The sequence below is a fragment of the Eumetopias jubatus genome, unplaced genomic scaffold (assembly GCF_037043125.1).
Source record: "Eumetopias jubatus isolate StellerSeaLion01/CBP00866 unplaced genomic scaffold, mEumJub1_p1.0 scaffold_15, whole genome shotgun sequence".
Lineage (NCBI taxonomy): Eukaryota > Metazoa > Chordata > Mammalia > Carnivora > Otariidae > Eumetopias > Eumetopias jubatus.
Window position 1 is genome coordinate 15,111,376 of NW_028274821.1, and position 144,179 is coordinate 15,255,554.

Below are 144,179 nucleotides of genomic sequence, written 5' to 3' on the forward strand. Positions count from 1 at the left end.
AGATCGGATGGGACATTTATAAGCCCAGCAAAATCACTCTTTCTTTCAATCGCGCCATCTGCCTTATGGGAAAATCCTACCTAGTTTTTCTCCTCCAGAATGTGACTCAAAATGATTGGAGGGAAAAAAAAAATGCTAATGCAACAATGAAGAGAATATCCTGCAATCCATTAATATCTTCTGCAGAGTCATTTTGTGCCTATTCTTGCAGCTGGAGATCACAGGATTCTTGACAACCTAATAGCACTTCATGCCAATAAAGTGCAGGCTGCCTTTTTGTTTGATGTTGTTCGGAACATGCAATTATCCCAAGGGCAGGTTGGAGCTAAACATTTTCATCTACCCTCAGCCTTTTCTGCCTGAGGAGATGCTGTGACAGATTTCTCAGTTTCAGTTATGCCAAGGTCCGGGATTGGCAAGATTCAGGGCTTTCACCTTTTAGAATGCTTGCTGTTGTAAATCCTATTTGGGGGAGGGTTTTTTTTTTTTTTTTGGCTCTTTCATAATGGCCATTTTGCTTCTAATATTTATTTGGATGACAGATCCAGAAATTTCCGTATTGTTCTACGTCCATCCCCATTCAGACCTTCTTTTGAAGCTTCCGTCCCTCTTTTAGGAATGAAGGGATTTGTGATCAGCTTCTCAAGCCCCAAATAGAGAGGGATCTCTGTGGGATGGATGTACAGACAGCTTCTTCAGTCTGCTCCTTTTATTCTTACACTGTTCCCACCCACCCTGCTCTACGCTCTACTTATTTAGAAATGGTACGAAAACAAATACGAGTTCGGAGGTCAGAGTTGTGAAGGGAAACAGCATCCCTGAGGGAGCGATGTCATCATTCCAGTAACACTGAGCACTGTATCCCTTACTTTTTCCCTTCCCCATGCAGAGCTCACCCCACACAGCTCTCCTTTGTTGCTTACGGGCAATGTGAAGGGAAAATGTCACCCTGTCTCTGTGCAGAGTACCTCCTTCCTTCCTCCTTTCTACTCTTTCCCCAGTACTGAGCTACTGCCCTCTGCCAAAGCTGCTTCCCCAGCAGGCTCTGACTTTATTTATTTATTTATTTATTTATTTATTTATTTTAGATTTTATTTATTTATTTGACAGAGAGAGAGAGAGAGAGAGAGAGCGAGAGAGGGAACACAAGCAGGGGGAGTGGGAGAGGGAGAGGCAGGCTTCCTGCAGAGCAGAGAGCCCTACGTGGGGCTCGATCCCAGGACCCCGGGATCACCATCTGAGTTGAATGCAGACGCTTAACGACGGAGCCACCCAGGCACCCCAGGCTCTGACTTTAAACGTACGGCAAGAGAAAGAACAATTATTGCTATAAGGGTGCTGTCTAGGAACCTGGAGTAATAAAGTCAGATTTCAGCATAATCTTTGTGCCATTACGCTTTACCTGTGTGAACTTGAACAAGTCAGTGAATCTCTTAGAAGTTAGGATTTCGGATATATCCAGTGGGATAACAGTATCTTCCCAGCTCACCTCATGATATGTTACAAGAAGCAAATATAATAAAGTGTGTGAAAATGTCATATAAAATGCAGCAAAAATGTGAGTTGCCATGAATAATTTCGTAGTTAATGACTGCCCGGCCAACTTGTATGAATCAGGGACCGTGAGCTGAAAACCAGGCTGAGTTAGTTACTTATATAGATTCTCACAGCCTTCCAAAGTTTTCACCGTCATATCCCCATCTCACTGAGATGAAGAAAGTGAAACCTAGAATGGTTATTCTGCCCAAAGTAGCTCAATTATTCACCTCAGAGGCAGGAGCGGGCTCTTTGAAGCAGGTCTGTGTGATGCTGAAGTTACCTCTCTTGGGCAAAATCTTTGTAGTATGTCTTGGAAGGATCAGTGTGCCCGCATGTGTTAAGGGCAGGTTTCTGGCACAGCGGGGTGGCTCAGTTGGTTAAGCAGCTGCCTTCGGCTCAGGTCATGATCCCAGAGTGCCAGGAGGGAGCCCCACATCAGGCTCCCTGCTCAGCAGGGAGTCTGCTTCTCCCTCTCCCTCTGCCCCTCCTCCTGCTTGTGCTCTGTCTCTCTAATAAATAAATAAATAAAATCTTAAAAAAAAAAAAAAAAGAAGGGCATGTTTCTGATCTGCTTATTCTTCTCCAGCTGCAGCCGGGCAATGCTGAGCAACTCTGGTTCCCTCTTGGGCTCTATTCCCTCATCCCTGATTTCCACACAGTGGAAACCCAGACATAGAGGACTGGGAAGAGCAGATGGCCAAAACCAGAGTCGTGGCAAAGGCAACATATATGACTTACACAGAAGACGTGTCTTTCTGGAAGTGTAAACAGAGCTTGCAAAAGCCCAGGGTGTCAGAGTACAAATTCATTCTGTAAGTTTTATCTGAACTTCTAATAAGTGTTAAACACAGTCCTGGAACTAGGAATAGGAAATAAAAGCAAAGCCTCCAATTTCAGGTTGTGACTTTGCCCTCTGATATGTGAAGCAAGCAAGGAAAACAGAGGGTGATAGTTGGGAGCAATAATTTCTAGGTGAGAGATCAACTGAGCGTGCTAAGGGATACAGACGGGGGCAACTAACTAGAAGAGTGATAGATAAGTGGGCGGTAGGGAGGCTTCTGGGTGAAGGGAACCATTGACTTACGTCATGAAGAAGCATCACCAGAGTCAACATTCTAATAAAATACAGTTCTTCCTCCCCCTTCAACATCTGTGCCTACAATCTCCTTGTGCTTTCATTCCTTATTTACCAATCCTACCTTGATTGTTCCCTTAGCTATCACCTGATTCTAAAAAAATTTTTAATCTAAATATATCCTCTCCCACCCTTTTCTTTAAGACTTGATTTGACTAAAAACTGCTGGTAGTCCTTTGTTGTTGGAGGGGATGAGCTTTAATAAAATTCTTTGAAAATCAGCTGAGAGTAGCTTAAAAGTCTGGAAATGTTATGGAAGTACTATAATCAATCCCCTTGGCTGAAGAAGACCTTGGACGCTGGAGTTATGGACCCCATTGTTTGAACATCGCAGGGGAGCAGGGGAATATTTCACTGAATGACAGAGAAGACAGCTTCCTCATGTGCTCCTGTGTGAAAATGAGCATAAAAGAGACACGGAAGGGCCTCTCCAGCAGCTGTGTCTTAGGAGGTTACCTGCCACCAAGACCCCCAGCTTATGGATCTTTCTGCCAGCAGAGGTCAATAGGAATATAACAGAGAGGTCTGAGAGGTCTGGACTTCAATGTTAAAAAGAGGAAGAAAAAATATATATTCGAAACCTGAAAAATTAATGACTTAATGACTTTTCATGGAACATTAATGCAAAGGAAAAGATTAAATGTTGCTAATAATATTGCACAGTTTGTGATTGCTGGACTGGGCTTGATGCTCAGTACTAGTTTTATTGTTTGAGAATGAGGGGGATTATATGGTGAGACTGCCTGGCTTCCTATTTTGATGCTGTTACTTCCTAGCCATGTAAGTTAAATTTTCTGAGCCTTAGTTTCTTCCCTACAAGTTGAACAAAGTAGTTCCAGTCTAATGTCGTTGTTGAGAAGAGGCAATGAAATAGTTCATTGAGTGCACCTACAACAGGGCCTGGAGTGAACTAAGTGGTCAGTGGTGGGGGCGGGGGGTGCTGTTGGTCCACGAGGTGTTCTGGGTGGCTGGGTGAGGTTCCGTGGTATTTCACTGTATTCTGCGATGGTTGCACCTGCCACTCTGCAGGGTGGATCAGCAGTACTACTGAGTGCCACAGTGGTCTTAGCCTGATGCAGCATCTGCAGGAGTGGAGAAAAAGTGAGGGTCATGTGGAGACAACCTAACATCTGGTTGGGGGAGAAGCTGGAAGAAACCAGTCTGTTTGGCAGGGTGAGGACCTCGGGCTTTCTGGGAAATACTCATGAAAGGAGATGGATGAAAAAGACACATAGTGTTAAAAATCTGCCGACCTGTTTGCTTTTGTCTAAGAATACAAGACATACTTTCTCCCACGGTGTCCTGCCCTGTATCCTTCAAGCCTTTGTTGAATGTCCACCATGGATGCTGAAAGAATTGTTTCTTCTCTTTTCTTGAATCTGACTCAGAACTTCAGAGGAGATTCAGTTATGCTTCCAGAAGTATCTGCCAGCAGAGCCCCCTCCTCCTTACCCACCCTTTCATTGTTTCCTGTCCTCACACTTGGCTGGAGGATGATAAGACATGTTAACCCTATTCAAAATTATTAAAGAAAAACAATAGTGAACTCTCCGAAGATATTTATCTTGGGACCTGTCAAGACACTTCCCATTACAAGTGGTAAAATGCAGCCATATATTTTACATGTATTATAGTTCACTACACACAATAACTGGGATGAATCTCAATGGAATTATGCTGAGAAAAAAAAAAACCTCCCCAAAGGGTACATACTGTATGATTTATGAAATGACAAAATTAAGGAAATGGAGAACAGATTTTAGGGGTTAAGGCTGGAGTGAAGGTGGCAGAGACACAAGTATGACGATAAAAGCAGCACAAGGGATTTATGTGATGATGGGAAATTTCTGTATCTTGTCTGCAGTGACATCAGTGCTCTGGTTTGTGATATTGTACTACGGTTTTGCAAGATCTTACCATTGGGGGAAACTGGGTAAAGGGCACAACAGATCTCTTTTTATGATTTCTTACAACTGCATGTAAACCTATAATTATTAAATAATTAAGAGTTTAATTGAAAAAAATCCAACCTCAATGAATTCACTATTCATTTTAAGATTTTTCTTTTCTTTCTTTTTTTAAGATTTTATTTATTTATTCATTCGTTTACTTATTTATTTGACAGAGAGAGAGAGAGAGAGAACACAAGTAGTCAGAGCGACAGGCAGAGGGAGAGGGAGAAGCAGGCTCTCCACTGAGCAGGGAACCTGACGCGGGGCTCCATCCCAGGACCTTGGGATCATAACCTGAGCTGAAGGCAGATGCTTAACCGACTGAGCCACCCAGGCACCCCAAGATTTTTCTTTGTTAAATGTTTATGGCTTAACTTGGAATTCCATCCATCTTATCATACTTCGTACATTTGATCTTTTAGTTCCATGATTTTGTGTATATTTCTCATCTCCTCCCCTAGATTTAATCACTATAAGAGCAGGATCTTTTATTTTTATATGAAGCAAATACCCTCTCTAAGGCACCTAGAATTGTGTTTGCCAGAACAAGGACTTAATGCTCATCATTTCTTTTGCAATCCACTGTATTTTGTATACAGTAGACTTCTGATAACTGTTAAGTAAACACATATAATGGATTTTAATTTTTGTAACTATATCAAGACACTCTGCTCTACAAGGGATTGAAGCTGATTTGCATTACTTGAAGGCTTTTTAAAAAAACTACCACTGGAGGTTTTCCCTTTTTTAGACAAAAGGATTAAATTCCAATAAATAAAATACCTGCAAACAAAATGCAACAGTGGGTTTTACATAACTTCTTTTAGATAAAAGGAATAAATATATAACAAATAAAATATAGCACTTGATATTATATCTTTAATCAAGTATCAATTTAAACATCTACAATGCTGCATGGGACACAGACAGTAGGACAGAACTAGGAGTTAAAATACAGAGGGTCTTAGCCAAACCCTGCCACTGATAATTTAGTGATATTTCAAGCATCACCCTATTTCTCCATGTCTCCGTGAAATGAAGTTATTGGGCTAGAAGAACACTACGTTCTTTTCTAGCTCTGACATTTTGTGGTTGCATGAATGCAAGATGACTGAACATTGAACACAAATGCTAAGCCATGTGCTTTTAAGTCCCCTAATCCTCACTGAATTCATGTGGGCTGAACCTCTGAATCAATCACCGGGTGACCAATGTCATTGTGGGCTCCCATGCTGCATTTGAAACCAGCCTCTTAGTTTGTTGTTCTCTTAGTCACGCTGTCCCTGACTATTAGCTTAAGGATTAATCATGATGACTGGCAACTCAGGGGTGAAAGGCAGTTGAGTTCATTTAATTAGAACTAACCCCACTTTGGTATTAAATGTATTTAAATTTCCAGCCTCAATTCTAAGCCAAGTTTTTTGCTCACATTTTTCTCCACCTTGGTCTTTCTCTGATAATGAATTTTCACCTGTGTCTGAGGGAATGATTTAAAAAAAAAAATGGATGGGAGGGATGGGTATATCATAGTTACAGGGCCCCACCTGAGGGTAGCTTAACAGGACACAGGAAGACAGAGAAAGGACATGTAGAAGATACAAAGTCAATGTCAAGAGAAAGATATTTTCTTTAGTGTCTAAAGAAACTTTATCTTCATTGATATTGTTCTTAATTCCAGAACCTTCATCAGTAGATCAGTAACATGTATTAAGTACTTGTTATATACTAGGAACCTTACATTTTTGCATTTTACAAACATTATTTCCCTTAATAGAATAACCCAGTTAGATAAGTACCAGTATTAATTCCTTCTTGCAGATAAAAACAAATAAACAAACTGGAATTTAGAAAGGTTGGTTATTTTGTCCCAAATCCCCAGGCCAGTGAGTGCTGAACAGTGATTTGACACCAGATTGCTGAGCTCCAAGGGCCCATGTGATTATGTAGCACGTTATATTGCTCCTCAAATATCAACAGCCACCATGACCTGTTGAATGATTGCTAAATGAGGAAGATTTACTAATTGACCTAAGATAATATCACTAGTGAGTAGTAGAACCAGAATTTAACATCTCTTTGACTCCAAAGGTCAAGATCTTCCTACCAAAATTGTACTTTGAGAGTAAAATCATTTAAAATATTTCTAAGTGACTAATGGATTTGTAACCAATTACAATTAAGGTGCCTCCCTAGACAACATCAGAATGTTGGCAACCTGTTATTATGGGAAAATATTCAAATAAATAAACTAGGGAATGAAATGAAGAAGGGCAATAATGCATACAAGAAATGGGTACTAATGTCCTCAAGGGAACATATAGCTTTTCTTCAAAATTGTCCAAGGGAGAAGATTTATTTTTCAGCCTATGTGTATAAAATCCTTGTCAGTTTATGATGAAGGATGGTAATTAATAATCAATCTTGAAATGAAGTATTTATTCTTTGAAGCTATTTAATCCCCTTTTCTGACTCTCATTAATTTAGTGAGCTTTGTATGTCCCTTAAGTTTCTCTCCAGACCAAGACGTTATTAGCCAACCTGGCTGTATATTAGGTATGCTTATGAGTTATGCTGCTGTTATTAAGGAATAGTAACAAAAAAGCAAATCATGAAAACCAAATGTAATTCATGATCCTTGATTAAGTTTTGGATCACAGGGAAAAAATGCCATCAAAGCTAACAGTGGGACAATTTGAGAAAATAGTGCGTGGATTGTATATTGGATACGAGTATTTTGACAATGTTAATTTTCCTGAATTAGGTAATTACTCTGTGGTTTGGTGAATTACATTGAAGAAAAAAAGAAAAAAGAAGAAGATACGGAAGTATTTTGGGGCAAAGGGGCATGATATCCAAGAGTTATTCTCAAAAGTTTATCTCAAGAAAAAAGTGAATCTATAAAGAGAATAGGATGACAAAGTAGATGAGGGAAAATATTAGAAATTAGTGAATAAAAATATATGGGAGATCTTTGCATTGCTATAGCAACTCCTCCAAAAGCTTGAAGTTATTTTAAAATAAAAATAAATAAAATAAATAAAAACAACAACAACAGTTTTGTGCTTTCATATTTGGTACATTCTTTAGGCTTGATGAATCTTTAAATAAGTTACTTGTCAAAAGGTAAACAAACCGAAATCTTAAAATCTGGTGAAATCCACTGCAGGATATACCATGTCAGCCTCCTAGGAACAGTTCTATAAAATTCAGAGATGTCCATTTTTTTAAATAAAATGAAATGCTCGTGAAACTCGTGAACATGTGGCACTAAATCAAACATGTGACAAACATTGCTATACCTTTGCCATAGATATTTCATTTGGCAAGAAAATTGACTTTCTAGGGATTTTGGAATTATCCTAAGGGTTTATGGATGTCACTATTTTTCTCTGAGATAATCCCACCATTCAGAATCCAAGGGCCAGCTTCTTTAAGGATGTAGGGCATTCTTAAGCCCCCACCAAGAAATTTGTGGCCATCCCTACTCTTCCACAGAATGTCAGAGTGATCATTGAGCCATTTCACTCTCATTTGTGTCCCGACTCAGGACCATATCTTCCAGAATACCACAGTCCCAGCATGCTATATGAATAAGCTTCCATGCCCTTGTTGCAGTCACCAAATTTTGGTATCCAGGGAATTCAGCCATCATCTCCAATTCTCTTTCCAGTATATTCTTTTACCATCAAAATGGGAGGGCTCAAATGCTTGTACAGAGAATATGTAAACAAAAGTCCCAAGATAAATCAGCAAATGAAATTCTAATTGGGAATTTGTGCTTCATGTGAAAACATAACCTGGTTATTTGATGTGAAGAAGAAGAAGAAGAGGAGGAGGAGGAAGAGGAAGAGGAAGAAGGAAGAAGAAGAAGAAGAAGAAAGAAGAAGAAAGGAAGAAGAAGAAGAAGAAGGAGGAGGAGGAGGAGGAGGAAGAGGAAGAGGAAGAGGAAGAGGAAGAAGAAGAAGAAGGAGAAGAAGGAGAAGAAGGAGAAGAAGGAAGAAGGAGAAGGAGGAGAAGGAGGAGAAGGAGGAGAAGGAGGAGAAGGAGGAGAAGGAGGAGAAGAAGGAGAAGAAGGAGAAGAAGGAGAAGAAGAAGAAAGAAGAAGAAGAAGAAAGAAGAAGAAGAGGAAGAGGAAGAAGAAGAAGAGGAAGAAGAAGAAGAGGAAGAAGAAGAAGAGGAAGAAGAAGAAGAAGAAGAAGAAGAAGAAGAAGAAGAAGAAGAAGAAGAAGAAGAAGAAGAAGAAAGAAGAAGAAGAAAGAAGAAGAAAGGAAGAAGAAGAAAGGAAGAAGAAGAGGAAGAAGAAGGAGGAGGAGGAGGAGGAGGAGGAAGAGGAAGAGGAAGAGGAAGAAGGAGAAAAGAAGAAGGAGAAGAAGGAGAAGAAGGAGAAGAGAAGAAGGAGAAGAAGGAGAAGAAGGAGAAGAAGGAGAAGAAGGAGAAGAAGAAGGAGAAGAAGGAGAAGAAGGAGAAGAAGGAGAAGAAGGAGAAGAAGAAGGAGAAGAAGGAGAAGAAGGAGAAGAAGGAGAAGAAGGAAGAAGGAAGAAGGAGAAGGAGAAGGAGAAAGAAAGAAGAAAGAAAAGACAAAAAACAAACCCAGAAGATAAAAGCTTTCAGGAGATGGTATGGGAGGTGCACTTCTAAAGGTCCAAGTGAAATGAGACTCAAAAAAAATTATGCATTACCCAGGCAAAGGGGTCTTCTAGGTTCATCAGCCTCTCCAAGTATGTAAAGAAATGGCTAAAATCCCCTACTTTGAGTTAGCTCTATTTTCAATTGGCCACAAAAAATTTTAAGAAAAATATTTCCCCTCGATTTCTCCTTGGCTATTACAATATAATGCAGAAGCATGCATTCTAAAAAAAAATGGGGGGAGGGGAAGGAGGTGGGGAGACACTAGGACATTTGAAAATCTGTATCTGATCCCCAACATTCCCTCTGCCTGAACAGTTAGTTCTAACTTCTGTGATTCCTTTAGTATTCCTGGAGCAGAAAATACTTTCTACCATGTGGATATTGAGGACAATGATATCATATTAATGACTGCAGAACCAAATTCTTCATGATAAAATTCCTTATTATATTTTCTGTAGCACATGGGCTAATAAAATACCCTTTAGCTTTTCAAGGTTTGAAGAATTATTGCGAGCATAACTTTATAAATCGGAGGAAAAGAAAGACAAATAATGTCTAGAGGCTCAGGATGAGCCAATATAAAACAGATATTTTGTTTAATCCTGTAATGTCTTATTTATACCATGAAGATTTAATTTTCAAATATTTAAACTTGCTTCTGGCTTTTGTCTTTCACCCTCTTTGTTTTACATTTTAAAATGTTCTGGTGGGTTGTCATTACAATATTAACTTATCTACCTATTAATTTATTTATACATGGTTTTAAACACATCTCTTAAAAATGTAGACACTGTCTGGTTTTCGGAAAACACAACCCTCTTCTTTATATGGGTATTTTTGTCTTCTCAATGTCCAAAGATTTTTCAGTTCTCCCCATGCCTTGGATTCCTCCAGTTTTCAAAGTGATAATTTTGTCCCAAATCATACAAGTTAGTCCTGATTGCCAATCTTACAGGCCCACACAATTTTGAGAAACTTTTGCAATTGGAGTTGAAATTATTTCGGGTCTAAGAAGCCAAAGAATTCCATTTGTTCACACACAGTGGTGCTCCACTCTGGCAGCTATTATATGTCATAACAATGGTGTTACTGAGGGGTCTACTAAAGTAAAATGGCAAGCAATTATATTTATAAAATCTGAAACTGAAAAAAAAATGTTAGCTTAAACATTAGTATGCTTAAATTTTAGGTTGCAACTAAGAACATTTTGAAATATGTATACACACAAAATATTCACTTATTTTACTTTCTACATGGGATCCCAGACAGAAAGTTCTTTGTATGAGGGCATCAATATGTAACTTCTTTAGTTTACACAGAGGACATTGTACCAGTTGCTCCTCCTTGATCCCCAGCTTTCTCCTCAGAATGCTCAGTGCTAATATTTTGCGTATAACAGCATCCTCCAATGTGGATTCCTTAGTGTTAATAGGTATTAAATGAGGATGGGAGAAACAGAAAGTCTATGCTTAAATAAATTTGGGAGAAAATCTGTATTAAACAAAACTGAACAAGTTGTAGAACTTCTCAGAATCTAGAACACACCACTGTGCAATTTGAAACTCCTAGAGAGGAAAATATGATATAGAATTTTTCCCATTTTTTCCCCAAAGAAACATGTCCTGAGAGAGAGAGAGAGAGAATGTTTATTCACTGCAAATCTGCTCATTATTAAGGCTCAAATCCAAATTTCCTTCATGAGGCTCTTTCCAGTTCCCTCAGTTAAAGGTCATCCCTACCCCTTTGGTACATTATTACCACGCTCTTCAGTTTCTTTGAATTCTCATTCCCTTTCTATGACCCATCATTAAAAAAATTTTTTTTTTGTATGATGTCTTTGTTCTCCACTAAATCAAATCATCTTGAAGTAATGGAACATCCACTATTCATCTACTTGGTTTGTTTTGTTTTTGTTGTTGTTCAGTTAGCCAACATATAGTACACACCTAATGTAGCACCCAGAACTTTCTAGAAACTCAATAAATGTTTGCTGAAAGACTGAAGCCACCTACCCCAAATGTTTGCTATTGATTTCAAAAATTCCTCTGGAAAAGAAAATATGTTTCTTTACCTATTTGAGAATGAGTGGATTTGACTTTTATTCTTAAGTACATCTTTATGCCCAATTTAACACTGATTTTGAGTGACAGGGAGAGTAAATCACCATAACCAAAACTTCTACTTAAAAAATTCAAACCAGGGGTGCCTGGGTGGCTCAGTCAGTTGAGTGACTCTTGATTTCAGCTCAGGTCATGATCTCAGGGTCGTGGGATCGAGCCCCACATGGGGCTCCATGATCAGTGTGGAATCTGCTTCTCCCTCTCCCTCTGCTCCTCCCTTGCTCGTGTTCTCCTCTCTCTCTCTCTCTCTCTCAAATAAATAAATAAATTCTTTAAAAAAAATTCAAACTTAACAAAAATCATGCAAGGTTGTTTTTATTAAGCTTTATGCTTAGATTACAGCTAAGTATTTCAAGCATTACTTCTTTTGACAAGCAGACATGACATTCAAGGAAACATTTCAACAAATTCCAACGAATTCACAACTACTGCGAACAGAACACATCTCTGCAGCTCAAAGGTGTGTTAAGGACTTAAAGGGGTTGTTAGAGAAAGAAGCTACATGACAACTGGACCTCTTCTATAACATGATTATCCTGGACGAGTAACTACAAGGAGAAGCACATAACTATTACAGAGCTTGGAGAGATCTCACATCAGCTCCCATCCTTGTTTTATAGATAGGACTTGAGGGTCACATATCAGAAGATAAAGGATTCTTTCAGAATAAGCTACATGTCAAGTTTTCTATGTGTAGTTTTAATGCTAATATGATTAGCTTATGTTTAAAAAAATCAAGAAAAGAACAACTGTGTATTTAAACCCCACTACAATATATTAGTGACTATAGGAGATGCTTAGTCATTGAGGATTCTTCGCTCCATTCTTGTGGTTTCTTTATGAGTTCTTCTGAGAAATTTTCATTGTGACCGTCTTGACCTCTGTGTATTCGTGGAGACCATATTCTCCCCTAGAGAGAGGGGGAGAAACCCACAGAATTTAGCACAGCAGTGCAAATGTACCAGAGTCCATGATTTAGTACAAATTTGTTCTTGCCTATCTGGCTAGGGACAATGGAAAATATTTTCTGTGTACAGAAGCATTTCAAATAGTAGCCAGCCAACCATAAGATATCTGGTCTCACATAAATCCCCCTGTGGGGAACCTTTTCAAGCCCTTTTTTTTTTTTTTTTGGCATTTTAAATGACTATGTACATTCTGTTGATTTTCACATAAATTGTCTAGTTTTGACATCGGTCTATTTGACTATAAACAAGCTCACCACCACACACACACACACACACACACACACACACACACACAAGACAGTTCAGTCCAACAAGAATTTTACCATTTCTAGTTTAGGTTTGAATACATAAGAAAGATAATAGCACAAAAGGAGAAATCATAATATATAATCACTTGAGTAGTGGAGTAAAACTATAAATTCAAGTAGAGCTTAGCTTAACATTTTTATTGTGTGTGATTGGCCCAGAAATGATAAGAGGGAATTTTCATGCTAACGTGCCCTGATACGGTTTGAAACAAAATATTTTCTAGCTGTAGTTTTAACAGTATCTCTTGACTTTTGGGAAAACAAAACAAAACAAAAACCCTGACTTTTATTGTTAGAGTTGGTTGGTTGGTTTGTCTTTTTTGTTTGTTTTGAGAGAGAGAAGAGAGGGTTCATTGGCCCAAAATCAGACCTTTGGGCTATTTGGGGTTCCGGGGTTTTTCTATTCATGCAACCCCTGCCATTTGCTTATATAACTCTTAAATCCAACCCAAGTGATCAAGAATTAACCTGAGTCAATCAGTTAGGATCCTGGTATCCCGTTATTGGGTTTATCGAGAACTCCTACCAGTTTTGGAAACTGTGATTTACCATCTTTTGAAGAAATGACTAAAAGCATTGAGTTCGTTATTCTCTATATTGTTTTGACGAGAAGACTGAATTGCATGTACATAGCAGCACTCTTAAAATTATAACACTCGGGCACATGCAGGCTTACAGAGGAAAGTGATCTTGATCCTTTCCTATTCTACCCCTCCCTTCTGATGCTGTAGACAGGTATGTAGAAGACATCTTTTTCTCCTGGGTAACCTAATCCTCTTAACGCTGATTATTTTCTTGGGCAATTAAGCTTCTGAAAATGCCTTCTAAAAGCTTCAATGAACATGTTCTTCAAAGTAATTAAAGGACTTAGCCTCAGTTGTCTGAAACCCATTAAAGGATAATATTTTAGTAAGTATTTTATCTCACAAAGTTAGATAAATTCACCCATGATTTTTGCCAATGGGCTTTCCATTGTATTTTGGGTGACATGGACACTTGAGACTCTCAGGAGAGTACTAAGTGTGATTATTGTCATACTTAGGCTGAAATAAGCCCTGCTCCTAAGTATTCCGATGCATAGACATTCCTGTGTCTACGATATAACACAAACACATCCATTTGGCACTTCTCTTTTTCCTGCCGCTCCGTGAGTTACTGGTTTTGTACTTCTAAAATCCTCAAGGTACCAATCACCTGGGATTTTATTAGAATGCTGATTCCGTTTCACTAGGTCTGGGAAGAGGTCCAAGATTCTGTATTTCCAACAAACTTCCACTTGACACCCTTGCTTCTCACCTGGGTCCACACTGTAGTAATAAGGTCCTAGTAAGCAAGTTACATCTGTTTTTCACTCTGTACTTAGAACTGAGCCTGGTGCTACTTAAGTAGGCATGGGGATAATGTTTCCTGGACTGACTTGGCAAATATAACTGAACAAAAAAACATTCATGTGAGTTTTCTCTATAAATCCAGTAGATTATAACACTTTCATGCTCCCCTTATTCTGCAAGGGACAGGAGGAAAGAAGTATCTTGTGAAGGTGCCAAGAACCAATTAATGCAATGGTATGTATACTAGTAAAGTCTCCAGTGACTTATGTTAACTGAAGTGAAAACTAGTACAATTACACCAAGGAAGGAATTTCTATCATTTGACTCATTCAAGTGCCAGCACCATGATCGGAAACCCAATCCCAGGTCCGGGCACTTAGTATTACAACCACGCTGAGGTCTGCGCACCACTATTTTTGGCTCTTTGAGGACTCTGGTCCCAAATGATCAATTATACCTTTCTATCTCTAAGGATGAATTGTAATTGAACTCTTGGGAGTCATGTAAGTTTATTGCTTCGGTAATTCTCTTTAAACATCTTGTGGCAAATGACTTGTTTTAAGTTCACCAAATTTGGTTTCAGGTAGACATTAACAGCATCCTCAGCCAGAATTTTTGCAGTAAAAAATTACAGCATTACTCTTCTCTTTGTGTTTATATAGGTAAAGAAGGAAATTATCTATATTCACATAACAGAATTTTAAGAAATTATTGATGTCTGATTCTTTTTTTTTTAAGATTTTATTTATTTATTTGACAGAGAGAGAGAGAGGGACAGCAAGAGAGGGAACACAAGCAGGGGGAGTGGGAGAGGGAGAAGCAAGCTTCCCGTGGAACAAGGAGCCCGATGTGGGGCTCGATCCCAGGACCCCAGGGTCATGACCTGGGCCGAAGGCTGACGCTTAACAACTGAGCCACCCAGGCGCCCTTGATGTTTGATTCTTATTTTTCCATTTCTCTCTCTTACTTGATTTTCATACGCCTCAACCTTAAAGTTGGGCCAAACTGTATTCAACAAAATTGACATACTTGGTCTACTTTAGTCAGTTTGTCCCTTTTGATTGTTTTATCTTCAACATTCCTAGGAAAACGTGTTAGGTAGCTGGGCCAGCCACGAGTTAACTGTCCTTCAGAATAACCTAACCTTTGTTACAGCGTTTTGTACAGTAATTAGTTCTGCAAAGGGACTCTCTAATAATGGATATTATAAAGAAAAGGAACCGGGGAAGGAAGGAACCATTTGCCGAGTCCCCACCTGGTCTCAGAATGCTGGGGAATGGACGCACAGTTTGTCACTTCACTCTCAAACAGCCATCTTAGGAGGCTTGTTAGCATCTCCATTTTAAATAGGAGGGAACTGAGGCTCAAAAGTTGGACAACTTGAAACAGGCTGTGTGGCTAGCAAGAGATGGAGCTGGGATTCAAGTGCAGGTCGGCTAGTGTCCAATCATCCTTCCTCTGGGACACCATGTTCTTTTTATGGGTCAAGCTTTTGCCATTCTCTCTCCCCACCAACATTCTAAAGATATCCATGGCTCTTCACCACTTCCTTAACAAAATGTAAGCCAATTTTCCTGAATACAAGACTTCTTAATCTGTATCCTATTTAACTGAAATCATACTCTCCAACCCCATAAATCCCTACCAGGCATCCAAATTCACTAACCCCCCCAACACGCCACATGTAACCTACTGTTCAAGAATGCTTCCGTTCTCTGCTTCCTGACATCCCACGTTTGTTTCATGCCCTAGCTCAAGTCCTGTATTTTCTGTGGGGTCTTCTCTGACTCTGTCAGCTGTCAGTGAATTCTTACCCATTGAATTCCCACAAGGGTTAACACTGCAGAATCTTACGTATGGAAAGGAGCTTACAGAGTCTCCACTTTGTTCTCCCCCCTCCTGTCCCCACTCGCGATTGCTGATTGCACCTGACAGGTGAAAACCGTGAGAAGAGGAGCAATTCCATGAGTGCTATATTCTGGTGGCGCCCAGATTTTCTGTCCTTCAGTGCTGTGCTCTCCACTTTACCTGCTTTTCTACCTCCATGACTTAAGAACTCCCCGTCTATGACTGTTTACTTCATAGTGTGAGTAGGTTATTTTGCACAACTTATCTTTTTAGAAATTTCTCCTGCCACCACAGTTATATGGAGGATGGGATGTGGTATCATGTATCTCGGGCTCCAAGGCCCTAATATACACAACAAATACTTAATGAACATATATTGAGAAGGGGGATGGATCATTTTATCATTCTTCCTTTTTACTGGCTCCCCAAAGATGACTGCTTCATTGTAATTTTGCTGATTTATTTAAATGACAAAGTAGGTGGCTATTTAATGTATTCACGACCTTTAGAAACTGAGACTCATTTTTACGTGCTATTTATAGAATGAGCAGCTTTCCTATGTTTGATTCCATAAGGTTTGTATATGATGTGTCTTTATTCCTCATGACTTTTAAAATGTATTAATAACAAAATGACTTTTAAAATGTATTGGTAACAAAATTAACGAAATATATTGCCACCACTTTCTGCGTATACATATGTATATGCACATTTTGAAAAAGTCTATATACCCAGGTTTCAAAAGCAACTTGAAGGCTTGTAAATGAATTTATATATATTCTCAATCTAGTCATGACTATAAAACATGTTTTCCTTAGTCAAATTTCCTTTTCAGTTTATATTTTAGTGCAAAAATAACTAATTCGGATCATTTAAAACTTTAGATTCCACATCAAAATATTTCATCAAATGAAAATTACTCCTCCTACACTGAGAAGCTTTTTGAGATAAAGGCACTAATCTACTTAAGATGTATATTTGAATGACTAGAGTGTTCTTACATTTTCACACTTCTTACAGGAATCAATTTGTAGTTTTTGCTTCCTTTTTGGAAACATTTCCCAGAGAGATTACATTCTTATATACAGCAAGAAACTCTAAAAGTAGGCAATATTTCATTAACCAATGTAATGTATGGTCCCTTATGAATAGTAGGAGCTTAATATATTTCCCTTCTGCCATCACTTTTTTGCACTTATGGGCTAAATCCAGCATTTAAAAGCTATTTGACAGTACGAATCTCCAGGAAAGAACAGAGGCAGGTTTTAATTCAAGTAGCAGCTACGGAGTGATTCGCTGGGGTGACAATCGTTTCGATCAAGGGAAGCATTTATCTTAATAGAAAGTCATCCTTACAGTTCTCTTCCATTTCCAGACATCTTGAATCCACCGAAGGGGCACTGGGCAGATACCACGCTATAGCAATTCACCCTGAGAAAAAAAGAAGTATATTATAGATCATATTTAACCTAGGAAATAACTCCTGAATTTGGAATTTTAACAACCTTAACAACCCTGTTGATTTCAATATAACATACTCATTGTTATTTTTTTTTTAAAGCAGTACTATAAATTAGAATGTGGAAGTGTGTGTATATGTACTGCCTAGAAAGAAACAGAATGGTATAGCTCTGTCTGTGGATAGTCATTATGGTAGTACATTGTGTCCCTGAGAAGTTGTAGTCTGAAATATAAAAGATAGTATAACCAACATGCCATAGGAGAAAGGATATGGTTTGCCAGAGAACTGGAGTTTGTTGGGTGGGTGTTCTTTACTGCTTTTATAAGCCTTGTAATTCTCTTGAGGATTGTGTACGTAACAAGCTAGAATCAATCATCTTTTGCAATTGTAATATGTATCACATTACTCAGTTCATTTTTTCCATTAATTGGTTTAATAAATTACTTAAACAGGACTTAGCAGGAGTTGGATTTCACTATTAGTTTATCCCTTGCCATATTTGATAAAATGTTTAAAGATGTTCTATAAACAAATATAATTACAAAAACATGAGTAATTAGAATTAAAGGAAAAATTATGATAAAAGGTCAAGACAAGGAGGAAAATTTAGAATACAGTTTTGCAGGACATGAGAAATTTGTTTAGCTTTCAATCTCCTGGTGGCCAAGGTGAATAGCAAAATTTAATTACCTGTATGATTCTCATTATGTGTAAGGAGGAAAAATATCATTTGAAGGAGAAACATTGTTCTTTTAAAATATTTCCTCTCCCTTGATGTTGCTACAATAGGAGAACAACACTGTGACTGCTAGATACATTGTTTTATGCATGGAAGTTGGATTATGAATTTGATCCTGAGATAATATTCAGACATTTCCTCAGTGAAAGCATTTACTATCCAAATTCCCAGAGCTCCATGTTCTCATTGGACCACAGTTTCTTATCCAAGTCTCTCCTTCTGGAGCATAGTTCCTTAAATAAATGCATGCTTTCAAAAGACAACTTATCTAGGTTTGTTTAATTGTTGTTCTACTACAAAACCAGATCCCTACTCTGAAATGATGGGTAAAATCCCAACAACCCTGGGATTCAATAATTATCCTGAAAACACCAAGTGGAAACTATGTCTGGGACAATGCCAGAAATAGAATTATGTTCTAGAATAAATAGCAATAAGAATATGCCTCTGTTTAATAGCAGAGGAATTCCAGACTGGGGATTTCTACGTCACTGGGCAGAATGATGTCATATGCTAGGTCCAATCCAACAGGCATAGAACATTCCAAAGTAAAAAACCTGACACTTGTCTTTTTATGTTAAAATGTGCAGAAAATGAGTTTGCTCTTTTGACCCCATCCTGGAAATGAAAATATTTTCATTTAAGTGAATAGAGAACTAAGAAATATTCAGTTAGAGAAAACTATTAATTTCAAAATAATCAGCCTTGCCAATTGATTCTCCTTCCACAGCCTTTTCTTGTTATAAAGAAGGGAGGTTCCAAGCCCATGAGCCCTGGCTTTGCCCCCTTAGTACCAGGTGATACTGAGAAAGGTATCTGGCCTCTCTAAACATATATTTTCTCCTCTGTACAATGGAAGTGATAATATTTAACCAGGTTATTTCAAGGCATAAGTAAGGTGATGTATAGCAGGTACTTTTTTTTTTTTTAATAGAATGTCCTGATAGGGGCTTCTTACAGTGGCTTATAGTCAACTAAAATTGACAAAACTTCTTATATAGTGGAAGTTTTTAGTAACTGGAGATAATATACATACATGTAATAGTAATGCTGAATCTTATTAATAATTTTATCAGAGGAAAATTGCAATTTAAGAAGAATTTGCTTGATTTTAAGTCTTGAAAAGAAAACATCCCACTATAGAAAGAATCAGGCTTTCGAGCAGTTTCTCTGTCCTGGTTGCACAAAGAATCACATGGGAGCTTTGAAAAATACTCTTTAAATAAAAACCTTTAAATTAAAGTCCACATTCAATCGCAGAGATTGATATAATTGATGGATTTGATGGTCACCACCCTATGCCAAATCAGTTTATTATTATTTTTTAAAGCTCCCCAGATGACTGTAATGCACAGCCAGGGTTGAGAATCACTACTTTCGAGTCTGAAGTAGGTCTGCGTCTCAACAGCCATTTACTGTGTGAGCTTTGATCAGTGACTTGACTTCACTAAACTTTAGTTTTTTTCATCGATAACTTTGACATAACAATTACACTGTTGTTATAAGGTGGAATGAGATAATGAACATAAGGAACAGAGAACAGTGCCTAGCACAGAGTATACTGACTAAATGGTGCCTCTCTCTTTGATTAGGAAAAAAGATTCCAGAGCTACACAGTGGGGCAAGGACTGCTTGGCTGTCCCTTTTAAGGATAAATACTTTTCAGCCCCCTTGCACAGTAATGCAGGGTTGGGAAAGAAACAGCGGGCTGCTTTTCCTTAAAATTGTGAAGCCTCAGGGCACCTGGCTGGCTCAGTTGGCGGAGCATATGACTCTAGATCTCAGGGTTGTGAGCTCAAGCCCCATGTTGGGCATAGAGATCACTTAAAAATAAAAATAAATAAATAAAAGGATAAATACTTTTCATTGTCTAATGGATTTTTAACTGGAGTAGGTGTGACTGATTATCCGGAAGGAAAATCATCTTTAAATATTGACATGGACTGAGGGGAAAAAGTGAGTTTCGATGGGGTAAAAATTACCAACCAAGCAGTCCAGACACGAGGGCTGGGCAGAGGTGCAACAGTTTGAGAGGCAGGGCCTTAAAGTATAAAAATCAAGAGATATAAATGAAGGTACAATATAAATTAGATATAAAGCACATATAAATCTGGTTAAAAATGAACAGACATGTTTCTCAAAACTACTATGTTCTTCCTAATTAAGACCTTCAGACATCTCTAATAAACCCAGAATAAGAAACCGATATAAGAAATATACGTTTGCAGACATAAGAGCATCAAGTAAATATTGTCCTACTATATAATTGATTAAAGCAGAAGTTCATCTCCCTTGTGTATAGCGCAGTGCCAAGTACCTAAAGATTATTTAGTAACACTTATATTAGCCAAACATTAAAATATTTGGGGTAAGCAATTTAGGGGCTAAAGAGAAAATACCCTTCTAAAGTTCCAATACAGCAGGGTTTTTGTTTTGCTTTGTTTTGTTGTTGTTTTTTGTTTGTTTGTTTCGTTTTGGCTTCAGTTTTAAGGCAGTAACTGCTTGTCCAGCAGGCCATGTGATTCCAAATGAAAAAAATCAAAGTCTGAAAAAATTCAAAGTGTGGTGCGGTCCAAGACAGTAGCATAGGTTTATCCTGAACTAACCTTCCCCATGAATGCATATATAAACAATCTGACTTTACACCTAAAGAAACCAGAAAATGAAGGAAGAATGAAGCTTAAAGTTAATAGAAGGAAAGAAATAAGAAAGGTCACAGTGGAATAGAGAATGGAGAGACAGTAGAAAAGATCCATAAAACTAAGAGCATGTTCTTTAAAAATATAAACAAAATTGACAAACCTTTAGCTAGACTTACCAAGAACAAAAGAGGGTTTAAATAAATAAATCAGAAATGAAAGAGAAGTTATAACCAGTACCACAAAATCAGAAAAGATCGTAAGAGAATACCATGAATAATTATACATCAACAAATTGGACAACTTAGAAGAAATGATTAAATTCTAAAAAAAGTGAGAGTTTTCAGGACTGAATCACAAAGAAATAGAAAATCTAAATAGACCAATTACTAATAGGAAATTGTATTAGTAATCAAAAAATTCCCCAAAAAACAAATTTCAGGACCAAATGGATTTATTGGTGAATTCTACAAAACATTCAAAGATTTACTACCTATCCTTCTCAAACTCTTCCAAAAATTTAAAGACAAAACTCATTTTATGAGGCCAGCATCACCCTGATACCAAAAACAGACAAGGACATGAAAATAAAAGAAAATTATAGGCCAATATCTTTGATGAACATAGATGCAAAATCTCCAACAAAATATTAGCAAACCAAATTCAGTGATACATTAGAAGAGTCATACATCATGATCAAGTGGGATTTATTCCAGGGATGCAAGGATAATTCAACATCTGCAAATCAATCATCATGACCTACCACATTAACAAAATGAAAGTTAAAAATCATATGATAAGCTCAACAGATGCAGAAAAAAATTTGACAAAATTCAACATCCATTAATGATAAAAATTCTCAAAAAATGGGGATACGGGGAATATAGCTTAACGTAATAAAAGCCATGTATGACAAGCCCACAGCTAACAGCATAATCAATGGTGAAAAGCTGAAAGTTTTTCCTTTAAGATCAGGAACAAGACAAGCATGTCCACTCTCATCATTTTTATTCAACATAATATTGGAAGTCCTAGCCAGAGCAATTAGGCACGAAAAGGAAATAAAACTATCCAAATAGGAAAAGGAGAAATAAAACTGTCACTATATGGAACAGAATAGAGAACTCAAAAATAAACCCATACATATATGGTAATTGATTTATGACAAAAGAGGCAAGAATAGACAATGCGGAAAGGACAGTCTCTTCAATCAGTGGTGCTGGGAAAACTGGACAGCCACATGCAAAATACTGAAACTAGGTCACTTTTGTACACCATACACAAAAATAACTCAAAATAGACTTCAACTTAAGACTTGAAACCGTAAAACTCTTAGAAAAAAACATAGGCAATAAGCTACTTGACGTCCGTCTTGGCAATAAATTTTTGAATCTAACCTTAAATGCAAAGGCAACAAAGCAAAAATAAACAAGTGGGGACTACATCAAACTAAAAACTTCTGCACAGCAAAGGAAACCATTACCAAAATGAAAATACAATCTATACTGAATGGGAGAAAATATTTTCAAATCATATATCCAATAAGAGATTAACCTCCAAAATACATAAAGAACTCATACAACAGTCAATCAAAAAACAAACAGTCCAATAAAAAAATAGGCAGAAGAAGATCTACATTAGACATTTTTCCAAAGAAGATATGCAGATGGCCAACAGGCCCATGAAAAGATACTCAACATCACTCATTATCAGGGAAATGCAAATCAAAACCACTTGAGATATTACCTCACTCTTGTCAGAATGACTAGTTTCAAAAGGTTAAGAAATAACAGTGTTGGCAAGGACACAGAGAAAAGGGAACTCTCTTGTGCTGTTGGTGGATATGGAAATTGGGGCAGCCACTATGGAAAACAATATGGAGGTCCCCTCAAAGGATTAAAAATAGAACTATCATATGATCCAGCAATTCTACTTCTGGGTATTTATCCAAAGGAAATAAAAATACCAGTTTAAAAAGATATATGCACCCTATGTTCATTGCAACATTATTTGCAATAGCCAAGATATGGAAACAACCTAAGTGTCCAGGAAGAGATGAAAGGATAAAGAAGATGTGATAGATGTGTACAATGGAATATTACTTAGCCATGAAAAAGAAGGAAATCCTTGCCATTGGTGACAACGTGGATGGACCTTGAAGGTATTATGCTAAGTAAAAGAAGTCAGAGAAAAACAGATATTGTATGATTTCACTTATGTGTGGAATCCAAAAAACAAAACAAACAAAACGTATAGACACAAAGAACAGACTGGTGGTTTTCAAAGGGTTAGGATGTTGGGAGTGGGAGATACATGTGAAGGGGGTCAAGAGGTGTGAACTTCCAGGTATAAAATAAGTAAGTCATGGGGATATAATGTACAGCATAGCAACTACAGTACATAATTGTGTATTACATATTTGATAGTTGCCAAGACAGTAAATCTTAAAAGTTCTCATCACAAGAAAAAAAATTTAATTTTGGAGAGTGACTGATGATAACCAGACTTATTGTAGTGATCACTTTGCAGTGTATACAAACATCAAATTATTGTATCGTACACCTGAAAATAATACAATGTCAATACCTCAAAAATAAATAGGTAAAGAAAGAAAGAACAAAGTTCAAAGTAACATGTTAATGTGATCAACACTGAAAAGACGATATGTAGATTTGACTTACCATACTGTCCCAGCCTGCAGAGCGGAGGAGACTGTTATGGCTTTATCAATATCTTTGGTAAAGATTCCTGCTGATAAGCCATAAAGAGTATTATTTGCTCTCTTGATCACGTCATCTAAAGATTTAAATTTCATGATTTGCTGCACTGGTCCAAATATCTATACCATAAAAAATGAATGAAATAAATCAAAGTAACAGGTTAAAACTAAATATCTTAAAAGGTATTGTAGTTTTATTCCCCTACAAACTATCATAAACTAAGATTTTACTTTGCATCTCAAAGTGTAAGAATCAAAACGGTAGCTGCTGGAATGGGAGGTTAAGATAGGCAATGGTCGTGTGTTAAATTCCCTTTGGAACAAAATGGGGGTAGAAATAAATAAGGTAATATTAATTTTCTTGTTGTTGGAATTAGACTTCCGAGAACTTACTATTGTGTATAAAACCATTAACTTCAGAGTTTCTTTTACATTTAGGAATATTTTATATTCTCTCCCTAGTTTTCCACATCAAGTCGCTACATAAACAGCAAACTCAAGAAAGTAATGCTTGCTCTACTGGATAAATGAACAAGTAATAATTGTTAATAATTATTTTGTTTTAACTATCAGTGTATCATCAACTGAAATATCACCTATTCTACTGGACTTAGATCTTTTTATAATCAGCCAAATTAGGTGAAACAACATGAATTTTTGTTTGGATTCTGTTCTTCAGCCAAATCTTAAGCGACCTACATGTACCAAGCGAAATGATCCATTACTGTAAGAGCTTAAATCCTCAACCACTAACTAAAGCCTGGGTTCATTAATAATGACTATAATCATAGGATGGGAAACAAACTCCCAATTTGCTCATTCAAACCTTAATTGCTCTTTCACTTTTGCTAGATTCTCTAGTTAGCTCAGCCCAAAGTCAACTTATTCTGTATCTCATCCCCAGATGGGAGAAAAACAAGTGGGTTTTCTCTTAAAAATTAAGCTCCTGTATTATGTTTCTGTAAAACATATATTAAAATTAAACAAAGAGGGGTCCTTCTGAGTGTTAATAAAATTTTCTGAGAAATGTAAGCTAGTGGGAGGCAAAAACCAGAAAAGATAAGTGTGTTAATATCTTACCTAATTTTAATTGAACAAAGCACATGGTTCAAGGCTTCTTTGAAGCAGCAAACAAGCTACTCTACTATGTATATTACAGGAACATAGTAAATGTTTCCTTGATTGAATATATTTTTTTGCCTTTATCTTTTCCCATGGTATGCAAGAACAGCAGATCCAATAAGACAAATATTTGTCAATACATGCAAAATTTACATGCAAATAGATGCAAAAAAAATCAGTTGACAGCTGAATTGGTGTTGAGAAACTATGTCTGATTATCCATATGTATCTTTTGTTTTATTTTTCCTATTTATTTACTGCTTGCAAATTTGATTATGCACTTTCCCCCTTGCTTGATGGCATTTTGGGAGGTAAAGAAAATAACCCTTTTAGATTCTCTATCATATCATAAACATGAAATACAAATTCACTGGATGAAAGATTATGATTCAGTACATTTGAGTTGGCAGTGCCTTCTTGTTATAGTTTATTATGGGACACCTTCATAGCCCAAAGCCAGTGAATCTATCTCTGTATTTATTAAAAACCCTCTGTCCAGGGCACCTGGGTGGCTCAGTCAGTTAAGCATCTGACTCTTGATTTCAGTACAGGTCATGATCTCAGGGTCATGAGATTGAGCCGCGCGTCAAGCTCCACACTAATTGCGGAGTCTGTCTGAATTCTCTCCCTCTATCCTTCCCTCTGCTCGTGCTCTCTCTAAAATCAATCAATAAATAAAATCTTAAAAAAAAAAAACCCTCTGTCCATGAGGTAGATTATTTATAATTCCTAAATGCAAACTAGCCTTTCCTAGTTATATAGTTATATATCATGTCTCTGGATAACATCTTCTTAATGTTAGTTTGTGCTCACCAAATATTGAACTGCAATATATTTGTCTAGGAAAATTAGGAAGTGCAAGAGCTGAAAACAGGGCTAAGAGCATATGGAGGGTGAGGAGCCATGTAGGGGATGAATGTTATTTTCAAATATATGGATGGCTCTTATGCGGAAGAGGGCATAGTGCAGATATGGGGCCAACAAGCAGAACTTAAGAGGAGGGATTCATATGCAGCTAGAGGGAACTTTCTAGTGCTTAGCACTGTCCAGACACGGAAAAGCCTAAGAAATAATGAGTTACCTGTTGATGATGCTGTTTAAAGAGACATTGGCTGGCCACTGGCCAGGAGCAAACCAATGATCATAGTGGGATTGGAGAGGTGAGCTTAAGAGATCCTTCTAGTTTTATGAGGCTATAATTCTGTAACAGTAACAAGTCACTTAAGCTCTTTGGATCTCAATTACCACATCTATAAATTTGACTTTTGGCCTGAGTTACCCGTAATCTTCCTTCTAACATTAATACACTATCACTTTTTAACAGAATGGTTCCCACAAGCTCCATGGGATTCTACACTGTTAGGTTAGGTGGGATTGGGTGGATAATGAAGTCAATATGAGCAACAGTAGGTCACATAGAAAGAGTGGGGAACTGTGGTCATGAGAATTAGCCTATACCTCCAAGCTGCCTTTAGCTAGCCATGTGACGTAGCTCTTTCCTACTTTGGGCCTTAGGTTTTTTATCTACTACTTAGGATGATAACAAGAATCATAAATCATAGTTGATTATGCGGCTCAAAGGAGAACTCAAGATATAAAAGGCATAAAGATAAAAAAGGTTCAAAAAAGTTTGACATGTTATATTCACAGGGGTAATAAAATGTATATAACAGGTAGGAACTGAAAACAACTACCATATCATTATTCAGGAAAATTCTTGGATCAGAATACTATGTTTAATTTTATTTAGTTTCCAAACATTATAATGTAACATAGGAATCATACACCTTATAAATGTTCTGAGATTTTTTTTTTATTAGAAAAATAATACCGGAGCACCTGGGTGGCTCAGTTGGTTAAGCGACTGCCTTCGGCTCAGGTCATGATCCTGGAGTCCCGGGACCGAGTCCCACATGGGGCTCCCTGCTCAGCGGGGAGTCTGCTTCTCCCTCTGACCCTCCCCCCTCTCATGTTCTCTCTCTCTCTCATTCTCTCTCTCAAATAAATAAATAAATAAATAAAATCTTTAGAAAAATAATACCAGTCTAAATAGGTGAAAATAATAAAAGAGAGTATTTATCTCTGGGAAGAAAAGACTACAGGCTTTCTTCTTGTATTGGAGAGATTCTATGAGAAGAAAACAATATAATGATACTTCTCTCAAGAGGTTGTGAGAATTAAATAAGAATATTTCATGTTTATATTAAATATTTTATTTCTTTATATAAATATATTTATATACATATATAATATACACTAAACTTTATAAAAATGAATAGGACTGTCAGAAATATAAATTTTTACATAAATAAAACATTTATATTCATTATATTTCATAGGAATATATTTATGTTTTACACTGTTTATAAGGCACTCAGATCTATATCTGGCACATAGTGAGCAATCACTAAATGGTTCTTATTATTAATAAAGGGGTGCCTGGGTGGCTCAGATGGTTGAGCATCTGCCTTCAGCTCGGGTCATGATCCCAGGGTCCTGGGATCGAGTCCCGCATCAGGCTCCCTGCTCAGCAGAGAGCCTACTTCTCCCTCTGCTTCTCTCTCTCTCTCTCTCTCTCTCCCTCTCTCTGTCTCTCATGAATAAATAGATAAAATCTTAAAAAAAAATAAATGTCTGCAGCTCTTTAAGCAACATTAGAAATTAGAAAGAGGACCTAACTATAGCTATAGGAGATAATTTAATTACCACAAAAAAACACACAACCAAACAAAACTACAGACCAATATCCCTCAAACTACAGATCAATATCAAACTATAGACCAATATTAACTACAGCAAATATTCCTAAAAAGTATTAGCAAATAGTATTCAGCAATACCTACAAAGAGTTATACACCATCACCAAGTGAGAATCATTCCAGAGATATAAGGCTGGTTCAGTATTCAAAAATCAATTAATACAAGACACCGCACTGAGGGAATGAAGAAAAAATACCGTGTGATCGTTTAAGTTGATGCAGATAAAGCATTTGACAAAATCCATCCTCCTTTTCCTCCCAACAAGTTCGGAATAGAAAGCCACTTCCAGAACCTGATTAAGGGCATTTACGAAAATCTCACAGCTAATATCATACTCAGTGGCAAAGACTGAATGTTTTTCCCCTATGATAGAGAACAAAGCAAAGATGCTCACTCTTGCTACTCTTATTCAACATAGTGCAAAATTCTAGCAAATGAAAAAGGCAAAAAAAGGAAATAAAAAGCATACAGATGAGAAGAGAAGGAATACAGTTGTTCCTATTTGTAATGACACAACTGTCTACCTACAAATTCTCAAGGAATCTCCAAAAACCTCCTAGAATTACTGAGTTTGGCGACATCAAGAAAATATACAAAATCAGTTATAACTATTTATACTAGCAATAAGCATATGCATACAAAAATTAAAGATTCCACTTACAATAGCTCAAAAAATACTTAGTCATAAATTCAGTAAAACATGTTTAGGACTCATATACTGAAAACTATAAAATCCTGATGAAAGAAATCAAGGAAGGTATAAATAAAGAGACAAACCATGTTCAATGACTGGTAGATTCCATACAATAAAGATGTTAATTCTCATCAAATTGATAGACATGTTTAACACAATTCCTTTGAAAATTCCAGCAAGATTTTTAAAAATATATATGGACAAGGTTATTCTAAAATTTATATGGAAAAGCAAAGGAACGAGGTTAGCTAAAACAATTTTGAAGAAGAATGAAGTGAGAGGATTCAGTCTTCCCAATTTCAAGAGTACTGCTCTGCAATAAGAAGGAACAAACTATCCTGAGATACAACAACCTAGATGAATCTGTAGAAAATTAAGCTGAGTGAAAAAAAAAAAAATCCAATCCCGAAGGGTTGCATGCAGTATGAATCCACTTATGTAAAATTCTTGAAATGACAAAATTATAGAAATGGAAAACAGATTAGTGGTTAAGGGAAAGCCTGGGGTTAAGGATAGCAGTTTATGGGAGGGCCATGGATTTGGCTATTCAAGAAACATGAGGGATTCATATGCTGATGAAATGTTCTGTGTTTTGTCTGTTTCAATGTCAACATACTTGCTGTGATATTATACTATAGTTTTGTGAGATGTTGCCATTTGTAGGAAACTGGGTAAAAAGCAAGGGGATCAGTCTGCATTATTTCTCATAACAACAGTTGAATCTACAATTATCACAAAATAAGTTTAATTGAAAAAAAATCTTGCATATCATGTAATCATTTTCCAGTTATCTTTGAATATGTTATGTCCAGAGGAGAAAAAGCAACAACGAAATGAAGTTTTCTTTCTCATTACTTTAAAGCTGTGGAAGAAATCCCTAGAAATTGTTAAGCATCCTGATCTGTCTTTGGCTGGAAATTCTTGGCTGGCCTCATGACTTCCTTACTATTTTTAGTCTTGATTACAAATAGACATTTATCAGTAACAGAAATGAAAAGTAACATTCACCAAGAAAGATGTTAAAAGAACAGAGAATTTTATTTTATAAAGATTTATTGATTTATTTATTTTAGAGAGAGTGGGGGTGTGTGTGTGTGTGTGTGTGTGTGAGCTGAGAAGGGAGGCAGAGGGGGAGGGAGAGGGACAAGCAGATTCCACGCTGAGTGTGGAGCCCGTTGCGGGGTTCGATACCATGACCCTGAGATCATGACCTGAGCCAAAACCAAGAGTGGGATGCTCAACCAACTGAGCCACCCAGACTCCCCAAGAACTGAGAATTTTAAAGGGAGGCTTTGCACACACACATACAGAACATATGGCAACAAAGGGAACAGAGCAGAATGAAAGTATTTACCTCCTCTTTGGCGATGCGCATGTCATCTGTAACGTTAGAGAAGACTGTGGGCTGGATGAAGTAGCCTTTATTCCCCCACGGGCCTCCACCACACTCCAGTTTGGCTCCTTCTTTCTTCCCACTCTCAATGAGGTCAAGTATTTTTTCATATTGTTCCTTATCAATCTGTAGGAAAAATATCACATGGAAAGGAAAATAAATGAATAAAGTAAGTAAGTTTATAAGGGTAATATATTGCCCAGCCTGTTAAGGAGGGCTTCAAAATGCTAGAGTATTGTTAACTGAGTGAAATCTTCCATCAAAACAGCTGATGGAGGCTGAGATTCGTTCTGTGTTTATTCCCCTGACTTTTCTAGAAAGAACACTTACAGATAAATATTTGTAGTCAGCATTTGCTTTACTGTTACAGAAGCAAAGCGCATCAGCCCTGCAAACAAATCTAAACGTTTTCACACTACTGTCATCTATTTTCACCGGAAAAAAAATGCCTGTTAACACAGTCAGACATACTTGAAAACTATAGTCCTAACTGAAGTAAAGAGGAAAGGAGAAGAGAACTTTGATACTGGGTTTAATTAAATATGGCAGTTGGAAAGCAGACGCTTTAGGGCTTTGAAGACCCCTAGAGTTCTGTTTTCTCCTCATTCCTGACAACCTCCTCTGGCCGGACCCGCGCTGGCCACAGCCCGGGCACCCTCCTGTCCTGTCCCGGGGGGGGGGGGGGCAGTCTCAGTAGGCCGATCCCAGGTTCTAGCCCGTCCTGATTATTAGCATCCCGCTTCATCGCAGAGACTACCTCTAAAAACATGACAAGAATGACAGAGCCTGAATGGTTTGTTAAGCAATATTTTTTTATAAGGAAAACAAAAACAAAAACAAACCTAACTCCAGAGTTCGGGCCGGGGTACCGGAGCACACATTTTCCCTCCATGCCCTGGAACTGGGGTTATGTATTGTCTCAATTGTCTCAATTTTGGGAGGCTGAAAAACTTAGTGATTTTTGGACTCCAAATCACTGGTCAAGACTGCCCTGTCTCAGGTGTGGCCAGGGTTAAGTTTTAAAGGAAAAAGACTGAAGATCCAGGAGTTAAGGTGAAGGGCCTCTTGCCCGTTCAGCCTGTCTTTTCTCACTACTTAAAAGGTATTGCTCTTTATCTTCTTCTTTGACTCTGCAATCTCCCTCATCTTCCAAATCCCAGAAAAAGGTCACAAACTAACTGCACAAGCCTAGCTCCCATATGCAATGAGATTAAGTGCTATTTGAAACCAGAAACCGTTTTCTAAAATTTGGCACAATATTTGGTACAATGTTGCTCAGTCCTCCTTTGTGCATGATACTTAAACGAATATTTCAAAGGGAAATGTTCCTTCATTTCCAGCAGATCAAGGAAGTTGTAATGTTGGTTTAATAACTGTTGGTTTGATATTTAAATTGCTGCCCAGTATTTACTTACAGCCAGACTAAGGGGTGGTGTTAGTTCTGTCTGGTTAAAATATTCAGGTTTGCCAGCAACTAGCCAAGGATCCATGTAACTCCATGCAAAGCTTCTCGGGCCTCTTCCAAAATACTAATCTCACTATGGCCTCAAAAAATCATGATTTTGGAGGGTTTCATTTTAAGATGTATTCCCTAAGTCATAACTTCCCCGCCTGTGACCAGAGTGGATATTTGGGCACAGTCCTAGTCTTGCTTATGCACTGGGAGGTAAAGGCAGAAAGAATTTGTTTGACTTAGATGGTCAATAACCATCTAAGAATACAGGAATTCATAGAGTAGGGTCTGGCTACTGACAATGTGGTTCTCTAGCCAGCCACTCTAGCGTTCCTAGGTGGCAAAATGCATTCCTTAGGCCTCACCCGAGACCTACTGCATCAGAATTTGCATTTTTAATGAGATTCTCAGGTGATTCAAATGCACAGGAAAGACTGAGAACCTTGCACCAGAGTTCAGGCCTAGTGATGGAAGTTTTCAGTTATACCTAGGGGCATACTCAGTGTAGTCTGGCTAATTTTGCTTCACCATAAATACAAATCTTCCTCGGAAGGTTTCAGATTGGCCATATCTGAATTTGGCTTTCCTTTTGGCCCTCGGGAACTTCTCCATAAGGCTAGGATATAGCAGGGGCTCTTTACTGTGTGATGGGCCATTAGCTCATGGGCTAGTCTATGAGATGTAATAGGGCATGGCATTGTAAGAGTCTCAAAGTATACATTTGATGTGTTTGAATGTGCAAATTATTTAATTTCTTAGGGTTGATGGGTTGAGAAAGAAAGTTTGAGCAATGACACCGGGACATCCTTCAAATTATTTGGAAACCAAAGATCAACAAGAGCAATGAGAGCGGATATATGAAGTTATTGATCTGTGATAGTAATTGTCACCATAGGTATAAATGGAAGCATGCAATTTTCATTTACTCAACAGACATTTGAGCACGTACTGTGAACCAGACACTCAGATGCTTTGTATAGATTATTGCATTTCACTGTGCACTGACCCTGCATGATTGGTGTTACTACTTCCCTTTTACAGATGAGAAAACAGAGCCTCAGGGAAGTTAGATTTTAAATCCAGCCTCTATTTTGAAAGTCCATGTCTCTGCATTAGGACAAGATGCAACTTCTGATAATGTTATAACCTTTGATGTGGGTTATGAAATCAAATTGGAAAGTCACTTTACCAGTGAAAAAATATAAAATATAATGTGATTAAGATAAAACAACATATTACTTCATTTACCAGCTGACTTATTTGAGGACTTTTAGGTTTTAATATTTGGCATTGCCTAAATCCTAAGGTTTTCCTACTTGGCTATCTTGGCATGCGCAGAAAAACCCAAGATAGCCTTTTAACTCTTCCAGACTGTAAACTCCATGAGGTCAGGTAGCATATTCTCCTTGTTCCTTTGGGCATTGTCAGGTACTTATCCCAGGGTTTAGCTTTCTTTAAATTGGGAGTTAGATTCATTGCTTTTTTCTTTTTTTTTTTGAAACACCAAACTGATACAGTATTGTCACCTAGGAAGATCCGCGGTAAGGAAACAATCTTATTCAATAAAAAGCAAACCTAGAGAGGACAATTTATTCTTGTCCCTGTGAATGCTATTCCTTCTTTTGTATACTCACTTGAGGGCCTTGATTGACTCCTGGGGTCAGAGGATTTCCAAGGACATACTTTTTAGCCCGTTCAACACTCCGTCGGACAAACTCATCATAAATCGATTCTTCCACAAAAAGCCTGGATGCAGCTATACAACATTGGCCTTGGTGGTAGAATAACCCCTGGTGTGCAAATTCAACGGCATTGTCCACTGCAAAGAAGATACTCACGTTGAAGAAGAGATTTTTTTTTTAAAGATTACATATTTGTATACATCTCTCTCAGAGGCAATAGGATGCTATAGAAAAATTATGAGTTGCACAGTCAGATGTAGATTCAATACACCCCACCTCTTATCAGCCAGGTGACAAATTAACCTTTCTAATCCTTTATTTAATATGGAAATGATAGCCACAAATATAGAATCTGAAAAAATTAACATAGACACTACCAAGAATATAGAAAGTGTCGTAAGATCCTATCCCACTGCAAATGATTTTTTTTAGATATTTTTATTTTAGAGAGAGAGAGAGAGACAGAGAGAGAGCACGCATGCACGTGGGGGGAGGGGCAGAGGGAAAGAATCTCAAGCAGACTCCCTGCTGAGCATGGAGCCTGACCTGGGGCTTAATACCAGGACCCTGAGATCATGACCTGAGGTGAAACCAAGAGTGGATGCTTAACTGACTGAACCACCCACGTGCCCCTACACATGATTTTTATAAAACATCTGTTTGTAATTAGTTAGATGACTGAATATCTCAGGCCTCAGATTTTAACTAAATGACAAAGAAAACATGAACTATCCATTTTTTTTTCCACTTTTAAAAAGGTGAATTTTATGGTATCTAAACTGTTTTTCAATCAAGGTGTTACAAAACAAAACAAAAAAGGTTAGAACAGTTTATTTCCATCCCTAGGTTGTGTTCTCTCTGAGGACAGGAAAGAAATATTGTTAATCTGGGTTATTCCAAAGGCTGGTACAGTGCCAGGATAGTATTTCATATTCCCATTTCTTTCTTTCTCTTTTTCTCTTTCTTTCTTTTCTTTCTTTCTTTCTTCCTTTCTTTCTTTTTCTTCCTTTCTTTCTTTCTTTCTTTCTTTCTTTCTTTCTTTCTTTCTTTCTTTTTTTCTTTCTTTCTTTCTTTCTTTCTTTCTTTCTTTCTTTCTTTCTTTCATTTGATGTAGTGTTCCACGATTCATTAGAAAACATGAACTATCTATTGCATTAAATAATTTAAAAATATTTTTAGACACCTCGATCAATAGGAAAAATGATATTTCTGAAAAAAAATTAATATTCAAAATCACTCACCCACCTTGACAGCCCTGTTCCAGGAAAAACATTTTCCAACGTTATTTAAAATATGCCATATTATTTCATATATGCTTATAAACTCTTCTTATCTATGTATTTGAGATGGTAGAATGGGGCTTGAAAGGGAAAAATAGGTTGTCATCACTAAATCCTAAACAACCTGAGGTTTTCTCTGCATTTTAATTTTTCAAATGGTGAAGATTTAATTCAACATTATAGCAATTGAGTATTGTGATATTTACTTTGTGAACTAACCACATCTACTTAAGTTGTAGTGGAAACAGTTTCTAGAGAGGTTTGGTAAAAATCAGGACTCTTATCATATTTGTGGAATATATAAGGCAGCGTGTTCTGAAAAGCTTCAGCTAAGATCACACTCAGCCATTTCTGTTTATTACCTCATACTGCAGCTGTCAAAGAAAGAGCTAGATGAATGCTTGACAATCCATTTCTGCTGACTGACTCCCACTTAGAAGATAATTGTGGGATTCTACTCGATAATACAATCAGAATGAACCAGGGATATTGTATAGGGGAGTCACATCATAATTATAGATGGAATATATGTAAATTTGACCACACAAGCTAGGGAAAAAAAAAAGAGAAATTCCTTAAATGCTAAGTGTTATTCTCTTCTAACCCTTTCATTCAATATGTGTATGACCCAGAGTGAAGGGAAATGACAAATGTGAAATTTGCCATCTCTCTAGTTGGTCCCAGTCCAACATAACTGGAGGTATGTCACCATACCTAACCCAATGCTAATATTTACAGGCATGGAATTTAAAAAACAAAAAAATACACCATGGCTCCCGAGTGCCAGACAATTAGTCGCCTAGGGTTCAGCTGCGAAAATGGCAATCTATTCCACTCCAGGAAGAAAGAGTGTCTGCATTAGATTCGTCTAGGTGTGACACATTAGAACGTTTTGAGAGATTTTTCAAGAGTCATTCTAGGTTCTGGTTAATGCCTTACATTTTGATGTTAGAAGCAAACCCTTTTATAAACTTCAAGGTCACCGTCCAGCATTGCCAGACACCACGATGAAGGATGAAAAGTTAAGAGTGGCCCTCACTCACAGTCAGCGTCAGCAAACACAATGCAGGGGCTCTTTCCACCAAGCTCCAGGGTCACCCTCTTCAGATTGCTTTTCCCCGCAGCTTCTTTGATCATCTTGCCAACCTGGAATGGAGCATTACAGAGGAGGAGGCTGAATCTGCTCTCCTGAAGGTGGGTTTATTTAGCATTTTAAATGTATATAAGGTTTGTGCCATAGTTAAATTCTATCAGGGAGAAACATTAAATGGCTTTTGTCAAGATTTGGCACCTTCAGATATCAAAGGCTCCTCCACCCGAGCATAAACATGATGAATCAGAAAAACACTCCTGAGAACAGATACATAGAAGATGACAGCTGATCTTGACGGACAGAACTGGGCAGGAGGTATTTTTCATTTTAATCAGAACTTCATCTTTCTACGGATGGACTGAACATATCACAATCCAACCATCACTTATCTCCTTCACTTTTCATCCCTCTACTGAAATCCAGAGAACTCTATCCAAGCTGGCATATTTACTGCCCCCTAAACCTCATCTCTGTTTCTCATTATAGGTCCACCCTGACCCAGGCCGCCCCCAATCCCACCCTTCCTTGAGGTCGGGCTGATACCTGAACTCTTCTTTGAAGCTTGCTCTGTTGACTCTAGGCAGACATGACTTTGTCTTCCTCTTATTCCCCACCCCCCCGCCCCATAGAACCCTCATGAGGACTGTTTCAGAGTCTCCCTTGGATTGCATTATTTGTAAACACATCAATTTCCCGAACAGATATCACCCCCTTGGTGGCAGTGATAAAGTCCTATCATTGCATACTTCTCAGCACTCTCTGTCACAGTGGGGGTTTGTTGAATTACAGTTGGTTGCCAGATCTCTCTCTCTCTCCCCCCACCTCCCTCCCTCCGTTCCTCCCCTCCTCTCTCTCCCCACAACTTTGAACTGTGGAGCTAGAAAAAAGAAACTGGATCTGTGCTCTGTGCTGTTGCTTCTGTTAGCTGGAATCCTACTGTTCTGGTTTCTTCTTTAATGCTAGTTGCCGCTCTTCAGAGAAAGACATTGTTTTCATTTTTTCCTTTGTGGCTCCCATCCCATCAAGATTATTTTCTGTAGTTGTTTTATTTTTCCATCTCTAAGACCCGACCTGCTTTATAACTATTTCCTCTTTACTATTTTTATTGAAGTCCTAATGTCCTAAATGATCTTTGCTTTTCTTTTTGAAAGATGATTCATTTTATCTTGCTTCTGGGTTTTTTTTTCCCCCTATTTGACACATCAGATTTTAATAAAAAGTTTCTATCCCAGCTGAACAAAAGATACGTAGATGCTTGCTGAGCATATGTTTGAATTTTATGTGCTTATTGAACTGACTGCTACCATGCCTTACAGAGCAGAGCAATAATTAAGCTGCCAATGTTTTTATCTTATTTAAAGATGTCAGGTGCTAAATCAAATCCTTTAATACAGGTTAATAAAAAGAAACTGAGAGTAGACTCGTGGTGGGGAAATCCTATCTGAAATGTTTCTTATATACCATTTTCCTTCCACAATATACTTCTTTTTAAATTTTCATTTATGATGATTAAGAATTTTTTATTTTCTACATTCTTTCCTTTTTCTCCTTTGATTTCTCCAAATTCTTTCTTCATCTTTTTTTTTTTTTTTTAACTTTTTAACTTACTGGAGAAACTTTGTTAGATAATTTGTGTCTCAGGGAAGGGAATGAGACCAGAGATATTTTTCTAAAAGCTACAGATGTTGGAAGAACTAGAATGAAGAGTGGCAAGAAGTATGAGTAAGGGAGAAAGGTTACACTTTTGTTTAGTATAAGTTTCGATGGCAAATAAAAGATTTGTTTGAGTTTTCCCAAAGACTCAAAGCCAAAACAAGGAAACATCAATTTTGTTCCATGGTTTTGTTCCCTTATTTGGAAAAAAGTAAAGGTTCATTATTTTTCCTAAAGAGGTCTGCAATGAAGAAAGATAAGAACCTTTGAGGCTATGGTAAGCACGGTTCCACGATGTTGTGTCATTGTCGTGTGAGGCAGAAGTAGCCAGTGAAAATGGTCTAATTTACCACATCCTGCACAATGTGCATTGGATTCTGTTTTTTGTTTTGTTTTGTTTTACTCTGTTTTAAATGAATCTAATGGGACATTAAAATTCTTACCTTGCCAGAAGCATTTTTAGAAAGAGGATCATTGGTTTGCCTCTTTCAGGGCACTTGGCAAGTTTCCCACTCTCTGCCAAGCAACAAACCTGAAGCTAAAAGAGAGCCCAGAAAGACTGGTTTTTCTGTGTGGTCTCTAAAATCATCTTAGGTACATTTAATTATTTAATACTTACTCAGAAGGAGTTACTATACTGGTTTTTGCAGATAACAGTGACTAAGACAGTCTTTGAGGATGGTCAGCAAAGGAGAGGGATAAATGACAAAGCAATGGGCATGAGCTATCATAATTATAGATCAAGGACAATGGCGAACACACATGTGGGATGGTTTAAAACTCAGGATGCCCCTGGGACTGCGGAGAAAGCCAAAGAGGTAGCAGGTGGTGGAACATATTATAGTAGGTGTGGCCACGAGTGAGCAAAAGCCTGGAGGAATGAAAAGATACATCTGAATACCCTATAGGGTGCTCGATATTTTACTACTCATTAGCTCCTTCCATTGTATTTTGTACAATAAGGTAGATATTATTATTCACATAAAAATGAGAAATACAAATGTAGCAATGATACTTAATGTTTGGAAGACACACCGCTTAAAGGGGTAGAGTCAAAATTTGAACCCAGATGTTTCCCAGTCTTTTAATCTCAGAGTTTTTTTCTATTTTTGGCAGGTAAAGTGCCCCAAAGCACCCAGGGATGGGCCAAGACAAATAGGCAGTGATTCTAGAGATGGGATCAGATGAGCTGGAGAATGAGTGGGCATGGGATCTAGAGCAGGAAATGTGCATGGAGGTTTAGAAAGCTAGGCTGAGGAATTTGTACCTTCCTGCCTTTACCTCTGCTATGATTTTGATCTGTGACTTCACCTTTTTTTTTTTAAATTACTGCCATGTCTCATTCCCAGTTGTTTCGTCCACAGAATCCTGAATGCAGGATTTGCTTTCCCCTACCTCAATGAAGGGTTTGTAGAATGTAAACCTTTTCTGTTCTGTGTCTATGAAACATAAGAAAGTATTTTTGTATTTATCTAGTTTTTAAAAGATCAAGAAAAATAAAATTTTATTTTCCACCATTTTAGTTCTCTATGTAAATGTTTCTCTATATTGGAGTGGCTAATTTGGAATACAAAATAATCAAATTAGCTTCTCCTCGTTACCTAGAATGTTCTTCTTGCTTCTCAATCTCTGGGGAGTTAAAAAAGTAACCACTCTTCAAAATTCAGAGCAGGTTCTCACACCTATGTAGACATCATCATTCCTTGCTGTGAATGCCCTTATAGCAGTTTGTACAGTTCTTAGTATCTTATCACACCCTGTCTTGTATCTTATGTGTAACAGCAGCTTTATAAGAAGGGGCTTTCTTCATTCTTCATCCTTTATGTTTGCACTGAACATCTCACAATGTCACATCATCCAACAGGAGGACTCAAATTGTTTTTTTGCTTGATACGGTATGATTTTACCACTTTCTTTTTGCTTGCAATAGAAACTCATCTCAATAGATGGGAGTCCATTCTCCCAAATTTCACTTTCCAGGCGGTTCCCTCTTTCTCTCCCTCCTGCCTCTTCTTGCAGTGCCCACGGCTGAGACCCTGCTCTTTAACCTTCTGGAAAGTCAAGCTGGAGCCGGAGGGGCATAAAAATTAAGCTAAGCCAAGGGCGCCTTGGTGGCTCAGTCGTTAAGCGTCTGCCTTCGCCTCAGGTCATGATCCCAGGGTCCTGGGATCGAGCCCCGCATTGGGCTCCCTGCTCAGCGAGAAGCCTGCTTCTCCCTCTCCCACTCCCCCTGCTTGTGTTCCCTCTCTGTGTCTCTCTCTGTCAAATAAATAAATAAAATCTTTAAAAAAAAATTAAGCTAGGCCAGCAGTAACACTCAAGAAGCTGAGTCGCTGGCTCCCTTTCAGAATGATCAGAAAAGAGAGAGCCCCAAATAAGGAGCTAAAGGTGATGCTCTGCTCTTCAATTTCCATAATCTACAGGGTACGATTACATTCATTCATACAAATCACTGCGGCCTAATTTAGATTTTCTATCATAAACCATACTAATCATACGACAGGGTCTCATCAGCTCTATTTCTTGCCAGGGAAAGTAATGAACCCGCTAGAAACACTTTCGTGCAGGCCGAGTGTGTGACAGGTACCCCGCTTCATCTCAACCACATCTGCTTATGTTCTATAAACATGTGCGAAGGCTAGAATAAGGAACAAATCATTAAAAGGAACTTTTGTTTTAGAGAAATGTCGGCCTAAAAACAGTGACACAAAACATGCTTCTGACACCTAGAGATGCAGACCTTCTGCACTACTGGCCCGAGTAATTAATGTTACCTCTGTAGATCCTGTGAAGGCCACTTTGTCTATATCCATGTGGGAAGAAATGGCCGCCCCAGCAGTAGGCCCGTAACCAGGGACAATGTTCACTACTCCAGGAGGGAAACCTGCCTGAAGATCAAAAGTAAAATGGTTATGACAGAACTGAGAATTTAATTCTGTGATAAAAAGGAGAGTCTGGGATCAAAGCCACCTCTCGATGCTAAGCTTATGAGTTTCTCTACCAAGAAAGATTCATTTAAGTCCTATTATTATTATTATTTCATTTCGTAGCCCACTTAAAATAACCTCCTTAATTACATTACTGGGGAGGTTGTTTCTCCCCGGGGGGAGAAGTCCATGTTTGACTTTTCTGGATCATTGCCCCAGTGACGGCTGCCTCAGATTTCATAATAGTAACTCAAAAAGATAGTGTGTGGAAAAGAGCTTGGGAAATTACTCACATAGAAGGAAAACAATGCAATTATTATCCTATCGGCAAAACTAAGAAGCTAAAAGGACCTTGCATTTTCAGTTTCTAGCTATTGATTGTTCAGGGCATACCAACTGGGTTGCAAATTCCTACTGGCAATATTTAATTAGTAAAACATTAGATAAGAACTATCCTCCCGTGCGTGACTAAGCTTCACAGATTGATTTCATTCCTGGTTAAAGAATGATCAGGGAGAAAACAGTGTGTACCTGAGATGGGCACACTGAAATTTCATGTTATTGGCATCAAAATGCCCCATTTTGACATTTCTCTTGCCCCCCCCCCTTTTTTTTTAAATTTGGAGTGAAGAATAGTTTTAAGATTTAGGTTCAGATTTTTTAAATTTAAGTTTCTAGTAACTAAAGTCTGGTTTTTAAGTTCTGGAAAGATCTGAAGGACAAAGGGCAAGACACTGCAAGAAAAAAGATACTAACTCAACCTGGATAGTTGATGAAAATAAATTTCATGGTTTTTTTTTTTTTTTTGGCCAATTTTTGAGCAAGAAGGTAAATGCAGAGAAAACCACAACAGAAAACAGAATATAAACATGTCCCCTCGTGGACAGATATGTTAAAAAATTATGTGGCCCAATATTATAAGCAAGCATATTGGCACACAGGCCTCCAACCTTTGGAGGGATTAGTTTAAAAAAATTTGCAGAACCTCCAGGCCATTAGTGCCAGTAAGAAACCAATATTCATTTCAACATTTGAAAGAAACATCAATTTCAACGTGACTTCGCATTCATGAGTTAAGCTAAGGAAACAAACTAAAAGTGATCATAAGATGACTGTTCGACATGCAGCCTTTGAGTCTGACTTCTTGTCTCCATTTGGGCAGTTCATATCGGCTGACCATCGGAAATCTCAGCTGGTGGCCATATTCAATGTGTCCTCATCTGGACAGAGCCATTGGCAAGTGGTTTACGTAGCACCAAGTGAGGCCTTCATAGTGGAAAGGAGAGTTCCTGAGTTCTTGCACATATTTTGATTTGGGGAACTCACCTCTTGGATTAAAGATGCCACGTGAAGGGCAGTGAGAGGAGTTTGCTCTGCAGGTTTGACAACCACGGTATTTCCACAGCTCAGGGCAGGCCCTATCTTCCAAATGAGCATGACCAGCGGGAAATTCCACTAGAAAGCAACAGGGCACAATAGATTCTTTGTATTGCTGAAAGCCTCATCTGCTAATCTAACTTCTACATTATTCACTACCTAAAGATGTGGAATAATAATTATAGTAGTTTTGTAGAGTCAACTGGTGTCTTCAAATTAAGTTCATTGCTAAAAGCAACTGATAAATGCTGGAAAGCTTCAAGTAAAGTAGATAAGGGACAGGAGTGGAAGAGAGCTAAAAATTTTTATCAAGTGCTGTTATTTTGAGTTCTTCATCTACTGGAGGAAAAAAAAATTACTACATGGTTTAAAAATCAAGCCTGACTATTAAACATATTGTAAGTTATCTGCACATCTTTGAAAAGTGTAATTATTCCTCCCTCCTTATAGATCATTTGTTGTAACCATGTACCCAATAATATTTAGCAGTGACCTGAAGCTAATATAACATTGTGTGTCAACTATATTTCAATAATAAAAATTGTGTGTGTGTGTGTGTGTGTGTGTGTGTGTGTGTAGTAGTAGTAGCAGTGTTTAAGACAAATATCTTGCTAAAGACAAAAAGTCTAGGGTCTGGTGGCTAAGAATTTGGTTCAAATCTCAGTTCAATCATTGACCAGCCCAGTGAGCTCAGACGAGTTACGTGCTCTCCATGCATGATTTCATCATCTGCAAATGCTGATAAAAATCCTTTCTACTTCAAAAGGTTATCATGAGGATTCTTCAAGAAAGTGGGCCAAAGGCTTAATAGAGTGATGGGTTCATCATAGGCATGCAATAAATATTAGCTATTACTAGTTTTCAGGATTGTGTAATTTTTATTAGTTTTATTGAGAGTTTTGAACTAATGAGCAATTTCACTCAAAATGTGGCTATGGATGCATTTCAATCTCATTGGAGCAGAAGATAAGTCATTGACACTTTCCCAGCTAAAAGCTTCATAATATTTAACATCTTTTTATTTGGCTTCTCTGAAAATGTCGGTGAAATCATTGAGATTGTCTCCTATTTGTTGGGTTTAAAAGAAAATCTTCATGATTCTGCTTAAAAATACAGCTAAAGGTAGGATAATCCATACAGTCCTCCAACAGTTTCTTCCACTTTAATTAAAAAAATGCATTTAGGACTCAAACACTGGTTGCTACTCTTCTCCGTGATGAGAAGTCTCAATGGGGAGATAATTTGTGTTGGAGAATAGTAGGCCATACTGCTTCGCTAAAATGGCATCCTACAGAGAGAAGCCAGCCATAGCTGCTTTGTGACATACGTGTGAAGCATGGGTCTTAAAAAGAGTATATAACCCAGCTTTTTAAAAACAAATCACAGAGTGAAAGGCTAAGATAGGTCAATGCTGTAATATCAAAACACACTCAAGTGACACCCCACAATATAGATATATTTCTGGACTACCTCCTTCATATCCAAAGAGTTCAGTCACAGGGAGACCTAAGCTAATCAGTTACTACATTTGTTCCACATTTAGTAAATATCTAAGGATCCCTATGTGCTGGAGAAAACTTCTTTACCAAATGAAATAGAATTAGAATTCTTTTTTAAGCCTGAAAATGCTATAGGAGACCAACTTACAGGAATGATTTGGCCACATACACCAACAGGCTCATGTCTCGTGTAAGTAAAAAAGTTTCCATCTGGAAAATAGAACACACAATCATTTGTAGACAAATATGCTTGACATTCAAGGAATGGTCATGGGTTGATGTGAGAAGAAGGTGTAGACAATAACTGAAAACAAAAACAACAAATAAAGAAATAAAAAAAACCCCTTATCTCCAACCACTTACAAAATGAAAAATCGAGTCCTGTAATAGTAATGTGAAATGAGAGGAACCGTAAAACTGATGTAGGTCAAGACAAAGATGCAAAACTGGAATATATCTGAAAGATATTTAATTCTCTCATTTGTAGGAGAGCTATTTTTTAAATTATCCTCATTCTCGAAGTGTACTAGAAAAAAGGTACAAGGTATGTGGCTGAGACAATAACTGTTAGAGTTCTGTTTCTGACAGTTCTATCAGTAATGGTAGAATTTTTTTGAAGTAAAAATAACAAAATTAGAAAAGAGTAGAATTAAAAAATATCTCCCTACAAGCCTACTGGCTTATTCTAAAAGGTGTATTTTTTTTTTTTTCCTACCAAGCAATAAAAGCAAATCTCTTCATCAAAAAAAAAAAAAAAAAAAAAGAAAAGAAAGAAAATGCCAGAAGTAAAAGACATTGTTTTGCAATCTGGATTTGATTGATTCATATGCCTCAAAGTTTGATGTGGTCATCCTGAGGTTACTTTGTGCTTTTTTTCTGTTGTAGTTCCCACAAAAGCTTCTTGGCTATCAAAGCAAGAAACCTCCTTATCAAGTCTATTTGTACTTAAAACAGTTTCTCCCATTTTGTCAGAGGGTAAAGTAAGAATTTCTAGAATAGCCTCATTTCTTCTTAACACCATGTTCTCACTCTCCCCTTTTAATTCCTGCCTATTGCTTTTAACTTACTTCTGGATGCTTGAATGAGATTGAAAATGCCCATCAGGGCCAACCTGGAGGGTGCCGCAGTTCTAGAGCCAGTAAGTTTATATGAATTAAATTCTACCCATAACGTTTTCCCAGTTGACTTTTTTATATCCCTCTCCCATTAGCATTCTCTGCTAAAATACTAAAACACATACATACATATCTCGTCATGCAAATTCTTAAACTGAGCTTATTGTAAACACAGTCTCATCTCGGTCTGAAGCTACTTAAAATAAATCAGCATGAATTGGTTTGTTGAATTAATCTACTGTAACTCTACTGAGTAAGACCAGGTGCAGATGACCATAATTGTCTCACACTGGAACACGCAAAAACACTTAAATAATTACATTATAGAAAGGGTGTACATTTCACTATGGGAATACAAAGTAAATCACTCGAGGCCGACTTTGAAAAGTGTGGACAGTTAGAGAGACAATTGCCCTAATTCAGTGACTGTGGGCATAAAAATGTTCTTACTTGAATATTTCTAAAATATCTGTAGTGGTATCTTCTGCACGATTATGCTGAAACAATGTGAAAAAACCATTTGATAAATCTTCGCAGAACTTCCAGGCTCAAAGCTGCATTGTCTCAAAGTCAAGGAGAAAATCAGTCTGCTTTTCAGCTGACATTTTTAAAAGGAAGAGTTTGGAGTAATTCAGCTCTACGGCGATCGCCTCGCGCCTACCCTCACCCCTGGTGGTTTCTCACAGCTACTCACCGATGGGTATTGTGCGGCCTTGGATCTTGTCAGCCCACCCTGCACAGTAGCGTAATGTTGTGATGCAGCCTCCCAAATCCATCAGATACGAACTAGAGAATAGTTTTCCACCATTCATTGATTCCATTGTCTGAAAAGGAAATCAAACCTCAAATGTAAACTTCCATAAACATTTTCAACTAAAAAATCAAGAGTTAATATTTTGAATAATCATGTGCTAGAGAATTTGGGAAATAGAAAAGAATCCTGTAAGCTATCTTGTATAACCTTTTCTTTCTACAAAGGAGGTAAAAAAAAAAAAAAGAGTAAAAATAACTTGCTTAGACTTGCTTAAGGTCACATAACAAGATACAGATAAAAAGGGTGATAAGATTCTCGTTTCTATACCCTAGCATTCCTTCTATCTCATTCTGAATGTCCTCTGGCTGGACAGATTTCTAGGAATCAGTCCCAGTTTGAAAGACACACAGTTGGTGAGAGTGAGTGGCCCTTAGTTTCCTAAGTCAGATCAGAGCCCCAGCAAAATTTCACTTATTGTATAAATACAACTGTGGGACAATTTAGTGTCATGACTATGAATGGTGCCTCAGTGATTATTTTTGATGTTGCAGTCCATCCGGATATAACCAATGTACGCAAACTTCAGTGATCCCTGGATCTTTCATTCATGAGTGTTCTTCAGCAGAACTTTGAATGGTGAAACTCCCAGTTTTGCCACTATTGTCATAATTATTGTCTGAATGGTCAGGCTGGAAAGTGCAACATTTTCTGGTCTGGTGCGCTAACCATCTATCGGATGACCTAGTTTATTTTCTTCTTTCCTTCAGCAGGAACTTTAAGAGCTCTTTGGGATTTGTGTCCTGCCAGGGCAGGAATATACAGGTGAAAACCTTAAAATTGTTCTTCATTTGTTATACAGTCTTCTGTCTCTGCATTATGCTGCATGCCATCTCAAAACTTAATCGAACATGATTTTTGTGTGCCTGCTCCTTATTCCCCCTTCGGATCTTATGTGACAGAGGCAGCGAGCACTCTATAATCCACAGAGCAGTTACATAAGAGAAGCTAAGTTTTAGCAAATTCTGCTTTCTTCCTACAAGACATTTTGGTCAATGTAATTTTATTGTGCATAACTCCTTAACTCCATATTTTTGCATACTTTGATTCATGCTGAACCTTTGAATAATAAATAGTTCTTTGACTAACTATAATTGTTAAAGTTGATTTAAAAATATGTATATGGGCTTCTTTGTTACTGCCAGCGTAAGATTCTAAAGGTAATAAGAATTTGCTCTGAAACTTGATCTTGGTATTGGTTTGTTTTCAATTGGCTTTACTGTAGTGCCTAACTGAAAAGAAGACAAGGGCGGGGTGGCTCAGTCGTTAAGCATCTGCCTTGGGCTCAGGTAATGATCCCAGGGTCCTGGGATCGAGCCCCGCATAGGGCTCCCTGCTCGGTGGGAAGCCTGCCTCTCCCTCTCCCGCTCCCCCTGCTTGTGTTCCCTCTCTCGCTGTGTCTCTGTCAAATAAATAAATAAAATCTTAAAAAAAAAAAAAAGAAAACAAGGAAACACTCCACCCATTTTACTTGCTGACTCACCTAACTGCCAAAATGTTTTTTAAAAAGCAGGATACATAAAAAATACAGTTTTTACAAATACACAAATGATTGGACTTTTTTTCTTTATTCTTCAACTTTTTCACCTGTAACAAGAACATCATTTAATCCAGACCACTGTGAACACATGTATTTCGGGAGGGAAAAAGCGGCCATTTAGTTAAGTTTCTTGGTGGGCTAGATTAAAGAGAAATAAGTTTATTTTAGAGAAATACTCTGGGCACCTTTGACAAAGTCTATGACACTTTCCACAGAGTTCAGTGGTCAGGTAAGTTGAAGAAACCTGGTAAATTATTTCAGGATATTCACTGCATGTGCCCTTGTTAAAGGCTCTAAGGAATTCTAGAATAGAGAAAAGAAATTTAAGTTGCTTTAGCTTGCAGTTTGCCAAGGTTTAGACTGTAGAATGTAATATAGGAGTAGAAATTAACATCATCCAGAACTAGCGTGCAGATTCCTCTTTGAGAATAAGCTCAATGGTATGTACAATTTCTATACGGGAGCTGGTAGAAATCTTTCCTTTTTTTTTTTTTTTTTTTTTGTAGAGAGCATGTAGTGATAACTAAAACCAAAGCAAGTTGCCAATCCAAACAATGAATGCTTTCTAGAGATCTCTCTACCTACAAAGTTTGGTTGATACTCACTGCCAAGAGAAGACGATCTCTTTCAATTAAGTCAGCCAACCTGTAGATTAGTCGCCCCCTCTCTGAAGCATTCATAGTACGCCATGGAGAGCCGATCTGAAAAGCCTTTCTTGCGGCCTTCACTGCTTTGTCAATATCTTCCTGCAAGTCAAAGGGAATTCATTTCAGTAGCCTAAACATGTTAGCAAATCTAATGGCAGCAACCCTATAAAATAGACTAATGGTCCTCATATGCAGATGCTGTGTCTTCGTTAGCCCAAAGTCTGGCACATTGTACAAACTCAACTCTCACATATGGGAGTTCTGTACCTGCTGCCTAATCTTTAGAATGATGAATTCCACACACATAGTTCAGGCTTGAGTTCTCTGAATAGAAATATTATAATATTTTAAGATTGCTACCATTGGAGTGCTTGCCATACATATGTCAAGTCATGTCCAAATTACTTTACACACATTAATTCATTTAATTCTTCATAATCATATGACACAAATATGCTTCCCATTTTACAGATGAAGAAACTGAAGCAAAGAGAGGGAGGAAATTTGCCCAAGTTCAATAGCTGACTGTGGCAGAATGGTTTTAAATGGAGTGCCTCTGACCGTAGAGTCTTTGCTCTTCACCACTACAAATGGCTTTGGTGACTGACCAAGAGTTCCAGGGAAAGCTCAAGATCAACTAAACTGGTGAGTATCTTCTTGGATGGCTGGTGGCTCCACAGCCTGTGGGTGCTCGTCGAGAACCTACTGCAGGGTGAATAAGAACTGGGTTTTGCTGTTGAAAGGTAAACACTACAAGCGTGTGTGCATTCCTCTTGTGCTGAGAGAAAAAGGCATAGAGTAGTGGAACTGGTATATAGAAGGATCTGCCTGGATATTACAACCTCTCACTTCCCAGCCAGGTACAAAGAGATCCTTTCAGTTCCTAACTAGGTTACAGAAGTCAGTTTCTTATTATTAAGGTGCTACTTACAGTTACATTAATTCAGATAATCAAGCAATTCCACACTCAGTCTAGCCTTCTTGCCTGTAGTGATGTTGCTCTTGCTCACACTCTTTCCTCTGAGTCAAGTAGACTCCTCCTGTTCCTTCCTAGCCAACCTCAGTTGCATACTTTCCCCTGGCCCCTTCATTCCACAGGCCCCTGTTCAGATCTCTTTGGAGCTAATAGAGACTATATCTACTATAAAACTCACCACACCTCTTTCATTACTACTTTATATGTTTTTGTTTTTGTTTTCCCTCAAATCAGTTGCAAACACCTTTTTTTTTTTTTTGAGATGGAGACAGCATGAGTGTGAGTGAGGGGTAGGCGGGGCTGGCTGAGGGAGAGGGGGAGAGAGAATCTTAAGCAGGGTCCATGCCCAGCACAGACCTCCATGAGAGGCTTGATCTCAAAACCCTGAGACTGTCCATGAACTGAGCTGACATCAAGAGTCAGACGCTTCACCCACTGAGCCACCCAGGCTCCCCAGTTGCAAACAACTTAAAGGCATAGATCGTTCCACTGTTCTTTGGTATATAAGACTGGCCACTACACGGAGCTACATAAATTCCACAAATCATGGCCACATCTTAGGCCAGTTGGTTGGAAATTTTTGCAGAAGACATAATTTCCTTTGAGAATTGGAGGAGAAAATTGCATATAATTTTCTTAAAGTTGCCCACAATTTAGCTGAACCCCATTCAAGAATGACACCTCCCCCAGTAGGAATCATGAACCTCAAGTAAATATCCCCCACCTTGGAGTATATTTCTTTTTTTTTTTTTAAGATTTTATTTATTTATTCATGAAAGACAGAGGGGGGGAGAGAGAGAGAGAGAGAGAGAGAGAGAGAAGCAGAGGGAGAAGCAGGCTCCCAAGGAGCAGGGAGCCCGATGAGGGACTCGATCCCAGGACCCTGGGTCATGACCTGAGCCGAAGGCAGACGCTTAACCATCTGAGCCACCCAGGCGCCCCTTGGAGTATATTTCATTAAAAAGTCCCAAACTTAGAAGTCTGCAAATTAAAATACAAACAAATAAACTATTTTTACAGTATTTATCACCACACAAAGATGATCTGGGGCCAGTGAGATATTTTAGAAGTGTAATCTGCTTTGATTAAGTGATAACATTCACAGAGCACAAGCAAACATTCTTTCACTATAATACATCATACACTTGTTTAGCTCACTGCCTAACTTTTGAGAGAATGATGAATATATACAATAAAATATATGCATTATTACTCACCCTTCCTGAGAAATACGTATATAGTCATATTGGGAGTACTCAGTTAATCACATTGATTGTTTATATTTGGATATTGTTTTATGCCATAAGTTCTAACTTTTTCCAAGTTATATTCAGACAGCAATGTTTGGAAAAAACCCCACAAGAATCTGAAATTGCCAGTGTGATCTATGGATACCACAGCTTATAAAATATATGCTGCTCTGTGTTTAAACAGATCTGTGTGACACAGCTTTCATTTGGATCCTTCTGCTCAGTGTTCTGCCATCGGCCTTAGCCAAATACAGTTTATCAGAGGCATCCTGGCCTCTCAAAGGGATATGAAAAAAAAAATGGCTTCAAGATATCTAACTCTGCCATATGGAAAACACATTCTTGAAATAAAGACTTTCTTGTGGTTGTGTCCTTTGTGCCATAATCCTCCTTTTCTCATAATCTATTTTTTATCTTGCAGGCACAGAAGTAGAGTAATGATAGTTAATACATAGATGTGGAACAAAACAACCCAGGTTTGAATTCTGGTTCCTCATCTATTAGCTCTGTGAGTTTTGAGACATCCATTCACCCATCCATCCATCCACCCAACAACCATCCATCCATCTATCCATCCATCCATCCATCCCTCCATCCATCCACCCATCCATCCATCCATCCACCCAACCATCCATCCATCCATCAATCCATCAATCTATCCATCCATCCAAAAATTTACTGAACACTATGCTGTAAATCTTGGTATCAGGCTGCTAATGATCAAATCGTGAAGACAGGAGACTGTCCTTTTGAAAATTAAATAAGGTAACACTAGAAACACATTTTCTATGTGACAGACATGACTTTGAGCGTTCATTAAGTAGTTGCGGCGAAACAGGCAAAACCACCTTAAAATAACTCTCAGCAGTTCTAGTATATTTTAATCTTTCCTTTCAATTTTCTCTACCGTGTATTATTTTAAGCTGTTATTATCTCATTGTTGCTTGCCTTCCCAAGCCATTCTCTTCTCTCCCCCAACTGTCTTGCTGATTGCCACCAGGCTAATCTTCCTCAAACAATTTTATGTGATCAGTTTCCCTTTCAAATACTTGCACCTCCCTTTGTCTATTGTCCTAAGGCCAGACTCTTCTTTCTGATTTTTAAGACCCAACATTTTTGGGCCCCACCTCACCTATCTAAACTTGTCTTTACATTTTTTTTTCTACTCCGTCTGGCCCAACTGCTTCTCACCTTTGCTCCTGTAATTCTCCTTGCCTAGAATGTTCTACCAGCATACCCCGCTATTTTCAAAATTCTACATATTCTTTGAGACCAAATATCACAACCTACCTAAACCCTTACCAGCCTAATCCAGCTTGATGTTAGGTACCAGTGAAGAGCTTACTAAGTTCCAGGCACTAAGTGAAGCCTTCTGTAACCCCATAGTTACTAAGACAATTAAGCACCATGGACTTTGTTTTACAGGACATGAAATCCAGCATGAAATCTATCAACCAAAATTTGATCCCACATCTGGCTCCCAAATCCGGTTTTATAGCTCTGCAAGACATCCTGGTAGTCATCTTTGCAATGAATATTTATTGCTATCTGTGTTAAAAGCTATAATATTCCTTACTCTTCTGGGCCTACAATAGGCAGTAAATAAATATTTAATAATTTAATTACCTATCTTTTAAACTCATCATGTTACATTGATTTTATAGAAGAGTGCTCCTGATACAGATAATTTGCTTATATTGACATTCACATCTTAAATCATATTTTAATTGATTCCATTACATAATAAAGCTTTCACATTAGCCATATTAGGCTTAAGGGTTTTTGTTGTTGTTTAAATTCTACGAATAGTATTTCCTGGATTTTTACTCCAGGACTAGTATCTCCAGGGACATAATTTCTTAGTCCACCAGCAAACAATGTGGCATATTAACTCAGATTTGCCACCGTCAATAACACTTTTGCCTTAGAGGGTTTTAAATGTTCCTTTTTTTGAAGTTCAGATGATGAAATACCAAAGGCCTCTTAAACATAGTTAAGGAAGGAAAAACTTCTATCACTCCCAGGCTGCACATTTCCATATTAGATCCATTCCAATTTGGAGAAAATAGTTATCAGACCAGTTTTACTTTTACACCTGTCATAAGCACTTACTTTAATGGACATTTATTTTTATCCTCCCCAATTATTTGTTAGGTCATGCTTAGTATTAGAAGCAGTTTTCAGGATTAGTCAATATAGCCTAAAAGAGCCATTGAAGTGAAAAGAAAACAGTTCCCACCCACATCTGTGCTTTGCTTTGTAACCTCCATTCATTCTCATTCCTCCTCTTTTCTTTATAACACCATTGAAAGGCGGTATATAGCCCATTTTCAGCTCCATTCTACTCATAAATTAAATCCCTAAAACCTTTTGGCTCATTATCTAAAGAGTCAGTTCCAGAATATTAGGTTTACGGTGACTATGTAATTTACTCAATTTGTACCTTTCACTAAGCAATGTTAGAAGTTCATGCACATTAGTCCGCAAAATTGTGAGAATAGCAATCATTATTTAAAACCAAACATCAGTAGATTACTCCAAAAGAGAACAGGATGACAATACCACTGACTGTGAAGCAAACAGTGGCTTACCCTGAACAGTTTATATCATAAACAACCGAACTCAAGTGATCAAGCGTCTAGCAACTTGATTAGCATTGTGACCTGATTCGAAGCTTTGCTGGATGTTAATGAGTATTCCTGAGCTATGTTTGCACAGACAATGCTGCTCCGCTCTGAGTAATTGCCAATAAGCCCACAGCAAAAAAAATGACAAATATTTCTAAAGCTTCAGGTATGATCATCAGCGCCCCCTCACTACACTTTAGGAAGAAGGTAAATCCTGCCAATGCTGCCAAGAAAAGTTCTCAGACGTCCTGACAAGGTTTCAGCTGGAACTCCGGGCACAGATTTGTTTTACTGATGAAACTAAAGCTGCAAGCCAGTGGCAAAGAGAGATGTCCAAGACACCAGAGCCAAAGTATCAAGAATACGTGTTCTTTGATTTATTGCCAACTGCAACCAGCTCTGCAGTCTTACTCCTGAGTAGCATTTATACCTCTGGAGAGAAGGAGTAGGCAGCTGTCAGGGGCTCCCCTTGCCCTTTATTGCTTCCCTCACCTACCCTGGGTTGCCAGAGCCACTCAAGCAACTAGAAGGACATTTGATGTAATGCAGGGCTGGAATGTAGTGTTGGGTAGATCTCCGGAAGCCTCTGATAAAAAGTCATTTCTCTGTTGAATAGGAAGAACACAGGTTTCTCTTCTTTCTAAGAATGGCCCAAAGGACACAGGCTTCTGGGTCTCCTGAAACATGTTGCCAGGGATCATCAGTATTTCTCTGCTCAAGTTTGGTCTTGTAACATTTCATAGGGGGTGCAGCGAGATTATCACAGTGCAGGTTCCAACTCCAACTTTCTTACTTATCAAAGTCCATGCCCCCTATGAAATGCTAACACAATTTAACGGTTTAATACCTTCATTCAGGAGTTCTCCACGTATATTCTACCACTCCCACCCCAACCAGTAACATCAGCATCCCCTGAGAATTTGTCAGAAATGCAAATGCTCAGACCCCACCCTAGAATTACTGAAACAAACTCTAGGGGTGACCCAGCTACCTGTGTTTCAACAAGCCTTCCAGGGAATTCAGGTGCATGCAAAATTGTGAGAAACACCGCCTTAGTCAGTAGTTAATTTAGTACCAGATTCCTAGGAGGAGGTGTGTGTGTGTGGGGGGGGGGTGGTATATGGAAACTCAGAGCTTGATGGAGGATTTTTACATATGATTTATGTAATTTCATTTATCCATTACCTGTAGCATATGAGATACTGAAAAGTATAAAGGTAAAATGTAGTGTCGATCTCTACAAGAAGCAGGCTGTCTCAGACAAATTAAATGATACCCATATAACATGGGGCTTATAATATAGATAAAGATTGTATTCTGCACTGGCACAGAAGAGAGCTAGTCTACCTGGGAAATTTGGGGGGCTTTAAAAAAATATAAGACCCTATAACGACTGAAGCTCTGTTATGTGCCTGGCACTGTTAAAACACTTTACATCTTTTTTTTTTTTAAGATTTTATTTATGTTTTTTATTATTTTTATTTATCTGTTATTTATTTATCTGAGAGAGAGCCAGCACGAGCAGCGGGAACAACAGGAGAGGGAGAGGCAGGATTCCTGCTGAGCAGGGAGCCCGATGCGGGGCTCGATCCCAGGACCCTGGGATCAAGACCTGAGCTGAAGGCAGACGCTTCCAGAATTCTTGACGGAGCTGAAAATCACCTGAGGACTGGGGCGAGCCCAGCACGGTGGGAAACAAAGAAAGCTAGCCTAAGTGCTGGGAAACCCACCTTATCTCCTTCTTCCACTTCACAGAGCTTCTCCTCGGTTGCAGGATTAAAGACAGGAAACTTCTTGCCACTCACTGAATTATGCCATTCATTGTTTATGAAAATCTGTAGACAGGGAGAGAAAGGAGGTAACAACCCTTTAAATATGCAGAAATTTGAGAAATTCTTTTATAAACTTAGAGCATTATAAATGCCTAAGTGAGGCCAATGTCAAAACCTTCACATACCTCCCCCCAAGGTATTTTTGGCTGTTCAAGACATTTTACACACGCATACACACATGCGTGCGTGAGCACACACATATTGAAAGAAAGTAATACTTTGAAATTACGCTGAGGTACGAGGTCATGTCAACCCTGGAAAATACAGACTGGAGAAAACCTTCTAGAAAAAGTGCTTTTATCTGAGTTTGAGGCAAGAGCAGAGGCTTTGGTACCTTTAATCTTTATTAATCCTAATTTTTCACTTCAGATTCTGAGCACCCTCCTGTTGGGCTGCTGGTGATTTGGTATCGTAAGTGACTGTTTTCTGATCCTTTATTTCACTCTATTAAAGGTAGCTTGGGGGACAGTTTTCAAAGAAGTTTGCTTAGAAAAAAAATTGGCTAGTGACATGTTTTCACTGACTTTTTCCAGGCATAAGGGTTTTATTCTTTTAAAGAGATTACCTAATCATTGATTTGTCCTCAGATGAAATCAGGCACTAGATTTCTTAGTGATATCTTAGAGACATGCATCTAAAAAGACAGAGGGGTCTAGAAACATGGAATTTTGTTCTGTGTATAAAAGAATGGCAATACATAAAAGTGTTAGTATGTCATTTAAAAAGTCTTGAGTTTCAACTTCTGTTGCCCTGAATTTCTGCTTCATTATGGAGCTTACTAGGGCTTCGATATGTCATTCAGCTTTTCCTAGAGTAAAAATGTTTTACAAAGCCTAATTAAGAAGTACTGCTTTTGTGATAAAGTTATGTTTTGTTTCCGGCAAAAGCCAGAATTTCTTCTCCCTCCTCTTGTTTCATTATTTCTTGTTTATTCTTTTTCTTATTTATTTTTGAAATATAAAGATTATCATAAGTATGCTATTGAACTTTATGTATTACAACTTTCTGTTAGATTTGTTATTACAACGTGAATTAGTCTATTTAATTGTGAATCACAGGGAATTGATACACCCAGTTTTAAATGGTGACATCTGCACTGGATTTTTTACATATATCTTAATCCAGACACCTCCCCTTACTTGATATTTAAAGATAAGTTAATAGTGCAGCCCTGAGGGAAAAGGTATTGAACAGCCCGCCCCCCCGCCCCTCCCCCAAGGTTTAAATCTGTTGCTATACTAAACACAAATCAGTTAGCTATTAAAAATCCCCCAGTGGTGGCTATCAAGATTATACATTTTTAGTTTAATTACTTATACTATGTATGTTTGAAGTAACAGCAGTCTTTAAATTAATCTGTGAGTTTATACTAACTTAGCTATTCTATTGAGTAGTGTCCATAACATAGCTTAATATTTAGTCACATTCATAAAATCTGTATTACCGTGTATCCCTAAATGCTTAAGTAGAATTAAGTCTATATTCTGTGATTTACATTATTTCGGCAGGCAGCCTGTTCTCCAAAATATTCCCCTGTGCTCTCCTAAACTTCTATCACGAAACTTGTCACTTTTTTAAGAAGTCATGTTTAAATGTCTGCCCTCTCTCCTAGGCTGTAAGCTTGGTAAGATAAGGTCAAGGATGATGTTCGTCCAGTTTTCTGGTTTATCCTTAGGGTCCAATATAGCCCCAGTCCTCAGGTGATTTTCAGCTCCGTCAAGAATTCTGGAATAAATAACTTGAAATTGCATCAAAGAACCTACAAATCTAGTAGCTACACATGGGTAAGAACTATAATGTTCTGCACATGGGCACACTATGATATTTGTGATTTGCTGGAAAAAAACAAAGGGAAGGCTAAGCCTTCATATTTGCCTATTCACACCAGTACAGTTACTCGTGCGTCAAAACAGCACCAACCCAGTATTTACAGAAGTTCACAAAATTATAGTGCTAGCCTGGAATTGTCAGGAAAAAGATGTGAGTGTGAGTAAATAAAGGGGAGGGGACGCAGAGCAGCTCAGATGAGGAGACTAGAAGTCCAAGGACACATACGTGGGGGTGTGGGAAGGGATACGGGACACAAATGAAAACCATACAATTCCTACTGTCCTTCAAGAAAAACGTGTTGGCATCTGAGTTCAACTTGAAGAAAGATAAATTCAAATTAAAATACTGACTCACACACCATCTCCTAGGGTGAATCAGCATTCCATCTCTCATGAAAACATTTTGCAGAATCCTACAATTAGGCTTGAGGCGAGTGTTTTCCTTTATACATCTCTAGCCCTTCCTCTTTTGTACTTTTCTTCCCAAAGGTTGGCTGGGAAACATCTTAACCAACATGTTCCAAATGCAGCTTATTGTCATCCCTCGCTTTATGCTGCTTTTTACCCGAGACTACAGTTCTATGATTTGCACATTCTCTCTTCTCCCTTTCTCTCTCTCTCTCACATACACACTTTCCCTCTCCTGTTAATGACACACACAATCCCTAGCCATCTTTTGGTATCATGCTTTTCTATACTATCACAAAAAAAAAAAAAAAAAACGACAACCAAAAAACAAAAACTCCGTTTTCCCCAGCCCCCAACCTCTGCTTAACTGAAATTTAACCCCTTCCACCCCCCATTGTCATAATCTTCCTAAGCCAACCCAATTCACATTTTGGCCACTCTCCCTCTCAGAACACTTAGTTGGTTTTCCTAAGCATACATGGCCCCATTATGCTCTTCCAACCTTTTATTTTATCTCCTCAGTTCACCCTCTACTTTGGCCTCATTCTATACCAGGCCCTTCTGCTCCACACCTTTATTCATACTGTTCCTCAGATTGGAGTTTCACAATTTTCTTCTACTCATCCTTCTAGTCTTGCTTCAACGGTCACCTCCTCCTGAAGATTTCACTCGTTGGTTCAATTGGATTTAACCTCTTTTTTTCCCCTCTTTTCTGACACAGTTTTTCATATCCTGCTATTAAATTAATTATGTTCTGCCAAATAATGAGTAAATACCTGAGACATCTGGAAGATACTGTGGGGAAGTGTGAGAGAGTGAGCCCTTGCCCTCAAGGGGCTTGTAATCAAAGAAGAGAGTATATTCACACCAACATCAGCCAGTAGAGAATTGAAGGTTGTATGTAGGGTAAAGACCAAAGCAGTGCTTTAGTCAGGACATTGTGGAGTGGAACCCAGAAAAAGGTAGGCAATGGGCCAGAAGAATGCATCCTTGAAGGACAGGATTGGATTGATGGAAAGAGCAAGCGAGCAAAGAAGGGAACACTCTTGGGATACATATAACACAGGAAAGAGATGAGCCCCGAGCGGAGAGTTTGTGGAAACAAGTCATAGATAAGTTTCGACGATGCAAAGGAAGACAGTTCGTGGTGAATCTTGATCCAGAGAGTAAGATGGTTGGACTCTATTCTGGAGGTAATAAGGGATCGAATGGATGTTTGAGGAATGTTGATGTGAATGTACCCAAAATGGATTTGAAGTAGAGAGACCAGAATCCCTGGAGATTAGCCGGGAGAAATTTTCACATTCCAGGCATGCGTTCGTTCGTGAGGCTCAAGGGTAGATAAGAGCAAGAGAGCAGTAAATCTGCAAATTATGAAATGTATGCTCTCTCCCCTAAACAGAAGCATTTCAGCATAAAACCACAGAACCCAGCATAGTGAGATGACCAAGATGGTATTAAGGGCCAAGTATTGCACCTTCCTTTTCTTCCCCTTTTATTCTGTTTTAATTTTGTGGGCTTTACATTTGACATTTGCCTTTCAGCTAGCTGTGACGAAACGTTTGTGAATAATCATCCTTCCTGTTATATAAAATGGTTATGTGGAGAAGTATTGGCTAATGGATGTTTGGTATAATCATTATGAAACCTATTTTAGGCCCATTGAAATGATCTGTCATGGTGACAACCTCATTTTCCATTTGCTGTTTGCCTTTAGCAAGTTTAGCGGGAAAGGGATCATCCCATAAAAGTAGAAAAAAAAAAATCTTGGGTCCCATTTAACTACTATATGAACTACATTCCACTTATGAGTTTCAGACTCAGGATATTTTTGAATAATATATGTACACTAGACCTCAGCTTAAAGTTCATAATATTGATTAGGAATTATAGATTCCTATGCGTGCTCTTAGACATCACATACTTCTTATTGGGGGAAACAATCAATGGGAGTGTTGAGGAAACTTAAAAATTGATTTTTATTCTTTAAATTTTAGATATGCCAGGCTTTAAGGGAGGCATCACGGCCTTTGATTTAAAAAAAAAAAAAGTGGCTGTTTCCTGAATGCAGTTTAATGTCTGAGAATTTAGTCATAATTTGGGGGGGGGGAAACTTTCCAGAGTAAAAATGACTAGGTCTTTATGTGATTGGTATAAAGCCACAATTCTAAATAAATAAGCCCTTTCCTCAAAATATTTCTGGCTTGGATCAAGCTGAATTTAACTAATAGGCAAAATGAAACCTATTAGCTTTGCCTGTTGGTATAAGCTTTTGGAACCTGTTGGCTTAAAGGGGAGAGAGCCCCCGACTCCCTCCAGTAAATATTCAGGGTGCCCTAAATTCACATCATCTCTTCAGGGCTGTGACAGGGCCAGTGGCTCTAGATCCTAGAAGGGAATCCAGTGCTTTCTTGGTGGCAGAGAGATTTTTAACAGGTTACATTTTCAGTGCACGGAGGATTTCTCTTAAGATATGTGAAGGGTGAGGAAGGTGATGCAATTCCCCATATTATGTCTCCTGTGTGAATTTTCAAACTTGAGAGCCTGGGTCACAGCATGTGGAGGGGTGGGTGTTGTTGTAAATGGACAAGAGAGGTTGCGTGCTGTAAATATGTAAACCTTTTCTCAGCATTAGGCACTTAAAAAAAAGTACCAAAGACTTTGGGGGGTGGGGGGTTAGGTAACAAAATGGGGGATGAATAATGAGAGGATGAACTAAAGTCAGGGAGAGGTGTTAAACATTTAAAAGAATCAGAGCTAGATCTCTGGCAACTACATTCATTCCCAAGCCCTGAGGCAGTAAAGGAAAATGTTGAGACTGAAAGTAAAAAAAAAAAAAAAAAAAAAAACTCAAAGGAAATTAAGGAGGAAATAACAGATGGGAGGAAAATATTTAACTCGAGTCAAAGGAATGAAAACAAAACAAGAGTGACCAAAACAAAAGTGGGAGAAATAAAATTTTCCTTTCATTTCTGTTTTATATTATAGTCTGACTTCTGTAACATGAATGTATACTCTTTTTTTGTCTTGTTTGGAAAACCTCCCAGCTTTTTTAACTAGGGAAAAGAAAAGATGCTAATGCATGTCTGTTTTGAGCCACATCTTCCCTATACCCCACAGAGGACAAAAACACTTGTCAAGGATTTCTGTACATCATGCATACCCTCTATCAAAGAGGTAAGATGTAGATGCACCAGAAAGTTCTGTACATTTTTTATATTTCACCATATCAAGACTCAACAATACGATTGCTTGCATATAAGCCTTCTTCCTTCTAAAGAAAGTGCCAAATAGAGAGCACAATTCAGTTATTTGTTGTTTGTATTCTTTCAATTTCTTATTAAGTATCAGGAAAACAGTGGAAATAGTCACATGATGGGATCTGGGTCCGGGGGTGGGGTGGGTAGTTATTCAGGCAAAGTTTTGCGATCTGTGATATTTGTCCAGATTCCTAGGAAACAAATTTCCATTAACAATTTCAACATTACAACAAAGTCATCAGGTAGAGATATGATGATATATAATCAGAAAGTCAAATATGAAAAACTTTACATCCCTTGCAAACAATGGTTGTGGGAGGTTTTGATACACACATGTACTCAAGACATAACCATGTTCTGGAATCCGGGGTCACACAAATATCTCCTTCTCTGATTTGTCTATTAGTAGTGGTTTTAATCATGAAACAACTGCTGCTCCTGTTCTTTTGAACATGGCTCTATGTTGCTACTGAAATTTGGTGAATGTATAAGATATTTAGCCACAATTACACTAGTGTCATGAAAACCCAAAGCGCCACCACCACCACCACCCCAAGCCAGATAATTGCTACTTTGAGACCAGTGTATCACCATTTTATCAATGTCTGTATTCCCATGAGGTTTCTTTTATGCAGATCTGTATTATATCATTCCAAGGATTACCCATGCCATTTCAGAGGCATTACCTTAACTTTGGGTTCCTTTTCAAAGGAGCTGTTTCTCATAATCCTTAACAGTTTTCTCATCCAGCCCTCTCATTCTGGCAAGCAGTTAATGACAAATTCAGTAAGTGAAGTCCAGTTTAAAGAAATCACATGAACACTTGCAGTAGTGAGACTCCTTATGAAATTGGGCTAATGTGATCTTTAGAGCATGTTATTTACTTTAGGATTGCTATTGATTAGGTTCCTTGAAGCAGGCAGGTGCCATAGAACAAAACAATTTGCCAAGACACCAGTCCTTGGAGAAAAGCTAAAACATTGCATTTGCAGTGAAGGGTTACCTCTCAGGAGCAAAATCAATGGTTGGTCCCACCATGGGTTTGTGACCACCATCTGGTTTCTGTTGGACTCAGGCACTCTCTGAAGGGGAAGGTAAGTGAATCTGACCTGGCTGGTTGTGAATGGGTTTCTGAGAGAAAGAGGAAGTCTGGTCCCTAAGCAACTAGATGGTGGTCATTGCAGGTAAAAATATGAGGTTGACCCTAAACTATTGGACCATTGCTGCTGGTCAACAGACCACTCTTGGAGTGGCATCAGCAAAATCTGGAAGCCTGTTAGACATGAAGAATCTCATACCTCACCTCAGGCCAAAAGAATCAGAATTTTCATTTCAACAAGAAGCCTCCCTGATTCACGTGCGTATTCAAATTCGAAAAGTGCTACTCTAGGGTATCTCTCTCTTGTTGGACCATCTGTCTGGGGATCTAGTGCCTAAATCATACCTCTTCCCACATCATCCAAATTTCCACTCTCTCAATCGGAGTAAGGGATGAACAGTACAAATGAAGCGATAGGTATGAAATCACTTGTTACTGACAATCCAGTGGGATTTTAGTACTACCACGGTTTTTTAGTATGTGCCTCCTAAGGGCTGTGTGACCTGGAGCAAATCACCTAACATCTCTAAACTCAGGTTCCTCAGCTTTAAAATGGGACACTACTAACATGTTCTAACTCTTCCAGTGGCTCATTATGAGCCTCAGATGAGATCAATAGATGAAAGCAGTTTTAAACTATGGCAAGCCTTGCAAGTATCCATTCCACGTACATTGGGAGGGGAATAATTTGAGAACTGTGGGAGTCATCTTGGGCAGGAGAGGGTTAAAGAGAGCCTGCACCAAGCGCCTCATAAGCACTGGGCGTTTTCCACAAATTACTTCACTTAATTCTCAGGCCACTTTCCAAGGTAGTTATTATTATTCCCAATTTACAGACAGGGGAACTGAAATTCAAGGAGATTAGAAGCTTGGCCAAGGTCATAGCATTAAATAAGTAGAAGAGCTGGAACTCAAAGCCCAGTTTTGTCTTGTTAAGCCACCGTACCTCCCAATCAGCCGGCTATTTGTCCATCTGCTTCCAAGCCAAAAGCAAACAAAATATGGCTTCAGCCAGAAAGGAGTTAAAAACATTTCCCAAATGAAAGCCCTGTTTGAAGCACCCCTCGGTGTGGTTTCCCTCCTACAAAATTCACCGCGCCGTCCAGCCTCAGCCTCTATCTCCAGCCTCACCTGGTCTGTTCTCAGCCTCCCTCACTTTACGACAGCCAGGGCAACTTTACGACAGTTGGGGCAACTTTATGACAGTCACGGCAGCCCTTTTGATAGTTCTGTGAACGCAGCTGGCTCTTGGCCGCAAACATCTTTGCAGTTGCCATTACTTCTGGATCTTTGTCCCCCGCCCCCCCGTCGCCCGCCTGGGCTCTCCACGGTCACTTTGTGCTCTGCATCCCTCAAGCGCCCCTTAAATGTCCCTTTCTTAAAGAGACCTTCCCTAAAAGCCCATGGAAAGAGAGTTCTTACCCTCATTTCTCAGCTTTCACTTGCCCTCTCTAGCATTTACCATAATTTATGATTCAGGTATTCACATACTTGCTTGTTTTCTTCACCCTCCAGGAACATAAGCTCCCTAAACCCTATTAGCCTTCTTCTACCATAAGACCAAGCACAGAGTGGTTATTCAGTGACCTGTTAACTACATGGAAGGAAAAACAGGAGATGGGAGTGCAGAGAATGGGGTAGTGGGAAATGCACGGGGCCTGAATTTGTTTGCTGTAAGAATCTAAAATCGCTAGGCCATAATGGTGCCTAGCACATGATATGCAATGATTCATCACTCTTCCCTATCAAAAAGATATCTAACTGCGATGTGTTAAACAACCATACCAGAAATCTAGGAAAGTAATTTCTTACTCCACCCAAAAGTTACTCCGTAGGAGCTGAAAAAACACAGTTCCCATAGAAATGGCACACCTCTTTCCAAATCCTCTACATCGCGCCTCTCCCAGCCCAAGCCCCACCTTTTCAATCAAACCAGAATGTCTGTTTGCTTCCAGGCTTCCTTATTGTTCCCCTCTTTTTCTAAGTTGGCGGCCAACTTCTTCCTGTTGGCCTGGGAACAGCTGAGCGGCAGCTGGAAAGCCTCATGGTCATGTCCCCTCCAGGAATCAGGAATGGACAAAAGAGAGTCAGAATAAAGAAGGACAGAATAAGATTCCAGCAAGTCCACATCCCCCTGTAACAGTGTTGATCTTAGACAAGCCACTTGGTGGGAGAGCTCAGACTGCCCCCATTCGAAGTCTAGTTTTGTCACTTTCTAGCTGTATGATTTAAGGCAAGTTACCTAGTCACTCTAGTCCTCAGTCTCCTCATCTACAAAACAGGAAGAGGAACCTCCTCATCGGATTATCTTGAGAAGTAAATAGAGTCATTGCAAAGAACTTAAGCAGTCATTGGTATAGAGTAAACACAATGAATTTTAGCTGTGATTATTTCCTGTGTGTATGTGCCCGTGTCTGTCAGTTTATGAAATGTCATTAGCAGATGAAAATCTTTTCTAGTAGGAACATCTTAATGTTCAATGAGTTAAGTTTAGGAGTTAAGTTAAACTTTTGGGGTTTTAATCCTGTCTGAGAAAGCTTGTCTTCTTGAATTTTCTATTTGTCTTTTTTTTTTTTTTTAATTTATTAAGGTTAAAAAAAAATAGTGTTGTGAAGGGAGGACAGAAAATGAAATTACCGAATCGTTTAAGAGAACATTTTTGATCCCTGAAATCCTGGATAAATTCTTGGAACTTTGCACCAATGAGATCCTTGTCAGGTGGGGCATGACTGTGCAAGAAAGAATGGCAAGAAAGCTAGGAGAAAAGAACGAGATGAGAAGAACACTCACGAGAGAAAATAGGTCTTGGAAAGGCTGAGTAAAAGAGGATTCTGGAAAATTGGAAAGAATTCAGAAAAAGAAATAGGACTGGGGTAGCCAATGTTAATCAATCACTTCCCATGTGTCAGGCACTATTTCAAATGCTTTATATGCATTAAGCTCATTTAATGCTTTCATCCACCTTAGGAAATTGGGACCTTTATTATTCCCATTTTACACATAAGGAAACCGAGGCAGAGAAAGGTAATGTAGTTTGCCCAATGATCACATAAGTTTTGAAGGAGCTCTTCATTTAAAGGCTCAATAAAATGGATGATCTGGCAGATGTGGGATTCATTTAGACCTGGAAAGGGGAAAAAGGTTAGAAACGGGATCCAAGTTTATGTGGATTTATAATGATGTTATTGAGTTTTTAAACCCTAAAAACATCTGCATCATTTTAGAAACGATTTCTTAACCCTGATCTCTGTTTCATCCACCCCAACAACAATAAAAACCTAATCAGACTGTACTAGAGAGTAAGTCATAAAAGATATGCAACAATGACTTCCTTTGCGTGAAAAGCAGTCTCAAATTTGAGAGCATGTAGTTCTACCATAGCTGTAATAATTTTCTGTTACTCAACCCTGCTTGTCTCTCCCCTCCTCCTTGCCCCAAGGACCAATATATTTCTAGAGATAATAATAAAGGACATTAGCATGGTAAGAGAAAAATAATAGAGTTTAGGGGCTGGCCATAGAAGGTAATTCCACAGACACTATAAAATCCTTGCTTACTTGGTTTGCAACCGGGAAACTTAGTGAATAACTGTCGTTTTTCCAACCCCTCTTGCAAGTGCAAATCCAATACAATTCTTCAGTGGGGCACAGTAAAAAGCAAATGCAAAGGCATTTGAAAAAGCTCGCCCATTTAGATTTAATTACATACATAACTGCTGTCCTCCCAAGTGTGAAAATGCTGTAACCAATAAATCAGACAATAAAATGCTATCTGAGCAGAACAGATTTATAAAGAAGATGTATGAGCAGTCAAAATTCACTCACTTGCATTGGGTGTTTCTACCCAGAAAGTTCTTAAACGCAAAAGCAAATGGCTGCTCTTTGAATCGTGCCTTCTTTTGAACACTTAGGTCCATCATTTTCCTTAGAGGGGTGTTCTCATCTAATGGCTTTGAAGCGAACAGCAGATTCCAATCTTAAAAACATCTCTCTGTGTTAAAGGATCACTAGATCTGTGTTTGCATGCTAGATTTTAAGGACCATCTCACTTGCCTGTTACTGTTTCTTACATGCTCAATTTATAGCTACCAAATGAAGCATAATTTAGTAGAAAGACTATTTCACTTTAGAGCTTCCTCAAGATACACGTACAGAGAAGACTGCAAACTTCTGCAAAGCCAGATTTTTAAAAATGTGACATTCAGACTACCACAATATCTTCCCAAGTATTTTCATAGAAAAAAAAAGGCTCTGTAGTAAGAGTAATGAGATAATTTTCAGTCATTGCCAATGATTTTGATGTTTATGAAATGCATTCTAAAATGTGCCTGCTTTAGATCGAAATTTCTTGTGAATGACCAATTTGGAGTAAGAAAGTTGGGAAGACCGGCATCTTGTCTTTTCAGGCACACGTTTGCCAAGGGCAAATTGTTGTAGGGTATGGACTGGCCACATTTCCCATGTTCTCATTTGGAGTAAAATTAAATGAAAAAAAAATGTTTTCCTTTTCAATAAAGCCTCATAAAAATAATACCTTACTACACCTTATAGCTGCTGATCAACCATGTTAAAGGCACAATCTGATCTCTGCAGACACTCTCCTCAGGAAAAGAACAAGTCAGCCGAGCAATTTCCTCATTGTGCTTATGAAAATGAAAATGTAACCGACCTTAGGATTTCAAAACCATCCATGGTTACAAGTAAGGGAGTAAATAAATACTAGCGGGGCTTTTACTTTATCATGAAATTATATTGCTATTGATTTTTCATTGGCTAATTCGGAAGGCAAAATGGCTCTCCTTGAGTTGGAAGGGTTCCTTTCTTACCTTGCTTTTGGCAGTGTACCATAAAACCAATTTTCAGTGATTTTGTTCAGATTGGTTTGTTTGCTTGTTTTGTCTGTTTTTTCTGGGAGTTCTAGACTCTGACAGGAGAGCAGGCATATAACAATGTGAAACAAAGTTCAGAGATACTTTTGAATGACTCAAACAGGATCCATTTCCTCTTCTCCCTAGCTTGTGGATTTTTTAAGTCTGGATCTGGCTCCTGTTCTTGTTTCTCTAAATATTTATCAGTTAACAATTATGCATCTGCTCCAATGGCAACAAACTTGGCTGAAGAGAGAAATAAGAATGCTTTCTTTGCCCCAAATATGCTAAATAATGCAAGTCCATTTGGAGTTTTTGAAACAGTAACTTTCATCAAATTGTCAGAGGTAGGTCCTTTGATTTTGACACTCACTAAACATATAGAAAAACCATGTTACTTCAGCATGTGGTTTCTCCTTTAAAGAAAAAAAAATCATTTCCTATTTGTTTGGCTCTTTCCAGTAAGTTTTTCTAGTAAGCATTTGCCTCTCTTATCATACATGCTGAGCAATGCTGAAATTAATAGAACTGCTTAGTTAAGTCCACTGAACCCTGGGGCAAGAACCTTTCACACAGAAGAGACTTTCTTTCACTTAGACATATTTTAAGAAATAAACTTATGAAACGTTGCCTGATATGATTTAGAAATCATTATCCGATCAAGACCCTAAGCCCAAACCTGCATTTTGCAAACCTTTTATTTTTGTATTTGCCAAGGGCTCTTTGCACAAGTTTACTCACATTGACCTTTTATGCTTTCAACACATGTAGTTTTTATAAACCTGAGGCAAAGCAGCAAATATAAATTGTACTAACCTTCGTATATTTATATGTCAAATTGGTGAGTGGGACAGGTAAGTCTGGCATGCCTGAGGACGACATTTCTGGTTCGGCTCCTGGAACACAGGTGACAGCCTCAGCGATTTGGTTCTGATAGAGCACTTGGCTTTATTTGTTCCTTTTTATCTGCACGGGCTAAGGTCTATTTGCATACCGGACTATGATTGGATGAACAAACTCGGAGCGAAAAGAAAACGACACTACTTATTTGTAACACCTAGGGCAGGAAGCCCTTGACTTTAAACTTAAATCCTTAAGAAACCAGCGCTCCAGTGTTGAAACTGCAGCTGGAGACAGGGCACTATTTGCAGACGAATTAATTTACAAAGCCGAAACCTGCGATAAGGATATGCAGGGCAGCTGGTCTGGCCACTGAGACCAGTTATGATTTTTTGGCTTTTCAGGCTTTTTATGCTACTGTGAAACTTTCTGTCCTCTGACAGACTTGGACTCAGAGAATTTGAGGATTGAAAAAAAAGAGTCTCTAAGGGCACTTGTTCTCAGTGGACGCTGGTGAGGAGAGGTCCCTGGCCAGGTGTCTTCAGGACAATTCTGTCAGCGAATCAGCCCAGGTCCCAGAAAATCAGAGTGGGAAGAGAGTCCCTCTGGAAAGACCCGAGCCCAAGTCTGCTTTACAGGATCCGACCAATCGAGTATATTTTCAGTGGGTAAGCAGACCTACTGTGATTTCACAAGCACTACACGATCATTATGTTACACAGGGGAATAGAAAGGTCAGCGGGATTTTTACGGATCTCAGAGTCCACTGTCACACAGAGAGCCACCACGACAGCAAGATGGCAATATCGTCTGTTAAAACCATCTAAAATGAAACTAACCTCCGGTTTTGGAAGCTGGCTATATTTATCAATGGCTGATACAGGCTATAGTGCAAAAAGAATATTTAAACAGGACCCTGAGTAATTCGATTTCTTAAAAATGAAAGTTTCAAGCTGGGAATATTAAAAAAGAATGTTTAACTGTACTCCTCCCATGTTAAACACAAAACTTTATTGTATGGAAGCTCAAGCAAAAGTTACAATAGGAACACAATAGAAAACTGTGGATACTCTTAAATCTGATTACTGAGAGTGAAGAACCACAATGTTCTCCACCCCCCCACCCCTCAGGGAAAATTGCCAGCTCTCCGCAATATGGGATTTAGGTAGGGAAATGAAGGTCTACTGAATAGTTGCTCCAAATCAGGCACAGGAGCCTCACTTTCTCTTTCCCTTCTTACTTGGTTCCCCATTTTACAGATGCAGAGACAGCAAGTGGCTTGCTTGAGATCACAGATCTAACAAGGGCAAAACCAGAATTCATTTCCCGGGTGGGTTCCCCAGGTGAATAGTCACCGTCACGGACACTTAACGGTTATTAGCCCTCTCATTCATCTAAAAGTAGGGTTGGCAAACTTTTTCTGTTAAAGAAACAGAAAACATTTTCGGCTTTTTAGGCCAGATGGTTTCTGTGGTCACTTACTCAACTCTACGTGGAAGAAACCATAGACAGTGGACACGTTAATGGGTACAGGTGCTTTCCAATAAAATTTTATTTTCGGAAACAGGAGGCAGGCCAGATCTGGCTCATGGGCCAGCCCCCAATTTCCAAGACAACCATCTCCAAGGACCGTGCCTCCCCTGCACCTGCTCGAAGGCCAGATCGAAACTTCTGTGTTCTTTCACCATTCTGCTCTCTTTCTCCATCCCTCTTTCTTTCTCTTGCTCTCAATTCCTTTCTTTTTGGAGAATCTAATTGTTTTGTCTCCTAAAAATGTGTTTTGAGTTAAATGCACAATTACACAACAGCTGTTACTGACTTGCAGAGCGATGCTCCGGCCTCGCCCGGACAGCTGGGCTTTGCGGCCGTTTGCCTCTTCCAGCTTCGCAGTTGTCCGTGGATCCAACTCCCGGTTCGCTTGATGTCCAGACAGTGAAAGCGCAAAGCCTCATGACACCCTTGGTGTGTTGCCTCACTACTTGCATTCTCATCCTTGACTCTGCTGCACTCAATAATGATTTACCTAAGAATGTTTCCCTTTACATCAGACACCTTACTGAAGGCAGGTAAAAGGAACGGCTTGGGAAACGGGTTACCATCCTGCCCATTTAATTTCAACAAATATTTACCAACTAGCTTGTTAAGGGTAAAGCACGGTGATTAGACGATCAGGAATTCTCCAACCTTAATCTTCCCTGAAGGGCCGGGTTTTTTTGTTTTCGTTTTCGTTTTTGTTTTTTTCCTGCCCAGAAACCATGGGGCCTTAGAGCTCTTTTTTTTTTTTTTTTTTTAAGCACGGGGCAAAAGAGATCCACATCAAGACTGAGCCCAGGGTTGGGTATTTTTATTGTATTTTTACATATATGGGACTTGAATTTGGGGGTAATAGACAAAAGATGTTCGATCTTCCTGTCCTCCTCACGGACAAGCTGAATTACACATGCACACACACAAATGGGGCAGAGGGTTGGGAGAGAAAGAGAAGCATAGTTGATTCTCTCTTGAATCTAACTTCTTCCAGCCCTTTCTGGAAAGCTTTCATGATACCAAGGAACACACAAACCATGACTTCCACCATTGCTGAAACTACTGTCTCATTTTATAAGGAATCTCTTTCCAGAGCTCCATGCAAGGCTCAGTCGCTGAAAAGATAATGGAGCCTAACCTTCTCCCACCCACATGAGTAACTGAAATAGAAACCACTCCAATTTGTTAAACAAGTGAAATTATACGGTGAAGTAAAAATAGCTTCTTTTTACATTTCCTGATCTCAAAATCCAGAATCAGTTTGTTGGAGCTAAATTTCTTTTGCTCAGTGACATCTCTTCCCCCCATCTCTTCAGTGTTGCCTTAAGCATGGCTGGGTGAGTCTGCCGGTTGGTTAAACCAGAGTTGGATATTTCCCTTTGCTTTTGATCACCGCAATTTCTGCAGACACTGCATTGTCCGTAGGCCTATTTGGGCTTTAATAATTTGGAAAAAGCGGGTCTTGCCTGGGGTGACAGGGGACCTGTCCTTGGTTTGCAAGCTGGTGTGAACAATGGAGGTGGAAGGCAGCATTTGAGCACCTGATCCTATGTGTTTGTGGGCTGAATTCTGTTCGTCTGCCATTCTTCTCCAATTAGCATTATCTCCTCACTCCTGATTTCTCCTGCTCTTCACACATCCTATCATTGTTTTCTTTTTGTTTTGTGTTACTAACGGCACGGCAGATGCCCCTCTTCTCTGATACCCGTTAGTAAAGTCACTAAAACAAACAGTAGACTAAGGCCTCCCTAAGATCATGATTTTAATTGAAACAGGTCTTTGCTAAACTTTACGGGCTGAAGACATTTTTTAGCGCTGGGTCAGCTGCCAGAGTTTGAAATAACCTTACACAGCATTCACAGTGTACGTGTTTCCTCAAAGTGGAGGGAGAAATTCAGGACACTAATGGCATTTTTGAGGCAATCTGAATGTAGACGACTTTGAGACTTATGACATTTCCCATATTGTTTTACAGTTGTCTTATGCACAGATCATACAGTAATGAGTTTAAGCACTGGACAGGGTTGGGTGTTTGCCTAGCGCTCAATTTTATGCATAGTTTTCATAGATACAACCCTCCTTTTCCTCCTGATAAATGTACAATTTAAATAACATTTAATCCAATCATGTAGTTGAAATACTAGGTTCAGGTGAATGATCAGGTTTGGGAGCAGAGATTTGGTGATCGGTAAGCAGAGGAGGCTGTGTCCTAAACCAAGTGAACACATGAGTGGTCAGTGCTGTGTTTTTGCTTTTTACTTTTTAAACATTTTTGAAAAAAATTTTCAAGTCAAATAAGCCATATTGAAAAAAACTGCAAAAAATGGAAGTGTACATCTCAATAAATAACCATAAAAGGAAAAAAGCAAAATCACTACCCCTCGGGTCAGGGAATAGAACAATATCAGCACCCCAAAGACCATTTTGTACCTCCTCCCCACCCTTAGCCCCTTTTTCCTCACCCTAAATTAGGATATCACCAATATCCTGACTTCTAATACCACACATTCTTTTTTTTCCCTGATTTTTGAACTTGATGCAAGCAAATCATATAGTCAGAATAATTTTAAAGGAAATCCAGAGGATCAAGTGAATCTGACAGGTTAGTTAAATTGTGGTTGTAGGTAAAGAAAGTTTCTCAGAGAGTCCTCCCACCCAAATATATCCCCAATAAACAAAATTAAGAATTGTGAAATATACAGCAATAGGTTGGCATTTCTATGAGAACAAGGACATTTTTTTCATGCCGGCCACAGCACCTGTTAAAGTCCAGAGAAATGGCCCTTCTCCTATAGTTTTGTGGGTGCTCAATAGCACTTACGCATTATATCAAAATATTAAAAATGTTCAAACCCTTGATCTAGTTATTCTACTTCTAGAAATTCCTTTTAAGGAAACAACCAAAAAATATATGTAAGTTATGAACAAGTATTTTTAATATATTATTTATAAAATAGAAAAATACCAAATGGTTAGGTAGTCTGTGGTTTAGCAAAATACACATATAATAAATAAACAAATAATTAAGGAAGGACCTAGTAAACTTTTGAAATACATTGTAATCTAATTTTTAAAAAGTAGGTTATAAAAGCCATGTGCTGTGTAGGGGCGCTAAGAAATTAAACTTTACCCTCAGGGTTTGGACAAAATCTGCAGTCTACCTTTGACCTTGGCCTCAGCATTTGGAAAGCTAAATAACTGAATTTCAATTCCAGTGTCATTCCTGGCATCCTGAAATAATGCAGAATCATGTGATTCCCTTGGTTATGGTTTATATAATTTTCCCAGGCTGAATAATGGCTCCCAAAGGTATCCTTGGAATCTGTGAATTTGACTTACATGACAAAGGAAAGTTTGCAGACGTGATTGAGGATCTTGAGATGAGAAATTATCCTGGATTATCAGGGTGGGCACTAAATACCATCACAAGTGTCCCTCGAAGCAGAGAGCAAAGGGGACTTGACCACACAAGCAGAAGGAAATGTGATCACTGAAGCCACCAGCTTTGATGAAGGAGGAAGGGGTAAGAAGCCAAAGAACACAAGCAACACGTCTCTAGAAGCTGGAAAATCAAGGAGGCTCTTCCCCTTAGAGCCTCTGAGAGGAACAGGACCTTTGATATCCACCAGTGAAAATGATTTCAGACCTCTGAACTTTACAATTGGAGAGAATAAATAATTTGCTGCTTTAAACCACCTAGTTTGTCACAATTTGTTACAGCAACATCGGCAACCAAATACACAAATCAATGAAAACACAAGTACCAAAAAAGTACCAGCTGTCATTGATCACGACTCTGCACACTATTCTGGTTTATTGTTAATATCAAAATGTTCGTGTTCAAATAAAGCAAAACGTCCCATCTGTACCATGGAATAGAGACTTCTTATGTGCTCCACCTCTTGAAAATCTTCCACTTTCAGCTGCAGTATAAGTGGATATGTATTCAATCGCAGAAGTAAAATGCAATAGATAACAATGTTTGTGAAAACTGTTAATTTTTTAAATAATCATTTTATTGGGGCAATAGCAAAACTTCGTCTGCATTTGCTTGCTTGGATCTGTTCCCACATTTTAAAGCTGCATGTACGTACCCAGGTCTATAACCACAATCGAAACTCATTTTCCAGGCCCTGGCTGTACATGTCAGCTACCTGTTGGGTACCTGAGTTACATGCCACATCATCATTTAACTGGGTTTCCAAACTCAAGGGCCTGCATATTTGTTTCACGTGGACTCATACAGTGTATAACAATAACAACAACAACAAAATTGCCTTTTTCCTTGTTTGGAAGAAATACGTTATATTTTTATTGGTTAACCTAAAATTCTTAACACACTCATAACCCTGTGTAAATTTAATCATGAGCTCACACAAAATTTAAAGACTCTGAACCTTTTATCTCTTGATTCTCTATTCCTGTTCTACATGTTATATGTCTGTTATAAATTTTTGTTCCACCATCCCAAAGGAATCATAATTATATAATTATTACCCTATTCAATCAATTCCTATTTTACTTTACCCATTTATTTGAAAATTTCTTGGCCAATGCTTCAGGGGCGCCTGCGTGGCACAGTCGGTTAAGCGTCCGACTCTTGATTTCGGCTCAGGTCATGATCTCAGGGTGGTGAGATCGAGCCCCACATGGGGCTCCACACTCAGCACGGAGTCTGCTTGAGACTTTCTCTCCCTCTCCCTCTGCCCCCCCACCCCTGTGCTCTCTCTCTCTCTAAAATAAATAAATCTTTAAAAAACATTAAAAGATAAAAATTTCTTTGGCCATTCATTATTCATTCTTTCACCTCAACCCTTTCTTCTGTGAAAATTTTCTTCTTCTTCAAGAGTCTGTTAAAGGCTCCCATTGTTGTCTTATCAAGAGACTGTCAATGTTTTTAGTATTGCAAAGAATTTCTGGCTCTGTTGATCTTTACTGTATGTTTGTTTATTTGTTTGATTAATTTCTGCTCCTAACCTCACTATTTCTTCCATTCTCTTTTCTCAATGATACTTAGATCATTTGGTTTTCAGCCTTCTTCCCTTTAAAGCTCTAAATTTCCCTCTCTGCATGTCTTTAGCAACATCTAGAAGTTTTCATTTTTGCTCAATTAAAGATACTTCCAAATTTCCATTGTGATTTCTTCCCTGACACATGATTTATTTTGAAGTGCATTTTTTAGTTTCTCTATTGGCTGGCAATAAACAACTCCCAAATCATGGCAACTTATGTTAGTATGGCTGTATTTTTATGTCCTTATAAACTTAGTTAGCATCGTTCTGTCTTCCTAGGGAATTGAACATTTTTTTTTTATCATTATAAGCTCTCTCTGTTCCTCTCTTTGCTTTTTGCCTTGGAGTTTCCTTGGATAAATTATCCCTACAATAGCTTTTCCTTTGGTTGGGGTTTGCATAATACATCTTCCTTCATCTTCTTACTTATAATCTGCATCTGTGTTGCATATGGCTCTTTAATTTATTTATTATTTATTTTTTTAAAGATTTTATTTATTTATTGAGTGAGAGAGAGCAAGCATGAGTGGTGGGGGCAGAGGAAGAAGCAAACCCCCCACTGAGCAGGGAGCCCTACACAGGCTCGATCCCGGGACCCTGGGATCATGACCTGAGCCGAAAGCAGATGCTTAACCAACTGAGCCACCCAGTTGCCCTGTTGCATATTGTTCTTTAAATAGCCCATAGTTGGGTTTTATGTACTTATGCTGTCTTACAAACATTCTCTTTTAATTGGATCATTTTCTTTATTGACATGGAACATAATGTACCGATGAATTTATGTTTAAAAATTCTACCATCTTACTAAAAACAAAAACAAAAATTCAACCATCTCACTAAATACTTTGGTCTCATCTACTCTGTTCATCTCTCCTTTCTGACCTTTTTTTAAAATTGATTTTTTTACTATGTTATGTTAATCACCATACATTTCATCATTGGTTTTTGATGTAGTGTTCCATGATTCATTGTTTGTGTATAACACCCAGTGCTCCATGCAGTCTGTGCCCTCTTTAATACCCATCACCAGGCTAACCCATCCCCATACCCCGCACCCCTCTAGAACCCTCAGTTTGTTTCTCAGAGTCCGTAGTCTGTCATGGTTCGTCTCCTCCTCCGATTCCCCCCCTTCATTTTTCCCTTCCTACTATCTTCTTCGTCTTCTTCTTTTTTTTTTTTTAAAACATATAATGTATTATTAGTTTCCAAGGTACAGGTCTGTGATTCAACAGTCTTACACAATTCACAGTGCTCAAATGATTAATTTAAGTTTAAAATTAAACTAAACTAAATTTTAACTTTATTTTTTAAATTCTTTTTTTAAAAATATTTTTATTTATCTGAAAGAGAGAGAGAGAGAAAACACAAGCAGGGGGAGGGGCAGAGGGAGAGGGAGAAGCAGGCTCCCCACTGAGCAGGGAACCTGATGCAGGGCTCCATCTCAGGACCCTGGGATCATGACTTGAGCCGAAGGCAGATGCTTAACCACTTAACCTACTGAGCCACCCAGGCGCCCCTAAATTTTAACTTTACATTTAGTGTGCATTCATTTTAATTCATTTAAAAATTAATTCTTTACTCTATCAGGTTGGGAATTATATATTTTCTTTACTGTTATTTTAATGGTTATTTGAGAAATAATAGGTTTTTATTTTGTCACTTAACCAAAGTATAATTAATTGATTGGTGTTTTTACTCTTTTTCTTGGCTAATCCAAATACTTGAGACACTTTAAATTTATTTACATCCCTCCCAATATCCATGCAATTGTCAGTAGATGTTTATTTAAATTTTCGTGTGCATGTTCATATTAGTGGATATTCTGTTTTCCATCCTGGATCCATTTCATCTCTTTGCCTCAAGACCTAGCTCTCCTGCTCTCTGGCTTCTGATTTAGTTCAACCAATAGGAAAGGTGGGGAGCAGGGAACTCCGATGGGAGAATGAAGTGCAGGAGGAGAGAAAAGCCAGGATGCTTATACTTCCCCTTCCTGCTTGGCTTCTTTTATGCCTGAGTGACACTGAGCCTTCCTCCTATGACTACAGGCCCTGCTGAGTGTCCCTCACCGTGGAGCTTCGGCTTCTACAGCTCCATGATTTCCTGGGCTCTGATAACACCATTTCCCCCTCTTGCATCTTCAGGCTTTCAGGAGTGGTAACTGCTTCTCACATGTGTGTCAGCTCTGGGGTCCGCAGACCCCTTGTGGACTGCTCACACTTCCGTAAAGAGTTCCTTTCTTAAGTCATCTTCAGAAGTCCAGCCAGGTGTGCTTATTGTTTTTTGCTGTGACCTTGAAATGATTCCTTTAGAACTTCAGATGCATCTTTTTTTGGGGGGGGTATCTAAATAGTTACATATAATGACAATAAGCATTAGCAAGCCATGACGTAAAACAAAATACTTGGAAAATAACCTACATGTATGCTTGTGGTCCTTTATCTGATTGCTTTGTCCTCTTTCCCACCCAAATGAGGGACTCAGGAAACTCATGTTCATTATTCTCTTGATTGGCTTCCTTTGTGTCTCTATGTATCCCAAGAATGACATGTATGTGCGTGTGTATATAAACTTATTTCTAACTTTATAAAAATGAACTTATTTTTTTCTGAAATGCTACATTGATAGGAGTCTCCACATTATTGCACGTCACTGTGGTTTCTTTGACTATTGTGTATTATACCTTTCTGAATATAACTTATTCATCCAGTCTTTTGATAATGGGTTTTTGGGGAATTGCCATTGTGAATAGTGTGCTTATAAACATTCTTGTATATTTCTCTTGATTGTATATCTGAAATCAAATTTTCTAGTTCTTAAGGAATATGAATGTTAAACTTTGGGACACAATGCCAAAGTAGTCCTATCAATTTATGCTTCTACCTTCAATGGAAAGGACCTTGTGGCTCCATATTCTCCAGCACATACTAGTGTTTTCTCATTTAGATTGATTTTTATAATGGGTTTTGTTTGTTTAGAAACTCATTTTTAGTTTAAAGAAGGTTCTTCTGATTCCTACTTGACTCAGGGCTTTTGTTTTATTATGAATGTGTTGAATGCTGTACAATTATTTTCTTTTATATCATCTTAGCTCTTTATATATATATCTTTTTCTTTTTAACTCTGTATGTTGTCAGGTCCATTTATGGATTTTTCTAATATTAACAAATCCTTGCATGCAGGAGATAAAGCTAAATTGGATTTCCATTTGATGACTTGCTTTGGGAATGAAAATAATATCTAGAAATGTACAATAATAACATTACTATGTATTGAAATCTGTGAGGCCCAGCAAACAGAAAAAAAAAAGAAAAGAAAAAAGATACCTCAAAGGAAATTTTTGTTCCTGAAAATTCTGTCAAAGAAAATTTTTCAAATGGAATGAATTGTTCACTTTAAGTAGCTACGAAATCCACAGCCGTATGTATCTAAAGGAAGTAGAAAGAGGAGGTAGTGAGAACAAAGACAGGCATGAATTAAATGGGAAAAGAGAGGCAAAATAGAGAAAGTCAACAAAGCCAAAGGTTGACTTTTTGAACAAAGTAAGAAGTTGGAATCCTTTGTAAGACTGAGCAAGAAAAGAGAAAAAAAGGGTACAAAAATATTTTGATTAAAATGGGACATGCTTGCTGATAATTAGATTTTTTTTAAAAAGAAAACACTACCAACAACTACATATGAATTTATCCAATTATGCCCACACCATTTGTTGAAAAGACTATTCCTTGTCTATGGAATTACCTTTGAAGCTCTGTATAGAATCAACTGTCTGCCTATATGTAGGTTTATTCCTGGACTCTCTATTCTGGTCCATTAATCTCTTTGTCTGTCTTTAGACCAGCACCACACTGTTGTACTAACTGTTGCTTTATAATGAGTCTGAAAATCAGACAGTGTTGTCCCTCAAACATTGTTCTTTTTCAAAGTTGTGTTGGCTAGATCCTGTTTGTTTCCACATAAATTTTAGAATCAGTTTGTCAATTTCCACAAAAAGCCTTCTGGGATTTCAATGCAGATTGCCCTGAATCTTCCCCCTTCTCCTGGGGCTCCACCCATGTTTATAGATCACGTCACTGTATCATGTAGTACCCTGTCTTCTCCAGTTTTCATTGTTTTGTCTGCCTGGGCTTCATTAAGGAAAATTTCTTCTATCCTAATGAATTTACTAACGCTTCCTTTATCTGTGTCCAATTCTTATTAAATAATTCACCCAGTCAGCTTTTGATAATGGCCATTTTTAGTTCAAGATTTATTCCTTTATTATCCTCTTGTTAGCTTCCAGGTCTTATGAAACTTTCATTTTTGTCTTTTAAATATAGATCTTTTAAAGTCTATGTCTGATAATCCCCAAATCCCAAGTCTCTGCACTGAGAAATACATTTTGTCCTTTGCTCTTTGTGGCTTTTGCTTATGTTGTCTTCCCCTCTTCTAGCTATTTGGCACTGGGCATTAGATTGAAAAATGTGCTTGTAGAAATGATCAGAGACCTACAATGACGTTATGTGTATTTGCTACTGCTAGATTCCTAGTTTCTCCAGGTTTCCCCAAACACCTCTGGGCCCTCGTATTCTAGGATCAAAGTAGACGGGTTTCAACAAGGCTACTCTTCCGTTCTCCACATGCTCTGGGCCACGTACCACCAGATTGTCAAATGGGCAACACCTCCTCTCAGATATTCAGGTATCTGCAATGAGGAAATGCCCCCAACGTAAAGGTTGCCCGAACAATGGGCTTCCTTCCCAGGACTTCCATCTTGCCCTAGAATCTGGCCTGAGAGCATTTCACTATCTGGTTAGCAATTTTTGTCTGTAAGGGATTTGTTTAAATAAATATTTTGTCCAAATATTCTCGTTGTTCTTCAACGGAAGGCCCAGCACAAATTATTTGTTCTGCCATGATCAGAATCAGTTATTGAGAAAACTTTCTCGGTTTTTTTCAATGAAATGTTCTTGACCAAAAATTTAGGTTAAATGATCATTCTAGGGGTGCCTGGGTGGCTCAATTGTTAAGTGTCTGCCTTCGGCTCAGGTCATGATCCCAGGGTCCTGGGATGGAGCCCCTCATCGGGCTCCCTGCTCTGCGGGAAGCCTGCTTCTCCCTCTCTCACTCCCCCTGCTTGTGTTCCCTCTCTCGCTGTGTCTCTCTCTCTGTCAAAAAAAAAAAAAAAAAAAGATCATTCTACATCGGCTTTTTTTTTTTCTGTCAGTCATTTATATGTACTCTCCTCTCTGCTTTTTTCATGGTATTTTCATTTTTACTATGATATGTCTAAATGTATATTTTATTTTTGTCCTTTCTGGGATTTATTTTGATACCTAAATCTGAGTTTTATAACCTTCCTTAGTTTTGGAGTTGTCTCAGCCTTTATTTCTATTAAGCAGACATTGGATCTTCTGACTTTACCTCTGTATTCTTGACTATCTGTTTCCCATTTCCCACATCTTAATTTCCCCGTGCTGCATACTAAATTATTTCCTCGAATCTATACTCTAGCATACTTAATCTCTATTCAGCTATTTTTAATCTGTTGTTTCAGAGTATCCATGAAGATTTAATTTCAGTGACTATGTTCTTGTTCTTTCTAGAGTGTTATTTGATTCCTTTTAAAATCATCGTGTTCTTTTTGGTGTTGTATTGTGTTTCTTTAAATAAGATGAATAATCTTAAATCATCATTTAACCAAAGAATTCAACAGAATCACAGACGTGTTATATCTTCACATAGAAATGGTAAAAAACCAAAAGTCTAAAGTACTTTTGGACTAATAGTGAAACCTCAGAATAATTTGTCAATTCAAGTAGTATTACTTGGGCAAAACACATAAAGTTCATTGAGGTTACATTTCACGAAACACAGCAACAATCTCCAAAGTCTCAATGTCATTAAAAGCTTATTTGTATAAATAACACTTCCAAGAATGTATTACAAAATAGAGCAGGATTATTCATTTTTATACAAATCTCCATACTGGAAAGGAGATTCATACTGAGATGTTTTTGTGAGTGTTCTTAATTCACCACTTTATCAGAACTAAATTGAAGGCATGATATTATATCTGCTCCTCTGTACTGTAAGGGGAAGAAGAGACATTTTATTATCTTTCTGGTATTTCTTTCATTTGCATTTGGAGAGCCTGCAGCTTCATGTCTAAGTGATAGAACACAGACAAAGAGTAGAAGCCTGTGTTTATGAAATCGCAAAGAAGAATGAATTTTTTTCTTTTCTTTTTTTTTTATACCACAGCCTAAGCTAAGGAGCTCTGGCCCAGCTTTTGCCTCCCTGTCCAATGATTCAGAGGGACTATTTCTCTATTACCTTCCGTAGTGAGTGTAAGTCATTCCAGGAAATGGAGTCTCTGTCTTGAGCTCCTCTTCACACAACCTTAACTGCTCTCCTTATTTGGCTATCGAACACTTTGGCTATCAAGGCAACAAATTCTCAAGGGCAAGAACAGTTTGTTTACCTCTCGATTTTTAGTTTCCTCTGTTCTTTTGGCTTCTGGAGATTTCTCTTGCTTTCTTTTTGGGCCAACTATGCTTTTGATAGCTATTTATTATATTTTTTATCTTGCATTTTTAGTTGTGTTTTTTAAGGAGAACTTCCACATGATACAGTCTATTATAATGAGTGACATGGAAATTGTTTTTCTAAAATTTCCAAATTTTTTTTCACTAAAAAAAAAGTAAAACTGGTTGTCTCATTAAACTACTAGGTTTTTGTCTTATTTATTTTTAGTTTGTACATATTTTGGGGAAGATTTTTCTTTATAAATGGCAATCAATAACAGAAAATGTTCTTATTCTCTTATAGTTTTTTTTTTTGCTTAATTATTGTATATGCATAAGAGTGTATCTGTATAGAAACATCTCCCTTAATTTGGGGCTATTCCACAAATTTCAGCTTTTTTTTCCTTTTACAGAAACTCCTGGTCAGTTTATGCTAAAGTTACAAAGTCATACCAGTTTGTTATTGCTGCAACACTAAGTTAAATTTGTATTTAGAGTTCTAGATTGAGTCTAAACTCAAAGTCCACTAGTATTCAGATATTTTTGGATTTGTCGGGAGAACTGCTCATATTAATTCATGAGGAGTATTTTTTTTTAAAGGAGGAGCTAAGATCTTCCTGGGAATAATTCTCTAAGTGAAGGTAGCATCAGACAAATAAACCTGGGTCTGTATAATGCTTTTGTTGTCAGAGATGAGGGTCGAATCTGATCACAACTTGCTATTTGCTCCTGAGATCTGCTCCTGACTCAGCACCCCCTTTCTCAAACATGGTCTCACATCATCATGATAAGTACAGAATAGGCTGAAATTAATTAATGAAAGTCATTGATTAATACAAAGGCAACCTTCCACATACGTGAAGAAATCCCAGGGGTCCTCAATTTATCTCTGTTACCCACATGATAAAGAGAAAGGTAAAAGGGAAGAGACAAATATATTCTTCAGACATTGGCTTAGGGGCATTCAGGAACCCAGAAAATACATTATCACTGGCATTCTTGAAGATGCCACTATATCAGCCCAGGCAGCAAAGATGTGGCGCCCAGAACAATGCCCAGGAGATAGGATAACCAGGGAGCTAGGATAGTGTTTAGGCACCAGAGATTTGGAATTGACTGCTTAGTGACCACCCAGAGAGAGATTGTGCCTTTGGCTCTAGGATCAGCTTTCTTCACCTGTCAGTGGCAGCAACGTGGTGCTCTCAGATGATTTTATGGACAGCAAAAGGCTGGGAAGAGCCCTCACTAAAAAGAATGGATCACAAAAGAGGAAGCTGATGAGAGATAATACCAATTGGTGGTGGCCAGGTCCCGGGGAGAAACTGATTGATGGGTAAGGAATGTTACTTTGGAGTGATAGAAATATTTTGGGACTCGATAGGGGTTGTGGCTGAACCATATTGTGAATGGATTAAATGCCACTGAACTGTTTACTTTCAAATGGTTAATTTTATGTTGTGAAAATGTCACTTCAATAAATTATTTAAAAAATAGAAAGGGGGAAGAAGACAGAAGCTTATTCTTGACCACAGGTGACGACCCAAGAATGACTCCAAATAATGGATGATTCTGTAACAGGGCTCTGGACCGTACAACAACATGGATATGAAAACCCTGAGAAACAGAGTTTTTATTACTTTCAAACTGATCCAGGAATGGTTGCCCTGGGGAAATATGAGTTTCATGCCATTTAAAATATTTTGCTCCCATGTCCTATTGTTTCAACCTCAATTCTTAGATATTGTGACAACATAAATAATAATTAGCATGTCTTGGATAAACACTTCAAGAATATTCTAAAAGGGTAACTTTTGTATATTTTTCTTGTTGTTTCTCATCATTCTCTGAAGGGTCAAGGATTGATTTCTCTCACATTTCTCCCTCCCTCAAAGAATAAAACAAGGGTAGATATTAATCCAAAATCTTTTGCAAGTCGTGCTGATTAGTTATGGAAAGTGTTTGTACGATGTCCTGAGAATCGGGAATTTATTTCTCTCGGAAGTCAGGCTAATATAGCTTTAAAGCACGGAACAGCAATTGAGAATGTTGAGTTTAAACGTTTTAAAAACAAATGGTGTGTGAACATAGGAAATGGCCTCCCTCAGGTGATAGTATCACGATTTGTCCCGGACCCAGATTTCAAAGCCTCCCTCTAAAACCCTGGGAGGTAGAATCTGGTCTATGAATGACCTCAAGTAATAGGGCTTCTCTGCAAATCTAGGGTGAACTCATAGGGGCATTTATGGGAGAGAGACATGGATAGCTTTTATCCTTAGATCGCTGGCTTTTTGGAAATCAGTTACAACAGTTTATTTACTCTTACTCTGACAAATAATCTGTGAATGGATACCCCTGTTGTAGACTATCGTCATAATTCAGGAGTCATAAAAGCCAACAGAATATCCAGAGAATCTATTGGCAAAACTCAACCTCTCACCATTTGGTTTTTGATCATTTATGTTGGGTCAATTCTGTCTATATTGCACATGAGGTAGGACTTTTTCAATTCTAAGAAATATTTGGTCTCCTGTTCCAGACTTTCCACTACACTAGATATCACAAAGTCTGCTATATTTAGTCACAACTTGGTATCAGTTTGGCAGGAACACACTCTGGACCTTGTTATCTTCCAGTTTCTCTCCAACTTAGCATACATGAATTCTGTAATTCCTCTCCATGATAATGATCAAGAATCTTCTCATTGTTTCATTAAAATATATATTTTTTAATTTCACTGAGCACTTTATTTATTTAATTTTTTTTTTAGTTTGCCTAATGTTTTATCTAGGGGTTAGCAAACTGTCGCCATGTATGAGACAGTAAATATTTTAGCCTTAGCAGGCCATATGATCTCTGTCACAACTCAATCTTCACTGGTGTAGAGCTAAAGTGGTCATAGAGTCTACATAAATGGATGGATGGAACTGTATTCCAGTAACATTTTATTTACAAAAATAGGAAGTGGCTGGATTTGGTCCATAGTCATAGTTTGTTGGCTCATGTCTTAGTCTGTGTACTAATGTGAACACTAGGCATAATTATTTTAACTTCACCTGTACCTGTGTCCTTCAGGATCTTAACCCCATCCATCCTGACAGGTTTTTTTAATATCTGTTTTTATCTTTTTTATTTTTTTAAGTTTTTCCTCAAATTCCAGTTAGTTAACATACAGTGTAACATATGACAATTTTTTTATCTGCTCTCCTCACTTTTGTTGCCAGGCTTCTAAGTACATCTGGAAAATTTTATGCTGATCAGTGCTATTTCACATTTTATTTTGAATATCTGCTCAATTGTGTGTTCATCACTACTGAGTATTCTTTCCCATTCTGCTTCTAAACCTGCCATTAATCATCCTGGATAATGACAAACTGCTCTTCAAAGTGGTTGAACCAATTTACACTTCAGTAAGCAGTGACTGAGATTCTTATTGTTTCACATCCTTGCTGATATTACAGACTTTTGAATTTCTGCCAGTTTGGGGTTTGTGAAACAGGGCCAATGCATTCCACAGTTTGAGGGGGGTGACATTCATATCTGAGTGCATAGGAATGATGCTCCCTGGAGTTGTGCAGTGCACAATCCATGCAACTGTATATAGCAACCTTGGTATGAAATATATCTCAGTGTGTTTTTAAGTTATAATTGCTTGATTATTAATGAGTTTGAGAATCTTTTCACTTATTTAATGGCTACTTATATTTCTTCATTTATGAAGTATACATTCATGACTTCTACCCAATTTTCAATTCTTGTTGTATCTTGCATACTAGTCCTTGTCAGTTATATGTTACAAATATCTCCTCTCAATTTGTGGCATGTATTTTTACCCCTTTCAGGATGTCTTTGGATTAACAGGAGTTTCTTATTTTCATGAGATTAATTGGGTGTTAGTTTTCTTCTATGGCAAATGCTTTTACTGTACAACTGAAGGAGTTTTTCCTTGCCCTGAAGTCAGAAAAATTTTCAGTTTTACATTTCATATTAAAGTTTTCTTTTTTTTCTATTTACCCAGAATTGATTTTGCCTTTGTGTTATCCAGCACTATTTGTTGAGTAGTTGTTCCTCTTTGTCCTTCTTTTACTTTCAGTCATAAATTAAGTCTCAATACACGTATTATTTGTTTCTGTTTACTTTATTTGAGCCAACGTAGTCTTTGTCTAAATGTATACTTTTTGTCTACATAGTGTATACACGATTTTGTATACTCTATTTCTATTTCAAAAGTTACCTTATTTTTCATATTTCCAACTGCTTTATAACTATAATATTTGTGCCTATTCACATTTTTGGAACATTTTTGTCTATTCATTCCCTACTCTTTGTGAGTCAAACTTTTCCTAATATTTTTTGATATTATAGACAGTTCCATAATAGACATTTTATGCATATACCTTTTTCTTATGCTGAATAATATCCTGGGGACATAATCGCAGGAATAGGCATATTGACAGAGAGTAATAATACTACATGGTTCACTTAAACATTTTAATTTCCTGCCTTCACGTTGTTATTAATGAAATGATAATTTGTCTTGGTTTTATTAAACACTTATTTGATTGCCCATGAGGCTAAACCAGGTACCTTGAGTCATTACTATGCACGTCCCTTCATGAGCGGGCCCCCTGCTTGTTTTCTTTACATTGAAGTTGGGTGTTTTACACGAAAATTTGAATGGGCCCTTTAGAGGTTACAGACTTGTACCACATACTGTATAACTTGATTTCTTTTTTTCTAAGAGCTAACATCTATTTTAAGCCCTTGCTTAGTCTGTTTTTTTTTTTTTTTTTTAATTCCATCATATTGGACAAACCATACAAGATTAATCTGGAGCTCTTGAATAGAGGCAAGGGGTTTTTTTTCCAGCTGCCTTTGGCACAGATGTGGCATCATCTCTCTGAAATCACTATCACTTATACCTCTGGGAACTGGAGATTGAATTACTGCTCTGCTTGGAGTTACCCACAGAGATCGGCTTCAAAGATGAGGGTTTAAGTTTCTATCCCATTCAAAGCAGTGGCAAACATAGAAGCAGAACACAGTGAGTCATCCTCATTTTTTTGTGGGCACTCCGCTTAGCTGGCATGTCACATCTGACAGGGCCGAGCTTTTAGATGAAGGAACATCAAGTGCTATGTTAACTAATTACACCGGGCTTGGAACTTGACTCCTGGAGTACCGGGGCGGGGGGGAAACGTACACACGGCCTCTGTTTCTTCATATTGGCTATTCACCAGGGTTCAATACACCCTATGGATTTCCTGGGACTGAGCCCCAAGAAGAACTAAAGCATATCCTGCTTTTTCATTCATTCATTTTAGTTAAGAATGCACCCTTTCACTTGCTTCGATGTTATGGTGAAGAGTGTTTTATAGATAACATCTGTCACTCTTCATTCTCTCTCACATCTAATAACTCACTGAATCTTGTTCATTCAGGAGTCATACATTTGGACATATCCTCTCTTCTTTAGCTCCATTGTCTTAGTTCAGGCCCTTATCTTTGCTCATCTAGATTACTTTCATTCCACTCGGTACCTCTTTCTGCTGCCACTCTTATCTGATGTTTACTCTGCGTTAGTGAGAACATTGTCAATGACAAAAACAGGAATCACAATGGAACTATGTTTATGAAATCAATAACAACAACAGAAATAATTTATTGAATCTAAGAATTGAAGAATAGAGTTGACTTTAAACTTAGTTGGAGACAAGGGTTCAAATGAAGCCATCGGAATTCTCTCTCCCCATCCTTCAACTCTGTCTTCACCCTTTGACCTCCTAAGGGCAGGTTCTGACCACAGAGTAACAAAGATGGGCAAGGAGCATAGGCTTACGTGAGTCTTTCCACTAGAAATCCTAGAGAAACCAGCATGATGTCCCATACCATGGATGCCATCTACCTTCCTTCCTCCCAAAGGCCTATATCACCCTCTCTTGGGTCAGGGTCTCTCCTGGACCACTTTGATTAGCAAGCTTGTGCCATGTGCCTAACCTCCTTGGGGAGCGAGGTGAAGACTTAGAGTTTGCCAGCCCTACCAGCATCACAAGGAGCAGGGAAGAAGGGGCAGTCTTTAAAACAAAGGCTGGTGCGTCCAGCTGAAAATTAATAGATGTTTACTAAATATGACCTCCAAAATGATCACTTTAAAATAAAGTTATAATCATGTCTCTAGTTTCCTGCTCAAAACACCTTCCAAGCTTTCCAGGTTCTTGTGGGATAAGCACAACGCTCTTGCCTGGTGCATAGGTACACAGACTGAGAACTCATTCTACCTTCCCTGTCATCTCCCATATCCTCCTTAACATATTTTAGGTTGTACAACACCATTACCGCGTAAACCATCATCGCCTTAATGTTCTTAATATACTTTAATCTTTTAAGATTCTATAATTTATAATATTGCACCCTCTATCATGCAAGCCCTAATTCCGCTTCTGTGACTAGCTTAAACATTATTTCAATTCCCAGCTTCTGTTCTACCTCTTCGAGTCTTTTTAGGATCCACCAGTCAGTTGCTAACCCCTCTATTGTTACAGCGCTTTGTACTGACCTTGCCTATAATCTTAATCACCTGGTCTTATAATTATGGTTATGCGTCTGCTTTCTATCCTTGACTTTGAGAAGCTTGAGGATGGGAACCACTCCTTAATTGTCTTTACTTTCTTCACTACACTTTGCCCTAAGCTTCTAGCAAATGCCTGACCAGACACATGTAGATTAACTGAATGCATGCATGAAATAAGACCCCGGATTTTTATGTGAAAAAGTTATTGAAAGTATGATGTTTCCAACCAAGGGAATCTAGTCCCTTAAAAAATACTTTGTGGGAGAACTCATCTAATAATGTGGCTCAACAGGGTGGCAGAAGTATGTTGGCACAGTGACTTATTTGCAATGCTGAAGACATTCTGTGGTTTGGAAGCATTTTCAAATAGTGAAGTGAAATGTTATATAACAATCCAACAGATTATAAGCCTGAATAATGGAGTACATTAAAAGTATTTCCTTCTAGCACTTAGATCTACTGGCTCCCATCCAACAGTCTACATTTCTACCTACTGATAGGTGAACAGTGGCTTCAAGATTCACACGCTTTAGATAAACTAGGGTATTATATGTTCATGAACTCATATGCTTGAAATAATGTTCCAATCTCTTCCACGATGTTTCCCTCTCATGAGTAGCCACAAAATGATTGTTAGATAACAAAAGGCAACCATTTTAGCAAGACTTGAACTATTATGATCAGGCACGTCCACTTTTTTTTTTTTAACTATGTAGCCTCTTCCTCAGAGCAAGGCCCCCACCAGTCCCGTCAAACAGAAGTGATTATCTCCACAGATTAGTAGGAAGCACTCTTCACATACAAAACAATGTAGTCACACGGAGCTCACTTGTGTTTCCTAGGTTCTAGTGTCTATAAGTCAAGTTTGAATTGGAGTTTTGGTGCAAACCACACAGCAACCAAATATAAACAGGACCTCAGGTGGATGTATACACAAGATGTATGCCCTCTTGTGAAAGAGCGTACATAATGGTCTTTGGGGTAGTAATGAGGTGCAAGGTTATGAGAATGCCATGGGAACAAAGAAGGGTGTAGATTTTATTTTTATGGGTTGTATAACAGCTGGTGTGAGAATTCGTTTAAGTTCTTTACCAGCACCAAATAATGCTGACTCACTGTGCAAGAAATGAAAGGTCAAGCCCTAACATACAGATTAAATCCAGGGAAGACTACATTTTCCTCAGGTTAAAGACATGACCTTTGTCAGCAGAGGCTGTATGAAGTCAAATGCCCGTTTGGGGCTTTTATTTAACGTATTAATTATCCATCTAGATGGTGGTAGCATTCAGAGCTCTGTCTATCAGAAATGTTACAGTTTAGGCATGTTCTTTAATGACAGATTTTTTCATATATATATATTTTCTTTTCATATAGAATATTATTTTCAGTATTTCGTATAGAAAATATTTTTTCACATATATATATAGAATATATATCTGAAAAAAATATATATATTTTCTAACCTAGTAGTATATCCTTCCAAAGTCTTGAATATGTAAGGTCTTTTTTTTTTAAAGATTTTGTTCATTTGTTTATTTGAGAGAAAGCGAGCAAGGTGAGGAGCAGAGGGAGAAGCTGGCTCCCTGCTGAGCAGGGAGCCTGAAGCGGGGCTCCATCCCAGGATCCTGGGATCATGACCTGAGTCGAAGGTAGCCACTTAACTGACTGAGCCACGCAGGCACCCCTTGAATGTATAAGGTCTTAAAGTTGAAAAATGCCTTAGAGATCATTTCATTTTACTATTTTAATCTGCAAGTTTAAGAAGCAATAAAGTATTCATTAGGTATGACAAACCACATATAGAAATACTGAATACCCAAGAATGGTTTGCCATTTAACCCAGTTCCCCTGCAGTGATAATAACCAGGATTATTGAAGAGTTTCCAGAACTTCCTTGTTTCTCAGCACTTTAAACTTTCTGTAGTGGCTTTATAATTTTCAGGACTGTGGGACAAATAATCAGCAATTTAGGGAGGAACGAGACAGTCTGCAGGTAATAGATACAATATTTGACTGTCCATATTTTAAAAGTCTACTTTGAACTATAGATTATGGTTTTGTTTTATTTTACTTGTTTTCTTCTTCACTTCACTGGAAAGTTATTTTGCCCATTTTTCTTCTGCTTCAGATCCTGAGTTAATCTGAAAGAAGATTCTGATCTACATTTTTGGCTCTTTAACGACCAGATTTCTTGATAGAGTCTCAAGTGTTAGTTCTTTGATCCTCCACCGAAGCCTGCTATTCACAGAGGGAGTTATTGTGTGTGCTGGAGTTTGGGGGAAAGTGTGCTTTGAATAACCCTCATTTCTGTTCTATGTTACTGCTCAGATCTTTATCATATGTCCTTTAGTATTTTGTAAACCTGTTTCAGCTGTTGCCAGCATTACTTACTGATGGCTTAAATACATTTAGAGAGTTGTGTTTATGAATAATGGAAAGTGTCTTTCATTCATCTTGCGCTTCTTGCTGACAAACAACTGATTTTCTCAGTAGTTACCCAGCATGTTTTGAAAAGACATATACTAAGATTATGATGTAGGATTAAGGGAATGCCAACTCTCTAAAAAAAATACAGAACCTCAAAAGGTTTTTTTTACTAAAGGCCCAGTCTCCATAGGGAGATCCATTTGGAACCAAGTGGCTCCAGATTTGTTCTCTCAAGTTTCTCCTTTCCCATGGTGCTGAGTATTTTTTCTTTTTCTTTTTCTTTCTTTTTTTCTTTCTTTCTCTTTCTTTCTTCCTTCCTTTCTTCTCTTTCTTTCTTCCTTTCCTTTCCTTTCCTTTCCTTTCTTTCCTTTCCTTCTTTCTTTTTTTTTTATACTAGAGGTTCCTGTCAGTAAAACAAAGCCAGGCTAGATTTTCTGAGTTTTACTAAGTACATAGGAAGTGCAAAAGGGAAATAAATACTGAAAACAAAAGATTTGTTTTCTTTCAGGAAAAGATGTGTGAATCTTTTTCAGGGCCAAGAATTTGCCTTATTCCTCTAAATCCCTGACACTTAGCACAATCTTGATACATAGTAATTGTTTGATACACTTGAACGAACAAATACTTGAGTGACTAAAATAAGTAACTCGGACAACAAAATACTCTACATATCAGGAGGCTATAGAGTTTGAAGTTTCTCAACTCCAGCGCCAAAACACTAAACTAATTTCATAACCCCCTTGCCATACTTCCTTGTTTCCTTGATCTGACCTTTGCTCATGTGAAAATCACCATCTTAAAATCTGGACTTCCACTTGCTTCCTGGACACTTGGAGCTGAGTCATGATAAGGAGAAGCAGATCCCCCTCTGCTGCTCAGTTAGGCTCCAGGCTCTCCTACAGATGGTGGACGCCTGGGATGTCTCCATTTCCTCCAAGCCATGATCCATGGCACAGCCAGCACTGTCTTTTAAGATACCAAAAGGAAAAGAGAGACTAGAATGGTGGTTACCAGGGGCTAAGGGTTGGGGGAAATGGGCATATGTTGGTCAAAGAGGACAGACTTCCAGTCATAAGATGAATAAATTCTGGGGATCTCATGTCCAGCGTTGTGACTATAGTTTATAATACTGTACTATATACCTGAAAGTTGCTGAGAGAGTAGATCCTAAATGTTCTCCCCACAGAAGAGAAATAGTATCGCATGATGGGATGAAGGTGTTCGCTAACACTACGGTGGTAACTGTTTTGCAATATATATGCACAAAAAACCAACACGTTGTACACCTGGAACTTACAAAATATTGTATGTCAATTTCAATAAAGCTGGAAAAAAGTGGAGAATGTTTCTGACCATGGGTAGTTTGAGGTCACTGTTTTTGCAAGGAGAAATATTTAAATCAGACTTAACAATAATTTTCATCCGGCTGTTTTTACTTGAGAAAATTAATTAAAATGTCATCTTTTTAATTATTGTTTGTTACCTTTAATTAAAATGTTAATTGGGTACAAAATAAAATACCAAAAGATCGCCGCATTTTTTTGCTTGAAACTCTTCAACAACTTCTTGTGACTTATAAGATAAAACCAAAAATCATGAACAAGGCCTACAAATTATTTTTACCAGGCCTTTAAAAAAAATTAATTTGGCTCAAAACAGTATTTTTAAATGACAAATCAAATAATCAGTCAAATTAACTGTCAAACTAAAAATGTAATGATATGAATTTAGTGGCTGGAGATCAGCATTTAAAAAAAAAGGTGGTAGACTATAATAGATTCACGTGGACTATAGCATTATTTCAATATTTTTTTCAGTTATGCTTATATGATATACTATATACAATATTAAATATGTCATATGGAAAATAACATATCACATAATATGTTAGCTCATTAAGTATTTCCTGGAAAAAAAAATTAATGCTGCTGAAAGTAATCGTCCCCGAAAAGCCGCTGTCATGGGAATAGGTACCCTGATAGTAGATTCGTGAGACAGAAGCAGCCATGACTCAAGGAACAAACTTTTGAAGAGAAATGGCAGGCCTCTGTCATCAGCGGGGTACTCTTTTCAGTTGTCTCTCCAAATCTGGGGCCATGGTTGGATGACTCTTTGCGTCAAACAGTCTGATGGGAAGAATGTTTAATGAAGAGAATTCTCACAAAAATTATGATTTCTTAGGAAGAGCTAGGTTCAAAGTCACAAGCCCTTGCAATTCTTTACTCCTAGGCATTTCATAGTGATGTAATAGAGGATCTATGTTTATACACCTTTCCCCAGGATACTGTATGATCTTAGAATATCCATTGGGGTGTCTTTTGCTCTGTATTTTAGGAGACTATGCATAAATTATATTGTCTGAGCCTGTTCTGAACCAAGTCATCCTGTTAAACGAAAAAGGCTTTGAGAGAAAAAAGAATTCATTCCTTATTTAGATACCTTCCCTGGGTTAGGGAATCAAGTGAATAGACAATGTGGGTTAATATATCACAGGAGTTACCAATTAGGCAAACAACCTATGAAAGCTAGTCAATGATTATGTTAAGAATTATCCTCAAAGCCTTTCCCCAAAAGGGTTAATTTGGGTATATATAGCTACTAGGGAACACAAAATCATACACATCAAGTTCACACTCATTTGTGAAATTTTAGCTAATTATTGGCATTGGGAAGTAAAAAGCAGGCATATAAAGGAAAATATCCTCCATGGAGGTCAATGGCTATAATTGGTTAAAATGTAAAGCCCTTCCTTGCAAAGGACTGTTTTTTTCTTCTTCAGTAGTTCACAGTCTATTAACTGCTCCAATTTATAAAATCCCAACATAACCATTGAGATGCATGATGGAGTGAAAAGAGTCCTGATTTAAGTCAGGAGTCTAGGGTCCCAGTTCCATCCCTCTGAAAATCAGCAATGCGAGCCTGGGCAGGTGGAGGCACTTGAACTTTCAAGTCCTCTGTGTCCCCAGTTGAGAAAAAAATGCTTTGGACTAGATGGGCCTGCCTTTCAATCTCTGTCATGCTTGATTCCATGTGAACTTTATACTCCCAAACTACTCATTAGGTACTTATTTGCCATGGATGATAATAATCTGACTCAAATGACATATATAACATGGGCAAATTAAATATTAACATGAGTGTTTCCTACTTAAAAAAAATTATTTTAATGCAAATGTTATGGAGTAACTGATAAAGTCTTCTGCATTAAATATAACGTGAGTAGACTAATAGATCCCCACCGCAGTTTGCAGATAGTTGTGAACCAATCAGCGGGTCCTGCTGAAAGAAATTTCAGCGACTTTCAACTTTGCCTGAAGCAATCTTGGTTTCAAAGCCAAGATTAAGGCAGACTTTGATTTTTACATGTTTGGTATGTGGGCAGTAACTCTGTAGACAAATATTTGTGCAATTAGGCATCACATTAATGACACTGCATTTTGAGGCAAGTACAATGGAGGACTGATTCCATAAACGTAGTGATGTAGAACAACAGGAATAATCGCTTAGGGGTGAAACACTTTCTCCTCCATAACACTGGGAGAGGTCATGTCCAAAGTGCTTTGCCATTATAGAATTGATTGGAGTTAAATTAGTTTGATGCCAAAGTTTACGGTTAAAAGTTACTCTTTAAAAGTCTCCCTCCATCACACACACACTCTCCCACCTTGACCGACTGCTTAGAGAAAGGATCTTATCGATCTGGAGTATTTTAAGGAAAGCTTTTCTTTAAGGAAGAAATATTTGCAAAAACTGGCTAGCAAAAGGATTCCATTGTTTTTCTATACCCACATTAGTCTATACAATATCAGAAGAGATTATCTTAAATAATCCTTCATCAGCTATTATCGAGCATCTATAGTTTTCCAGGCACTGTGCTGTGGAGTTATTTATAAGAGCAAGAAAATACTAGAATAGCTCATCTACGGCAATTGCAACATATGAGAGAAATAATGGTTAGGTAAATGTTCTTGACTTTAAGACATTGGTTTATATGGAAGGCAGGGGTTAGACCTAATGACTTTAGCGACTTGTTTCCATATGATTATGAGATAGTTCTCCAAGTTGTGTTTCTATGATAATTATTTGGAAAAAAAAAAGTCCCCATTGCAGTTCAAAATGGTTGAATGAGCACTCGAGACATTCCCTTATTGGAAAGGAACAAGAAATGCAGACAGACTGGACTGCCTCAAGATTGGTCCCTATGATGTATCTTGCCTGTAGCTTGGTCCTTCTAATCCTTTTTCCACAGGGCCAGACAAATCCTTCTGAAACACAAATCTGGTTGTCACCTTGCTGCTAAAACCTTGTGAGTGCCTCCCCATTGTGCTCTGGATGCTAAAAGTCAAGCTTTTTAGCATAGAGTGTTAAATTTGCTTCACTGTGAAGGTCTTGCTTACCTCCCTGCTCACCGCTCACTTCCCTGCCTATAAATGCGGAGCTTCATCACATGACATTATTTCCCTGAACACAACTTGCTCTCTTGTTTTTGTAGATTAGAATATGCTATTATACTACTTTTCTCTACCTGTAAAATTCTCCATTTATTTTTCTTTTCTTCCTTTTTTTTCTCCCCCCCCCCTCCCTCTTTCTCTTGGTCAATGACTACTTCAGGTCTTAGCCTTACTAGGACTTTATTCTTGGAAACCTTCCCAGACCCCATAAGACTGTGTGGGCTCTTACCACACTAGGATGTCTCTGAATCTGTCCCATCCACTGGGATATTAACCGACTGTGTTTTGCCACCGTGATAGCCCCAGAAACCAGGACAGCGTGTGGCTTAGATGGGGGAACTCAGTCAATAATTATTAATTACATGAATACACATTTATCATGGTGCGAGGGGATAGTGTGGGAAACCATTCCTTTTAAGTACGAGGCACATAACAGATTTTTAAAAAATTTGTTATGAAAACAGAGCACACTAAATTCAGAAAGCCTAAAGTTCGTTCCACGAGAGCTTGTAAGCAGCAAACCGTGGAATGGTTTAGGATCTCCCACAGGAGCATTGGAAGTGTGAGATTGGCTAACACAACTGTGTAGAGTAGGTCCCCTTGAGAAACACGACTATAAAAAGTATCTGCTTCCATTTTTAGCCACTCCCTTCAGTCCAGCGCCAGGTACATGACGCCTCGTGCTCTACAGCCTGGGATAGACTTACATCCTCCGTATCGCATTTCATCCCCTTGGTTATTTACATAATCCCCCTGGCAGTGCCTATCAATTTACAGACCGAAAGGAATCCCATCATAGGCACACTGAGTCATATACTTGGCTGCATCGTACAAATGTGTTTTACCTGGATTATGTCTGTCAGTGCAAACCCCCAGGTGATAATAATTTCATTGTATTTTACCACAAAGTGCTCCTAGAGACAGCGGCGGGGCGGGGGGGGGGGCGATAACTGAGGTAGAGGGAAATCAAACCCGTTCTACATAATCACCCTTGATAACTTGTCTTCTTTCCACAACGTGTGACTTTAGAAATGTCTTACCCTACAAGGTATTTAAAAACTGCATTGCAATAAAATGGTTCCAGGGCCAGCCCCCTTTGAAGACTTCATACTTGTGTCAACCATCCTACTGTGATCATTTTTGAAAGGTTAACCTTGAGAGGAGAGATGGTTCATTTTTCCCTCTCAAATGATGGACTTTGTTAGATCCCTAAATACTTTGAAGGGTATGACAGGCCACCCTATTCATGTTTTAAAATACATAAAATGCAAATTCATGGATACTACCAGAAGTAAACTGAGAAAGAACTGTTTTATGAGTAGAAAGACACAGAGTAAATCTTGGCTGCAAATAATAAAACAATTATGATGGTGCCCGTAGTTCATTTACAAGGTTAAGGCCAATAAAACAACATAGTACCAAAGCACAGGAGTGTCTGGAAGTGCCAGGAGTACCGAGCACCATTTCCCTGATGTGCTTTAGATAAATTTTCTGACACCAAGATGAAGAAAAGGAAGAATGGTGTCTGAGGACATCGATGTGGTCCTACAAGAGACTTTTTACTTCCCAAACAGAAGCACTGAAGCAGACTTTGCCAAGATTTTGTTGAGCACTTTTAAACATTCAGATTTTCCCATTCATAGAACTGTGTTCCTAGAAACAAACGTTTGAGACTAATCAGAGAGCCATTATCTCTGCTATGATCTTCAAAGTTAAGAAATATTTAATAAAAAGTATTCATTATGCATTATATTCTCATTTGTTTTTTGCATTATTAAAATATGAAAATCGACGCTACCGTTAATTTCTTCAATTTAAGTGAAGTCCCGGAGAAGTTCTGCTTCCAAAATTCTCCAAATAAGCCTGGAACAGAAGTGCAACTAGAGCATGAGGTTCACACATACAAAGAGTCTTGGGCAAGTTGTTCTGAGCTGGGAGTCAGGGCACATGATTTTTAGGTGGTTTTACCTCTGACTATGTGATTTGGGACACTTCTGCATTGCATTTCTCTACGCCAGTGGTTTTCAGACTCAGAATCACCAGGAGGGCTTGTTAAAACACAAATTGGTGCTCCCCACCCCCCAGAGTTTCTAATTTAGTATGTTGAATATGCCCCCAGAATTCGCATCTTGTCCCAAGTTCCCAGGTATTTCTAATGCTTCTGATATGGGGAGGGCTTTGAGAACTACAGCAATGCACACATCTCTCAACCCATTCCTCTTCACTGAGGACGGAAGCGGAGGGATGACAGTACCACAGGGATGGCCTGTGGTACCGTCTTTAGATGGCACTGTGGGAGGGGTGTGGGTTTATGGGAATGGAGGCAGGAATGAAGGGAAGAAGAAGCACACATGTGGGTCAAGCTCCCAATATATATATATATATATATATATATATATTTTTTTTTTTTTTTTTTTAATTTCATCAACAAGAAGTTGGGCCTAGCACTTGGAGGCAAAGAACTCAAAGTAGTTTAGGGGAAGAGTGAAGAAACTTCCAGAGAATTCCAAGTACATTCTCTAGCTTATCTTTGCCCCCTTCATACCATAGCCTGGAGGTCAAAAATCCAAAATTATACAGAAACGTGAAGGGGCAAAGCTGACCTGACGTTATCCCGCTGGTAGGAATATGATCTTTCTCTGCATAAAAAGTGGCAGCTCTCAACCGCTTTGAGTTAGAAAAGAACAGGAAGGTTGGATGTATTTTTTTAAGAGTATGAAATATTATTATGCTTTAACTAGAATATTTTAAAATTTAAACATGTTTGTGAAACATATGGATAAATACATTTATATGGCAAAATACGGCATTATGCATTGATGAAAAACATTTTCCAGTAGGAACACCAAATACAAAAAAGATTTATTTAGCACATAAACTTGCAACGAATAGCGAGATGGAGCTTCCTTCGTATTTTCTGGAACTGAAATCCCATTGTAACCATTGCCATAAAATAAAAATATGTGAAAAGAATGTTTTTCTCCACTGTATCAGATGTGTTACTTATTATAAGCAGCACTACACACAATAAAATGCCAGTATAAAAATTGCCAGGTGTATTAACAAACTTCCCGCAATAAGATTTGTCTTGTAAAAGCTATTTTCTTTTAAAGAGATGAGGCTGCATGCTTTTCTTATTTGCACACCATTCTCTGCATTGAACACCCCTTTGTCGCTGCAATTCATTCCCTCTTCATGGAGTTACTAGACAGTCCAGCGTATTTATAGTGGCATGAATTACATTGCTGGAATAAATATTACAATGCTTTTGTAATCATAGGGCATCACGAACAGGAACATAACGAGACATCTGCTTCCTCTGAAAGGAATTACATGAGCCCTCTGTAATTTTCAATGGGAGAAAGAACAATGTGTGAACTTAGAGCCAGTCTGTGTCGTTTACCATAAAAGTCATTCAAATTCACACCAAGTCAAGCCCAGACACAAAGCTGTCCGCATAGCTGAATGTACTTTGCAAATTGAAAGATTCAGTAAAGTAAGACTTGAAACTTTAATGATTAATGGGCTCCCTCTATTTTGGACACTCTCACTGACTCACCCTGGGTTGCAAAACTCATGTAAAATATCCAGACAATGAAGGCTTGTAGTATTATTTATTTTCAGTTTATACTTTAAAACAACATAACAATTTATAAGGAAAATAATGTATGTGACTTTCATTTTTAAAAATGTGATCTTTTTATCTCATTGAAGTGTTTAAAAAAGGAAGTTATTTTAAGATTTTTTAAGGAAAACTGAGGAATAGATACTTTCAATGAATAAAATCATGAAAAATGAAAATATTCAATTCCTGAAATATTTATTAGGTGCACACATTTAACACATATTTTTACATATGGCATTCATGCAAATTTTTAAGATAAATTAGGCAAAAAACATCAGAATCTGAGTGATACTTATCCATTTGCTTGGAGAAGGGAAGATTATTATATTGTATTTTCTTATAGAGAACATATAGTCAAGATTTTCATCCTGTTATTTAATGGTGACTAAGGTAGTATAAAAAATAGAATGGAATAAATTCTCAAGAATTTTTCCCCATCAAAATAATAAATCTTATTCCTAAAAAGTGAGCATTCTTCAGAACATATGGGATAGATATAAAAGTAGAGAAAAATAGTGCACTAAAATTTGCAGTAAACATTGATTTTTTTTTTTTAAATGCTTGGTAAATCTTCACAATGCTTACATGTGTTTCAGTGACTAGGAAAGAGAATAGTTGAGTGTGACTATTCAGAATTTTGCTGAAAATTTCATTTTCCAAGTTGAAACTTAAAAAAAAAGTAGTATAAAGAATCAAACCTGTCTTCTCCAAATCCTTCATCTATATGGAAGGACCACTCTCATTTAACAACAACAAAAAAGACCGCTTTCCTTGAAAGTTAGGAAGTCCCAAGTTAGAAGATGTATAGGAAAAGATATCTTTTTTTTTTAAATGGAGGCAACATTTCAGTTAATCATTTTTTAAATAGAAAATTGTGAACGTGGCTCTTACAGATAGAGGTCATTCTATGGAAAAAATGATGGCCACAGAATAAATTGATATGCAAGTATAGGAAACTACTATTTCAACAAAGTAGACATCTATTATTCTACAATTTTTTTTTTAGATTTTTATTTATTTATTTGACAGAGAGAGGGAGAAAGGGAACACAAGCAGGGGGAGTGGGAGAGGGAGAAGCAGGCTTCCTGCAGAGCAGGGAGCCCGATGCGGGGCTCGATCCCAGGACCCCGGGATCAGGACCCGAGCCGAAGGCAGTCGCCCAACAACCGAGCCACCCAGGCGCCCCACTCTACAAATCTTTCAAATAAACCTATGTATTTTGTTAAATTATGACTTTTTTGGATTTGATTGATGACTTACGTCTTTATTTGGATATTAACTTTTAAAAGTTTGTTATATATTCAGATGCCATACCTTTAAAATATCCAAAAGCGTACCTGATGATTAAGAAACACATACTTGAAAATTTGTTTTGTAGTTATATAATTCAACCATGCTGTCCATGACAGTGGACCCAGACCACACGCGGCTACTGCGCCCTGGAAATATGGCTAGTATTACTGAAGAGCCAGTTTTTTCCTTTTACTTTTAAAAAATGCTAAATACGCTTGGGCCAACTTTGTCAACTATAAATTTCATGAAATCTAAATACAGATGAAGTGTTTCTGATGAAAATTAAATCCTTTGAACTGTGATTTGCTTTAAGTGTAAAAATAACACTGGGTTTCAAAAACACCATGAACAAAAGGGAAAAAATAAAAATAATATTTTTTATATTGTTTACAGGTTGGATTAATAATATTTAGGATATAGTGTGTTAAATAAAATATATTACTGAACTTGTTTTAATCTACCATTTTTAATATTTTTATGTAGCTGCTAGAAAAATTTTAAATTACAAACATGGCCCCTATTTTATTTTCAGTGGTACAACGCTGATCTACATTATAAATAGCAATTAAAACTTGACAGTCTCTGCAGTTCATAAAATCTGTGGCCAATTATTACTACATGTATTTTTGTCCATATCCAATAAATCTTTCATTAAGTATCACACACATATTTTTTAGTATATCCCTTTTCATATGGCTACAACTAATCTAACCACATGGGGCATAAGTTTCTAAATGTGAGGCCATTTCTGTTGTTAGTAAGTGTTCAGAGCCTATATAAGGTTTTTGTTTGTTTGCTTGTTTGTTTTTTACTAGGCTCAGTGCCCAACGTGGGGCTTGAACTTACTACCCTTAAATCAAGGGTTGCATGCTCTACCGACTGGGCTAGCCAGGGGCCCCTAAGATTAATTCTTTTTTACTGAAAACATGAGTTTTGAAATTAAAGCTTGTTTGCTGGGTCACACGTACAGTTGTAAAGGTTGTTCACAACACAAGGTCTCCTAAGTAAAAGATCCAGCCCACACTCCCCCACCAAACGATGGCCCTGGCAAGGGCCTGCATTTGCCTGGAAAATGGGGTTTCTTTTCTAAATGGCACAAAGACAGCATATGGGTGAGCTAACTCTGTGGATTTGCATCAAGATGCAATATTGCAACATGCGATATTATAAAATACATTCTCAGAAAATTGTTTTCTGCTCACATCATCCAGGTAGAGTGCGCTGATCTTTCCAGGTGAGATGCCGTGAGAATTCTAGTATCATCTTACATTTGCCAAAGGTTTTATTATTTTCCCAACTTTCACATATATTTTATCAGTATTCTCAAAGGAGATGTGTAAAAAATGTATTGTTCTTATTTCACAACCAAGGTAATGGAATTGAATTTCCTTATTTTCCACTTGCAAATAAAATTATAACTCCTATAACTCATGAGGCAGCCCCATAGAAATAAACACGGCAACTAAAAATGAATGTCATATGTATGGGCTAAGAACAGATTGTAATAAAAGGAAACAATTTAACCTTAATTTTGGTTACTAAATTCAATCAGAATTTTGATTTCTAATAAAAATATTTCATCATATTTTGTTTTTTAATTTCTGCTTTAAAAGAGCCAAAAATAAACGGCAATGTGGTGTCCCCCCAAATCTAATTCACTTATAATTTTAGTTTTGTACAATTTTGAGCCTATGACAAAAGTTCTCCCTTGAAAATATTCTGACAATAACAGCTACCTTTGAGAAACAAGTTGACATTAGAGTCAATTAAAATCTATTTTTAGCTAATAATAAACAGTTTTCATGCTATGTATTTTATTTAAGGATAAGAAAAAAAACAACTTGGCTAATACTTTTATGAATCTACAGGACTCTGAGGAGAATATCTTTAAGATAATTCCTTAATATCCCTTTTGAAAGAGTATTAGTAGTTTCTTATTCAATGTAGATTTCTTAAGTAGCTGACATTTATTTTGTTTCCCTACCACCTGATCTTGGTACCTTAAAACCTGTTTTTCATTTGTTTTACATTTATTCATGTTCTAATGTCTCTTAGTGATTTTCAACTAGAATTTTCTTAAGGAGTGGGTTTTAGATCTTTCTACATATACAAGGAATATTGTTGGAACCTACGTGTTTTAAAAACCTCAATGTGCTAAACATTAATGACCCATTCAGACTGATTATATTCTTAACAGTTACTAATACTTAACCATTGAATTGAAGGCTGAGAGTTCACTTGTGTACAATAAATACTGTGTATCCACAATTATACCAAATATTATGCCTCTCTTTTGATGTTTTTATAAATAGCTCATTTGCTCATTGAATTTCAGACCAGGACTAAACCACATAGATTTTGAAGAAGGCAGTGTATAACCTTTACAGCAAAAGTTGGCCTTGCAACCTATAAGGAACTCAAAGTCTCCTTTTGGGCTATCAAACCACACCATAACTCCCAGATTATCAATTGGAAGTGATGGACCTGCAACGTTGTATATTTATTTAATTCTCATGTTTATCAGGCCATTGTGGTCATCAGAAGAGATTATTCAGGCACATACATTTTTCGGACCGATCTGAAGGGGGGTTTTGATAAAACATGACAACGAGAGAAATTATTTTAAAAGTAAAAGCATGAATTTACCCAAAGCCATCGACATCTATCATTCCGTGGATCATGTAATGAACATTGTCACTTTGGCATGTAGAACATGTCTCTTCTTCCATCACCTTTGAATTAATTGGATTGTAAGGGCAAGGGCGAGGCCAGGGATGGAGGGTAGAATGAGCAATGGCTATTTGTATCCCTGGAACGTTTTGAAGTCAGGTAGATATTAACCTAATAAGGGAAGCCCCACTGGCTTTCTGTCTCCTCCAGACAATAAAACAACATAATTGTGTCTGTGCCTCTCTTTCCAATTGTTCTACTATAACACGGGTTGAGAACTAACTACAGAGTCTAATTAACTCAAATTAGACTGATGAGAGAGATGATAAGCACTGCAACATGAAGATTAGGAAATTAATCCTAATTTTAAACCTCAAAGATGTTAGGTAAAAAGGAAATAAATGTTAAAGGAGCAAACTGGGCCACTAACTACTTCAAAGATGTTGGAAGTTAGTGCTAACCAAGCAGTGGCTTTCACCCATTTGAACGCAAGTTCCTGACTTTCTGAAAGGAAAGATTTCAGCACCTACAGGAGAATAGCCTGTGTTTCAAGATGGCATCAAGCCTTATCTTGTACTTATTTGTACTTGATTCAGTATTTATCATTAGCTCAGGGATGGGAAGGGTGGAAATGTTGTGGATAGAAAACTACGTTGATGATTTAAAAATAATTTATTGATTTAAAAATTTGGAAGGTACAGAAAATTTAGAAAGACTGGGTATTATATATTACAGACATTTGTAAAAGACATAGAATGAGCACTTTTATTCTAATATTGTTTGAGGAAACCATTTCTTAATTATAGATATGCATTAATGAAATTCCTTATCGAAAGTGTGCACGGTTTCTGTTTTCCCACAGTTTACAACTTACTAAAAATATTACTTTCATACTGTTGCTTCTAATGTTCACTAATTTCTCTGAATTCTCAATTGTTTACTATGAAAATAGGCTCGGAAGACATACAGATGGCCAACAGACACATGGAAAGATGTTCATCATCACTTGCCATCAGGGAAATGCAAATCAAAACTACAATGAAATATCACTTCACACCTGTTGAAATGGCTAAAATCAACACAAGAAACAATAAGTGTTGACAAGGATGTGGAGAAAAAGGAACACTCCTGTACTGTTGGTGGGAATGCAGACTGGTACAGCCATTGTGGAAAACAGTATGGAGGTTCCTCAAAAAGTTAAAAATAGAACTACCCTATGATCCAGCAAAGGCACTGGTGGGTATTTACCCAAAGAATACAAAAACATTAATTCGAAGGGATACATGCACCCTTATGTTTATAGCAGCATTATTTACAATAGTTAACTTAGGGAAGCAACCCAAGTCTCCAACTAGAGATGAAAGGATAAAGAAGATGTGGTATGTATCTATAATGGAATATTATTCAGCCATGAAAAAGAATGAAATCTTGCCTTTTACAATGACATGGATGGAGCTAGAGAGTACAATGGTAAGGGAAATAAGTCCGAGAAAGAAAAATACCATCTGATTTCACTCATATGTGGAATTTAGGAAACAAAACAAACAAAGGGGAAAAAAGAGAGAGAGAAAGAGACAAATCAAGAAACAGACACTTAACTATAGAGAACAAACTGGTGGTTACCAGAGGGGTGGTGGGTGGGGGGATGGGTGATATAGGTGATGGGGATTAAGAGTGCACTTGTGATGAACACTGGGTGTTATGTGAAAGTGTTGAATCACTATATTGTACACCTGAAACTAATATAGCACCATATTTTAATTAACTGGAATTAAAAAAAAGAAAATAGGCTTCTAGAGAAAGTTTATCTTATTCATGTTGCAAGGTTCTCCTATACCAGTCATGTTGTTTGAAATCTCTATTACATGATAGAAGAGGAGTTAAAATGGCGTAGGAGGACCCTGAGTTTGTCTTGTCCCTCAAATACAGCTAGATAGTTATATTATATGATAAATTCATCTGTAAACATATGTTTGTAATTCTAATCCATGTAATGTGAAGAATTTAAGATAAAAAATAAAGTAAGGGCACCTGGGTGGCACAGTCGGCTGAGCATCCAACTCTTGGTTTCGGCTTGGGTCCTGATCATCTCAGGGTTGTGAGACTGAACCCTGAGTCAGGCTTCGCGCTCAGCGCGGAGTCGGCTGAAGACTGTTGCAGATGGAGATGGTGATATTAGAGGCCATTGTTATTGGAAGCAATGTAACACTGATTAGCAACTTTGAAATGTTATCCATCCTAATTAGAATGCTTCAAATGCTAATAATCCATTCTAGCATGTAGGTTATACTGAATATCCTACCCATATATCATACTACGTTCAACTATTTAAAATAAACTGCAGGCAACATAACAGGAATTGTTATAACCCACCCATGAGAAGACCCAAGGTTTCCCAAAGATGTCTATCTATATCAACCTTTTTCTTGGATATCTGCTAATACAAACATTCTTCTTTATTAATACACACAAAATATTTCATTTGTAATAATAAATAAAAGCATTCTTTTTTGTACCTTATGCATAGTATTTTATGTTTCAAAGTATTTCCCATATATTAATTAATTTGTCTACCAAAACCTTGTAAATTGGAACACCATCAAAACCACTTGCTCCTTTATACAAAAGGAAGCAGAAGGGCTTACCATGATGAAACGATGTGTCCAGGGCCACACAGCAAACCTTGGCAGAGCTGACATTTCTAGTCTTATGGTTTTCCATTCAGTAATTTTTCCATTCAGTAATTTTTCTTAGTGACTTTTGTGATGTTGTTCTTGCTGTTTTTCCAGGAATGTCTACGAGAGGAATGCATTTATATTCTTTTACTGGTTTTACTTCCTCTCATTATTGAATAAAATGATTTTAAAACATCCTCTTTGGCTGGGTAGGAGTATGCTTTTAAGGTCTCTGATGAGTCCTGAAAGAAAAAAAAGAAGAGGAAGAAAGGAAAGAAAGTTCTTCAATATGGAATTCAACTGTAAGTTCAACTCTCTTCTTGTTTAGTGAAGTTTGAGTGGAACCTATACTTCACAAAAATCACAAAATACTTACCACATAATAAGCCTAATTTAAAATATAAATAAACATTTTTGTTCACTTCTTTCGTATGGCAGAGTTAGAATATTGGAGTATTTCAGACACAGTTCTTAAGCTTATTGTTGTTCTCTGACTTATAATTATATTAAATTATCTCAATTGTATAATTCACTTCTTCTCTAATATCAATGCTCTCTTCAAAACAGAATTAGCTCCTCCTAGGAAATAATATTGTTTCATGAAAAAAAGCATTAAATATGAGTCATACAGAAGGAGTTTGCTTTGTCCTCTGTTTACCATGTATTTGCTGATCAACGTTGCCTCATTCCTAACTGTATTAAACCTGGATCCAAACTCCCGCAGAGGCAATGATATTAACGAGAACCTCATAAGGTTTTGGGGAGTATAGAATAGGGGCAAAATACGTCGGGGTGTTTTGTTTTCCTGGCAAACTCTTACTTCTTCTTCATGCCTCACACGAGCATCTCCTTCTTTGAGCATCCAGCCCTTGCGGGCAGCCTCTTACCTCACCTTATTGGATACACTGCCCTTTGTTCTTCTTTGCCGACCTGTTGCATTTACTCTCTGTCATACTGGCCTAATTCTATGGCTCTCCCATAAAACAGGTAGCCCATGGAGAGTAAGGACAGTATTCCGTCGCTCTGTTCCAAGAGCAGCACCAGATACAGAGTAGATTCTTTAACAAGAAGTTTGTCGAATGAATAAATGGTTGAATAAATGAATGGAATGTCATGATGGAAGAAATATTTACCGGTCTGTCTCTCAAGGTTGTTGTGAAGATCAAAACCAGTCATGTGTGTTGAACTTTTAAAACTTAAGCGCTATGTGTTGGCTAATTGAATAAAAAATATATATATATGTAAATGGATGTATATACGTGTATAAATATATATGTGTGTGTGTGTATATATATATAACTTAAGCGCCCTGTGGTTTCCCTTAGCTTGCATAGCCTTAATAAATGTTCGGGGAGTTGAATTAAGCTAAACTAAAACTGAGGGAAAATCTACGATGATTGTGTGCCTACCCCTATGCAGCTGTCAGCGCTAACCGTCGCAGGTTAAATCCAAGAGCCCTGGCATGAATGGTCCAGCCTACGGTTGGCCCTGCCTGGCACAGCCCCCGCTGAGGTTGAGAACTGTGGTGGTCTCAGACTGCCAAAACATAAGGAGACATGACAGGTAACCAAACAGGAAACCACTGGCTGCCTTGGGCTCTCTGCGATTTGTGTCTAACAAGGCAGACTTGTCACCGGGCCCTTTGCAGGGGAAATGAAGCGATGAACGAATGCTGGGCATAGGAGTCTCCAGCTCCTGACAGGCTAAGGTGTGACCCGCTGAATCCTAACCACCCCAGACATCTGGAGGGGAACCCGTGTGCTGGGGGATGGCCAGGGGCAGGGAAGGCTGCGGGGGAGATGCGGTGTATGCAGAGCCCACAGAGAGTAGAGGAAGAAAGGGCAAGTGAGATTACTGGTCATCTGGTGTCTTAGATCCCACGAAAAGCAAACTTCAAGCACAACAGCAAACACAACCTTTGAGTATTAGTGTCTCCAAAGAGTATTTACCAAGTGCGGTCTGGCTTGATCTCCCAGCCTTGGTTAAACATGCATTTTGTTAACGTTGTGTTTCTGACTTTCTTTTCTTTCCCTTTTTTGTTATTGTTGTGATTATTGCTACTTTGGAAAAATTTTCTTTTAACACCTCGCACGCTTTAGCACTATAATTCTGACACTGAGGAAATCAAGAAATAAAGGAAAAACAAGGAAAGGAGAGAAAATCCCACAGAGTGTTTTAAGACGGCTTTGCTAATAGAACAACATGTAATTTAACATTCATAATTATATTCTTAAATATATTATGAGATAGATCTGATTGTAATCATTTTATTAAATCTAATAGATACATAGGACTCTACATGTATCATTCTCCATTTTAAAACACAAATATTTAGGAATTAGCAGGCAGTTCATTTAACTTCCACCATTTTTATAAGCTGCCTTTTCTTAAAATGAAAAACAGGATCAATGGCAACATTAAAATGCATTTTATTTGGTGGCTAAAGGCACATCAGCATATCAAAGCATTTTAATAGATCATCGTACTTTATTAGATGAGGAAGAAGTGGAAAAATGGGAAGTTATAAATGAGGCGAACATTTTTATATGCTTTTATTGTGGCCACTTTATCACATTTTACCACAGTTCTTTGTTTATATGAGCAGTGCTCCAACTGAATCCAAGATCTAGGGAAGGGGAAAGATATTTTGTTCATCCTTGAATTTTCAGTGGCTAGCAAGATGCTTGGGGCAAAATAAGTTTTTAATTTAAAATATTTAATGAATAAAAAAATGAATAGAAAAAAAGACCTTCTACATACCACCCGATTTGTTTTAACAATATAGTTTTAGAATGGTGGCAATTAATCTTTCTAACATCTAACACAGCTCTCCCTCTTCACACACTGAAACTAGTTATGGATGTATAAAATATATGAAAAGATAGATTTCTCCAATGGGTTCATCACTGGCAATGAATATTTAATTGATCACATTATATTTTCAGCTCTGTGAGAATTAACAAGTAACAAAGGAGGAGGGAACTTATGTGAACATTCTGTAATAAATTGGAGAGTAAAAAGCACTCTATCTGAAATATAGAATGAACTATTATCTTTATATGGTATTCGGAATCTATGGAGCAAGGAGAGGACACATTTTTCTCTTTTGAGACATGCAATGTGCTAGAAGATCTTTAATAAAAGTGGTTTAGTTTGACTGATAATAAGTTTTGGAATGTAATTTATGTAACAAAACAAATTTTCACTCCTTTTGTTACCTACATTTCATTTGTACATTGTAAAATCTTATTAATAGGTAGGGGCAGATCAACTAATATAATACATAGCCAGAAAATCCAATTCATTATTTCTCAAGGACCGACACAGGATTCACCGTGACGATTAGGAAATGACAGCAAGTAAAATTTTGTTTCTCTTGTATCCAGACAGCACCTGCTAAGCCCCAACAACCCTAGCTGCACACAACTCTGGGAAAAAAAAAGCCGTCTCTCCTCCCTTCCCCAGATCTTGAGAAACCCCTGCAAGACTAGTGCATCCATCATGACCATCAGTCACAAAAGCAGCAATAGGTCTTTGGAGGTAGGTAACCCATTTCCCAGCCTAAGGGGGTATGGCAGCAACACAGCAAAGGCATTTAAAACAGTTATGGTTAGATGTGACATAGACTTCCACAGGATTCTTAAGCCTTGAAGGATTTTTTTTTTTTTTTTAAATATGGATTTCTAAGCTCTAGCTCCAGAAATTCTGATCCATTATGTTTGGTATGGACTTCATCCTAGGTGATCTTAACTGATCTCCATGCAGTTGGAGGACATCTAACCTAATCCAGGCTGCTTGTAGATCAAAAACCACAGGCCCAGCAAAAGGGAGGAGCTGAGAATACATAAAACACTGTTGCTAGAACAAGAACCACATACAGGTTCTCATTTTCAGATGCCACAGCTTCATTTTGGGGGGTGGGAGCTTTAAGATTTTTGAAGCCATTGTCCATGATGTGAGTTACACACAGTCCTTCCTCATGTGGGATTTACACTATTCATCAGCTGGACACTTTTATTTCCAGTCTAGCAAAGGTAATCTTCAATCCCAGCCACTCTGCAAAATATTATAATTTCTGAACCTACAAACTAACAAAGGTATTTCAAGTTAAAAATAACAATAATAAAATATTGCTTATATTATCATCTATTTTCCCCATTGAAAATACTTTTCAATTTTTCTGATTATATAAATAATGCGTAATCTTTGTAAAACTTTAAATAATATACCAAATTATGTGGAAGGATGAAAACATCCTCTGAAATCCTGCTACCTTCATATATCCTTTTGTAGCACTTGACTAAATTCAGTAAGCATCTTTTTCAATCACGTATATTTATATATAAGACACTATAAATGGGATAATATCATTCATGCTGGGTCACTTGTCCTTGTGAACTGACATTCGTCTCCTTCTGCCCCACCCTCCTCATCTCCTACTCACTAGCTATGTAGCCAAAAACTACCTGTCTGGTCTATGTCTTTCTATATCCTTTTCCATGCATATAAAATCATATACACACACACACAGGGTCCATATAAAACACATTTTGCTACTTTGTTTTACATAAATGAAATGTTGCCAATATTTCTCTGCATCTTGCTTTTATCCCTTAGCTATATATCATGAATATATTTCCAGGGAAATATATAGAGATCTAGTTCTTTCCTTTTGATGGTTAAGAAATATTGTATGAAACTATCACAATTAAATTTCGCAAATGATAGACATTCACTTTGTTTCCATAGGTGTCAAATACATCTTTGTCATTATATCCTTATGCACTGATACTTTTATTTCTATGGGCTAGAATATAAAGAGTGGGATTACTGCATGAAAGGATTATTAATTTTAATATATAGTACCAGAATGTTCTCCTAAAAGGCTGTGACTATTTATGTTTCCATCAGTAATGCATGAGGCTTCTTCTCTTCCTCACTCGTTACCACTCCAGGGTCTGCCAGTCTGAGGGGGAGAGGTGATGGCCTATTTTTCAATTCATTTACATTATGAATGAACTTCACTCTTAGTGAAGCTGGACATCTGCTTTATATTAGCTATTCATACTTCCTCTTCTGTGAAATGCCCTCCTGCTCTATTTTTTTAGTGGAGGATCACAAATACTTTGCAAGAACTCAGGGATCAATACAGCAATACCATGGAAAATTAAAGTGCTCTCTGTGTGAAAGCCTTTGGGGGGGGGAAATACACACACCCATACACAGAATAGCAGTTTACTCCCCAAATGCAGAAAAACATTCTCTGAATTTATTTCAGGCTGATTAACAAAAATAAAATAACCATTTTCATGGGGTAAAAACTAATGAAGCTATTCATCTCCATGTTTCATTATTTGGCTTTAATTACAATTTTTAGAACAGTTCTCTTAAGGTAAAATTTACATACTATAAAATCCATCCTTTTAAAGTATATGATTCAGTGGTTTGGGGATATATTTGCAGATATTTTGGGATATTGTACCACCATCACTACCATCTGATATTGGAAGATTTCCAACACTCCAGAAAGAAACCCTATGCTCATTGGCAGTCACTCCCCATTCCCTGCCCCACCAAGCCCCTGGCAACCACTAATCTATTTTCTGTCTCTTACAGATGTGTCTATTGTGGACATTTCGTATAAAGGGAATCATACACTATGTTGCCTTTTTTGTCTGGCTTCCTTCACATAATGAGCTCAAGGTTCACCCATGTTGTAGCATGGATGAATACTTCATTTGTTTTTGTTAGTGACTAATATTCCATCGTTTGGATATATCACATTTTGTTTTATCCAGTTAATGGACCTTTGGGTCAGTCTCACGTCGGCTCAAATCCAGATTTTGACAGTTATTTCTCTTGTGACCATGGGTAAGTTAAGAGAAATGACGCAAGAGTAGGTGTCAAAGAAGGACAATGAAGGACAAAGGCTTCAAAACACCTGTTCCTGTACATCCCTTAAAACATATCCACTTGACGATTAATTACTTGCCCAAACTTCTGACTTGGTGGGCCACCTAATACCCAGTTTATGAGGGACAGTTCAGGTCAAGTGGCCATTTTGATGTCCCATGGTTAGTAGTTCAAATCTCCACAAGAATCAAAAGCACTCCAGGAACTTTTTCTCAAAAGAAGAAAAGACGATGTTGAGGAGAACATAGATTTGCTCCCACAGCCCAGAGGTCTGCACCGTGATCCTCCTACTGGGGCTTGCCAGAGACTCCATGGGACAGCCCGGGCCACCACCGACACTTAGAATTCTAGAATCTGTGGCCGGGGGTCTGCAGGTGGAGAAGCCGCTTTCCCTGCAGGCTGGACTTACTGCAGAGCCTTCTTTTCTCTGGTCCCCACTCGAACATGGCGGGTTTCAAGGTGACTTGGTAAATCGCAGTAGTATCTGGGAGAGGATCCTGCCCACTTTACACTGGTACTACCGGGGCGGGGGGTGTTCTGGGAGTGTTGGCCAAATCTAACAGGAAACCTGCTGGAAAAGAGAAAGATTATTTGCAGACTCACAAGCTCAGCATCACAAAGCAGCGTAGAGAAGAGTGTGTTTGGAGAAGACATACACTAGCTTATTAGTCTGCATGGTAGGAACACCGTATGAAATTGATCATCAACGTCATCCCCTGCATGACATACATACACGACATGAATTGGCTTATTTTCCTTATGGAGAAAAATTGAGAAAAATAAGAATCGCCCGTAATCATACCTTTTAAAAAATGGGGCACCTCTACTCCCCTTATTACACACATATACACACATCTTTATATTAGCAAAAAACAGGGTTGTATTCTACATGCAATTTTTGGAAACCAAAATTTAAACTTACTAATCTAATATACTGTTGACATCTTTGTCATTAAATAATCTACAACATCAATATTATCTTCCACAAGGATATTGAGTATATCTCTCTATTGCATATACTATTATAAATCATTTGCTCATCTTTGATGTGTTAAATAATTTGTATTAATAAGCTATACTTTGATAAATATGTTTCTTTTAAATTCTTTACAAACATTTGTTGATATGCTAAATTTTGGAGAAATGTTCATTTTCTTACGTTTTGTTGGAATCTTAACAATATTTACTCTGCACAGTCTCTTTGGAAGTAGTGTTTGTCACATATAGTAAAGCAATTTCTTGAATGACAGTTCAGATGCATACTCCCTCCCTCCCTCCCTCCCTTCCTTCCTTCCTTCCTTCCTTCCTTCCTTCCTTCCTTCCTTCCTGTCTCTCTCTCTCTTTTACCAATCATGATATGATGTTAGGCTGAGACATTGCTTGGATTACCATACATTCCTCTCTAGAGAAGAAATTAAGTCCACAAATGCATATATAGAGAGATTTTTTGAGTGTGGGTAGTGATAAGAACAGCTGGGGTGGAGACTGAGGGAAATGGCAAGGACATTTCACATGGATATAAATGGAATTGCTTAGCACAAAAACTTAGAATTTCTTGTGCTAGGAGAATAAATTAGAATTGAACATTTTTTCCTTGCAAATATTAAATGCTAAATCTTAAAACCATCTGTGCTCCTTCTGAAAGTTTAAAGTTTGAATTTAGGTAAGTCAAAATGAAAAAATCTAGGTGGGGGCTGGTGTGTTGCCAAGCAACACTGCTAATCTAAGATCTCACAATCAAGTGCCATAAAAAATTTGGCCCCAATAAGTGTGTCCCTGAAGCAAATGAATCAGCTTCAGCTATTTCTGGAGGAGTTTGTAGGGAGCCCAAAAAAGTCCCCAATGAGAATGAAATTGTCTTCAGGCGATTTTGTGTTTCTTTCGCAATGTAAACCCTTATGCCTCAACTCACTGGTCCCCAAATCAGATATAGTCAAGGATCTAACACATATCCTCTTGCATCCTCTGAAGGTCCTCACAGTGAAGTGAGAGGACCACCTGCGTATGCAGAGGCTAGGAATCCCTACCTGTATGCAGAGGACAGAAGCCCATGGCTGGGGGTGACTAACTGGGAAGTGGGAGTCCCATCTGGATCCCCATATCAGACTGAAGAACAAGAAGAAGATGGAAAAGCATGCCTATGTTCTTGTTCCTGGAAATGTTCCATTTAAAATCAGCTTATCTCTTTTTCTGCCTGCCTAAACTTTGGTTCCACCTGTGGTTTTTTTTTTTTGTTTTGTTTTTGTTTTTTTCTGTCTGTCTCCCCCTCCCCCAAACTGCCTTGAAATGGAGTTTGTTGAAGATTAGGATTTGTCATTTTCTATATAATGAGTCTGGTCAAGTGAACTTTCTGAGAATTTTAAGGAAATGATTCAAAGTTGTTAGTTGGGGTTCATCCTCACCTATGAAGATCTATGTTTATTTAAAAATCACAGAAAAGTAAGCCCTGATTTCCTGTAAGTTTAAGAAGGAGCATTGATGGAGATAAATGACCCAGAAGAAAGTCCTCTTGTCTGATATAAAACTCTGGCAAAAATGAGAAGCCTAGCATGGGTAATGATATTTACATATAAGCATTGATTTCTAATATTTTTTTTTCTGGAATGCATGTATATTTTCTAGTTGTTCTTGACTGAGGATGACAGAACTTATAATTGTTGGCCTGGAAATTTGTAATTGGATTTAGACCTAGTTAGGGAAGCTCTGTCACCTACCAACAAAATTAAATTTAGTTAAAGTGGAAAATACTTTTGGATTTTAGTCTTTGAGAAGGTAGGTCCCTTTGATTTTAATGATTTATCTTGTTGCAATATCTATAATTGTTTATGTGAATAAGTTATGTTATCTGGGCTAGTTAGGATAAATAGAGGTGTGTACATTGCTTACATGGATTAGATGAAATTTTTATAACCTGTTACTGTTAGTTGTTATTGGTAGGTCAAATTATAGATGATACCATACTCCGGTGATTCTTCAGTGTGCCATTGGAGGTATAATTTGAAATGTATTTTTTGATTTTATAGAAATGTTTCAATGGAGGCACTATAAATTTATTATTTATGTTACTGAGGTGCTGCCTGACAATGGCTATTTATTGCTAAACTAACTTCTAACCTTGAAATTATAAAAGTTATGGTTTTCAGGTCATACAGGAGATATAGTTACTATTTCCAATTGCTAATCCTTTCAAATAAATATTCTCCTTATTTTTTGTAGCAGAAGTTTGTAACACTTTAAACATTTAAAAGCAACATCAGTTGCTTCTAGAAAATATGGAAACATAAAGAATGCTTAAGAGGAAAAAGTCTTTCTGCATTCTTATCATTCAATGGTTAATTTCCTTCCAATTTTTAACTCTTTCTAACCCTTTTTATCATGCTACAATGTCCTTTTTTTTTTCCTGTAGTGACAGTTTTTGATATAGCCTTCTTTTATATCTTATTTACTGTATATTTCTATGCTAGAAATGTATATAAGACACTATATAAATTTATTTCTTTGGATAAGAAACTAGTTTTTTTTTAAATTTAAAGAAGTAGTGATTCATGTCCTCATGTTATCTCAATGCCTCATTAATAGGTCTGCTTGATGATTCAGTAAGTCTTAAACAATGAAGTATGTATTCTGGTGGCTATTACGTATTTTGTCTCATGGTGAATGGACTCATCTGAAAAAGGATCTAAGGATAGTTCTTAGTGCTCCATGCACACGCCCAATTCAACAGTGGTTTATAATTGTGGTTATTGTTAACACTTGTTTATTTTCTTTTGGAAGATACTACTTGTTTCATGATAAGCTGCGGTCAAGAACGTGAGAATAATTCCAAGTTTTATCTTGAAATTTGCACTTAATCATCTCTTGTTTTCTTCTCTTTTGAAATATGAAATTAATACTCTAGAAAATAAAATAAATTATATTTGTTTAAAGAAGATTATGTCTGAAGAGGAATCATCACCACCTTTTTTTGATAAAATAGTTGTTCCCAGTTTAAAAGTTTATTTTGGCAACTATACTTTAAGTATCTTATTATTTATTTATTTATTTAAAATATCTTAATATTTAAATATCTAAATGCTTCTATAATTTCATGGGCTTGTTTTACTAATATGCAGTATACATTGTATCTAGAGGAGAACATTTAAAGAACATTATTGAATAAGTGCAAAACATGGCTGTGATTCTCAAAAATCACTGATAATTTGACCTTAGTTAATGACCAGTGTTTTCTCAGAATGGAATTGTCTATTTCTCCAAATGTAATTCTTAGTTCACCCAGTATGATTCACTAACACCTAGCCTGTGTTCTTATTTAGTTTATCCAGGAGTATAAATCTGGAGCTTGGATCAATTAGTATATGGATAAATCATGCCTCAAATTATATTATCCTATATTGAAATATATGTCTCATTAGATTCTTTAGTCACTCATAAGCCTTTAGTGATTAGTAGAGAGCAAAGCTTATAAGCACTGACTGTGGACCAGATTGGCTGTGTTCAAACTCTGGCTTTGCCATTTGCAAACCCAGTGGCTTTAGGAAAGTTATTAAATTTCTTTGTGCTTTAATTTTTCACATATAAATGGAAATAACAGTATCAGCTACTGTTGTAAGAATTGAATGAAGTAATATATTTAGTGCAGTAAGAACAGTGTTTGGCACATAATAAGTGCTATTAATTCAGCATTCTTCTATGAACACTGGAGACTTTTAAAATGCCTGCTTTCAAAAAAGCTTAAAATGCAATAAAGGGATAAGAATCATATATAAGACACAATAGTGAAAAAATAAAATACTGTTAGGACGATCCTTCTACTTTTAAGAATCACATATAAGACACAATAGTGAAAAAATAAAATACTGTTAGGACGATCCTTCTACTTTTAGGATAACATTATTTTGCACGTATTTCCCATCTTATATAGAGTTATAGCCTTTATAAGTTCTAATTTAACCTTCAATAAGTCTTTAGTAACTCTGTGACTTTGGGAAAGTTTCTTAACTCCTCTGTAACTCAGTTTTCTCATCTGTAAAGTGGGAGAATATCAATGGTATCTACCAGGATTATTGCAAGGAATAAATGAATTAAACATGTGAAAACAGTTTCCTAGGAATAATTGGAAGAGAAGAAAATTTCCAGGGCAATGATGAGTAAACGGGCATTTAAACAGGAGAAGTAATGAGTTTAGGTAACTCTCGCAAAAAAAAAAAAAAAAAAAAATGGTTTTGCTAGGAAGACAAGATATCTTTACTTCTCATTTCCTAAATAGAGAGTAACAAATAAAAATATGGCTCTTAAAAAATATGACTCTTGGAAGGCATTTCTTTTTAATAGGAGAGACTTGATCATGTTGTGTGCTGAAATAAAAGAGCTTATAGACAGGAAGGAACACTGAAATGTGTGTGTGCACATGCACACGCACACGCACATGTCTGTTTGTGTGTATGCGAGAGGGGAAGAATTTAGGAAAAAGGTCCCCTGAAGAGGTGGGAAATGGAGAATCAGTAACGCAGTAGAGGCATTAATTGTGGGTAGAAAGGAGTCCTCAACAAATGAGGGCACACTTCTCTAGTTGCAGGCCTGTTTTTTGTAGATGACTTGCACAATCATTTCTGATGATTCTATTTTTTTCTGTGAAATTCAGGGTCAGCGTATTTGCTAAAAAAAAGAAAATATTAGAACTCAAGAAAAGTGGTGACTATCGGGGGGATGGGATATGGACCTTGTTGGGGACAGATAAAAGAATTGTAAGTAGTGTGAAAGCTAGGGGTCCCATATACTCCTGAGGTCTCATTTGAAATCCTTTTATGTCTAAGCATTTTTCTCTCAGGATCCTTCCAATGTTCTGTCTTCCATATAATCACAGACACGTTAATATTTACAGATCTGTAGGTTATTTTATGCAATTAAATAAAAAATAATAATGATATTAATGTGCATTTATTATATTGTGTGGTACTTGAAATTTACAAAGTTTTTTGTTTTTTTGTTTTTTTTAATTCAACACCACACCCTCCAGCCAAGAAGTGAAGTCTAATCAGTGGCCTAGCATTTTGCTTCTGTTCAGTGTTGTCCTGGTGACCAGTCACTAACTTGGCAGAGCCTCAGATAGGATCAAATCTCTTCTCACAAATACATATTGAACAGAGACTTCCAGAAACCTCCAAAACTTGTGCTTTACTGATCCCAGGGGGGATTTGGATGAAGAAGGTGGTCTTCTCAACTATTTCCCAGTGCAGGTTTATCTAACTCTTGTGTCAGTGGGCCATTTAATAGTAATAGGAAACTTCAAATTCTGCATACAGGATATAGGTCCTTCCTTACTACAGTCCTCAGGCTGCACCTTACACTTGACTTCTACTCATAAATCCTTTTGATACGTCATACCTGTGGGCAATGGTTACAGCTATTAACTGATGCCAGTGGGTTGGCTCTTCTCCAAAATTCAGTTGTTTGCCTTCTCAGTTGATAATGCACAGATGATCTTGACAACATTACTCAAGAGATTTTTTTTTTTAATTATGTACTAGGGGAGATTATTGAGGGCTATTGTGTTTATCTTATCTGTGATTATAATAATGAGCATAGGCCAAAGAATGCCATGTGCTTTTCAATAAGTGAGGAATTTTATTTACCTAACTTCATAACTTAATGTGACTTTTTAACTAGGACAAAATGAACAATGATAAACAAAATTCTATTACATGTCAGCCAAGGTTAGCTTGACTGAATACAGACTCTTGGACCAGAACTAAGCACAGAGAACCTTTGTGTGCTTGGGCACCCTTCGTGGGCACCCACTTTTCCCTGGGAGGACTCACTCTGAGACACAGCAGGTCTGAAACCCAGGAGTGCCTGTCATGACTCTAGGGCCTTGGTGTTGCTGGGATCTCGCCTGCCCCTCAGTTAGGCCCCGGGATTTTACTGAACATAAACAGGGTCAGGGAATGACAAAACAAAACAAGGGCTATCTTATAAATTTTTGGATCAAAGCAAAAACAGGAACATTTTGCAATCATGTCTTGAAGGATAAAAAAACAGAAACAATGTCCACATGATTAAAAAGGCCCAAATTACCCTAATCTGGCTAATGCTGGGACCACTGCATTTTAACCAAATACAGCTTCAGCTGTGCTTGCTTCTTCCCTTCTCTTCCCTCCTAGAAAACAATTAAGATGCCCCATCAAAGAATTGTCCTCACTTCCTGATGGCAGCAGTCAATCCAGATTTAAACCCTGCTTCCTTGAACTCTCCCTACAACCACCAAACATATTCCTTAATCTTTGAAACCCTTTCTCATCTCCCTTTTATTGAGATGCTCCTATGGTTTTCACAATGCATGTTCTCTTTCCTTGCACAAATGACTAAAAGCAACTGTGTTCTACTAAAAATATGTTCCAGAAAGATTTTAAAGATTTTTTTTTTTTTTGACAGAGAGAGACAGTGAGAGAGGGAACACAAGCAAGGGGAGTGGGAGAGGGAGAAGCAGGCTTCCTGTGGAGCAGGGAGCCCGATGCAGGGCTGCATCCCAGGACCCTGGGATCATGACCTGAGCCGAAGGCAGACGCTTAACGACTGAGCCACCCAGGTGCCCCCAGAAAGCTTTTAGATGGAGAGATTTGACAAATCTGTATGATGAGTATTTGGGAGCCAAAGGAAAGGTAGAACACTCACCAGAAAAGGCAGACATGTGCAAAGGATACAGAGGTATGTGAGCAGCAATTGAAATTCCTCCAAGTGTGCAGAAAAAGGGAGATTGGTCAGGAAGGAGGGAGAGAGAAACATTGCTAGAAACGATTTAGGAAGAGAGGACTTGAGAAGGTAGGCGCAGGTCACAGTGGGACGTTGGAGGCTGTTGGTCGTGGCGTGGGGATAACTCACGCATGCATCATTCATGTATTCAGTCAGTCAACAAGACTACTGGGTGCCACCTACAGGCCAAGCACTGGGTCCGGGGTATGTGATGATAAACAAAGGAAACACTCTTCCTGCCTCCTGGATCTCATAGTTGGTGGGAGGAAGCAGAGAGAAAACACATTACTCAGGCAATTGCAGAGATAACCATTGCCCTTGTGAGCCATGATCCAGAGGAAAGGTCTCTGAGGCTAGCAGAGACAACACAAGGGTGGGGAGACCACAGATGACGTCCTTGGGTAAGCAGCTTTGGACTAAGATCTGGAGAACAGGTAAGATGTAACCAGGTGAAGGGATGATAGAAGAACAGCCCAGGCAGAGGGAAGGACATGAAGGCCTTCTGGTGGGAGAGAAATATGAAAGCATGAAGTCAGTGACACTGGCGTGGCAGTTGGGGTGGGACACCCTACATAAGAGAACAGGGAGGTACACAGGGTTGTGATATGCAGAATAGCCCACTCTCATTGGACCACAGTCGCCTCTTTGCATAGTGTCCATGCTCGTCTGTTCATTACCGTAACTCTTGAAAATTTATCACAGACGAAGTATAGCCCAGGAAATGTAAAATATTTATTATGTAGCCCCTTGTGGGTGGGGGGAAGTTTGCTGACCCCAGTTATATTCTATGCCAGGAGTTTTGTCTTTATTTATCTACTTTTAATGTGACTTTTTCTTTTTTTTGAGAGCAAGAGCGCATGAGTGGGAGGGAGGGGAGGGGCAGAGGGAGAGGGAGAGAGAGTCTTTTTTTTAAATTTTTTTTATTGTTATGTTAATCACCATATATTACATCATTAGTTTTTGATGTAGTGTTCCATGATTCATTGTTGTGCATAACACCCAGTGCTCCATGCAGAATGTGCCCTCTTTAATACCCATCACCAGGCTAACCCATCCCCCTACCCTCCTCCCCTCTAGAACCCTCAGTTTGTTTTTCAGAGTCCATCATCTCTCATGGTTCGTCTCTCCCTCTGACTTACTCCCCTTCATTCTTCCTCTCCTGCTATCTTCTTCTTTTTCTTTTTTCTTAAAATATGTTGCATTATTTGTTTCAGAAGTACAGATCTGTGATTCAACAGTCTTGCACAATTCACAGAGCTCACCGTAGCACATACCCTCCCCAATGTCTATCACTCAGCCACCCCATCCCTCCCACCCCCAACCACTCCAGTAACACTCAGTTTGTTTCCTGAGATTAAGAATTCCTCATATCAGTGAGGTCATATGATACATGTCTTTCTCTGATTGACTTATTTCGCTCAGCATAACACCCTCCAGTTCCATCCACGTCGTTGCAAATGGCAAGATCTCATTCCTTTTGATGGCTGCATAATATTCCATTGTGTATATATACCACTTCTTCTTTATCCATTTATCTGTCGATGGACATCTTGGCTCTTTCCACAGTTTGGCTATTGTGGACATTGAGCTATAAACATTGGGGTGCACGTACCCCTTCGGGTCCCTACATTTGTATCTTTGGGGTAAATACCCAGTAGTGCGATTGCTGGATCGAATGGTAGCTCTAATTTCAACTGTTTGAGGAACCTCCATACTGTTTTCCAGAGGGGTTGCACCAGCTTGCATTCCCACCAACAGTGGAGGAGGGTTCCCCTTTCTCCACATCCCCGCCAACATCTGTTGTTCCCTGACTGGTTAATTTTAGCCATTCTGACGGGTGTGAGGTGGTATCTCATTGAGGTTTTGATTTGGATTTCCCTGATGCCAAGCGATGTTGAGCACTTTTTCATGTGCCTGTTGGCCATTTGGATGTCTTCTTTGGAAAAATGTCTGTTCATGTCTTCTGCCCATTTCTTGATTGGATTATTTGTTCTTTGGGTGTTGAGTCTGATAAGTTCTTTATAGATTTTGGATACTAGCCCTTTATCTGATATGTCATTTGCAAATATTTTCTCCCATTCTGTCGGTTGTCTTTTGGTTTTGTGGACTGTTTCTTTTGCTGTGGAAAAGCTTTTTATCTTGATGAAATCCCAATAGTTCATTTTTGCCCTGGCTTCCCGTGCCTTTGGCGATGTTTCTAGGAAGAAGTTGCTGTGGCTGAGGTCGAAGAGGTTGCTACCTGTGTTCTCCTTTAGGATTTTGATGGACCCCTGTCTCACGTTTAGGTCTTTCAACCATTTGGAGTCTATTTTTGTGTGTGGTGTAAGGAAATGGTCCAGTTTCATTCTTCTGCCTGTGGCTGTCCAATTTTCCCAACACTATTTGTTGAAGAGACTGTCTTTTTTCCATTGGACATTCTTTCCTGCTTTGTCAAAGATGAGTTGACCATAGAGTTGAGGGTCCATTTCTGGGCTCTCGATTCTGTTCCATTGATCTACGTGTCTGTTTTTGTGCCAGTACCATACTCTCTTGATGATGACAGCTTTGTAATAGAGCTGGAAGTCCGGAATTGTGATGCCGCCAGCTTTGCTTTTCTTTTTCAATATTCCTCTGGCTATTCGGGGTCTCTTCTGGTTCCATACAAATTTTAGGATTATTTGTTCCATTTCTTTGAAAAAAGTGGATGGTATTTTGATGGGGATTACATTGAATGTGTAGATTGCTCTAGGTAGCATTGACATCTTCACAATGTTGGTTCTCCCAATCCATGAGCATGGAACGTTTTTCCATTTCTTTGTGTCTTCTTCAATTTCTTTCCTGAGTATTTTATAGTTTTCTGAGTACAGATCCTTTGCCTCTTTGGTTAAATTTATTCCTAGGTATCTAATGGTTTTGGGTGCAATTGTGAATGGGATCAACTCCTTGATTTGTCTCTCTTCTGTCTTGTTGTTGGTGTATAGGAATGCCACTGATTTCTGTGCATTGATTTTATATCCTGCTACTTTACTGAATTCCTGTATGAGTTCTAGCAGTTTTGGGGTGGAGTCTTTTGGGTTTTCCACAACAGTATCATATCATCTGCAAAGAGTGAGAGTTTGACTTCCTCTTTGCCGATTTGGATGCCTTTGATTTCTTTTTGTTGTCTGATTGCTGTGGCTAGGACTTCTAATACTATGTTGAATAGCAGTGGTGAGAGTGGACATCCCTGCCGCGTTCCTGACCTTAGGGGAAAAGCTCTCAGCCTTTCCCCATTGAGAATGATATTCGCTGTAGGTTTTTCATAGATGGCTTTTATGATATTGAGGTATGTACCCTCTAACCCTATACTCTGAAGAGTTTTGACCAAGAAAGGATGCTATACTTTGTCAAATGCTTTTTCTGCATCTATTGAGAGGATCATATGATTCTTGTTCTTTCTTTTGTTAATGTATTGTATCACGTTGATTGATTTGTGGATGTTGAACTAGCCTTGCAGCCCAGGGATAAATCCCACTTGGTCGTGGTGAATAATCCTTTTAATGTACTGTTGGATCCTATTGGCTAGTATTTTGGTGAGAATTTTTGCATCCATGTTCATCAAGGATATTGGTCTGTAATTCTCCTTTTTGATGGGATCTTTGTCTGGTTTTGGGATCAAGGTAATGCTGGCCTCATAAAATGAGTTCAGAAGTTTTCCTTCCATTTCTATTTTTTGGAACAGTTTCAGGAGGATAGGTATTAATTCTTCTTGAAATGTCTGATAGAATTCCCCTGGGAAGCCATCTGGCCCTGGGCTTTTGTTTCTTGGGAGATTTTTGATGACTGCTTCAATTTCCTTAGTGGTTATAGGTCTGTTCAGGTTTTCTATTTCTTCCTGGTTCAATTTTGGTAGTTGATACATCTCTAGGAATGCACCCATTTCTTCCAGGTTATCTAATTTGCTGGCATAGAGTTGCTCATAATATGTTCTTATAATTGTTTTTATTTCTTTGGTGTTGGTTGTGATCTCTCCTCTTTCCTTCATGATTTTGTTGATTTGGGTCATTTCTCTTTTCTTTTTGATAAGTCTGGCCAGGGGTTTATCAATCTTGTTAATTCTTTCAAAGAACCAGCTCCTAGTTTCGTTGATCTGTTCTACTGTTCTTTTGGTTTCTAGTTCATTGATTTCTGCTCTGATCTTTATGATTTCTCTTCTCCTGCTGGGTTTAGGCTTTCTTTGCTGTTCTTTCTCCAGCTCCTTTAGGTGTAGGGTTAGGTTGTGTATTTGAGACCTTTCTTGTTTTTTGGGAAAGGCTCATATTGCTATATACTTTCCTCTCAGGACTGCCTTTGCTGTATCCCAAAGATTTTGGACAGTTGTGTTTTCATTTTCATTGGTTTCCATGAATTTTGTTAATTCTTCTTTAAGTTCCTGGTTGACCCATTCATTCTTTAGTAGGATGCTCTTTAGCCTCCATGTATTTGAGTTCTTTCCGACTTTCCTCTTGTGATTGAGTTCTAGTTTCAAAGCATTGTGGTCTGAAAATATGCAGGGAATGATCCCAGTCTTTTGGTACTGGTTGAGACCTGATTTGTGACCTAGGATGTGATCAATTCTGGAGAATGTTCCATCGGCACTAGAGAAGAATGTGTATTCCGTTGCTTTGGGATGGAATGTTCTGAATATGTCTGTGAAGTCCATTTGGTCCAGTGTGTCATTTAAAGTCTTTATTTCCTTGTTGATCTTTTGCTTAGATGATCTGTCCATTTCAGTCGGGGGGTGTTAAAGTCCCCCACTATTATTGTATTGTTGTCAATGTGTTTCTTTGCTTTTGTTATTAATTGCCTTATATAATTGGCTGCTCCCATGTTCGGGGCATAGATATTTACAATTGTTAGATCTTCTTGTTGGATAGACCCTTTAAGTAGGATATAGTGTCCTTCCTCATCTCTTTTTACAGTCTTTGTTTTAAAATCTAGTTTGTCTGATATAAGGATTGCCACCCCAGCTTTCTTTTGGTGTTCATTAGCATGGTAAATGGTTTTCCACCCCCTCACTTTCAATCTGGGGGTGTCTTTGGGTCTAAAATGAGTCTCTTGCAGACAGCATATTGATGGCTCTTGTTTTTTAATCCAATCTGATAGCCTGTGTCTTTTGATTGGGGCATTGAGCCCATTTACATTCAGGGTAACTATTGAAAGATAGGAATTTAGTGCCATTGTATTGCCTGTAAGGTGACTGTTAACTGTATGTTGTCTGTGTTCCTTTCTGATCTTTGCTGCTTTTAGGCTCTCTCTTTGCTTAGAGGACCCCTTTCAATATTTCTTGGAGGGCTGGTTTCGTGTTTGCAAATTCCTTTAGTTTTTGTTTTTTCTGGAAGCTTTTTATCTCTCTTTCTATTTTCAATGACAGCCTAGCTGGATATAGTATTCTTGGCTGCATATTTTTCTTATTTAGTGCTCTGAAGATATCTTGCCAGTCCTTTCTGGCCTGCCAGGTCTCTGTGGATAGGTCTGTTGCCAATCTAATGTTTCTACCATTGTAGGTTACATATCTCTTCTCCCGAGCTGCTTTCAGGATTTTCTCTTTGTCTCTGAGACTCGTAAGTTTTACTATTAGATGTTGGGGTGTTGACCTATTATTATCGATTTTGAGAGGGGTTCTCTGTCCCTCCTGGATTTTGATGCCTGTTTCCTTCCTCACATTAGGGAAGTTCTCTGCTATTATTTGCTCCAATATACCTTCTGCCCCCCCTTCTTCTTCTGGGATCCCAGTTATTCTAATGTTGTTTTGTCTTATCGTATCACTTATCTCTCGAATTCTGCCCTCGTGATCCTGTAGTTGTTTCTCTCTCTTTTTCTCAGCCTCTTTATTTTCCCTCATTTGGTCTTCTATATCACTGATTCTCTCTTCTGCCTCATTTATCCTAGCATTTAGTGCCCCCATTTTTGATTGCACCTCATCAATAGCCTTTTTGATTTCGACTTGGTTAGATTTTAGTTCTTTTATTTCTCCAGAAAGCGTTTCTCTAATAACTTCCATGCTTTTTTCAAGCCCAGCTAGTATCTTTAAAGTCATGATTCTGAACTCTAGGTCCGACATCGTACTAATGTCCATATTGAGTAGGTCCCTGGCTGATGGTACTACCTCTTGTTCTTTTTGCTGAGGTGATTTTTTTCGTCTTGTCATTTTGTCCAGAGGAGAATAGATGAATGAGAGAACAAAATGCTAACAGGTTTACAACGTCCCCAGCAAATATACTGTATACAAATCAGAAAAGACCTGAAACCAGGGGAAAAGAAAGGGAAAGAAAGAAAAAAGAAAGAGGAAAAAAAAAAAAGAAAAAAAGGTAAAAACAAAAACAGAACAATACAAAAAAAGCAGAATATGATCAAATATGATCAGGCTAGTGCATAGATCAGTGCCACACACTAGATTTGGGGCATATTTTGGTCTGTTAGAAAAAAGTGCCTCCTAAAATTTTAAAGGAAGAAAGACATATATGTACAAAATAAGGGTTGATACAATGAAGGGATGGAAGATGACTGTAAAGATGAAAATTATAAAAGATTTTATAAAAGGACTTGATAAGATAAGAAGTTGTTTGAAAAAAGAAAGAAGATTTAAGGAAAAAAAAGGAAAAAGGGAGAGAATGTGATCAGGCAGGAGACTAGAACAAAGCCATACACTAGTGATTTAGGGTATATTTTTATCTGTTAGAAGAAACTGTATCTCAAAATTTTAAAGAGAGAACAACTTATATATATATGCCAAAAATAATGGTAACTACTATGAAGAGATAAAATATGACTCTAAAAATGAAAAATAAAAAATGTTTTTTTTAAAGGATTGATAAGACGTTGGTTGAAAAAGGGGAAAAGAAAAATAAAAAAAAACAGTTAACAAAAATTAACTTTGATGAACTAATGAATCATGGTAAAAAAAAAAAAAGCCATGAATTCTATGTGCAGTATTCCCCTAGCGCTGGAGTTCTCCCATTCTCCTTGATTGGTAAACTTGGTCTTGGCTTGCTGGCTGTTCGTGCTGATCTTCTGGGGGAGGGGCCTGTTGCGTGGTTTCCAAATGTCTTTGCCGAGGCTGAATTGCCCTGCCCTTGTTGGTCCGGGCTAAGGAAGCTGCTCTGGTTTGCTCTCAGGAGCTTTTGTTCCCTGCAAGCTCTCGGTACAGCTATGGAGGACCAGGGCGAAAATGGTGGCCTCCCAATCTCCACCCGGAGGAGCTGAGAACCTGGGGCCCCGCTCCTCAGTGCGCCCCCAGAGAAAAGCAGTCACTCCCGTCTCCCCGGTCTCCGGCCGCACTCCGTGCTCACCCGGCCTGTGACCGAGCATTGCTATCTCTGGCACCCAACCCCGTGTGGAGTCTCCAAACCCAGCAGATCCCTGCAGTGCATTCCCGTGCCGTTCCTCCCCGGGAAGGAAGGGGAGTCTCCCCAGGTCTGCCGCTTGTTGGGTCCCTGCTGGAGGAGCAGTGGCCCGACTGGGCCGCAGATCACAGTTTATGGCAACCCCGAGCTGAGAGCCTGCGCCTCGGCTCCCTCTCTGCAGCCGGCTTCCCCACTCCGATCCCTGGGAGCTCTGCCGCACTCAGGCACCCCCGGTCTTTCTGTGACCCCAGAGTCCTGAGACCACACTGTCCCGCGAGGGTTCCACCCCCGCTTAGCCACTGCAGCGACGTCCCTCAGCGGAGCCGACTTCTAAAAGGTCTGATTTTGTGCTCCACGGCTCTAGCACTTGCCAGAAGCGGCCAACGGAGGCCCCTCCCCCACCGTCTATCCTCCCGAATATCGCCTCGGATTCTTCTCCGCACATCCTACCTTCCAGTAAGTGGTCGCTTCTCTGTTCAGAGAGTTGTTGCTACTCTCCTCTTCAATCTCCTGTTGAGTTCGTAGGTGTTCAGAATGGTTTGATCCCTATTCAGCTGAATTCCTGAGACCAGACAAAATCCAGCTCTCCTACTCCTCCGCCATCTTGCTCCGCCCCCTCGGGAGAGGGAGTCTTAAGCAGACTCCGCACTGAGTGGGGAGCCTAATGCAGGGCTTGATCTCACAACCCTGAGAACAGGACCTGAGCCAAAATCAAGAGTCGGATGCTTAACAGACTGAGCCACACAGGCACCCCAGGAGTTTTGTCTTTTTTAAAAGAGAAATAAAATGGCACCCATGGCATAGAAAAGATGTCACTGGCCATAACATGGTGAGCTCATTGAACAGAGGCCAGAGAACACATGGGCAGCCCCACTAGGAGGCAATGGCTATAGTTCTGGTGAGAGATGAGGTGTTTTAGAATAGGGTAGAGGTGGTGGAGATGGAGGGAAGTGTGGTGAATTGGATCTGTAGAATGGAGGAGGAGAGAGGTTAGGGAAGACTTCTGGTTTCCGGCCTGCACTACTAGAAGGAAGGTAATGTCATTTGCTGTGGTAGAGGATGTTCAAAAGGGAACCAGTATTTTGCGAATTTATTTTTACCTGAGGAAGAAGATTATGAGTTAAGTTTGAGGGTGTCAATTTTGAGGTGACTTTGGGATGCCCATTACACTTCTAGAGCTTAAAGAAAGACACTGAGTACATGCACAGGTATGCCTATAGGTTATAAACAACTTAGAGTTAACCCAAGTAGATGAATGAGAAAAACGTCCAGAATCAGGATTATTCTGATAATCCTGGATTTGAGTACATTGTAGGGCTTCCTGTCACTAGGATTTGACCTCCCTGATCTAAGGCGGAGAAAGTAGATAATGGCAGACATCCCCTGCAGGAGGGTACAAATGGACACTGAAGAGGGGCAGACGGAAAGCATGTTCTACTTGAGAACAGAACAACCCAGGAGAAAAAGAACAATAGTCAAGGTGCAGGGCTATTCACGGACAAGAACTTTGACACGAATCATCTCAGCCAATGGAGAAACCTGGCATTGATGAAGGTTACATTCTCACGGAACTCACCAATCAGATAAAGCTCTTTCTTCATCCAAAGGAGAAATGGCCAGGTAGAGAAAGGGATTCGAAGTGTTTATTTTAATACTGTTCTCAGTTGGAGAGTTGAGACTGAACACTGTTTTCCTTATGGCAATGTGGGGGGAATGGATGAATGAATGTTCCTTTTGATAAAAGGCACCAAAATCATATAAAAGACAAGAAATATATAAAGGGTTTAAATTTCTTATGTTCTAATTTTAGGAAAGGAGAAACTATGGAGCTCAATTTAGATCAAAGAAACTCATTAATATAATTACATTTTAATAAGCAAAGCTAACAGGGGTTTAGTGGACATAAGGAGACACTAGTAAGAAGTATAGGGAGGCTTGGCAATTCTTAAGAACCAAGCATTGGATGTTTATAGCAGCAATGTCCACAATAGCCAAACTGTGGAAAGAGCCAAGATGTCCATCGACAGATGAATGGATAAAGAAGATGTGGTACATATACACAATGGAATATTATGCAACCATCAAAAGGAATGAGATCTTGCCATTTGCAACGACACGGATGGAACTGGAGGGTGTTATGCTGAGTGAAATAAGTCAATCAGAGAAAGACATGTATCCTATGACCTCACTGATATGAGGAATTCTTAATCTCAGGAACAAACTGAGGGTTGCTGGAGTGGTCGGGGGTGGGAGGGATGGGGTGGCTGGGTGGTAGACATGGGGGAGGGTATGTGCTACGGTGAGCGCTGTGAATTGTGCAAGACTGTTGAATCACAGATCTGTACTTCTGAAACAAATAACGCAACATATTTTAAGAAAAAAGAAAAAGAAGAAGATAGCAGGAGAGGAAGAATGAAGGGGAGTAAGTCAGAGGGGGAGACGAACCATGAGAGATGATGGACTCTGAAAAACAAACTGAGGTTTCTAGAGGGGAGGAGGGTAGGGGGATGGGTTAGCCTGGTGATGGGTATTAAAGAGGGCACATTCTGCATGGAGCACTGGGTGTTATGAACAAACAATGAATCATGGAACACTACACCAAAACAAATGATGTAATATATGGTGATTAACATAACAATAAAAAATTAAAAAAAAAAAAGAAGAAGAACCAAGCATTGGAGGGTGAACAACTTCTGAGCCTGAACCTTGAGCAGTAAAAAGCCTACATGCCTTTATCTCTCCAGGACATTCACCGTGGTGGCTAGTCAATTTCATGTAGCTGATGTACTAGGATAGAGCTCATGAGAATTTTTTAATCACTCCCGCAAAACAAGTCCATTCTTTGTTAGCCATAATTCAATACAGAGCCACCATTAGGACTGGATCTTGAGCTCGCTGGTTAGTCACTGACTGACTATATTTGCAGTGAGAAAATAATGGATGTCTTTGTCTTTTCAGTAAGTTCAAGGGCCTTTCATAAAAGTAACATTTTCTTCCCATAATAACGTCCATGTGGTGTTTCCTTTTATAATTTTCATTTTTGCCTCTTAAATGTTCATAAATTCAGAAGTTATACATGTTTGTTGCCAAAACTGAAATATTCTGGAAGTAAACACAGTGTAAATTGAAAGTCTCCTTGGAAAGCATGTCACCTGTTCCTTTGTCTCTCTCTCTCTCCCTAGAGTATCGTGGTCAGCAGTTTTGACTGTATATACTTAATCGAATGTTATGTATGCATTGACATACAGAATTTTCTTTATAGAATTAGAAGTCATGCCTGTGGAGTATTACTGTTATTTCTATTGTTTTTATTACTATTATTTACTTTGGTATTTTCACAGATAGATCTCCTTGAATAACTACAAGGTAACACGTGGTACTGTGTGTGGATGTCAGATATTTTTGTAGTATTCAGAACCCAAAGCCACATTTTTATAATGATTCTTAGAATAATATTGTGAGACTTGTGAAAAAACTATTTCAGATCTGCGTCTAAACTATCGTCCAGATTTTACATTATGATCACAGGAGAGACAACAGTTTCACGGAAAGAGCAGCGGACTTAAGTGAGTCCTTGAGCTAGCTCAGCTCATCCTTGCACTCCGCTATGATTTACTTATTTGTTAACTGGAATATTTGAGTTCAGATTATTTCAAATATTCCTGCTAGCCCTCAAATTGTATATGTGTACTGTATTGGATCTCCCCGTTTTAGTGAAGAACTTTTCCTGTTTGGCAAGTATCCAATACCTTTCCACATTCAATACTTCAAGTAAACTGAGGGACAAAAATATGTTACCTGCTGTCCACGTCAGGTATTGATTGAAAGATAATTTCTGTTTTCCCCTTGAACTGTTATTCCCAACAGTAAATATTCTCCGAAAGTACTGGTGCCATTTTAGATATCCACATCTTTAAAAACAGAGAAATAAGAATCTGGTAGAAATTAAACAATTAGTGGCCAGAGGAATAGAATTAAGCAAACTAAAATACAATTTTCTTTTTAGGGCGAAGAAGGAATTTCCCTTTAGTTCTGGGAAAGACATGCAGGAGATGAAAAACAAGAATAGAAAAATTCACAGAAACCAAGTATGGAGAACAAACTATCTGGGCAACAACTGTGAAACTGTGGGCATTCAGGCTCCTGGAAATGGCTGCTGCGTCCTCTTGTGGTAAGTGTAGGAAGCTACCATCCTGACAGAGCAAAGCCTTTCATCCTAGTTACAAAACGCTCTACAATCTACTTGGATTACAGTGACAGATGACTTTCAAGGGGAAAATAAAGGACATACTCAAGCGGATGCTTCAAGTATGATTCTATCTCAGGTAAAGGCTCAAGGTCACCAAGAGAAAAGTGCAGTTTAATCTGGAAGCTATACGCGATAAATTCCCATTAATTGCGTAGGAATCTAAATGTTTTAAAGATTTACAGTCATTAAAAAAAAAAAAAGTTGCACCTCTCCATTACCTGTTCTCTTACTCTGCTTTTCTTCATATAATCTATTACTATCTGACATCGTATGATTATGTATATGTTTGCGTGTTTGCTGTCTTCCCCACTGGCTACAAATTGCACAGGGTAGGGACTCTCGTTTTTGCTCTCTGCTGTATCCTGAACTCCCAAGCGAGTGGTTGATAGTTGATATTATAAATAAATCTACATTGGAAGTCAGGAGACTGGAGTCAAGGAGAGCAATTAAGTGTTTATCAATATGATAAAACTTGACCTTGAAGAGAGGAAAGAAGGAGAATAGACATTTGCTGTTTTGAATAGACATTTAAAACAGCTGCTGCTGTTTTAGAACGAACGACACTTGATAACTCAGGCTATAGGGAGAAAGGGAGGAAGCTGATGGTAGTGTTACAGAAAACTGGGCAGTCAGTTGGAAAGTACGTTTTGGCTAGGTGACAGGTTAAGCTCTTGACCGTCCGAGTGGCTGAGGGACAGTTAGAGATCTCTGATTACAGTCCAGGAGGCGGGCCAGGCTTGCCAACTTAGCTTTGCGGTAGACATGATAGCTGAGCCGCAGACTCAGATAAGGTTTCTGTGGGACAAACTAGATGCAGTGAGGAAGCGAACAGAGGACCAAACCTAAGAGTTGTGTAAGCCCTCCTTGAAACGGACCTTAAGCACTGGGGCCCATTCATAATTTATGCGTCCATTCGCACAGGGCTGTGGAGTCCCAGCTATGAGGATTCTGGGGGACTCACAATCTAGTAGGGAAAACTAGCAAAAATAAAAGAAATACACACATGAGCCATCAAGATGAATCAGCCCCTCCAGCTCCAGCCAACTCGGAACCTGGTGTTGCCAGATCTTACGATCTTTTAAGACAAGCCGAGTTTTCTGTGGAAATTTCTAATACCTAAATATAGGATATTGATTAAAATGTGTGGAGTATGGGGCGCCTGGGTGGCTCAGTCATTAAGCGTCCGCCTTTGGCTCAGGTCACGATCCCAGGGTCCTGGGATCGAGCCCCACATCGGGCTCCCTGCTCGGCTGGAAGCCTGCTTCTCCCTCTCCCACTCCCCCTGCTTGTGTTCCCTCTCTCGCTGTGTGTCTGTCTCTCTCTCTCCGTCAAATAAATAAATAAAATCTTAAAAAAAAAAATAAAAAAATAAAATGTGTGGGGTAAACAAAGCATTTTTGCTAGCCGGATATAATTTACACCCAGCTCTATTGTAATCTCAATCAAGAAGAGATCCTTCTATTTCCCTCACGCCTTAAATTGTGCAATCTCAAGCAAGACTACTTTTGGTCCTGTGAGGATTGGATTCAATAATTTGGTAGGGCTGGATGATTTAGGAAGGGCCATTGTACAGCGGGAGATAGGATCACTCTTGTCAATAGGCCTGTATTTAGTTATTTAACAAATGCTTATAGAGCTCATACTATGGGGTAGGAACTCAGCGCATAATGGTGAGCAAATTAGATAATCTACATTTTGTTTAGACAGATTTCATCAGGTAGGAAAGGAATTAGGATCATTACCAATGCAAGGAAATCAAACAGCTAAAATAAATAACTATTGGGCTGAAACTGCTTTAATGTTTATGAAGAAGCTAGGGATGGAAGTGGGAGGTAATATTCCTAGGTGAAGAGTTTATCTATGTATATTGCCGGGTGAGCGTGGGCAGAGACTGTGAAGAAGGCCCTTGAAATATCTAGTATGGGCAAGAGAAAAAGCAAATTAATGAAAAATAAAATACATCACCTATGTAACCTGTAGAAAATGACAGCAAAAAATAAGTTTGAATTGAATATGGAGTAAATCAGTGGCTTCCAAGATTTCTTTGATTGTCTAACAGTAAATAAACTATTTTCCTTTTCCACACCGTACATGAAAGAGACACACACTTAGATATGTGTTTATACCTATGTGCACACACATACACACATACACTAAAACAAAAGTTTCACATGTTAATATTTACATTTCCTACATGACACCTTGAAAAATTTTCCATCTTGTTTTATTTCATTTTTAAAAAGCACCTACTAAGGAGCTAATTTCACATCTTTGAAAACACTGGATTAAATAAAATAGTGACATGTCACTGTGTATTAGCCCTTGCTTCACAAGGGCCCATGGATTTTCCAGGACTTTGGTTCTGAAAGTTTATGGTGATTGCTGAGAACTGAATCATTTTATTATTTATTTATTCTTTTAGACGTAACACCAATTTATATTGAGAAGGAATGTTTATTTTCAGGGACTTTGTACTTTCACTAGTCAAAATCAAGTCAATCATGATTCTGAGAGTAGAGGGAACTGAAAATTTAAAATAAAGGGTATCCAGGATAAATTTAAGTTTCTCTTTGTGGAACTTAGATTTGCATTTAAAGATCCTCATGACTAAAACATCAATGATAAGTCACAGTATTAATTGCTTATTGTTTCAGTTTCAATCTGCATTGTAATAGTGACATTAGAAGAATTAGCTCAAGATATATAGAGTTTTGAAAATAAAAAGGTTTCTTTGTTAATATTGACTCATGCTGCTATTTTTAAATCTACTTTGTTAACTTGTTGGCTTTCGAAGTAATTAAAAGAGCAGGATATTACGTATAAATCACCACCTGTTTTTGCAAAACTTTTAGGAGTTGAATTTCTAGAATGCAGGGGCATTTGATTATAATGTTTATATTATGTTCTCAAGAAAATCACTTGTCTAAATCGAAATGCTATAGAATCAAACATATTGTATAACAAATGTTTAGGACAAGAAAATAAGACAGGAGCCAAATAAGCAAGTAAAGTAGGAAATTTTAGCTGGATTATTTGTTTTATGAGTGTTGAATTTGATAAGTTCTTTATAGATTTTGGACGTTAACCTTTTATCAGATATACCCTTTGACTGATGAATGGATAAAGAAGATGTGAGATGTATATATATATATATATAACAAAATATTACCCAGCCATCAAAAAATTGAAATCTTGCCATTTGCAAGGATGTGAATGGAGCCAGGGTGTATTATGCTAAGTGAAATAAGTCAGTCAGAGAAAGACAAATACCATATAATTTCACTCATATGTAGAATCTGAGAAAAAAGACAGATGAACATAGGGGAAGGAAGAAAAAAAAAAAAAAAAGAGACAGAGCCAAACCATAAGATAGTCTTACCATAGAGAACAAACTGAGGGTTGCTGGAGGGAAGGTGGGTGGGGGATGCACTAAATGGGTGATGGGGATTAGGAGGGCACTTGTTATATGAGCACTGGGTATTATATACAAGTGATGAATCACTAAATTCTACTTCTGAAACCAATATTACACTATATGTTAACTAACTAGAATTTAATTAGAAACTTGAAACAAAAGAAAACAAAACAAAACAGAATCTTAGCAATTGATAGTCCAAGACATACAAAATAGACTTTGATGGAGTTTTCTATTAATCCAAATTTTTTAATTGCATCTCCCGCATAACGGACAATAAACATGTACATCCTATAATAGGTCTGTATCATGATACCCTTTGATTTCCCTGCTCTCGATTCTGTTATGTGGTAAAGGCTCCAGTAAATCTTCAGTGACATTTATAGAAATCATTAACATTTGTTAAAGATACTGTATGAGAAATTCCGTAATTATTCATGATGTTAGGAATGGAGGTTGTGAGTGTAGGCTTCAGATCCTCACTCAAGTTCAAATGGTAGCCCCAACTTTAACTGTATAACTTTGATAAAGCTATGAACTACCATTGGACCTTTCAGGCAAAAATGCACAGCTTGAACAAAATCATGAGGAGACATCAGGCAAACTCATGTTTAACAAGATCCCAAGAGAATATTGGACTCTCCTGAAGTGTTAAAGTGACAAAAGACAAAGGAACCATTCTAGATTGAAGGAATTTATAGCACCAGGACACCTAAATTCATTGTGTTTTTCTTCTGCTAGAGAGAACCTTTTCAGGCAACTTGAGTAAGACAGTATTATTGTATCAATGCTAATTTCCTGATTTTAATTTTACTGTAGAATGCCTTTGTTTTTAGGAAATAAACTCTGAACTATTTAGACGTAAAGGGACGTTGTGTCCCTTACTTGCAAAAGCTGAGAAAGAGAATGATAAAACCAAGATGATAAATGTCATCATTTCGGGAGACTGAAGGAGAGAGTTCTTTGATTCATTCTTGCAAAAGAAACCAGGAACCACAGTTCAATGTTCTCAAAAGGGGGCGTAATTATACCAAACTCAAAAAGCTCTTATTAGGGATTAAATGAGGTAATTTGTGTACAGCTGGGAACAATCCTCAGAAAATGGTATTTGTTGTTTCAGCTATATTGCAATTTATCTGTTCTACAAATACCTGGATTTCTGCAAAAAGGTTCACCGACAGGGACATTCATAAGCCAGGGTTAAAAGTAGACTGCTTAAAATGTATTCTTATTTGTAACCAGAGCACAAATGAAAACAATTAAAATCCTAATAAGATGTCAACATGGTTACGTATCCACTCACAATTCCTCTCAGCCCAGAATTTCTCCCCAGGGAGGTGGACTGAAGAGGGTCTCTATTTTTAAGAGAGACAAGTTTAATCAAAACGTTTTTTTTTTTTTAAATTGATTTAGGGCATAGGCTTCTTAAGTAAACCACTTTTTAGTTTTTAAACCACAAGAATAAATATATTTTTGGAGATTCTTTCTCTCTGTTTCACCAAATAGCTTAATGTGTAGAAAGCGTGGCTACTAAACCAGTCACCAAGAAAGGCTCTTGTAGGATTTACCTTTTGCCCCCCTGAGGGATAATTTCTCTCTTTGAGAGAAATTTTGTCCTGCTTACTTAACAACATTAACATTTTGGGGAGAACAACAAATTGAATAAACTGACTTCCTCTTTAAACTAGCAAGACTCCCCTGACAGATATGAGCGCATTTCTCTTACAGAAACATGCATTATAGAAACAGACTGTGTTATTTCCTAAGTAGGAAGAAAAAGAGGGAATGCATTTTATTAAGAGCTATTGTTAAAGATGGACAGTTTGAACCAGGAATAGTATTATTAAGAAATAGAATAGATTTTTTTGAATGAGAGTCTTAGGAAAGTATTTGAATAAAATAATAAAGAGCCATCTTCCTGGAATGGGTGAGCCCTTAGAACAAAGGAACTAGATAGCTTCTAGAGTTTGTTTTCAGTCCTTTAAATGGATTCACCTTCTCAAGTAAATCCAGTCAAATCAGGTCTCAGGGCAAATCCAGACCTATTAATACAGTCATAGTAATTAATCCTGTTGGTCAAGTACTCTTTAAAATTATTTTTACAAGGAAAGAGCAGCTTTCATATTTATTTTAAAAAAATGTCAAGTGTTCAACCACCGCAATTTTAAAATGAAAGGTAATACAGAATTCCGGCTTGCTCAGCTCTGAAATGTTTAAGCGGCGATACAAAAAAAAAGGGGATTAAACTAAAAAAAAATTTTTTTTTTCTTAATCAACAAAAGGAGATACTTGGAAGGAAATTTTGACCACATTTTAGTGTGGTCGAAGTATAGTCGACCTGTAATATTATATTTGTTTCAGATATCCAACATAGTGATTTGACAATTATATATGTTAGGAAATGCTCACCATGATGAGTGTAGTTAGCATCAGTCACCTCCTAGTTGTTGCAGTGTTATTGACTATATCCCCTTTGCTGTACTTTTCATCCCCATGTCTAACTTATTAGACCGAAAGTTTGGATCTCTTCGACCCCTCCACCTATTTTGCCCATCCCCCCCCCACCATCCCCTCTGGCAACTGCCATTTTGTTCTCTGTATTTATGAGTCTGCTTCTGGTTTTGTTTGTTTTTCACAAATTTTTTGTTTTTGTCTTAGTCATACCATTGTATGACTGAGTGAGAAATACATAATAAATAAGTTGAAACTGTATTCTGATACTATGAACTGAAAAAGAAGCTCAATGTGTTGAGAATTATATTTTTTTTAACCTGAGAAGTTCAGACATATTTCTTTTTTTATTGCAGTAAAATACCTAGAACATAAAATTTACTATTTTAACCATTTCTAAGTGTACAGTTCAGTGGTATTAAGTACATTTCACAATGTTGTGCCACCATCACAGCCTCCGTCCTCCAGAAGTTTTTCATTTTGAACAAATGAACTAGGTATCTTACTGAAACTGTAGTCAATAAACCATAACTCTCCATTCTCCCTGCCGCCCCAGCCCCTGGAAACCACCATTTTACTTTTCAACCCTATGAATTTGACTACTCCAGGAGCCTTACAAAAGTGAAATTATATAATATTTGTCCTTTTGTGACTGGCTTATTTCATTTAGTATAACGTCTTCAGGGTTCATTCATGTTATGGTGTACATTAGAATCTTCTCCCTTTTTAAGGCTGAATAACATTCTATTATACATATATACTATTTTGTTTATCCATTCACCCACCAATGGACACTTGCATGGCTTCCACCTTTTAGTTATAGGGACTAATACTGCTGTGAACATGGGTGTACAAATATCTGTACAAATACTCACTTTTGATTATTTGAATATATACCCAGAAGTGAATTTCTGGATCGTGTTAAAGATAAAATGATTCTGACACTTGTTAAGTCAGTAAGAAAGACTTTATTCAGGATTATTGCAGTAGGTGTCAAGATGCTCACAGTAGGGGAGAGAGATCGGGTTCAATTCTGAATACAGCAAGGACAGATAGCAATTTCCAGGCAATGAGCAGACTGAGGGGGGTCAATGGATGGAAAAGTACTAAGAGGAGACACCAAGGATAGGGGGATTTGTGCTGAACTGACTTAGGATTCTTGTCGAAGGCCGACTAGGGTGATCAGTTATCAAGAGAGAAGGAGAGAACTTTAACAGTATCAAGCGAGAGAGATTCTGAGTTAGCAGGATTCCTGCTACCACTGTACTAGGTTAAGTGAAGACTGGGCTGAGAACAAGGCCTAGTCAAAAAGAAGGCTCAGAGGGATGGAGAAGAAAAAGGAACCCGCTTGCACTGCTAGTGAAAATGCAAACTGGTGCAGCCATTGTGGGAAACCGTATGGAGGTTCCTCAAAAAATTAAAAATAGAACTATTAGGTAATCCAGTAATTCCACTATGGGGTATTTACCCAAAGAATATGAAAACACTAATTCAGAGTGATAGATGCACCCCTATGTGTATTGCAGCATTATTTATGATCGCCAAATTACAGAAGCAACCCAAGTGTCCATAGATAGATATCTGGATAAAGAAGATGTGGTGTGTGTATATATATATATACACAATGAAATATTATTCAGCCATAAAAAAGAATGAAATCTTGCCCTTTGCAGCATGGGTGGATATTGAGGGTATAAGACTAAGTGAAGTCAGTCAGAGAAAGAAAAATACTGTATGATTTCACTCATACATGGAATTCTGTAGGAAACAAAACAAAGGAACAAAAAAAAAGGAGACAAACCAAAAAACAGAATCTTAATATAGAGAACAAACTAATGGTACCGGAGGGTAAGTGAGTGGGGGAGGGGTGAACTAGGTGATGGGGGTGAAGGGTACAGGTTTCATGATGAGCACTGAGCAATGCATAGAATTGTTGAATCACTGTATTGTACACCTGAAACTAATATAACACTGTACGTTAACTACATTGGAATTAATTTTTTTAGTTTAATAAAAAAAAAGAGAGAAGGTTCAGAGAAGACTAATTATTGTTTGGTTTGGAAGAGTCTTTTTCAATTATGTTTGGTTTCTTTAGGAACTGCCATAATGCCCTCCACAGCTGCTGGCTTGGTTTTCATTTCTCCGATGACTAGTGATGTTGAACATCTTTCTTGTGCTTTTGGCCATTTGTGTATCTTCTTTGGAGAAAGGCTCACCCGAGTCCTTTGCCCATCTTTTTCTCTTGGGTTGTTGTGGTTGAGTTGTAGAAGTTTATTTTTTATTTTTTGTCTTTATGCTCTGGATATTAATCCCTTGCCAGGCATGTGATTTGCAAATATTTTCTACCATTAGTTAATCCCATACAATTAATTAGTTTCTCCTATACAGTTAATCAAAGCACTAAGTTAACCAGAAAGTCACATTTCTAAACTACTTGAGAGATCATTACATGTCAAAATCAGTATTCTGGAATTCTGAATACTGGATTCTGAAGTTTATCTTAAGTGAATGGCCTCTTGTTGAATATTGCTGCGATGATAAAAACTGGCTGATCAATTTTATTTTTGCCATGGTACCAGGTATTAGATATAGGGTATATTAGGCTAATAAACTGCATCACAGACCAATATATGTGATTGTGATTTATTTGTCAAGCCTGAACACACACACATGAGAAATTAAAGGGAAATTCATTAATGCTGCCTGCACTTTCAATGTGAGCCATTTTTGTTAGTAATTTTTCACACCGGTGATATGAAATTGATCAGAATGAAAAATATTCTGCAGTATTTGAAGGAAACTGCTTGTGCTCTGTGGAAATTGAGACTGAGGAAAAAGTTTAGCACAGTGCAGAATATGCCACGGACTAAGTGTTGTCTATCTGAAGGCAAAATTAATTGTCCCATTCCTGCACAGAAAATTGGATTTTCTAGGAATGAAGTAGGTGCTGTTCAATTAAAATTTATATATTAACACATCCAAGGGAAATATAGAAGAAAGCGTTCTCCTTTTCAGGCCGAATCATTCTGAGTAAAGATGTGTAGAAATTTGGTAACACTTGATAGTTTTAAGAAAAGAAAGAAATTTCTTGTGTTGTGGGCTAAGAATCCCCCCCCCCACTCTCCCCTCCAAGAATTATGTTTTGAATGGCCACATGATAAAATTCAGCATGTGATTTTCAATGTCACATTTCTTCATAGCAACATTTCTTAGCAGCACAAGGTAGCCAAAATGTCAGCAATAATAGCAATTACAACATCACCTATTAAAAGCCTACTATCAACCAGGCATTTGACACACACTTTTTTTTTAAAGATTTTATTTATTTATTTGAGAGAGAGAGAGAGAGAGCACCAACAGAGGGAGGGGCAGAGGGAAAAGAGAGAAGCAGACTCCCCGCTGTGCAGGGAGCCCAATGCGGGACTCGATCCCAGCACCCTGGGATCATGACCTCAGTTGAAGGCAGACGCTCAACCAAGTGAGCCACCCAGGCTCCCCAACACACATTTTTCTAGTCACCACAGCAAACTGCAAATGAGAAAAGGAATGTAAGTTCAGAAAGGACAGGTGGGTTACTCAGCTAGGACCATGCTCGGTTTCCTCTTCCACATCCTTTGACGTTAGAAATTTTGTATTTTTTTTTGATGCCAGCATGTTACCACCGGACCATGACTGGACAGGCTCCTCGATCACATCTGCATGTTCCCCCACTAGTCTGTATACCCTGGAGGACGGGGGGATACACTCTCTGCCCTGCTACCGGGGCTGGTCAGGTCACAGCCCATGCTATGTGTGTCAGGCCCATTTCCCCAAAGGTTTGCAACCCACCAACATGGTTTCTTCAAGTAATGTTAAGGGTTTTATCATTAACAATCAGAACAACACAAATAATAGTATAATAGGTAAAAACCAGATTAGGGCGCCTGGCTGGCTCAGTCAGTTAAGCATCCGCCTTTGGCTCAGGTCATGATCCCAGGGTCCTGGGATCGAGTCCCACATCAGGCTCCCTGCTCAGTGGGGAATCTGCTTCTCCCTCTCCTTCTGCTTGCTCCCTCTGCTTGTGCTCTCTCTCTCAAATAAATAAATAAAATCTTAAAAATTTTTAAAAGCATGACTTTTAAAAGAATGATTTAAAAATCAAAAGTAGATTTTTAGACATTTTTAACTTAATGAAATGACACATGCTCATTGTAAACAAGTTTAGTCAGTACAGCAAAGTATGAAGAAGTAAATATTTTCTGCAATTCTCATATGAACAGATAAGAATATGCTTCCAGATATCATGTCTTTATGAATATGTGTGTGCTTGGCTTTGTATGTATAATTTTAGAGATGATTTCTTCCTATGCATGTGGTATGGTATCTTGTTTTGTACTAAGCAATATGGCATAGACATCTTCCATGGTTATAAATAGTGAGTTCCTACTATACTTTCTAGGGATGCAAATTACTCCTTATATAAAATGTTATATGAACAAAATTTAGGTGATTTCAAAATTTTCACCATCATAATGTTATGATGAGCAACTTTGTGCACACATTTTAAGTCCTTGGCTGATTATCCAAGGATAATTATCTTTATGATATATATATGACATATATCCAATTATCTTTATGAGAAATCCAAAGACATTATCTGTCTGGGTCCAAGGATAGAAGTGTAATGTTGCAGTAAACAACCATAAGCCACTCTTAGAAGGGTAGAAATGTGTTATTAGCTACTTTTACTGCTTTGCCAAACTTTATATACAATACTTGTAATATGTGATATATAAGCCAACTTCTATTTTTCTGTGATATATTATTGAACAGTTATTGGGTTTTAATGAACAAAGTGAGGCTCTCCTAAAGCTACATGGGTCCTTCTTGCTGATACACTTCGTTGTCTAACAGAGGCACCAATTTCAACGGTCTCTGTGAGCCACAACCATCAACTGGCCTCAGAGGTCCCTGATAGGGTACGGTAATCTACCAATATACTGTAAATACTTGCTCAGTTAGGGCATCTCAGATCCTAACAGAGATTGTAGGCTAATAGAATGATTTGTGGACTCCTTAGTTCCTGATCTCAGACTTAGTCAGATTGAAATACCCTTCAGAAGGTGTCCGCACTGCTAATATTCTATGTACATCCCTCCAAGAAGGCGTCATTCTAAGGAGTCCGGACAGGGTATCAAAATAAAAGCATAAAGCTCATATTTTACTGCTTCTTTTTCTCATATCTGCTAGCCCCAAGTGGTTATCATGGAGTTAATCTTTCATCATTCCCTGCGCTGATTCTTACCAGTAAGGAAATGGTTGGATCTTGGGAGGAACAAAGAAGCTCAGGCAGACAACATCTACTATACTTCATCCACAGATGGTTTCCTTCAGCTCTTGCACCAAACTCAATTTCATTTATCAAAATGGGTAGCAAATCCATTTTATTCTATATTATATGCAGACCTGGCAAAGAGATTTAAGCTACTCTTCTGAGAAGGGGCCAATGTAGGTGGCCTGTATTTGAGACTTCTTGGAGACCTCCTGCTCACTCTCAAGGACACGCTGTGTGTTTATGTAGGAGGGTATTGATGTGTGTGGTGGCGGTGGGGTGGGCTTGGGCACAAGAGGGTGTAATCAGATAGAGGGGTGATGTTAAAAAGTAATGTAACTCTGGGGCGCCTGGGTGGCTCAGTCGTTAAGCATCTGCCTTCAGCTCAGGTCATGATCCCAGGGTCCTGGGATCGAGCCCCACATCGGGCTCTCTGCTCAGCGGGACGCCTGCTTCTCCCTCTCCCACTCCCCCTGCTTGTGTTCCCTCTCTCGCTGGGTCTCTGTCAAATAAATAAATAAAATCTTTAAAAAAAAAAAGTAATGTAACTCTTCTGTATTGATATAGACATTTGTAGAATTGTGGCTTTTATGATTATAATTTTGATAAGACAAAAAGAGAAGCATCAAATAAAGGTTCTAGTTTTTTTTTTTTTTTTGGAGGAAGTGGCAAGCCTTTTTAATTGCACTTTCTCTAGAAAATGTCTTCCTATTTGAAACTTTGAATGCAAGATGCATAATCCTCCTGGTATGGTACAAGTCCAGACCCCTGTAGTAGAGCTGACTCCAGGGAACAATCAGTTTATAAAGATACTAAATATCCCTCCAAGGCCAGGACTGGCCAAAAGAGTAAATGCAGTTGGTCACAAATTCCAATATAGTTGCTTTCGATTGGGTTCACAGGAAACAGATTTTGAGTGGAAAACTCAACATAGAAGTCTTGTTGGGGAGGGCTTCCAGAAGATACATTTGCAAGGAAGTGAGGACAGCAGATTTGGGCAGAAAGGGAACAATGTGGTCCAGCTGTGACCAACATCTCAGTGGATCCTCTGGGGGGTGACGGGGCCGGAATTAGCCCTGCAACTGTCCCGAAGGGAGTCAAAGCAGTGGGGTCTCTGCTTCTCTCCATCAGCCAATCGCTAGCTGCAGCCCCTTGGAAGCGAGGGAAGCTGAGAGCTAGGGAATTTCCTGAAATCAAGGATCTCATTTGGAAAAATGATCTTTATAAATGTAATTAGGTTAAGGATCTCAAGTTGAGACCTGAGCCCTAAACCCAAGGACGCGTGTCGTTTAAGAGCCACACAGAGGAGAAACCGTGGAAAGAGAAGGCCATGTAAAGATAGAGACAGAGGTTGGAGTGATGCAGCCACAAGCCAAGGAGGACCTGGAGCCACCAGAAGCTGGGAGAGGCAAAGTAGAGTCCCCTCTTAACAGCCTTTAGAAGGAGCCAGTTCCTGCTAACAGACTCCTGGCCTCCAGGCTATGAGTTAGTAACTTTCTGTTGTTGTAAACCATCAAGTCCGTGGTAATTTGTGACAGCATCCCCAAGGAACGAATACACAATCCCAGGCTGCGTGCAGTGCGACGGTAGAGCCCATACCCCATGTGCTAATTTGGAGGAGTAGCCCACGTGATCCAAGTGATCATCTCTCGCACTATGAAGTCATATCAGTAAGGACAGCTGTCGTTAGTGTTAGAAGCCTCAGTTTCAGCAGAAGATTTCTCCAGTATGAGGTGGTCTAACCAGAGGCTAGGGACACAGACACTAGAACTATACTAATTGGGTTCAAATCTCTTTTTCCACCATGTACACCACGCTGTTTGCTTGAGCAAATTTTGTAGCTTCTCTGTGCCTCAGAATTCATCATCTGTCAAAATAGAGGAAAAAAAATAGCAGTTCTGTCCAATCTTGCTATAAGAAATAACTGGAATAATCTAAAAGCACTTTATTTTTTTAAAGATTTTATTTATTTATTTGACAGACAAAGACACAGCGAGAGGGGGAACACAAGCAGGGGGAGTGGGAGAGGGAGAAGCAGGCTTCCCGCTGAGCAGGGAGCCCGATGAGGGGCTCGATCCCAGGACCCTGGGATCATGACCCGAGCCGAGGGCAGACGCTTAATGACTGAGCCATCCAGGCGCCCCTGTAAAGCACTTTAAAATGCCTATTTCTTGTAAGCTCACAACACACATTAACTGCCACAATTATTTTAAAATTTTCCTCTAAACCAATGGGAATATAAGGTAATTCTCATTATCCTCTCCTAACAAACCTTTTAATTAACAGATTGTCAAGCAATTATTTTCAATTGTCTGTAATTCGGGTGCTTGCACAAGGAATTTGACACGGGTACATAATGTCTATAAACAAATCCAATGTGGGCTTAATTATATTAGAGAAGGTGATGCTTCATGAAGAAACATTAGGAGTAAAAATATTTTGCTTTGTTTTTTCTGTAGCTAAGTATGACATGATTAAATGCTAATTAACAACTTCTGCCAGTGGGTCAGAAAATCCCTATGGTTTGTTAAGTCCTTGTCAGATTTTTTTGCCATATGACTTTTAGACTTTAGATATTTAGAAGTCTATGACATTTTTTTAAATATGAATATGTAGCTCGGAGCCTGAAGGTTACTCTTGAGGGAATATGTCAGATTCCCCTTTCCATTTGGATGCTTGCTTTCTTCCCTATGTGAAAAAGTACTGGCTCCTATGATCATCCTTAGACAGTTTATTAAAAGCTGACCTCAAAAAAAAAAGTGACCTTGAAACCTCTAATATTTACTCAGCCCCAAATTGCAAAGCTTTAAGAAAAAAAAAAAATCTCTCTTAGGTATTAAGTTGCAGACATCTTGGCAGAAAGATGTCCCTAAACCACAGGTTGTTTGCCTGGTCACAAGTAGAAAAAGGAGCCTTTAGGTAGAAAAACTGGTGTTTATCCAGGTTGGGGAAAAGTGCCTAGACACAGGAATATTTTCTCGAGCCAAAGTTAGGAATATCATAGTCATAAGGTCACTGTTCTAGTCGTGGAAATACAGATCTGTCTGGCTGGTGAAGAGTCACAAGGGCATACCCAACCCACCTGAGAGAGAGGACCTAAATTTCCTGGATTTTGTATTTCGTCCATCTTCCCACCCCTGGGCTTGCGTATTTTCCTAGCTTCCAGAAACTCACAGCAAAGCAATGCCTCTGTCTCCCATCCTTTTTCCTCCTTGCCCCCTTGCCTCTTTTGCTACAGGTCTTCCAAACGACCCTGCTTGTCACCAGCAATTCAGCAATGACTAGTCTCCCAGTCTTTCCGTTCCTGCCCTGCTTTTTCCCCAGGTTAATTTCCATCCTACCCTCTTCATCAGAGCCCATTGTTCCAGATGTGATCTCTCTCCCATCACTCATGCCGAATTCTCCCAGCTGCCCAGGCCCAAGTCTGGCTGCAGAGGCCTCCCATCCCTCCCTCCAGCTCTCAAACACCCTGATCCATCTCTGGACCTCTCTCCACACAGATCCAAAGTCCATCCACCGCTCACTCTCTCTTCCTGGAATGTTCTCCCCCAGCCTTTCCCCAGGCCCACTGTTGCTGCTGTGACCAGACTGTTCCTGTTTCCTAGGGTACACGGAGCTTTCCCCAAAACATTCTCTGTCTTTTGATTCCTCTGCCAGATTCCTCACACTGACGGGCAAGGTTTCTGGGCACAGGTGTGCCTTCCAAACTTCATTGTAATTTGGCTGAATGGATTTGTTGATCTCCTTAGCAGGCTGTTTTCCCCTACAAGAGGTCCTCAACCTAGAATGCCCTTTCGTTATATTGAGGAGCTTTTTAAAATGCATCCTCCCAAGACGTGTGGGATGTGGACATCGCTATGGTTTAATAGCTCCCGAGGGAGGTCTAGTGTGCCTGTCTAGGTTTGAGAATCAGTCCAGAAACTTCAACCTACACATGCCCGTCTCATCTGGCTCTTCTCTAAGGAGGTTAGAGTTCACCTTGAACTTTTGATGGCGTAGCAGTCCACCTGTAGGAAGGTTCACACCCCCTGTCCTCAGCCCTAGTTCACCCCAAGACAACAGGAACAGGCCTTCAGACCTTTCCAAGAAAGTTGCAGGGAAAGTTGGCAATGCATCTGGGCCTGGTAAACGGCCAAAGAAGATTTAATAAAAGAAATGAGAAGGGCCCAGGCTGAAACGGAATTCAGGGTGATCACACAACAGTTACTTACATTTTTCGATAAACTGTGAACTGCTCTGGAAACTGGCAAAACAACCATGCTGGGCAGTTAACCCTGTGCATCACACCTGAGCTTCTGCCCCCTCTTCCCTTCTAGGTTTGATTGCTGAAGGCTGGAGCTGGACTTTGAAGTCTTCTAGTCTGAAGGGACCATTTTACAGATGAGAAAACTGAGGTCAAGAGAGATGATCATAATTTAACATAAGATTCACAGCTACACAGGGGAAGAGGGAGGCAGGAAACAGTCATCTTTCCGAGAGTCCAACGTTCTTCCAGCCACACCCACTTCTCAACATTTAGTAGTCTCCTTTGGAAATGTGGCTGATAATTGGCAACATAAAAATTGCTGGTTTGATGAATGCCCAAGAGAAACTGAATTTTGTAAACAAGCAAGTGCTAGAGGTAATTGGTGATTCATGATTAAACTAAAAAAATGTGGGAAATAAATGGGAAAAATGACTCTATCTCCTCAAACCTCTCTGTAGCAGGATGATGCATTACCTTATAGAGGTAGGAATTGGAAAAGACGGTACAGATTTAGTGCTTAGTTCGGGACCTGTCACATGGGAAGAGGACAATAAATGATTGTAGTGACATGAGAGGTTTTGCAAAATCAGCCCGTCACAAAGCAGAAACACAATGAAGACCTCACTGTTTTCTTTCTGAACAGAGAAAAAAGGCAGTTTTGCAAACTGTAGCTGTTGCATTGATTAGGGAGACTCAGTTTTTTCTTTTCAGTTTAAATGCACATTTGGGTGCTTTACCCCATCTCCACACCCAATAAAAACGAAGCTGATCTCTTGCTTTTAATTCCTTCCAGTTCATTCCTTAGGAAACAGTGCCAACCAAGCTGGAGTAGTTAGCCACATTTTACCTGTGACCTTGGAAAGATGAAATAATCAGATAAGACAGGTGACAAAGAATTTGTTTGTAAATTTAGAGTGGGAGCTTATGATAAACATTTCTTTGATGCTTGGTGCATCTTTTTTTAGTAGAACATAAATGTACTGCGTTTTATCACCTTATCATGCTCCTCTTTTTGCAAGAATGTTTCTCAGTTTATTAAGGCACTTTTTTTTAGATTTTATTTGTTTTTTTTATTTGTCAGAGAGAGAGAGGGAGATAAAGCACAAGGAGGAGGCAGAGGGAGAAGCAGGCTCCCTGCTGAGCATTGAGCCCAATGCGGGACTCGATCCCAGGACACCGGGATCATGACCTGAGGTCGGGGCAGACACTTAACCCACTGAGCTACCCAGGCATCCAATAACGCACCTTTTTTTTTTAAGTCTAGAAGAAATCAAGCTTTGACCTACTCAAAAATCAAAAAGAAATGGATATTTACACCGGACCATGAG

At 38.3% G+C, this 144,179-nt stretch overlaps 1 protein-coding gene across 1 annotated transcript; it reads right to left on the reverse strand.

Annotated features, from left to right (window-relative positions):
- Positions 1–11,674: 11,674 nt before the first annotated feature.
- ALDH1A1 (aldehyde dehydrogenase 1 family member A1) lies at positions 11,675–65,508 on the reverse strand. The gene is made up of 13 exons (XM_028089092.2): positions 65,400–65,508; positions 53,019–53,123; positions 46,394–46,534; positions 44,132–44,261; positions 42,471–42,532; positions 40,773–40,901; positions 39,294–39,407; positions 34,817–34,919; positions 32,446–32,630; positions 29,320–29,484; positions 23,352–23,509; positions 17,187–17,261; positions 11,675–12,285 (listed from the first exon to the last, which is right to left on the reverse strand). Exons 1-13 carry the CDS (start codon positions 65,463–65,465, stop codon positions 12,213–12,215), a joined length of 1,506 nt encoding a protein of 501 aa, XP_027944893.1. The 5' UTR covers positions 65,466–65,508; the 3' UTR covers positions 11,675–12,212.
- Positions 65,509–144,179: the final 78,671 nt, after the last annotated feature.

What these genes read in the sequence shown, in the direction of transcription:
- ALDH1A1 (XM_028089092.2), bottom strand. Translation starts at nt 65,465, where the DNA reads ATGTCGTCCTCAGGCATGCCAGACTTACCTGTCCCACTCACCAATTTG. An exon ending in GAGTCAATCAAGGCCCTCAA is followed by an intron (nt 29,485 to 32,445) that starts GTGAGTATACAA and finishes TTTTTCCTACAG; the next exon opens with ATTGATAAGGAACAATATGA. An exon ending in CTGCAGGCTGGGACAGTATG is followed by an intron (nt 17,262 to 23,351) that starts GTAAGTCAAATC and finishes TTTTTTTCTCAG; the next exon opens with GGTGAATTGCTATAGCGTGG.